This window comes from Papio anubis, chromosome 14 (genome assembly GCF_008728515.1).
Source record: "Papio anubis isolate 15944 chromosome 14, Panubis1.0, whole genome shotgun sequence".
In the NCBI taxonomy this organism is placed as follows: Eukaryota; Metazoa; Chordata; class Mammalia; order Primates; family Cercopithecidae; genus Papio; species Papio anubis.
In genome coordinates, this window is record NC_044989.1 from 90999169 (window position 1) to 91100465 (window position 101297).

Genomic DNA, 101297 nt, shown 5'->3' on the forward strand with positions numbered 1-101297 from the left:
ACTATCCTTGCTGGATAGATTTTGTTATTTCTTGCAAACTGTCTGGGAAATCCTTTGAGAGTGTGTGGTAGTAGGATAATCAAGTAGATAAACTGGCTATTCTGGCTCCTGTAGCAGAAGCCATTCCTAACCCTATAAATGGGGGTATTAGTTGTATGGCTCTGTGCTGACGGACTTGAGCTTTGAGGGATACTGATAGGGTCTGCTTTCCTGGGGCAATGTTAATGTTGGGACTTAGAAAGACTAAGGTGCAGGTGCTTGTCCAGTTAGTGAGGAGGCAAATATAGGTCGAAGATCCACGTAAGTAGAATATGCCTTGGCTGGGTAGACAGAAATTTACCTTGGCTTTTAAAGGAATAAGGTACACTGTTTTTTCTTTACTACTTCCATCTCTCTTTCTTCTCTTTGACTTCTTCTTTGTTTCTCTCTTCCTCTCTCTCTCTGACTTTCTTTTTTTTTTTTTTTTTTTGAGACGGAGTCTCGCTCTGCCGCCCAGGCTGGAGTGCAGTGGCCGGATCTCAGCTCACTGCAAGCTCCGCCTCCCGGGTTCACGCCATTCTCCTGCCTCAGCCTCCCGAGTAGCTGGGACCACAGGCGCCCGCCACTGCGCCCGGCTAGTTTTTTGTATTTATTAGTAGAGACGGGGTTTCACCGTGTTAGCCAGGATGGTCTCGATCTCCTGACCTCGTGATCCGCCCGTCTCGGCCTCCCAAAGTGCTGGGATTACAGGCTTGAGCCACCGCGCCCGGCCCCTCTCTCTGACTTTCTGCCTCTATCTCTTCCTCTCTCTGTCTTTCTCTCTCTCTATTTCTCTCTGTCTCTCTCTGTCTCTCTGTTTCCTCCTCTGTCTTTCTCTGACTTTCTATCTCTCTCTCTCTTTCTTTCTGCCGGTCTTTCCCTGCCTCTGCCAGCCACTTATGCTGCTGTTCTCCCCTCTCCTTCCCCTTTTGATGGCTTCGGCAGTGTAAGACTGCCAGCTCTTTGGGTATTTGCACCGCATGCAATAAATCCATGGTTTCCTTGTGGTATTTACTGGGGGTTCCCCCAGAGGTTAGAAACTCCCTTTCTTTCCATATTGCAGCATGGGCGTGTAGGATTAGAGAAGCATACTTGCTATCTGTATTCACATTTATTCTTTTTCCCTTTCCCAGTTCTAAGGCTCAGGTAAGTGCCACTAGTTCTGCTAACTGGGCACTCGTCCCTCGGGGGGAGAGGCTTACTTTCAAGTACATCACTAACTGTGGCATAACCTGCCTTTCATATCCCATTCTCCACAAATGAACTTCCATCGGTATACAGGTTAAGGTTAGGATTCGCTAAGGGGACTTCTAAGAGATCCTCTTGGGCGGCATAAGTCTGGACTGTAATTTGTTGGCAGTCATGCTCGATTGGCTCCCCATCCTCTGGGAGAAAAGTGGCAGGGTTAAGGGCCACACAGGTACATATTCGAAGCACCGGTCCCTCAAGTAGTAGCGCCTGGTATCTAAGTAGGCGGTTGTCTGATAGTGTAAACTTCCTTTGGCACCTGGTATGCCCATGAGTAGTCCAGACAGTGAGAACATTTCCTTGTATGATTCTGATAGCCTCAAACACTAAGACGGCCACCGCCGCAATTACCCGTAAACAGTGAGGCCAGCCTTTTGCTACTACATCAATTTCCTTACTTAGGTATGCCACTGGTTGTGGGGTTGTCCCACGAGGCTGAGCAAGGACTCCAAAAGCTATCCCTGCTCTCTCTCTGATGTATAAAGAGAATTTTTGTCCTGTGGGAAGGCTTAAAACTGGAGCTTGTGCTAGGGCCTGCTTTAAGGTTTTGAAAGTTGTTTATGCCCCTGGTTCCCATTCTACCAGATGAGTATTTGCCCTCTGGGTTTCCTTGATTAGAGTATAGAGGGGCCTGGCTATCTCGCTGTATCCGGGGATCCATAGTCGGGAAAAGCCGGTGATTCCAAGGAACCCTCACAACTGTTTTAATGTCTTAGGGTGAGGATAAGCCGGTATAGGCTGTATTCATTCCTTGCTGAGGGCCCTGATCCCTCTGGCTAAGATTAGGTCTAGATATTTGACCTCCTGAAGGCAAAGCTGGGCCTTCGACCTAGACACCTTGTACCCTTGATTAGCTAGAAAGTTCAAGAGATCTAGAGTAGCCTGCTGGCATGAGGCTTCCGAACTGGTAGCCAAAAGTAACTCATCCACATACTGAAGGACCAGAGTGCCTGGACTTGAGAAATGGCCTAGATCTTGGGCCAGTGCCTGACCAAAGAGTGAGGGCTATCCCTAAACCCCTGGGGCTAGAACGTCCACGTTAAGTTGGGACTCGTGGTCTGTGGGATCCTCCAGATTTACAGAACCGTGAGCCCTGTTTTCTCTATTTCAGTATATTTTCTGGATGTAAACTCTGAATTGGAAGCTGGGCCATGTGATAACATCCATAGGCCATGTGATAACATCCATAGGCCCTAGGTACTCTAATTTCCAAAACCCCATTCTGTCATACAGCAGATGACATCCATGTGCATCCATGTTCAGCCTGTGCATCCATGTTCTACATTGTTTGTACACTCATATATATAATCTTAATGATATATAAACATTATGAAAATAACTTTGCGTTTGAAATCATACATCCACCTTTACAATTTTCTTTTTCTTCTTCTTCTTTTTTTTTTTTTTTTTTTTTGAGACAGAGCCTCCTTGTCGCCCAGGCTGGAGTGTAATATTGTGATCTCAGCTCATTAGAACCTCTGCCTCCTAGGTTCAAGCAATTGTCCTGCCTCAACCTCCCAAGTAGCTGGGATTACAGGTGCCTGCCACCATGCCTGGTTAATTTTTCTTTTGTTTTTTGTTTTGTTTTGTTTGAGATGGAGTCTTGCTCTGTCGCCCAGGCCGGAGTGCAGTGGCGCAATCTCGGCTCACTGCAATCTCCGCCTCCCAGGTTCAAGGAATTCTCCTGTCTCAGCCTCCCAAGTAGCTGGGACTATAGGTGCACACCATGACGCCAGGCTAATTTTTGTATTTTTAGTAGAGACGAGGTTTTACCATATTGGTCAGGCTGGTCTCGAACTCCTGACCTCAGGTGATCCATCCACCTCGGCCTCCCAAAATGTTGGGATTGCAGGCATAAGCCACCATGCCCAGCCAAATTTTTTTGTATTTTTAGTAGAGGTGGTGTTTTGCCATGTTAACCAGGCTGGTCTCGAACTCCCGTCCTCAAGTGATCTGTCCACCTCGACCTCCTGACTTGCTGGATTACAGGTGCTTTACAATTTTCTTACAACATTTTGAAACCAAAGTCCTTTTTGAAGTCTCAAACATTTTTGTAGATTTTTGAAAAAGCTAGAGGGCTGGGTGTGGTGGCTAATGCCTGCAATCCTAGCACTTTGGGAGGCCGAGGCAAGAGGATTGCTTGAGCCCAGGAGTTTGAGGCCAGCCTGGGCAACATAGTGAGAGCCCACCTCTTGAAAAAAAAAAAAATGCTAGGGGACCTGGGAATGTGGACACACCTCATGGATAGAGGCCCCTGATTTGAAATCTTGGTCTGTGGTGTCATAGCTAGCATTGGCTGAACTCCTGCTGAGGAGCAGATGTTGTGTGAGGTACTGGGGAGAGGGAGGCAAATACAAAGAGAGCTCACAGTGCAACAGAGGAGACATAGACAGCCAGTTGAGATGGAATCTGATCAGTACCATGGGAGCACACAGAGGACACTCAGTCCTCCCATGCAGATCCAGATGTGTGATAGACCAAGTGGAGAAGCCACCAGAGAAGGGTCTTGACTGCCAAGCCAATGAGTTTAGACTTCCTGTAGAGATGAGGAAGTCGTGGAGGGTTTTTAAGCCAAGGAGTGGCGGGATGCTAGCTGCATTACCGGTTGCTGCGTAGAGGACTTCAAATGGTGGTCTCTCCCCGTGTTCCTTGCGCCTTTGAGGTGGTTCAGCAGTGGCATCCAGCACCCCCACCCCAACTTCAGCCAGAATGTCTCTGCTGTTATCCATGTTGTACACTGGGGTTTCACAGAAATGCTTCATTTGGAAAACGTAGAATGTGAACTCCTTGAGGACAGTCTTTTCGTTCACTAAGGAACCAAGTATTGGCCCTGAGTAAGTGCTCGATAAATATTTGATGAGTTAATATGAATATGTGATGCAGGGAATTGATTTGAGTGTTGGCAATAGTTTGGATTATTATTCAGCAATTACTTACCCTGCTACCAGTTCCACTGTGGCAGAGCACACTTTCCTGGACTAGATGTTAGTCTTGGCTGTGTAATTTGCTGTGGCAATGGAATGTCAGTGGATGTGATGTGAGCAGAGACTTGAAATGTGCTGGTATAGTTGGATTTATTCCTTTATGTTCCTGTGTTTCGCATTAAGAATATGCCTTCGGGCTGGGCACGGTGGCTCACGCCTGTAATCCCAGCACTTTGGGAAGCCAAGGCAGGTGGATCACTTGAGGCCAGGAATTCAAGACCAGCCTGACGAAACCCCATCTCTACCAAAAATAGAAAAATTAGCTGGGCGTGGTGGCACAGGCCTGTCATCCCAGCGACATGGGAGGCTGAGGCAGGAGAATGGTGTGAACCCGGGAGGCGGAGCTTGCAGCGAGCCGAGATCGTGCCACTGCACTGCAGCCTGGGAGACAGCAAGACTCCGTCTCAAAAAAAAAAAAAAAAAAAAAGAAAAAGAAAAAAAGAAAAAATATGCCTTCATGAGCTGCTGACTAAAGAGAATAGGATGTGGACCTTAGCTGCAGCTTGACAAATGGGTACACCTGTGTAACCACCCACACTCACTCTATACAGTGTTTTCCAAGTCCTCAGAAGTTCCTTGGGCACCTTAAAAGGAAAATTTCCCCATCCCTTGCCCCAAGCAAGCTTTAATTTGCTTTCAGTAACTACAGATTAGTTTTGACTGCTCTAAAATGTTATATAAAAGGAATCACGTGGTAACTTTTGCATCCGAATTCTTTCATCCACATTTTTGATATACCGCGTGTTGCTGTGTCAGTAGTTTGTTACGTGTTATGGTTGAGGAGCATTTCATTTGTGGATATCTGAAGATAATGTGCTATTGGCCGCTTATATATCTTTTTTCCCTTTGGCTTGCTTCTTGTTTTTGTTTGTTTGTTTGCTTGTTTTTGTGTTTTTGTTTTTGTTTTGAGACGGAGTCTTGCTGTGTCACCCAGACTGGCGTGCAGTGGCACGATCCCGGCTCACTGCAACCTCTGCCTCCTGGGTTCCAAGTGATTCTCGTGCCTCAGTCTCCTGAGTAGTTGGGATTACAGGCACCCACCACCATCCATTTGCATGTTATAGATATTTGGATTCTTTGCAGGTTTTTGCTATTTTGAATATAGTCTGAATGTACGAGGTATTGTGTGAACAGATTTATTATTTCTCTTGAGTAAATAGAGCATTTTTTTTTTTTTTTTTTTTTTTAGATGGAGTCTCGCTCTGTCACCCAGGCTGGAGTGCAGTGGCCGGATCTCAGCTCACTGCAAGCTCTGCCTCCCGGGTTTACGCCATTCTCCTGGCTCAGCCTCCCGAGTAGCTGGGACTACAGGCGCCCGCCACCACGCCCGACTAGTTTTTTGTATTTTTCAGTAGAGACGGGGTTTCACCGGGTTACGAGATCAGGAGATCGAGACCATCCTAGCATTCTTTTCTTCTCTGTGAGGGAGATACTCCAAGACTCCAGTGGATGCGTAAAACTATGTTTTCCCTATACATGCATACCTATGATAAAGTCTAATTTATAAGTTAGACACAGTGAGAGTAATAAACAACAACTCATAATAAAATAGAGCAATTATAACAATATACTGTAATACAAGTACAATAAGAGTGACTTGAACACAAGCCTGGGGATTCTGCAACAGTCAGTCTGATTGCCAAGATGGCTACTGAGTAATGGGCAAGTAGTGTATACAGCGTGGAGACGCTACCCAAAGGGATGGTTCATGTCCCCAGTGGGACAGAGCAGGATGGCGTGAGATTTTTATCATGCTACTCAGAGCAGTGTGCAATTTAAAACTTACAAATTGTTTATTCCTGAGATTTGCTATTGAGTATTTTTTTTTTTTTTTTTTTTTTTTTTTGTTTTTGAGACGGAGTCTCACTGTGTCTCCCAGGCTGGAGTGCAGTGGCGCGATCTCGGCTCACTGCAAGCTCCGCCTCCTGGGTTCAAGTGATTCTCTTGCCTCAGCCTCCCAAGTAGCTGGGATTGCAGGCACCTGCCACCTTGCCTAGCTAATTTTTTTGTATTTTTAGTAGAGACAGGGTTTCACCATGTTGGCCAGGCTGGTCTCCAACTCCTGACCTCAGGTGATCCTCCTACCTCAGCCTCCCAAAGCGCTGGGGATTAAAGGCATGAGCCACCACGCCCAGTCTCTGTTGAGTATTTTTGGACTACAGTTGACCATGGGTAACCGAAACCAATGAAAGCAAAACTGCAGGTAAGAGGGAACTACTATGCAAGGGAGTAGAATTGTTGAATAAAATGCTACTTGCATTCTTACTTGTATGGGAAACTACAAAACTATTTTCAAAAATGGTTGTTCCATTTGACATTCACACCACCTGTTATTGCCAGTCTGTAAATTTGTTCATTCTCAAAGGTGTGTAATGACGTCTCATTGTGATTTTAATTTGTATTTCCTTAATGACTAATAACATTGGGCATCTTTTCTGGTCCTACTTTTCATATCTTTTTTTTCTTTTTTTCTTTGCCTTGCTTCTTGTTTTTGTTTGTTTGTTTGCTTGTTTTTGTGTTTTTGTTTTGAGACAGAGTCTTGCTATGTTACCCAGACTGGAGTGCAGTGGCACGATCCCGGCTCACTGCAACCTCTGCCTCCTGGGTTCAAGTGATTCTCGTGCCTCAGTCTCCTGAGTAGTTGGGATCACAGGCACCCACCACCATGCCCAGCTAATTTTTTGTATTTTTAGTAGAGATAGGTTTTCACTATGTTGGCCAGGCTGGTCTTGAACTCCTGATTTCAAATGATCCACTTGCCTCAACCTCCCAAAGTGCTGGGATTACAGGTGTGAACCACGACACCTGGGCTGGTTGCTTATTTTCTTAACAATGGGTTATAAAATTTCCTATATATCCTGTATACAAGTCTGTTGTGTTACTAGTATTTTATTCCAGTCAGGGACCTGCCTGTTTGTTTTCATAAAGATGTCTTATAAAGAGGAGAAGTTAAAACTTTTTGGTGGAAGCAAATTTATTGTTTTCTTTGCAATTCATGCTTGTGTGTTATATCTAAGAAATGTATGCCTACCGCAAGATTGCAAAGAGATTCTTCTGTTTTTTTTTCTATAAGTTGTGTGTGTTTATTATTTATTGCATATGAATACCTACTTGTCCCAGCACCATTTGTTGTAGTGTTCATGCTTTCCCCATTAAAATACCTTGGCAATGTCTCAGTGTTGACCATGCACGTGTGGGCCAACTTCTGATTTCTATATTCTGTTCCATTGGCCTATGTGTTTATCCTTATACCAATCCTATACTCCTTTGATTACTATAGTTTTACCGTGAGTCTGATTATCTTTGTAGCTTAATTGGAGTGTTTAAACCATTACATTTAATAAAATTATAGATATGGTTTGTTTTGCTCCTTTTCTCCTCTTTTTCTGTCTTCTTTTGGATTACTTGAGCATTTCTTTATAGTTCCATTTTACCTCCACATTGTTCTGTAAGCTATACTTCTCAGATTTATTTTTATATTAATTGCACTTGGGTTTACAATATACATAATTAATTTATCATAGTCTACCTTCATATGATATTTACTACTTCATCTATTGCATATCTCTCAATAATACACTTTCCTCTTCTCTCCTATGCGTTACTGTTGTCATACATATTTTATAAACCTCACAATCCAGTATTATTATATATGCATTAAACAGTGTCTCTCACAGAAATTTAAAAGTCTGACAAATTTTTTAAATATTTACCTAAATATTTACTATCCGAGGCTTTTCATTCCTTTGAATCATTTACTTCTGCCCAAAGAACTTTCTTCAACATTTCATATCATGTAGGTCTGACGGCAACAAATTCTCTCAGCTTTTGTTTGTGTGAAATCATCTTTTTCTGTCATTTGTGAAAATTGTTTTCCCTGGCTACCTAATTCTATATTGAGTTTCCTTCAGTACTTTATAGATGTCTTTTCATTGCCTTACCCTTTGCTTGGTTTCTGAACAGAGGTCTCCAGTTATTATGAGGCTTATTTCTCTGTACATGATATGCCTTTATTTCTGGATCCTGGATACTGACCATGGCAGGGGCAGGGTGTGGCACATCCAGTGGTGGTGGTGGTGGTGGTGGTGGTGATGGTGGTGATGGTGGTGGTGGGTGGTGGTGATGGTGGTGGTGATGGTGGTGGTGATGGTGGTGTTGGTGATGGTGGTGGTGGTGAGGGTGCTGTGGTGGTGGTGATGTTGGTGGTGGTGGTGGTAGTGATGGTGGTGGTGGTGAGGGTGCTGGCAGTGGTGGTGATGGTGGTGGTGGTGGTGGTGATCATGTCATCATGTCGTATTTAAATAAATAAATGTCATGTGTAAATGTCGTAAATAAATATTAAGTAATGTGTATCATGTCATGTCGTAAAATAAAATGCATGTCATAAATAAATATCGTAATAAATAAATATAGTAATATGTCATCATGTCATAATAATAAATGCGTAAATAAATAATAAATAAATAAGTAAATAAATAAATAAATACACAAAATAAATAAATAATAAATGCACAAATATGCATAAATAAATAAGTAAATAATACTAAATATATAAGTAATATAATAAATATTGTGTCATAGTAAAACCAATAAGTAATAAATATTAAATAGTAATCCATAATAATAATAAAATAATAAATAAGTATTAAGTAATAATAGTAAGTAATAGTAAATATAAATGAAAAGATGGTGGCGGTGATGGTGGTGGTGGTGATGTTGGTGGTGATGGTAGTGGTGGTGGTGGTGATGGAATTGGCAGTGGTGATGGTGGTGATGATGAAGGTGGTGGTGATGATGGTGGTAATGGTGGTGGTGGTGGTGATGGTGGTGATGATGGTAATGGTGGTGGTGGTGTTGGTGATGGTGTTGCTGATGTAGGTGATGGTGGTGGTGGTGGTGATGGTGGTAATGGTGGTGGTGAGTGATGGTGGTGGTGGTTATGGTGTTTGCTGATGGTGATGGTGTTGCTGATGGTGATGGTGGTGGTGGTGATGGTGTTGCTGATTGTGGTGATGGTGGTGGTGATGGTGGTGGTGGTGTGATGGTGGTGGTGGTGATGGTGATGGTGTTGCTGATTGTGGTGATGGTGGTGGTGGATGGCGATGGTGGAAGTGTCATCGTCATCATCTATCATCATCATCATATGTCATATATCATCATCACATATCATCATCATATCATATACTCCCTGTCTCATATCATCATCATCATCTCATCATCATATGCATCATCATGTCATCATATCTATCATCTCATCATCATCATCATCATGCATCATATCATCATCATATCATAAATAATGTCATCCTGTCATGTCATTAAATAAATAAATGTGTCTCATGTCATAAATGTCATGTCTAATAAATAAATAAATAAGTAAAATAAATGCATGCATGTAAATAATAAATTAAGTAAATAAAATGAATAAATAAATAAAAATATCATAAAATAAATAAATAATAATAAATAAAATAAAATGTAATAAATAAGTCATCTCATCGCCAATATCATCATGTCATCATATCATCTTCGTCTCATCGTAAATATCATCACCATCATCATCATCATCATCATCATCATCATGAGTCCTCATCATCATCATCATCATCATCATCTCATCTCATGTCATCATGTATCATCATCATCATCATCATATCATCATGCATCTCATCATCATAAATAAATAAATGTCATGTCATAAATAAAAAAAATAAATAAATAATATCGTAAATATCGTAAATAATAATAATAATGGCAAGTAAATAAATAAAATAAATAAGTAAATATTAATAAAATAAGTAAAATAAAAAAGCTAAATAAAATAAAATGAAAAATAGTAAAAATAATAAAAATCTAAAATTAAAAACAAAAGAAAATATGCTTAAGAAATCTAATGCTTATAAAATCTAAGAGGACCTGAATGGGTGGTCATCCAGAATCATCTGCCTGTCTTCTTTGTGGCTGCTGGGAGACAGGGAGGGCGAGGGAGTGCTGGGTGGGCACCCCTTCCCGCTGGCATGGACCCTCCTTCTCTTCATCCTGCATGGGAAGGCAGCCCAAATTCACATTTTAGTATTCAACAAAAACTGTAGAGGACCCTTACATAGACGTCTGGAGTTCTGTGTCGGCCAGTGCCTTGGCTCCTCTCATCTCTACCTCTGCTCCATTTAGCAAGATTGCTGCGCACCTGCACTCTGCCCGGAATCCCCTGCTCTGTGGTCAAGAATGGGACTATAGGGAAAAAGCTGGGGCCATTGCAGGGCTTACCTGATTGGTTTTCTTTTTTTAATAGATCATTGTCTTTCATGACCTATTATCCAATGCTTAACAGTAACGTCGTTTATTTCCTCCAGCTTTCTAGTTGTTTGAGGGAAGAGGAGGAATCCAATGCCTGTTATTACATCTCACCCAGAAGCAGCAGTCCTGGTCAGTGGTTTTAACAGGAGGATATAGACCTGTGTATAAGTAAAGTTAGTGCAGTACAGAGGCGGAACAGAAAAGGGATGCCTGGAAAAGCAAATTCTTAGGCGAAGGAGGTCCTAATCGATTCGAAAATGGGAGGTAGGGTCTGGTGCGGTGGCTCACGCCTGCAATCCCAGCACTTTGGGAGGCCGAGGCGGGAGAATCCCTGAGCCCAGGAGTTAGAGACTAACCTGGGCAAATGGCGAAACCCCATTTCTACAAAATACAAAAATTAGCCAGGCGTTGGTGGCTCGCACCCGTAGTCCCAGCTACTCGAGAGGCTGAGGCAGGAGAATCGCTTGAGCCCAGGAGGTGGAGGTTGCAGTGAGCCGAGATTGCGCCACTGCACTCCAGGCTGAGCAACCGAAATCCTGTTTCAAAAAAAATTCGGGGTGAGGGGGAGGTAGGACAGACACCCCTTTCTCTGAAATAAAAAGAAGAAAGGTAAAAATCGGTTAACAATTGTAAAAACCTAGGTAAGTCTGAAGATTAGAAAAGAAAAGAGGACTAGGCAGACAGTTCTTCCTCTGCCTCTCTGTCCTGGTCGTTTTAAGGGTTAGATAAAATAGCACTCAAATTATAATACCCAGAAAACTTGTATTAATATATTAAGGAGAAGGAAAACATTTTTCTTCTGTATTCGCATTTTTATGAGACTTAGCAGCCTCCTGAGATGGTTTACACTTAATTCACATAATTAGTGTGAGAGTGTTTCTCTGAACTTCCTGCATATAACTCTGAACTGAACTGGTACTTTTTTTTTTTTTTTTTACTAATTATCTGAACCCAAAAGGCAACTGGCACTAATTCTAAAACCAAACTAAACCCTGGTACATCTGGTATCAGGTACACCTGGTACAGCTGGTATATCAGTACAACACATGCATGCACGTTTAAACAATAAATGCATACATAGACCCAGAAACATACATATTTATCATTTTGATTTTTGAATAATAAATTTTATCTTTCAAACTAAGGATATTTGACTGAGGAGATAATCAAATCCCATAGATAGGATCTTGATATAATGTTAATAACTTAAACTTTCCAAATTAGTCTTAGAGCAATTATGAAACAGAATGCAATCCTTGGTAAGGTCACCCCACTGCTAGCTGGGCCAATGATGTCAGTTTCAGTTGTTTTCTATACTCAGTTTATCACATAAAATCCCAGTTCAGCCTGCACATCTGTTTTTTCTCTGGGACTCATTTTAATTTCCTACCTAAGTTATCGTCCAGCTATGCTTGCTCGCCTCACCCATGCCACCTTCTCTGCCTTTCTACATGTATGGAAGCCCTCTTGAGCAATGCATTACTAATTTCAGTGTCTGCGTTTTTGGAAGGGGATGCCAATGACTAAATTGCCAACACTGCCTCCTGAAACATTGAGTGAGATATTTTGTTAGTAAACCCTGGGCTCTGTGTGAGAACTGCACACCCTTTGGGACATCAGGAAGACTCTCTGGGCCAGTGTTCAATGGAAATAGCAGCTAAGGCCTCAGAGAAAACCCTTAGCTTCTGTTGCCCAGGCTGTGGTAGTGAGCTCTGGAGCACCTCACCCTCCAGCTGCTTGACAGAAAGTAGACTAGTCTTCAGTAAGTATCGATTGGGTTGCTGCTACTGTAGTAGCTCCCAAAACTCAGAAGTGGAAAGAATCTGCCCAGTTTGCTCTATAATATATCTGGCCTTTCTCCTTAGCTCATACCCAGTGATTAGCAAGAAAAAAAAAAAATTAAATCCCAAACTGGTTGAAGAGCTTGGTACTATCTAATCTGTCCCTAAGATGGCATCTGGGGATGAGGGAGGGAGAAGACAAGAGTGGTTTTCATGCCTTCATGGCATTGGGGTAGGGTAGGCTTTGTGCTGGTCCTGGGGTTACTACTGGTGGATAATCATTGCACTCGTCACTAATCACAACAGCTGCTGGCCTCTCATGCTGTGTCTACACCTGGGGAAATGGTGATTTTTTTTTTTTCTTTTTGCTTGGAAAGTGCTTGCAGGGAGCACCAACCAGCTTCCCTCATTGTCTCTGCTTCTCAACAGCTGAAGACCCTTGGGGAACCGCTCCCTTGTGTAGTCACCTCATCCTATCACAAAGGGCACCCACACTACACAGGAACTGAGAGTGCCCCAGGAGAATCAGGACACCCTGAGCAAACACTCTTGCCTAAGCTTGGCTGCCCTACGTTAGCCATGGGGCCTTTGCACAAAGTCTCCTCCCAGAATCTCAGACACTTCCCAGCACCCACAAAGACAGAATTCTGGATGCACATCTGGTCAACCCACTCTAACCCTTTTCTCTTCTTCTTTTTCTTGGAATTGTCCAAGGAGAGAGAGAAAAAGACTTTCTTCCCCGACTCCATCCTCCACCCCATTCCTCAATAGTTTAGCCCTCCTTTGAGTAAAACTCTAGTTATTGGTAGGTTGAAAGGAGGAGAAAGGAATCTAGACAATCATTTCAAGCCGGGCTAGGATAAGTCTGGTTTTCGGGTGTCAAAGCTGAATTATTGTGTTTATTTGCTTTGCATTCCTTATAACAAACCATAATAGTCTCGTCTCTTCACCTCACTGTCCCAGGTGGCTGGTTGTCACAAGCCAATGATGCAATCGTTTGCAACCTCAAAAAAAAAAAAAAAAAAAAGTGAAAATCCATTAATAATTTAAAAAGTATTTTTAAAACTGTTTCTTTTCTTTTTTCTTTTCTTTTTTTTTTTTGAGACAGAGTCTCGCTTTGTCATCCAGGCTGGAGTGTAGTGGTGCAATCTCTGCTCACTGCAACCTCCACCTCCTGGGTTCACGCCATTCTCCTGCCTCAGCCTCCCAAGTAGCCGGGACTACAGGCGCCCGCCACCACGCCCAACTAATTTTTTGTATTTTTTAGTGGAGACGGAGTTTCACCGTGTTAGCCAGGATGGTCTCAATCTCCTGACCTTGTGATCCACACACCTCGGCCTCCCAAAGTGCTGGGATTACAGGCGTGAGCCACCACGCCCGGCTTAAAAACAGTTTCTGATGCTACTTAGGGGCAGGAGGTGGATATCAGGAATGGAGAGAGACTTGGCTCACTTTTGGAAAAAGTGCTTCCATGGATAATCAGACACTTTGAGGCTACTCAAGAGACCTGCTGTATTGCATGCTTGTAAGATCAGTGGAGACATTTGCAATCTTTGGTTGTGGCTAATGTGTTCCATATTGGAATTTTGCTTTGCTTTGTAGGAATGTTTTAGGTATTTTTGCTTTCTCAGAAGCCATTAATATGACAACATTGCCCATGTGTCATTACTCCAACTTCAGCAGCTGATTGATTTATTGTCTTGGAAACCCCTGAGGAAAAAAACAATCAGCATTCTTTCTTACTCATTAAGTACTTAATGTACAGTAGAAAATAATTGCAAGTATGTGAACCTTTCCAAAGTTTTTCTAAATTGAAATTAATTTCTTCAGTCAATAAATATTTATTGAGTGCTTCATTCATGGGGTTTCTAATAACTTATTGTAGTAAAAAAAAAAAGTAACTTACATGTATATCTCACGGTGAATATTTAATGAATATGTACTTCTGGTCTGTATTTATTTAACTCCATCTGGTCAACTACTTTAGCTTAAAGTAAAATTGTAACCAGTGGCATAAACTTGAGTTCTTTATCATTTCTAAACCTTTCGTTATGGGATAAAGACAGGGATTTGAGATCATCTAGTCCGAAGTCCCTTTCGAGGCTTTAAAAAAAAAAAAAAAAGACCTTTATGAGTTTAATTATTCCCTAGATAAAATTAAACTATTCTTTGGGCTGTAAATACTATGTCCTGAGTGGACATGAAGTTTTGCTGCATATGGAGGGGTCAAACCCCAGTCTTTGGATAGCAAAAATGAATCTGTTAAATCATCCAAGAGTGATCCCAGCTGGCCCTTTATGGAAGACGTGGAAGGAGGGAAGGTGGTAGATCCTATTTTCAAGTACTGAGCTGCCAATCACTTCAACAAAATACAGAATGTGCTTTTAAAGTCCCAGGAAAGAACCTGGAAATGGTCAACCCTAGTTCTCATTTTGTAAAACCCGAGAACACCATTACTTGAGAAGTTATTGTTGAATTAGCAAAGTCAAATTAATTTTGCGCTAAGTAATGATAAATATAAACACCTGCCAAAAGCCACTTGCAGACAATGGAATGAGGTCTTGAGAGTTGCAGCTAAAGTTGGAAATCGCTATTCTAAGAGTTTGTGCTGGTTTCTGAGTATTGAAGAGCAGCCATGTTGTTGTAGTTAAGAACGCTGGTTTGGACCCAGGCAGGTGTGTTTAACTCCCAGCTTTGTCACACATCAGCTGTGATCTTAGGCGAGCTATCTATCCTCACTATGCTGTTTGCCTATCTTTAAAATGGGAACCAGGGCTCACCTTACTGGACTGTCCTGGATACTAGCTATGGATTTGATAAGATGATGCACGTAAGCCCTCGAGCACACCATCACCCAATTCGCATATATTGAGGTTTTACCGTAATCATCATAAATACTTTGGGGCTCAAAAATGCTGGGTAGACTAATGTGCCATTGTGGAGAATGAAGTCAAAGGGGTGAAACCAACACCAGTGTGAGGATGGCAGAGTAGGGCATTGTTTGATTTGAAAAAAATTAGTAACCCTACATCCACCGTACTTGATTTGGTCCCTTTAGTTACTAAAATGTATCCTTGTGTGCTTGATCATTTGATATCCACCACAAAGCAATGTGGCTTCATTCACTTTGCAGGAAGCCATATTCAAAAAGCAAACCATCTTATTACTCATCTCTGTATCTCAATACCTAATAGCATATGCTAAATGCTCAATGTTTCTTAAATGAATGAATGAATAAATCTGTATTTTGTAGATGAGGAAAGCAATGCTCAGTGAAGTCCTGACTTGCCCAATATTACATTGCTCAGAAGAGAGGGTACAAAGTCTAGACTATGCTATCTCTTAAGGAAGAAGCTTCTGACAGAATTGCTTAGGAATTACATCCAGTAATCTACTAGGCTCCCGTGTTTAAGACAGTGTGTTCTGGACCATTGAACATGTTAGAACAGAAGCCAGAAAGCATCTTTTAATGACATTTCCTGACTTCAAGGGAAGCATGACCATTTCTCTGAAAGCCCTTCCTGCAATGAGATCCCATTTTGATCCTAAAGAGTTCCTGCTCTGTTAAGCAGTACATTTGCTAACAACGTCTTAGGTTCAGATCTTCTAACAGAAAATTAACTTTAGCTAATGTAAGAGACATTTCCTGGAATGAAGGTAGTATCAGGAAATGGGGCTTTAAATGCTAACAGCATCTATGTAGTTAAATGAAGCACAATTTCGGTGTACCAAAGATAAATTGAAGGGCAAACAGTTTAATGCTATCCCCCTTTTTTTCCCAGGAAAGTCTGGGATGGGTTCCAATAATAAGCTCTTAAATGTGCACATGGTTCCCCTATGTTCTGTCTTTAAATGCTGAAGATTTATTAAAGCAAAGCATCACACTGCCAGACAGATATTATTAGAAACATTTTTATTTAAATTCAGACAATAGAAAGGTATTGCAGAAAAAAATTACAGAAACTTGCAACAACAATATGGAACTTGGAAAATTTATTAGTAAAGAACGAGAGGAAAAGTTGTTACCAGTACTTGGTTAGTCCTTAATGGAATAATTTATCAATTCAGCAAAGTGTACCCCCTTGCTGGTGTCTTTTGAGCAGACAGTAGATTAACAATGTCATTAATCTACTAAACTGGTATCTAGTAAAACCTTCCAAAGTAAAATAGTCAAGGCAGCATTTCCCCAACATTTGAGATACAACTTGGGGGAACTGAAATAATTGCAGTAGAAAGTTTAAAAAAAAAAGTCATAGTGAATAGGTATAACCTGGATTTCAGTCCACAGATATTGTTTGTGGATCTGATGGAAAAGAAACAATCTTAAACCTGGACAACTCCCACCCGCCCCCCTCCCTGGCCCCAACCAGCAACACACAAACGAAGACGCCCTGCCTAGACTGTGCAGGACAAAAACGCTAGACTAATAACAAAATGATCTGGGCCCTGGAGCCCTGGATCTCTGCCAAACCCTTTCTGAATCCTGGGTGAATGCAACAGTGGGTTTAGGGTAAGGAATGTAAAAAATTTTTAAACTTTGGCAAGTATACAAATGACTGTTTTTTGATTGTCACTTTTATAAGGAAATATCATTCTACCCTTGAAAAGATATTCTTCTCTCACATGTGACTTCCCTCTCAAACATTTCAGGGCAAATTTCTGCAAAATAAAGGTGGACTCAAACCTGTATTTTATAATGGTTAGTTTATCATTTTTCACTTTCTCTATTTAAAAAGTGTATAAAAGATATAGTCTAGGCCAGGTGTGATGGCTCATGCCTGTAAGGCCAGCACTTTGGGAGGCTCAGGTGGGTGGATCATTTGAGGTCAGGAGTTCGAGATCAGCCTGGCCAACATGGTGAAACCCATCTCTACTAAAAATACAAAAAATTAGCTGGGCATGGTGGCAGGTGTCTGTAATTCCAGCTACTCGGGAGGCTGAGGCAGGAGAATTGCTCGAACCCGGGAGATGGAGGTTGCAGTGAGCTGAGATGGCACCACTGCACTCCAGCCTGGGTGACAGAGCAAGACTCCGTCTCAAAAAAAAAAAATGTGTATATATATATACACACACATAGTCTATCACTGACAACCCCAAAAGGTTGGTGGTAATGGAGGTTTGAGAACAATATGGTTAATTTTTTTAATTGAGCCTCTGTATATTTAATTTCTTTACAATAAATTACATATCAGACCTCTGATAATGCAAATTTCACCATTCCTTTCAACCTTAATATTCTCATGAAGGTATTAAAATCAGTAATGAGCCAAGAAGTATGGGGCCTATGTGCAGAGCTGATTTTTTCTAAAATGCTATGATTAGCTATATATTCACTTTTTTCTTATAAACTCTAAGCTTAAAAAACAAGAGGGTCAATAATAAACAATGCTGTAAAATACTATTCCAAGAACTCACAATCTTCTTTGAACTCACAGCTCTTCCTTATGCCTACAATAATTTTGCTAACAGTAGCATGACTGTTCTATTCCAAAGGGTAACGAAAGGTGTTTAAAGACCAGATACAAGATCCAAAATTAGAGTCAAATCATAACTTGAAAGGGAAAATTACTGTTCATGGTGTCAGGATAAAAGGAATTTTAAATGCTATTGATAATTCACTAGGTTAGGCCTAAGTATTTATTTTAAAATAAAAGACTGGCCAGGCACAGTGGCTCATACCTGTAATCCCAGCACTTTGGGAGGCCGAGGCAGGCAGATCACTTAAGGTCAGGAATTCGAGACCAGCCTGGCCAACAGGATGAAACCGTGTCTCTACCAAAAACATAAAAAATTAGCTGGTTGTGGTGGTGCACGCCTGTAATCCCAGCTACTCAGAAGGCTGAGGCAGGAGAATTGCTTGAACCCGGAGGGAGAGGTTGCAGTGAGCCAAGATCATGCCACTACACTCCAACCTGGGCAACAGAGCACGACTCCATCTCAAAAAATAAAATAAATAAAAATAAATAATAATAATAAAAATACTGGGCCAGGCATGGTGGCTCATGCCTGTGATCCCAGCACTTTGAGAGGCCCAGACTGGTGGATCACTTGAGGCCAGGAGTTCAAGATCAGCCTGGCCAACATGGTGAAACCCTGTCTCTACCAAAAAAATACAAAAATTAGCTGGATGTGGTGGCACACACCTGTAGTTCCAGCTACTCAGGAGGCTAAGGTGGGAGAATTGCTTGAACCTGGGAGGCGGAGGCTGCAGTGAGCTGAGATCGCGCCACTGCACTTCAGCCTGAGCGACAGAGTGAGACTGTCTCAAAAAATAAATAAAAAACAGGCTGAGCATGGTGGCTCACGCCTGTTATCCCAACACTTTAGGAGGTTGAGGCGGGTGGATCACCTGCGGTCAGGAGTTCGAGATCAGCCTGATCAACGTGGTGAAACCCCGTCTCTAGTAAATACAAAAAATTAGCTGGGTGTAGTGGCACATGCCTGTAAGCCCAGCTACTTAGGAGGCTGAGGCAGGAGAATCACTTGAACCCGGGAAAGGGGAGGTTGCAGTGATCTGAGATTGCACCATTACACTCCAGCCTGGGCAACAAGAGTGAAGTCTCCGTCTCAAACAAAAACAACAAATAATTAAAAATTAAAAAAAAAAAAAAAGACTGGCTATGCAGTTACTTTTCTGGTTACAGAAAAAATCCTGCAGACATTTATAGGAATAAATTATTGATCGATCCAAACTGTCACCATGAAGTAATCTCCTAAGTCTAGAGGACTCTTATTATAGAAACATGGAGCTCCTAAATTGGCATAATCTGTCTTCACATTACTTGGGGTGAGGGTGGGGACAGAAAAGAGCAGGTGGGCTCTCTGTGTCTACTGAAAGAGATACAACACGTAAGGTGCATTCTTCCTACTGCCGTCAGGGAATACTTCCGCCACACCTATTTAATGGGTGACAGCACCTGTAAAAGTGACCCTTGGATGGATGTCAGGAAGCCATCAACAGGCAGTTAACAAAGCACCCACTGTGTGCCTACAACTAGGCTTGTTCCTATGGCAAGTATAAAAATAAGGAGATACATGTGGGTCCTCCCTCCAAAAGCATTAAATATTATTTCAAATGTGCTTTTTGTTTCTTATTTTAAAATCAGAAATTCTAAGTCCTATGTAGATGTTAACCTTTCTTGGATCTGTATCCTCTCCAGGAAAGGCAGGTGAATATGGTGGGCTTTGTCACAACTGGCAGATACTGCTGATAAATGACATACTCAAACACAGAACTCCAGCAATATAGTGATTGGTAGCTACTGAAACTTTCTGCAAACCACATTAAACTGCTTGGGGAAAAGGCATTCTGTAAATGCTAAGGTGTAATACCTAAGAAAATAGCTTTGAACCCTTAGGCCCTGTTTGGTATATATGTCAAAGCTTAGATTTCCTAAACTAAGTCTTATTTAAACTAATTATAGTTTACAAATGCTTATGTATTTTACTGGACTTAATTTTGAACATAATCTCATCAAGTACTGCCAAACCATTTTTGAAAAGATCATTTGAGAAATTAACAGAAAGCTCAATTATTGAAGCTTGCGGGGGTGGGAGGGACCCTATCAGTGGGCTGCATGACTGCAGACCACCCCCACCAAGGTACAGCCTTCAGCACAGTCCAGCCCTCCAAAAACATCAGGGAAAACATCTCCACTACAGATGCCATGTCATGCAAATGGAAAGATGTTCCTAACTTCTAGTGGCCATTAACTAAAGAAACGCAATACCTTTATGAAGTAAGTGGTCTTTCAGGAAGACCTCAATGGGACATGCCTGAAGAAATACATACTACAGGCTGGGTGTGAATACGTCTGCTGTTTCGGTGGCTCTTACATTGAATGAGCTGGCCACTTTGCCTAAACATGCTATGATTTAAACAAACACACCATGCACCATGAACTGTCATAGCATTTTTAACCCTCCATCAATACCCAACCTGTATAAAATGGGCAGAGAAGTCAGATCTTGAAGAGACGCAGGTCTATATAGCTCTAAGGTAGGGAAGTCCTGTCTTCCTGATACACATGTATTTAAGGAAATTGCTAACTTGATGGGTTAATATTCACTCAACCTCTCAGGAAATTCTACTGTTGTGTCATCAGTGCGTGTCATCTGAAGCTTCGTAAAATTGTTAAACCATACAAACCACATCATGTTATTTTGGAATTTGTACAACTTAATGCACCCTAATGGGAGCATAATGATTATGTTCATTCAAGCTATAAAATAGTTTTATATTTACAAATACTTTACAAAAATAATTCATACTTTACATCAAATATGTGATCAATAAAAATTAACCCAATTTCACAGATAAGCAACTAGATATTGATATAAATTGCACAGAAATCAATTCAGAACAAAAAATATGAATTTATTATCTTTAAACTTCCAGCCCTTGTAAGTCCTTCCTAACCTCTAATTAATTCAGCAGAGTAGCTGAGCTACAAGTTCACACAAGATTTACTACTCAACTCTTCTTCCATGCTTAAAATAAGTAGGAGGAACACTACTCTTTAAAGTTCCATGGCTAAAGGATAAACAGAAACCTAAGCACACCTCATTTCACAATTAGGCTCTTTTGGTTGCAGCCTAATTCGGGGGTTTGAAACATTCAGCTGGGAAATAGAGGGTCCATATAGAAACAGACCCAATTGTTGAAATAGAGTTTGAAATCACTCCAACATCTGATTTGTTTTCAAGGTTCACAATGAGGTCTTAACCAAGGTATGGGAAAGTAGTTGCTGAATCTAAATTGTCATGATCTTGTGTGTTGCATTTCAACCCCCCGATATATCCACTCTATTCAGCATCACAGTAAACAGGTATAAAATTTCTGTCACAAACAGTATGAATAATTAAGTTACATCTCAATGGATGAGCCTATCCAGACTCTTAAGACTCAAGTTATTTCTGTTATCTCTAAATGTGTGGCTTCTAAGAATAGGAACATAAGTTACTTTTCAATCTAACAGTGCAAATCAAATTACATGGATTCTAAAAACACCAATTGACCTAAAAGAAGAGGTATTCATTGGGGGAAAATGGCTACTTACTCAATTTGTATGAGAAAATGGGGAAAAAAAAGAAAAGCAAACTATGTTTACAGGATATGACAGAATGGCCCATAAACTGTTATCACAATAAAAATGCTGCATAACAATTATTTTAAACATAAACATTTTCATATAAAATATATTGTCAAATTTGAAACTAAGTTCAAGCTTTCTTGTAAAATAGCCTCTAGAACACCAACTGAGGTAATAGGGACCCAAGAATACTGAATGCATGAACATTACATAATTTGCGTTAATAACTTTTAAACCTGACTTTTTAGTAAATCTTGGAGTATCTCCTTTAGTTGTAAAAAAGATATTCTGTTAACAGTTTGGATTCTATTTTGATCTTTAACAAGCCAAATTGTCTTTTTTGTATGATGCTTAAAAGGTAAACAGCATTGCTTGACACAATAATTATAAACTACATGAATGAATTAAAGATTTGCTAAAAATTTCATTTACTAAAATCAGCCATCTTTCCGATTTTATCCTGACAAGAGAGTAAATGACACTTTGGGATAGATATATATATTTTTTCTGTCAGTTTAATCCATTTTATTGACTTCTCGATTAACAACAAAGTTCATTTGGACAGTAAATCAGAAAATACTTTCTATGGTGGCTTTAAATTACATTTTTTAACCCAAAAATGTTATCCAGAGCCATTTTAGACAATAAATGTATCCGAAGTACAAACAGTAAAAATTCGCATTCCCTTCAGTAACTCTCCTTCCACTTAGAAAACAATGAACTTATTAGGTGGGCAGAGTTCTCGTTCACTTAACCACACCTCATTTTAGCACAGAATTGCATCAAAAAGAATTGAAGAAGTGATTAGAAAGGATATGCATTATTAATAAACCATATGCTATGTGAGTGTTAGGTTCCCACAAAATATTTTACTGTTCATTAAAAAAAAAAAAATCCCTTCTCAAGGGCACTGCTTTCATTAGAGGACTGATTTCATTAACTATTTTCATTATCTTTTATAGTGAAATGCTCCTTTTCAAGTTATTAATACGCATTGGAGTTGTTACCAGCAAACACTGTCCTACACCTCCAGTTCAAAATATGAGTAGCGGTGTAATACTTAGATTCAGTTATAAATTATATATGTATAAAACAAATAGAGTTGCCATTATTTATATATTGCAATAAATACACAAGAATGAATACAAGTTATTTTTCATAAAATACAATTTCTAATCAATTTAGGAGATTTCCACACTATGAAGACATTAAATACTTAAAACACCAGGTAATCCCCTCTGTTACAGAATGCCAGCCGGGTGAGATCTGAAAGAGATTCTTTATTGATAGCCAAATATTGTTGACTATACTAGCAATCTGTGTTTTCTTGCTATTTAAGAAAAAAATACAGAACCTAGACATTTAAAACATTATTCGTGTAATAATCACTACAGACTCTCACTGGATCTTTAAAAATTGTGTTAAAAATCGCCAAAGTCATGATGAACACAATTAATGCAGCTACATCATTTGAAAAAGCGATATAAATTATGCTGCTAAAGACAAAAACATTGACATACATAAACATCACAATGTAACACAGCAGTAACTAATTGCTATTTCATATGAAAAATTAAATGTAAAAAGTTATGCTAGGGAACTTGGAAATTTTTCACTTTAGCAAAATGTTCTATTTATATACCTCCAACTTCTATGATACAGTATACAATAAAATACTTTAAAAAGATATGACATTCAAATGCTTCATTTACACAAATAATATTGCCAATACTAATAAAAGTGATGCCCTTAAACATGAACTGCTCTGCTAATTGTAATTTTAAAATGTTTTCTTTACTTGATTTTACATTTTAATTAGCAGTTAGCATTACATATTAATCAGTTCTGTGCTGACAAATAGAGAGGTCCTAGTCAAAATACTGTTTCTCAAAAGTAATGTACATCATATTGCTTGAAACTAAACAACCATATAAAAAGTGGCAATCATTTATCTAAACATTGATTATGAAAGACAACTGGCATATACTCAGGCAGAGTGTTGAGTTCATGATTGTTTATTTACAATAAAAGTACTTTTACTGAAGCTAACGTAAGTTTTTAGGTCAATTACTACAGTCTCTTAAAGTTATAAAAATATTATATAAAATACCACAGGCTTTAGAGGCTATAACTTCATGTGGTTCTGATACTAGCAGCTGAAAAGTGTTTATAATTTAAAAATAAATAAACTATAGAGGTAAACCAGTTACAAAACAGCAGAGGACTGAGATAGTCACAAGAGTGAAAAGAATTGCTCAATTACACAATAGCTAACAAAATGGTGAAGCAGTTGGATCAAAAGTTTTAAAAACCTCTTTCAGAGATTTGTCATCTGTTTCTCTTCCGGGATCATTATCTGGGATTGGGCTCCCCTGTCCTGGCTGCCTTGCCTGCCTTGGATCACTGTACTGTGGCCTAATTAAGCCTGTTAATGCCTGAACAGGAAGGCTGTGCACTGCTGGGACCTGAACCTTACCAGAACTCCTGGGAACATCTGCCTGTGGGTCAGCTGGCCCATCAAGAGTGACTTCCACATTTGGACTGGTTTTCTGTGGAAGGATAGCTTCTCCAGGAGAAGGCTCATTTTTGTCACTACTTTTTAAGCCACCACTTTTTTTCTGGTTCTTTGAGTTTTCTCCTGAAGAAGCTGTTGCTAGTTCTGATGTGGATGATGAACCATGATCCCTAGGGTCATACAAACTAATACCACTAAGAACTGAAGTTGAAGTTCCCAGTGGAAGGCCAGCTGAGGAAGAGAGTTTAGGGACATATGGAGGCAGAGCCCCGGAACCAGAATTGCTAGCTCCTGCCCCTGAGGGCTGTGATGAACCAGGGTTTGGTCTGGCTAAGTGAGGGGCACCCTTTGATGTATGTGAATCCTTCATAACCACTTGATGAGACTCTGTATTGGCCAGTCTGTGAAGCCTAGGATCAAAATTTTTTTGTAGTCTAGGATCTCCTAATTTACTTCCTGAACTGTGTGAGTCTCCAAATTGTTCTAGGTAGCCTTCTCTGCTTGTTGTATTAATTTTCGCTTTGGCTGCTAATTTTGGATCAATGGACACTGTGTTTTGATGAAGATCACTTTTGGTATTCCATAACCTATTTAGCCTCTGGTCAGCTATAAGCGGGGGCAGAGGTAAATTGATTGAAGACACTGGATCAGGTTTAGGTAAAGGTACTGGAAGTAAGTCTTCCGGAGCCCACACGATGTGTTTTGCAAAGTTGGGTTTGGTTAGAGTAATGTCCATTTTAATGTGACTGAACTGTCTCAATTGTGACCTTGGATCCTGGAGCATTATGCCAGGTGAGGCATCCAAAGGTATTAAGAAAGCTTTTTCTCTCAGTTCTCTTTCTGTATCTTCATCATCATCATCGCCTCTTTTGTGTTTGACATTAGTGCCAGCATTTGCATGATGCAAATCAAACTTTGCTCCACTAACAGAAGAGCCTACGTGACCACTTCCATTCCCTCTCAATTTCCTGGGATCCCACGCAAGTCTAAGATCCAGTGGGGCAGACTCAGAAGGCTTTCTAATGTCTTGCCTTGGGATAGTCCTAAGTCTAGGGTCAACCACTTGGTTTCCTTTACTTTTCTCTTTAGCAAGTCTTGGATCAGTAGGAGTGCTGAGTTCTGTGGAAGGTTGTTGCTGATTCCTTAAAGTTTCTGTTTGTTTCTGTAATGTTTTCAGTATTGATTTGACACTGCTTCCTTCTTCCTCTTCACTACTGGAATACCAGTTAACTGTATCATCTAAATGCAGACAAAAACTTATTATAAAGAATGAAGCATTTATATGTAGACTTAATTAATATTAAAAAACACATACTATTTCTGAAATAAGTATAGTCTAACTTCAAGAAAATGCGTAACAAAAATGCCAGATTTCAAAACTGGAACAAAATAAGATGTGGTAAGAAAACTATCAATTCAGTCATTATACTCTATTAAGGAAGCAGGGTGATACTAGAATATGTGTAATGTCATTCCAGTCAGAGAAAAAGCAGGACCTTTCCTTCCAACTGGCCAAAGGGAATTCAGATATGTGTGTTGTATGTGTGGTGGGCTGTAGGAGAAAGGAAAATGCTCTTAGCATTCTAAAATGTGCTAGGTCTCTTCAAATCAAGCATTCCTTAAGCTTCCTAGCTCTGAATTTATCAAGTTAACAATGGACTGAAAAGAAAACAAAACATTGAAAGTGATGGTTAAGGTAGCAATGGAAACTGAGCAAATGAGAAATGGGGTGGAGACTTTTCATTTACTCTTTATTATATGTTTAGATATTTGACCTGTGTGACTATATTAGCTATTCAAACATTAACTTTAAAAATAACAAAACTAGCCAGGCGCGGTGGCTCAGGCCTTAATACCAGCACTTTGGGAGGCCGAGGCAGGCGGATCACGAGGTCAGGAGATTGAGACCTTCCTGGCTAACACGGTGAAACCCCGTCTCTCCTAAAAATACAAAAAAATTAGCCGGGCGCGGTGGCAGGCACCTGTAGTCCCAGCTACTCAGGAGGCTGAGGCAGGAGAACCGCATGAACCCAAGAGGCGGAGCTTGAAGTGAGCCAAGATCAAGCCACTGCACTCCAGCCTGGGTGACAGAGCAAGACTCCATCTCAAAACAAAACAAAACACACAAACAAAAACCCTAACATCCTAAAACTTATATACTTTATGAGAACACTTTGAGTCTTACTTTTAAAGCCTATTTAACTCTAGTGTATTAGACACAAGTTTAAGAAGCCTACCTATCATAAGTCTTTTCTCTAGCAGAAGGAATTACAAACTGATGTTTCAGAAGGGTGATTCTCTCTCCTCTCCATTAAAATAGACACAGGTTGGCTCTGAATTGGCCACAACGTATCTCCTGTTCACATTCTTGCCAGAACGTAAGAGTCAGAATATGGCATACAGATATATAGATATACTATATATGCATATATGTATCTCCATCCTAGAGTATCTTGGATCAGCAGAATATCCTAGACATTCTCATTTTTACCTCATCTCACTGCTCACTAATGCATGCCTACTACATGAAACTTTAGTGTTACAGGGTTAGTTTGAACAGAGCAGTGCTTACAAAACAAGCGCTGGTATTTAGGGTGGAATGTGGGTTAAAACAGCATATGGTATGTCACAACTGCAAAAAGTTTTACTCAGATCTCAGTCTGAAAAAACTACTTCTAGACACTAGATCTCTTTTCTTCTCTTTAACATCAAGGAAACCTACAGATGGATTTGTGATTCTCTTTTACCAGCTGCAATTACTTTAAACATTTCTGTATAGTAATTTCACTCCTCATAGTATTTGTTACTTCTATCCTCACTTTTTCATTCCCATATCAATATATTTTATAAGCATTATATATATATGTTTTATAATTTATAAAGCATACTTAAAAATCTTTCTTAAATGAGAGTGAAAATAGTAACAGAGGGAGAGTAGAAGAATAGAGACAGGCTGGTGGAAAACAGATGTTAGATAAAAAATGATAATTAGCAGCTTTTTATCAAAGCAGAGATAAAATGCATAAAAGCATTAAAATCCATAAAAATTAACACAAACAAAAGTAAACCTAGCTGTTCAAAATATTTCTGTATCAGAGCCAACAACTCCCATAGAACACTACCAATTACATAACATTATAGAATAAAATTTTCTATTATCTAAAAGTTTTAATATCTTTGTTTATGAAACTTTAAGACTACCGAAAGATTACTTATTTATTTTTTTTTGAGACAGAGTCTCGCTCTGTTACCCAGGCTGGAGTGCAATGGCGTGATCTCGGCTCACTGCAACCTCTGCCTCCTTAGTTCAAGCGATTCTCCTGCCTCAGCCTTCTGAGTAGCTGGGACTATAGATGTGTGCCACCACGCCCAGCCAATTTTTGCATTTTTAGTACAGACGTTTCACCATGCTGGCAGGATGGTCTCGATCTCTTGACCTCGTGATCCACCCGTCCTGGCCTCCCAAAGTGCTGGGATTACAGGCGTGAGCCACTGTGCCCAGCTGAAAGACTACTATTAAAATGTTTATAATTTAAATTGTACAGGAAATTCACTTATTAGGAATCTTTCATTCTCCTGTGATGTTAGGTAAATGAAGAATTAATAATATCTTCTTTGAAAATGTAGCAAAAAATGGTCATATACATTGATGCAAGAAACTGAAGAGGACACCAAAAATTGGAAAGATATTCCATGTTCATGGATTGGAAGAATCAATATTGTTAAAAATGTCCATACTACCCAAAGCAATCTACAGATTCAATGCAATTCCAATCAAAATACCAATAGCATTCTTCACAGATATAGAAAAAACTATCCTAAAATTTATATGGAACCACAAAGGACTCAGAATAGTCAAACCTATCCTGAGCAAAAGGAACAAAACTAGAGGAATCACATTACCTGAGGTCAAATTATACTACAGAGCTATAGTAATCACAATAGCATGGTACTGGCATAAAAACAGGCACATAAACTGGGTACAATGGCTCACACCTGTAATCCCAGCACTTTGTGAGGCTGACACAGGCAGATCACTTGAGGCCAGGCATTTGAGATCAACCGGGCCAACATGGCAAAACCCTGTCTCTACTAAAAATACAAAAAAAATTAGCTGGGCATGGTGGCGCACACCTGTAGTCCCAGCTACTTGGGAGGCTGAGACACGAGAATTGCTCAAACTCAGGAGGTGAAAGGTTGTGGTGAGCTGAGATAGCACCACTGCGCAACAGAGTAAGACCCTATCTCAAGAAAAAACAAAAACAAAAACAAAAAAAATGAACTAACAAAAAAGCAGATACATAGACCAATGAAACAGAACAGAGAACCCAGAAGCAAACCCATACATCTACAGTGAACTGATTTTCGACAAAGGTGCCAAAAACATACATTGGGGAAAGGACAATCTCTTCAATAAATGGTGCTGGGAAAACTGGATATCCATATGCAGAAGAGTAAAACTAGACTCCTATTTCTCACCATACACAAAAATCAAATCAAAATGGATTAAATACTGAAATCTAAGACCTCAAACTATGAAACTGCTACCAGAAAACAATGGGTAAACTCTCCAGGACACTGGTCTGAGCAAAGATTTCTTAATACCTCACAAGCACAGGCAACCAAAGCAAAAATGGACAAATGGGATCATATCAAGTTTAAAAGCTGCATTATAAAGGAAACAAATGATGAGACAAACCACAGAATGGGAGAAAATATCTGCAAACTACCTATCCGAGAAGGGATTAATAACTAGAATATATAAGGAGCTCAAACAACTCTATAGGAAAAAAAATCAATAATCCAATTTAAAAATGGGCAAAATATCTGAATAGACATTTCTCAAAAGAAGACATAAAAATGGCACACAGGTGTATGAAAAGGTGCACAACATCACTCATCATCAGAGAAATGCAAAGCAAAACTACAATGAGATATCATCTCACCCCAGTTAAAATGGTTCTTATTCAAAAGACAGGAAATAACAAATGCAGGCAAGGATGTGGAGGAAAGAGAACCCTCATACACTGTCGGTGGGAAGTAAATCAGTACAACCACTATGGAGAACAGTTTGAAAGTTCCTCAAAAAACTAAAAATAAAGTTACCATCTGATCCAGCAATACCACTGCTAAGTATATACCCAAAAGAAAGGAAATCAGTATATTAAAGAGATATCTGTACTCTCACGTTTACTGCGGCATTATTCACAATAGCCAAGATTTGGAAGCAACCTAAGTGTCCATCAACAGACAAACAGTCAGGCGTGGTGGCTCACACCTGTAATCCCAGCACTTTGGTAGGCTGAGGTGGGCAGATCACCTGAGGTCAGGAGTTCGCAACCAGCCTGGCCAACACAGTGAAACCCCATCTTTACTGAAAATATAAAAATTAGCTGGGCATGGTGGTGCACACCTGTAATCACAGCTACTTAGGAGGCTGCGGCATAAGAATTGCTTGAACCTGGGAAGAAGAGGTTGCAGTGAGCTGAGATCGTGCCACTGAACTCTAGCCTGGGCAACAGAGTGGGACTCTTAAAACAAAACAAACAAAACAAAACAAAAAACAGACAATGGGTAAAGAAAATGTGGCATATATACACAATGGAGTACTATTCAGCCATAAAAAGAATGAGATCCTGTCATTTGCAATAAGGAACTGGAGGTCATTATGTTAAGTGAAATAAGTCAGGCACATAAAGACAAACTTCTCGTGTTCTCACTTATTTGTGGGATCTAAAAACTAAAACAATTGAACTCATGGACATAGAGAGTAGAAGGATGGTTATCAGAGACTGGGAAGGGTAGCTGGCAGATAGGGAGGAAGTGGGGATGGTTAATGGGTACCAAAAGTTAAATAGAATGAATAAGACCTAGTATTTGATAGCACAACAGGGTGACTATTGTCAATAATAATTTAATTGTACATTAAAAAAAAACTAAAGGAATATAACTGGATTATTTGTAACACAGAGGATAAATGCTTAAGGTGATGGATACTCTATTTACCCTGATGTGATTATTACGCATTGCATGCCTCTATCAAAATACCTCATGTACTCCATAAATATATATACCTACTATGTACCCACAAAAATAATTTTAAAATTATAAATATATATTTTTAAACGTTCATATAATAGCTTGTAGCTACCTAGCGTTACATAGTTTTACATAAATGTCATGTTTGAGTGGCCAAACATCAATTTTGTAATTCATAAACAGAACTGAATGCTTTAAACTTTTCTCATCCTTTACTGAACTAACTGTTGTATACTTACTAATATCAAAAATACTAAGATAAACTTAGTTTCCATATAATCTTTTTATGTTTAAAAATATTTCTTAGTATTATAGCAGATCCTTAATTATATAGCCTATGACATAAAAATATCTCTAATAGTTAAATCATTTTGAAATTGGGCTAGAATTCAAAATCCTCAAACTGAAAGGTGTCCTTTTCTTGTTCTATTTATTTTCTTCTTAAAAAAAAAAAAAAAGCAAAAGGCTTAATTGCTTGCAAGTCTGCACAACCTTGAACTCTAGCTTCAGATATTTTTACTGCTTCAAGTCAAACCTTTTGCAATTAAGTATTAATGCAATTAATGGCACTGAAACCAAAATCAATCACAAGATAGTTGCTATGAGATAAATTGGAAATAGAAAAGAGAGCTCATTTTTAATTTTTTTTTTTTTTTTTTTTTTTTGAGACTGAGTCTCACTCTGTTGCCCAGGCTGGAGTGCAGTGGCGAGGTCTCAGCTCACTATAACCTCTGCCTCCCAGGTTGAAGCGATTCTCCTGCCTCAGCCTCCTGAGTAGCTGGTACTACAGGCACATGCCAACACAACCAGCTAAGTTTTGCATTTTTAGTGGAGATGGGGTTTCACCATGTTGGCCAGGTTGATCTCGAACTCCTGACCTCCGGTGATTCACCTGCCTCGACCATTTAAAAGTTTTAACCCATCCAAATAGGTAAGATGCTATTAATAACTTCTGACACACCTTCTTCCTTGCTTGGTGCTCTATGAGGTTGGGTGCTGGTTTGTTCTTCATCTTCTTGGTATCTCTGAGTAAGTCTGACAAAAAGAGCTCTTTGCACCGCAGGGAGGAGGCCTGGTACAGGCAGAGGGCCATGGCCTGTCCTGGTGCTGCTGCCATCAGACCCACTCCCATGGTTAGGTGAGTCTTGAACAATAGGAGGCTGCTGCTGGGCAAATTCGCCATGCCACATCCCATCTACATGTATAACATGGGGAGAGACAGTCATTGAGTGAGCACAAAACTCCACCAGAGTCATAAGAAATGAAAACTTTCATAACAGACACACTGGATTATCAAATTATGTCATTTTAAAATATTTCTAAAAGTTATCTAAAATTCTATTGTTTCAAAAGTTTGGCAAACTGAAAACATTTTAAGGTTTCAATCTTATCAATTTTATTTAGCTTTACTTAAAACATACATTTCTATCATGCTTTTAATGAAAAATAGGACTGCATTTTAAATTAGGAATAAATTATTTCAAAAAGTAAACTTACCACCAGAGTTACTGGGTGGCTGAAAATTATGTACAGGATGCTGTGCATAGTAATTATCATAAAACTCAGCTGGGTTTTGCAGGGACTCATAATTGGTGTTAAGCTGCATTTCACCAGGACTTTGCTGGTATGATGAACCTGGAGAACAGTGATTCTCTCTGGGTACTTTCATCACATGTCCTGGAAAGCCTGGGGAGTGGTAAGCCCCACCCATATTTGGTGGTGTCAAAGATGTGTCTGGTTGAACAAGTACTCCAGCTTGATTTTGAGGACCTACAATTTCAGGTGGACCAGGTGGTAAAGGTGGGCTCTGTGGCACTGGTAGACCAGGAGGTCCTGCACATGGGTGATGTCCAGGGGAGCCTGGGTGCATCACAGGACTACTGTGTCCCTGAGACATGTTAGGTCCAGGACCTGGACTTGACCCAGAACTATAGATATGTTGAGAGTGTGGACTGCTTCCCTGAAATTGTGGTCCTGGTGGTGAGGCACTGTTATAAAATGCTGGTGGCCTGTAGACAGAAATAATAGTATTTCTTACTTCAAAGAAAAAGAAACAAACAAGAACATTAACACTTCTAAACAGATATTGGTTAAGTATTTTTTAATATCAGAATACTGTGTGTTTAAGAACCAATTTGTCCCATATCGTTGATAGGCAGAAACACGAAATAGACCTCTTGCTTTCATTTTAGCCCACTTGCTGCTTACTGTCAGCTGTTCTAAAACTTACTCTGTTTTGAAAAATACAGAAAAGTACAAAGATAAATAAGAATCACCCCTAATCCTACTACTCAGAGATAAAATTTTTTATTGGTTCTCTCTTACTACTTCCTTTTTTCAGGCATATGTAACCTTTTACAATAAAATTAGAATCTACTATATATAAACATCCAACTTTTTATAACAATTTGTAATTGGTTATTGCTGGCATATAAAAAGACATTGTTTTTGAACGTTGCTCTTCTTTCTTGACATCTTGCTAATTTAATTATTATTTCCAATAGTTTTGTCTGTTGATTCCTTTAGGTTGAGGGAAACTTCCCAAATAATTAGGCTGCCACTCCACTTCTAATCTTTATAACTTTATCTGATTTCATTGACCAGGATACAATATATATTAGCAAAACAGTGGACATACTTATCTTCTTGACATCAGTAGAAATACTTTTAATGGTTCAAATGAATTGTGATATTTGCTATAGATTTCTTGTTCCTCATTGGCTGAGACCTCCTTGCTTTCCTGAGTTGTCAAGGCTAAACGAATGCTCCACAATGCCACTTAAGGCCCAGATGCACAGACCCTGGGGAACTGGCAGCAGGGCTGGAATGGTGGTGTTAGAAAATGAAAATCTGGATCCAGAGGTTTTCCTCCAATAGCCTAAGGAATTGCTCTTCAAAAACAATCAAATACGTGGAGACCTATTTCCCACAATCTGAAGGCATTATCAACGACAATGCAGCCTCATAATCAAGTGAGAATGCCAAATCCACCCACCAGGCAGGGTCCTTCAGGGTTACTATGCTGAGAGGTTTCAGAAGTTGTGTAAGGATCCCATATGGGAAAGCACTGACGGCAAGCAGCAGAGGGTGGGAATGGAAAACAAAGGGGAAGCAGCCATCTGCGTGCATGCCAGATATGTGCTATCTCTAACCAAGTTTAATTATACGATTAGCTTGGAATATGACTTAGTTTCTTAATGATCGTTTTCAGAAAAAAAAAAAGTTGATGTCATTTTGAAAGTTTTCACTTACTTCCTCCCAATTTTATGCGCTAAATCCACAGTAGGTTTTACAACTATTTCAAAAAGAGATGGAATTTTCCTAAAATCATCAGAGAAATCTGTCTGAAAATCGTCTTCAGGATCAGAAAAGGGAAAATGCTCTGGAGGGGTTGGCAGAAGCCCAACCCCTGGAGGTGGTTTGGGAAGAGGAGTTATGCCACGCTTTCTAAGTTCCTCTAATTCTCTTTCATCTTCATTTATGAGTTCTTCATCAGTATTCAACACCTAAAAATAATTGGCAAAGATTACTATTTCAAAGTGAGTCTTTTCCTCACATTTAAAACTAGGAAGACTTAAGTTTTGTTAGTAGAAAAATAACATTAAAGTTGAAATGAGCTGGTCACAGTGGCTCATGCCTATAATCTCGACACTTTGGAAGGCCAAGGCAGGTGGATCGCTTGAGCCCAAGAGACCAGCCTGAGCAACATGAAGAATCCCCTGTCTCTATAAAAAGTGCAAAAATTAGCTGCTCATGGTAGTGCCCACCTCGGAAGGTTTAGGTGGGAGGATGGCCCCAGGGGTGGCGGGGGGGGCGGGTTGCAGGACAGGGGGTTGGCAAGGAGCAGGGTGTAGAGGTTGCAATAAGCTGAGCCAAGATCGCACCACTACACCCAGCCTGGGCAACGCAGCAAGACCCTGCCAAAAAAAAAAAAAATGAGAAAAAAGAGAGAGAGAGAAAGAAAGAAAGAAAAAGCAAGCAAGAGAGAGAGGGAGAGAGGGAGGAAGGAAGGAAGGAAGGAAAGGAAGGAAAGGAAGGAAAGGAAGGAAAGGAGGGAAGGAGGGAAGGGAGAGAGAAAGAAAAAAACAGTTGAAATGGTTTGGAGATAGCTAACTCCTCATTTTTTATAAACAGAATGAGGTTCAAAAAGGTAAAGAATATTCCTCAAATAGAATAAAATATAAAATAGTAAACCTTTAATTTCTCAGCAGTTTCACAAAATATCATTTATAAAATATTATTCAAGTCAAATGCATTTGTGGAGAGATGTAATCAAGGTACAAAAATATTACTCACTTTGTCCAAAAGTTTCTTTGTTTCTTTAGTTAGATCATCATGGGAAAATTTACAGTTGTCTCCCTGGTAACATTTTGCTCCACTATGATAGAACTTGCAAGGAAATTCATGTAAATAAAAATATTAAGGAAAAGACCAGGTAAAATCAAGGTCTAATTTTTTTTTTATTTTAAAACCACAACCTACAACTGTTAGACAAGATGGTTAAGTTGTAGAGATCTGCTATATAACATTGTACCTATAGTCAACGATACCGTATTGTATACTTAAAATTTTGTTAAGGGAGTAGAACTCATGCTAAGTGTTCTTAACACATACACACACTAAACCATAACTGTGCTGAATCAATAAGGCTGTATTATTATATATTATACTGAATTTACTATAATCACATCAGCTTATTTTTTATTCTATTAAGATTAGATATTTTAATTATACAAAAACATTCAAACAGCTTTTTTCTCTATTAAAACTAGAAAGCCACTTTTTAAAGAAAAAAAAAATTTATACGTCATGTTAAAGGCAAATATCCCAATAATCAACTACAGACTAATCTTAAGATTTTGGAGACAAACTTATAAAGAAAATATTAAATATAGAAGTATAGTGAAAAATGTACCATTCTCAGGTGATGTGTGCTCAAGCTAAAACAAAAAGGCACTATCATTAAAACATGTTTATGTCTGCCACAATCACTATTATTTAACATTCTTCTGGAAATGTGGCCAATACAATTAAAATTAAATAAGAAGTATGAATATTGTAAATGAGGTAAAATTATTATTATTTACAAACAGCATGACTATGTTACAAAAACCCTGTAAGAATAGATTGAAAGCTTTCAGAAACAGAGTAAAGTATTTGTTTTCTAAGAAAAATGTCAAATCTGAAAAAATTTATTTTTCTTGATTAGGACAAATTTATTACATTTTAGTTGTTTTTATTGTTTGCCAAATCACTTCTAACCTGAGAATATTACAACATTTTTTTAAAAAAGGAAGGCGTATATGCCTTATCAAATACCAAACATACTCTTACAGAGGGGAATAATCAAATACCACAATAGATAAGAGTAGTATAGAAGCAGAATTGTGTAAAAATGAGAATTTAGGGTCTGGTAAAGATGCCATTTTAAATCAGTAAAGATGAGGCAATGAGTTAATCATCTGGAAAATAAAAGGTCCTTATAACACACTGTGTATTAAAACACAGTCCACATTAATGTAAATGTCAAATTTAAAAATACAATATTCACAATCATTATAGATTTCATTTTTGTAAAATATGTGTATAGGCTGGGCCCAGTGGCTCACGCCTATAATCCCAGCACTTTGGGAGACTGAGGCAGGTGGATCACCTGAGGGCGGGAGTTTGAGACCAGCCTGACCAACGTGGAGAAACCACGTCTCTACTAAAATTATAAAAATTAGCTGGGCGTGGTGGTGCATGCCTGTAATCCCAGCTACTAGGGAGGCTGAAGCAGGAGAATTGCTTGAACCCGGGAGGCAGAGGTTGCAGTGAGCAGAGATCGCGCCATTGGACTCCAGTCTGAGCAACAAAAGTGAAACTCAATCTCAAAAAAAAAAAAAAATTATGTGTATAAACATATACACATCCATTCATATATATATACCATAGCACAGAAAAAAAAGTCTGAGAGGCTTTATGCCATAATGCAAGCATAGTTATCTCTGTAGGATGACATTACTTAGGATATTTTAAGTTTGTTTGAAGGTCTTTAACCATACCAAAGTAGAAAGAATAATAAAATGAAGTCCCTCTCATGTTGACCTCATAGGTTCAACAACTTTCATCATTTGTTGTAAATATTTCCATACCTATTCTGAACAGATAAGGAATATTGTTTCTATTGTTTCTTTCCCTTTTTTTTTTTTTTTTTTTGAGATTGAGTCTTGCTCTGTTGCCCAAACTGGAGTGCAGTGGCACCATCTCTTGGCTCACTGCAAGCTCCACCTCCCAGGTTCAAGCAATTCTCCTGCCTCAGCCTCCCAAGTAGCTGGGATTACAGTCCCACGCCACCACGCCCAACTAATTTGTGTATTTTTAGTAGACATGGGGTTTCACCATGTTGGCCAGGTTGGTCTCAAACTCCTCACCTCAGGTGATCCACCAGCCTCGGCCTCCGAAAGTGCTGGGATTACAGGCATGAGCCACCGTGCCCGGTCCCTTTCCTCCTTAGTTATGGGAGTGGAGGAGGTGTCTCACTATGTTACCCAGGCTGGTCAACTCCTGGCCTCAAGCAATCCTCCCGACCCAGCATCCCAGTGTTAGGATTTCAGGTGTGAGCTACCATGCCTAGCCAGGAATACTTTTTCTTACCAATCAAGACTTCATTACCAACCTGGCAAAATTAATGTGTTAATTTCAACTAGTAACCAGTCAATATACAAATTTTCCAGACTCTTAAAAAAGTATATTTTTATAATTCCTTTCTTCAGATCAGGACACAAAGATGATCCACAAATTGTATCTAGTTATCTCCCAAGTTACTTTTATTGATTTCTAGAAGTTCCCCTTTCCCTTTTATTTTTGTATCATGTTAATTTTAATATCGGTCATAGATGGTATTCAAATACTCTCTACTGTATCATATCAAAAGGCATTTAATATCTGGTGGTTTCTTTTTAGTAATGTTAAGACTGATCAGTCCTTTCACGTGTTGTCAGCTTCATCCATCAATTGTAAAGTTCCTAATTAACTTTCACCTCATGATTTTAGCAGGCATCAGTAATCACTGCCCAGGTCTATTGGGGAGAATTTGCAAAACTTAGGGTTGCTGGATCAAAGGGTAAATGCATATATAATTTTGCCAGACATTGCCAAGCTCTCCTCCATAGGAATGCACCATTTTGACACTGCCAGCAACAAGGTTTTCTCACATCCTTGCTAACAAACTTTGCTGTCATGGTTTTTTGATTTTGCAAACCTGACACAGCTGCAAATGTTATCTCAGTGTGGCTTAAATTACATTCCCCTTATTAGGAACAAGACTGAACATCTTTCTATGTTTTGGGACCATTTGCATTTCTCTTTCTGTGAATCTGTATCTCTTGCCTCATTTTTCTTCTCAGTGTTTAGAAACTCATATATTAAGGGTATGACTTCTTCGTAAGTGATATAAATTACACATAATCTTTCTCACTTTATTATTTATCTTTTTATTAGCTCATGTTATATGTATTTGTTTTGCAAATGCAAGCTTTTTCATGGAGTCAAACTTTCAATCTATTCCCTTTTTGCTTCTGGATTTTGAGACATGGACATTTTTCTGTTCTCCTGGGTTATAAAGAAATTCATCAAGTATTCCTCTGGTAATTACATGGTTCCATTTTTTGACATTTTGATCTATGATAACAGGCATTTTTCATTTTCCATTTTATTCACTTTCTTTTTTTCACATTTTTTAAACACGACAACAGAATTTAAAAATTTATCTGGAAAAATAAACATCAGAATCTACCAAATATTACAGTGTGCTGTTGTGGCAGAAATAATCACAGCAAAGCAACACAGACACAAGGGTGAACAAATCCATGAAGCCAAACACGAAGTCCAAAAAAAAAAAATCCATACATATAAACATATTATTGATGATAGTTTCAATTCCGTGGGGGAAAGCTTTATTAGTCATAAGTGGTAGTGAGCAACCTGATAAGATATTTGGGGGGAAATTAACATGGAAAAATTGCAGAATACATTTTTTTAAAGGACCAGAACACTATATATAGTGAAATTCCAATTTGGGTAGGAGCAGGAATACAATTTACATGTATATATTTTCCAAGGGAGAGTGGGAAAGAATATATAGCATCTATCATTGAGTGGTAAGATTTGATAAGACTTTTATAATTTTCACAATGATAATTTTATTACTCCTGAAATTAAGTAGAATAATTATGGAGTAAAATAATTATGGAATAAAATAAGTATTTTGCCAACTACTCCTTCAGGAAGCAGAGTCTTTTGAAATACTTTAAGCTGATTATATTAAGGTACCTTCCCTTCACAGAACTTTTTCCAAAGGGCAGTTATCTCATTTCCCTAAAGAATAAAAGTCGGTTTGCTCTTTTGAAGTACAAAGTTTGACTAGACTGGCTTTATGTAATGTGTTGTTTTAAATTTAAAACCAAACTAGGCTTTCTAGGGTGTATTTATTATTTTTTAAAACCTCAATGATGCTTTAAAACCCCAGCATTTTGTTTAACATACATTTTAAATAAAGGATATTATGCATATAAATGCAGTTCTCTCCTTTGGTACAATATCCTTGTAAATAAAATTTGCAGATCTCTTTTCTTTTCTCCAACTCTGCATCATGATCAAATTTACACTGATCTCCCTATTCACAAAAAAAAAAAAAAAAAGAAAAGAAAAGAGATAGAAAAAAACGGTAAGAAACAAAGAGAAACAAAGAAACAACAGCTGAATTTTCTACATGGTGTCTCATGGTAAAATTATGGTCATTATCTTCAGTCTTTAATAATGAACAAATAATAACTCAAATGACCCCTCAGAATTCCTGCCCAAGACAGTGGATGTAGCTACATGCATTGAGGCAGCACAGTGAGCAAGACCTCACAGGATACTGCCTGAATTCAACCAGCACTCACCATTTCTAGCTGAGCTACCATGGGAACTTACTTAACCTCTTGGTGCCATGAATAAAATGGGGATAATAACATTAACTACTTTGTAGGGTCACTGTAGGATTAAATCATTTAATATTAGTTGTACTTTGAACAGTACTTGCCACGTAGCATTATGTGTCTTTTAAGCAAAATTAAAACATAATTTCAACAAATTATGTTATTGTCCCAGAACATAATTAAATGAGCTCTAATGTATGGTATTTCCATGCAAGATACATTTTAAGACCCAGTTTTATTACAACTACATGAGAAGAGAAAAAAATTAACCACCCCCCAAAAGACTTTAATTTTAAAGATTATTTTGGAAGTTAAAATGACTTATGATACCTCTATAAATTTACCTTAATACATCTCCCTTCCAGGAAGTATTTACAGATTTGTTTTCCTTTGTGTTCCACTGTGTGCTGATTAATAAATTCCTGAGTCATAACCTTCCATTTTTTCCCTGGTTTACTATACTGCAAGAAAAAAATTTCATTTGAATGCAACATATGAAACATCAATAGGTATCAAAATGTATAATTAAGTTAATCTGGAAAAAAGTACAAATTGACTACAAAAAGTGATCAAGACTGAACATTCTGATGTTATTCATTTATTTGGAGAAAGATGTGTCTAGTAATCTACTTATGCTACTAGTGATTACAAAAAAAGTCTATTTCTTTCTATTTTAATGAAGATGAATAACTATTTTTAAATAAAATTATTAAAAGCTTGAAAATCCACAATAATTCTCAATATGGGCAAAGGCACAATAAAATATGCACTAATATTATTGATAGATATGTTATAAAAGACTTTGAAATATCCATATTGTTTGACATACAATTTGTACTTTTGGGGATTATTTTGAAAGAATTATCAGGGAGACACATAAAGATCTATTCATATAATAAATTACTGCAGAAATACTGACATAGTAAAACAAACAGAAAAACGAGAAACACTCTACACATCTAAAACTAGGAGACTAGTCAAATACATTAGGATACATTTAGGTGGCAGAATATTATGCAGTCATTAAAAAAATCAATAACTTTGGATCATAAAAAATGTTTACATGGTGGCTCATGCCTGTAATCTCAGCACTTTGGAATCACTTGAGGCCAGGAGTTTGAGATCAGCTTGGCCAACATAGTGAAATCCTGTCTCTACAAAAAATACAAAATATTAGCTGGGCGTGGTGGCACACGCCTCTGTAATCTCAGCTACTTGGGATGCTGAGGCATGAGAATCACTTGAACCTGGGAGGTGGAGGCTGCAGTGAGCCAAGATCATGCCACTGCATTCCTGCCTGGGCAACAGAGTGAGAATGTCTCAAAAAAAAACAAAGCAAAAAAAAAAAAAAAAGTTTACAATAATTTTTGAAGTAAAACATTGATCCTAATTCTACAATAATAAATAAAGGCAAAGGAAAAAAGACAAAAACAATATACCCCCATATTTTACGGTGTATATGTCTCTGGATGGCAGGATTAGAGATTGCATGTGTGTGTGGTTATTTTGTATTTTCTTTAGGGGAAAAAAGGGCAAACAAACAGGGAGCGTGTATTACCTTTAACTTTTAAATTTAAAAAGTTAAGAAAAAAACTTAAGAAAATTAAAGGAAAAGAAATCTTATAGCCCTACTTGTTTTCCTTACTTCTCCTGAGTCCCCTATTCAACTTCTGCTTTAAGTGTAAGATTGAATAACAAGGCAGAGTATGATGCTTAACCATGCTAAATGTAATGAGTTACATTCATCAACTCTAAAAAACAACAATACTTTTCAAGCACCTGGCATGCACTGTGCCCTGTACATCACAGGAGTTACTCTTCTGATTTCTGTTTTCCCTTTTCTCTTAATTTGCTAAAAGATAGAGCATAAAGTTCAATCTACTGAAAACAAGAAACTGCCTCACAGCAAACATTGAGGCAATAGATGTCCAAATTGAAATGTGATCCCCAGCACTCACAGCTGAAATCACATTTTACTATAAGAATTCTGAAAAAGGTACGAGAATACCAAGTAAACAGATAATCCTAGAGATTCGTTTTAAAAATATAAATATACCTAATTTACCCCAGGAAAACACAATGAAAGTGCTTATAATATACTCTGATAGACTCATTTAAAGTGTCTCAAATCTATATAAATTTGATTCACATTTTTATGTTTACAGATTTGTTCAGAATAAGCAGATATAAAAGACCAGCTCACACAGGCATTCTGTACGAAGAATCGTGGCTGTTATAAAACAAAATAAACAGCCAAAGGAACTGAATTATGCAAAAATCAATGAGCCAACCTGAGGAATACAACTCTGAAATTAAAAAGTAAACAAATTAGGTAATCACACACACACACACACACACCCTGAAAAATGCAACAAGTTGTACTTATGTTTCATTAATAACTTACTCTTTCTGTATATATTACTTTCAAATAATGTTTCATTGTTTTAACAGAGGATTGTGGTGGGGAAGTGTTTTGTTTTGTTTTTTAGTTTAGTTCCACTTAAATGAGTAGAAAGTATCTCAGTGTCCACAGCTATGGGAAACCTGACTATAGTCAAGGTACTATAGAAAATCTAAAGCAACTTTAACAAATAAATTTTTAGGACAAAATTCAGTGCCTAGAAGATATGGCGAGTTAGCAGACTGACAGAATTCAGGAATTGTGCCTTGCAACTCCTATATTCTTTGCATTACAACACAGTACTGCAAATAAAAAATACAAGAAAGGAGAGAAAGAGGGAGAGATGCAGGGAGAAAAAAAAAACAAGCTACCTACTGTACTTGGTCATTTTAAAACTTATTTACTTTAGAAGATATACTGATACAAGAGACAAGAGCATAAAATATATATATCAGGTAGAGGAAATGTAAGGATCTACCAGGAAAAAAAATTACAAAAAATGTAGTAGGTACAGTAAACACTAACACAATTTAAGAGTATTATGGCCAATAAAATGAAAAATCCTTTAAAATTCAGTGAAAGTTTGCTTCTTCTGTGACTACTCTTGATTTTTCAAAAAAAAAATTATGATGAATCTGAAGGCACCCCTGAATTGATTTGGCTTTGGAGACTCATAGTCTCTGAAAGGCCTAGGATGGAGACGGATCTATCTTGGCCACTGTGGTGTGGCCTGCATGTTCACGCTATTCTGGATGGGCCACCTGCAGACCATTTCTGAAAATGAACTGCTTCCTTGGGCTCTGGCACACTCCCAGTTGTTTATGGAATCTTAAGAATTGACTCTCATGATAGCCAATAAACTGACATGATTGATAATGCATTTTTATCTTGGTATTTCTGTTATATGAGTATCTTTCAGGTATAGCCCAGATCTATAGACATGTAAAATGTTGTGCTTGATGGAGCCCTTAGAGTTAACTTAATACTATACCCTCACTTTGCAGATTAAGCAAATTGAGGCAAAGAGACAGGTAAAACTTGCTCAAAGTCACACTTTCCTGGAAGTTAATTTTGTTTAAAGGTATAGGGTGTAAGAACTGGATATAAGAGCAGGCTTTCTTAGAAAGCATTCGTATTAGTTTGGGTTAGGGAAATCAGCACATTCTAAAGGTCTACTGGTGTCTAAGAAGATGACAGGTAGGTTTTTAGTCATCCCAAAATTCTAAAATAATAACTACAATAATTCCAAAACTGCTGTTCCATGGAACAGTGAGTGGCTCAGTGAATGTTAGTAGGTGTGTAGGGAAAAAAAAAAGTTTGTAGTTGAGTAAATGATGGGTTGAACAAAATAAGCTTCTTTCTGCCTAAGCTGCTCAGAAGCTTTACTACATTAATGTCAACTGAGAATCTCTAAAAGCAGATGGCATGTGCTGTGTTTTGCAAATTTATTTGGGTCTGAACTTTTTTTAGGTCACACCTGTTAACATCTCTCTAAATAGTATACTAAGGAGTGCATATTAAGCAATCTCTGCCCATTATCTTTAAACTGAGAGATCCGAAAACCAAGTATTTTCAAATTATAGTATATAGCTATCGCTCTCAGTTCTCACTCAAAGTTGCAGTTGTTTTTTTTTTTTTTCCCAAGATGAAGTCTCGCTCTGTTGCCCAGGCTGGAGTGTAGTGGAGCCATCTCGGCTCACTGCAAGCTCGGGCCCCTGGGTTCAAATGACTCTTCTGCTTCAGCCTCCCAAGTAGCTGGGACTACGGACGTGCACCACCGCATCCGACAAATGTTTGTATTTTTGTAGAGACAGGGGTTCTTCCATGTTGACCAGGCTGGTCTTGAACTCCTGACCTCAGGATCTGCCCGACTTGGCCTACCAAAGTGCTGGGATTACAGGCGTGAGCCACTGTGCCTGGCCAAAACTGCAGCTTTTAATGACCCACTATTGCCTCTATAATTCAATCAAATCTTACTAGAACAGCAGTAGAATACAGGAATTGGACCACTGTAATCCAGGGAGTCACTACAAGGTTAAAGTTCATGTTCAGAGTTCAACTCAATTTGACATATATTTATTGAATATCTACCACATGTAACATAAATAAGTTCACCTTTCCAACCATTTATATCCCCCTTTCTTCTCTTTCAATGCTTTCAACTCTAAAAAGGAAGTTAATTTACCACTGCCTCCCTTCTTGTCCCCGCTACATATTGAGCTATTAGCATTTTATTGCCAATTACATCTGGGGAAGATGATTCCTAGGAAAGGAAAGCACAAAAGAAGACTAACAGAGGATATATTTTTGCTTTTAAACTTATCAATTTTATTTTGAGGTTCCTTCAAACATAACAATTTTATTTCAAAGTCACCAACATTTGTACTTCTATACTAGTTTCACAACTAATTAACAACTATTTTTTGGAGGTTACTGATACTCATTTTATCTGAGCTGGTAATTTTTCATTTACTAGGAAAGTATCATTAAAATCACAATGCTTTCTTTGCCACCAAATAAATTAAAAGATGAAAAAGCTCCTCCCTTCCTTATATATAAATTCTTAGTACCTCTTGAAAGTCATCCGATACTGAAAAAACATTAGGCCCTTTATTGGTTCTTCCCCCACGTTCTTTTCGTTTGATTTTCTTCGGCAAGCCACGTCCACGGCCAACATTAAAACTTTTAACTCTCTGTTCAATACCTAGAAAAGTTAAAATGTACTTAAATTTAAGAGAAAAACAGCATACCTTTCAATTTATTAGTTTATAAGGAACAGCACATTTTAATAGTCTATAATAGTGCATTTTTTTCTCCTTCTAGATTCAATGAAAAAAATTAAATCTTTATATCTTATCTCCTTGGTACTGTTTCTTAAGGGATGTTAACAACATAGGAAGGCAAGGAACAAGGATACGCATGGCTAGAGAAGCAAAATCGAGTTTTATTATTTTTAATTTTCCTTAGCATAAGATCATGAACAAGCCTTTCTGTTTTTAAGAGAATCAAATATTATATTCCTATTTAAGGAAGACATTGTAGGTATCAGTGGTTAATTAGCAGCAAATCAAATTTCCACTGATAATTTTGAGTAGATATATACACATGAAAAAATTATACTTGTTTTGTTTTTGGAAAACTTGGTATTTAAAAGTATATAAAAAGATACCCAAATTACAAATATTGCTTTTCTTTTTAGAGACAGGGTCTCACTCTGCCACCCAGACTGGAGTAAAGTGGTGAGATCATAGCTCACTGTAACCTTGAAGTCCTGGGCTCAAGCAATCCTCCCACCTCAGCTTCCTGAGAAGCTGGGACTTTAGGTGTGAGCCATTGGCCTGGCCAATACTCAGTCCTTTAAGAGGACAAACAGGTAGGAGCTTGAAAAGAAAAGCCCCAGGTGGGAAGGGATGAGCAAGACTTCTTTGCATTACCCTTATTCTCCAAGTGGGATGATCCCTGATACCACAACATCTAGACTACAGGAACAAACTTGCTCAGTACAACAGCATATGTGTAGAAAAATTATTTTCCCTTTATTTCAGCTAAAGCCTACATTCATATTTTTCAAAGAAATTTTGCTAGGAAATCAAGAAAAAAATTAAGTCATAGAAATAACCAAATTTACTCATAATGGATTCCTGTATGCAAAGATAATTAAAGGGTAGTTATATAGAGTGTGGTTCCTCACTACTTCATTTCAGTCTCATATTGCTCCACTTTTCCTGAAGCATGTATTTTGACTAGCCAATACTTAAGGCTGATTTGAGCCTTACATGACCCATAGTTTCTTCAATTATTGTCAACAGCTGACAACTTGTCCTGTCTCTCCAGGGACCATCTAAGGTGATCAGTGCAGAAATGTCTTTAGATTATGTTTTTATCTCCAATTTTAAAGGATGTTCATAGTTTATGCACATTTGCTTAGCAAAAATGACTGCTGTATTTTAAAGCCTAATAAAACAATAGCTTCCCAGCTGGTCTAAATTTAAAGCAATACATAGAGCAAGAGAGACAACTGTATACTGACATCATATAGAAGCAAGGGGAAAAATGTAAGAAAGTTGGATTGCGGCTGGGCGCGGTGGCTCAAGCCTGTAATCCCAGCACTTTGGGAGGCCGAGACGGGCGGATCATGAGGTCAGGAGATCGAGACCATCCTGGCTAACCCGGTGAAACCCCGTCTCTAGTAAAAAAATACAAAAAACTAGCCGGGCGAGGTGGCGGGTGCCTGTAGTCCCAGCTACTCGGGAGGCTGAGGCAGGAGAATGGCGTAAACCCGGGAGGCGGAGCTTGCAGTGAGCCGAGATCCGGCCACTGCACTCCAGCCTGGGCGACAGAGCGAGACTCCGTCTCAAAAAAAAAAAAGACAGTTGGATTGCATTTTTATGTATTTGTAATTAGAATATCTTTCCAATTGAAATATTCATATATCATACAGATTGAAATATTTGCAGATTCTGTTCTAAAGGTCTACAAAATAAAAGAAAACGAATTTAGGTTCTACAAGAATAAGCTAATCTTGAGCGGGGATAAGAAGTTTCTAAGTTTTTACTCCACAGATGCCTGTTTTAATAAGGTTCTCACATTCTAAGACAGACTGTAATTTCAAACTTACCTTGCTGAACTCCTTTCATTCTCTGTTTTTTCCCTGATTCTTTAGAAAATGATGACCCTAAAGCAACATTTGAGGTTTCTTTAGCTTGCCTGTATTGTTTCAGCTGATTGGCAAAATCTTCCTCTGTTTCCTGACCGTAATTACCAAAGTTGTCATCACTGTAGTTACCGAAGTTGTCATCACTGTAGGTGCTGTACTCATCATATTCTTTACTTTTAAATTTTTTATGTTGACCCTTCTTTGATGTCATGTAGCTTCCTGATATATGTGCACGCTAAGTGAAAATGGACAATCATTATCAGGATTTTTCAATTATATATAGCAATTGACAGTAGCACAGGACATCCTTTTCCCCCCAGCAAGTATGGAGAAAGGAGAAAAGATAGTTACTAGTTCTGACTCTTCATTAGTACTTATCTGTGATACTACTTAACACTAAGTTCAAAAGCCTAAATGTTACCCTGAGATAATTAAATATTGTAATCTTTATGCTTTAGCCTTTGTTTTCTATGTTCTATGTCTCAGTATCTTACACACAGGAAAAAGTAAAAATACACACCATCATACTATAAATTTTTCCTCCAAAAAATGAAAAAGCCTTTTTGAAAACAGGGAAAAGATAGTTAAATAGCTTGGGGTGGGGGAGTGTGGTAAAACATACTATTTCTCCTAACACTGGAATTCTCAAATTACATTATATTTAATAAAAAAACTGTATCTGTGGAAAATTTCATAAAAAGAAAATGTCTGTATCAAGGGTCTAACAGAAAAAGCAGAGCTTTCCCTAATAGTGAAAAACATCTAGTGAATAAGTTGCTCATTAGAACCTGTTTATTACAACAAATATTATTAATTTTATTGCTTCCTTACTAAAGCATGTGAAAACAAAGAATACACTTTAGTACTAGAAGTTTATTAAATGACAGTATTCAGGTCTGTCTCTATTCACTGAAACATTTTTATTAGCTCTACTGTATCCTCTGTCAATATTTTATAATAAAGCGAGAAAAAATTGCACATACTTACAACTTACGGATCTAGAAAAATCCAAACCAAATAACTCATCTTTAGCTTAGTGATTTTATTTTATTTATTTATTTATTTATTTATTTTGAGAAAGAGTCTCGCTCTGTTGCCCAGGCTGGAGTGCAACGGCACGATCTTGGCTCACTGCAACCTCTGCCTCCTGGGTTCAAGCAATTCTCCTGTCTCAGCCTCCCAAGTAGCTGGGACTACAGGCGTGTGCCACCATGCCTGGCTAATTTTTATATTTTTAATAGAGATGGGGTTTCATTGTGTTGGCCAGGCTGGTCTCAAACTACTGACCTCGTGATCTGCCCGCCTCAGCCTGCCAAAGTGCTGGGATTACAGGTGTGAACCACTGCGCCCAGTCAGCTTAGTGCATTTTAAATGTGATATTAAAATACTACTCTGGCCAGGCACAGTGGCTCACGCCTGTAATCCCAACACTTTGGGAGGCCGAGGCAGGCGGATCACCTGAAGTCAGGAGTTCAAGAAGAGCCTGGCCAACATGGTGAAACCCCGTCTCTACCAAAAAATACAAAAATGAGCTGAATGTGGTAGCATACATCTGTAGTCTCAGCTACTCGGGAGTCTGAGGTGGCAGAATTGCTTGAACCCAAGAAGTGAAAGGAGGTTGCAGTGAGCCAAGATTGCACCACTGCACTCCCAGCCTGGGCAACACAGTGAGACCCTGTCTCAAAATAAACAAATAAACAAACAAACAAAATAAAATACTACTTTGGCAACATACCAATATGAGACAATGTATTTAATGAAACGCAATGAAGTATTAAATCTTTCTAATTATAAAATAGAGAAAAAATGCATAATCAAGAAAACCAATTCACTCATCAATTTTAAATTTTAAAAACATTGTATCATATTTTTTATTTGTTTTAAGTAGTACTTTTTAAAGTTTATAAACTCCATTCTTAGTCTAGCACTTCAGAAGTTCAGAAGGGAATTTATGATTGTAGCCAAAACACAGTGTTTCTGACATTTTTTAAAAGCCACTATGAAAACTAAAGCAAAACAAAAAATAATTGCTTAGATTAAGTTGAAGATTAAATTAACTAGTTAAATGATGGTTACATTTCCTTTTATTAAAACTGTGACTATATTAATACTTGATATATTTCAACACTTTATGATTGAAGATTACTCTGTTAATAGATGAGTATAAATTTTTCTCTGGAGATTAGATGCTTCTCATAGAAGTTTTAAATTCTTAATATTAATTCAGTTCTCTGATTTGCATAGCTTTATCAAAATAATCTCTGTGTTCCTACCTTCAGTAGAATTATCCCTAAATTTTCATTTACCTCCTCCCTAGTTTCCCCACTGTAAATATTCTTAATAGTCCCCTAAGAATGCACATTCCATCTCATGGCTCCTTCTGTGCTTAAAGACTTCTAGTGTGGACTGCTAAGGTCTTCACATTCGCATTCATACCATGTGGTATGAGCTTTCCAGGAAGCATGAAATGAAAAAGGGGTTACAGAGCAGCCCCACTTTTCTAGAGCAGTTCATACATTCATCACTGGGATGAACAAAATGCACTCACAGGCAAGGGTCTAGCAAGTATTTCTTCAAGTCCAACCAAGAGAAGATAAATGAAAAAGACAACAAATCCCACAAAAATAGATAGCTTTTCTAATCACTTTGCCGACTGATTATTAGGCTATAAAAACTGATAGAATGTCTGTAGGGATAGATTTGGTTTCCGTAAAACAAAAATGGGCCCCACAGCAATCACTGGAAACAAATAAAGGAAAAGAAGGCCCTGAAAAAAGATGAGAAAAAAGGAAGATATATTAAGTTCTCTAATTTAACTGCTAGGTGTTGACAGTATATTCTAATTTTGCCCCGTAATTTTAGAAGTTATATAGCAGATACTTGTTATCTAACAAAAATGGATTTTTAGTTACAGTTAGGATATAATCTTAATTCTCAGTGAGTCAACTCCAAAATATATATATGGAAGAAATGGTATTCAACTTTCTCTTCTTGTAAATAGCAGATGGGGTAATTCAGACTAGTTGTCTCTCTTAAAAAAACTAGAAAAGATAGACAAAATATTTTTCTTAAATCCGTTTGTAGACATCAGACAGCTAACAAATTAGTGAAGGATTACTAGACCAATACCCATGAGGTAGATGAAAATTCTGAGAAGTGGGCAGCATTTGGAGCTGCATTTGCTCCGAGAGTATCACCCCATCAGGAAGAACCAGGTGAAAGATCCAACAGCACTTTTGACTGTCTCTGTTGTCTATGGAAACAAAAGGTGGAGTCCAGAGTCTGGAAAAGGTGGAAGCTTAGTAACCCCCATCCTCAATTGTAAAGGGATTGCAAAATGTGAATCAGAGACTGCAGCCCAGCCTTCAGGAATCTGAGTGGCTCAGAAGTCTCAAATGCTGAAACTGGAATGAAGTTTGTAAGGGTCACCAGAAATCTGGCAGAAGTAAGTAAAAATCCTTTCTGAAGGAAAAGAACATTACCCGAGGCCTCAAGTTATTTCTACAAAATGCTCAGCACAGAATAGACAAAACTGAAAACAAAAATAGGCTTATGAAGAGGTGGGATCACATGAAAGAGAACCAGCAAGAAATAACAGGCAATAGAAATACAGACTTCAGGCCGCGCACGGTGGCTCACGCCTACAACCCCAGTACTTTGGGAGGCAGAGGTGGGCGGATCACCTGAGTTCAGGAGTTCGAGACCAACCTGGCCAACATGGTGAAACCCCGTCTCTACTAAAACTACAAAAATTAGCTGGGTGTGGTGGCGTATGCCTGTAGTCCCAGCTACTTGGGAAGCTGAGGCAAAAGAATTGCTTGAACTCGAGAAGCAGAGGTTGCAGTGAGCCAAGATCATGCCACTGCATTCCAGTATGGGCAACAAAGTGAGACTCTGTCTCAAAAAAAAGAAATACAGACTTCAGATATAGAAATTTATATATATATAAAAATATACATAAAAAAGATATAGAAATTTATATCTGAAGTCTGCTATTTTCAAGAAAAAGACAATATGAACATTTCGGTAGCAAACTTGAAACTATAAAAATGACTTAGAAGATTTTAAAAGAACCAAATTTCTATATATGAAAAATACTTAATAGATGGATTTAAAGGCAAATTACACTCTAGCCTGGGTGGCAGAGCAAGACCCTGTCTCTAATAAACAAATAAATAAATAAAGGCAAATTAGATCTCTCTGAAGGGAAGAGACGACTAGAGAAGAAAGATTAGGTAAAGCGCATGTGGTAAAATGTTAACTGGGGAATCTGGATGAAAGATATACAGGAGTTCTCTGCACCATTCTTGTAACTTTTTTGTAAGCCTGAAATTATGACAAAATGAAAAGTTATAAAACATGAGGATAAAATAAACACAATGGCCCAATAAATAAAAGCTGAGAGAATTTACTGATAGCAAACCTGCGCAATAAGATATGCTAAACAAAGGCTAAATGATGTAGCACATTTGGCTAAAAGAAAATGGTACCATATTAAAACTCAGATCTACAAAAAAGTGAAAAACACTGGAAGTGAAATGTAGATAAATATAAAAGACCATCCTTTTTCTTAATTTCTTTAACTGATTTTTGAAGCAAAAATAATAACAGAATATCTATAGGGATATATAATAGTCTATTTAATATTAACAATACATATTTATTAACAATAAATAACTGCATAATGTTTAAAAAATGTGAGATACCTCAAACAACTGCACTATTGTATATACATACAAATTGATCTTGCCTCCCACAGTGGCTACATAGAAGGCTATGTACTTATTATAATAATGCTGCCACTATTTTAAATATTTGGAACTTCCTATTTGGGGATACTTTCAGTGATAACTTATGAATCCAGAACCTGTCTCATTACTTGATATTTTCAAATGTCTTCTTACCTAAAATAATAATGCCCATTCTGAGCATCTTTTCATTCATTGTAAGAGTCTCCAAATGATTTCTGAATATTTCTAAAGAATAAATCTAACTACATATCAGTGTTGCTGAATTAAAAGTTTTGTCATTTGTGGTAAAAATATTTTTTTAATGAATAGTTATAAAATGTTCTGAGAAATAGCAACAACCACTGACTCTAAAATCACTGGACATATTGACCTTACAAACATTTTGATATTTACTAACTAGATAAAATTATTAACTAATATATAATTCTTTTCAAATTTTGAGAAGATATTTTAATAAAACCTCATTTATTTAATGGTCACTTAGCAATCTCAACTATAAAGGCAGCAACAGTGAATCAGACAATAGAGATAACTAACAAAAATAGTCTTTTGGTTTCTAACTCACAAGAGATTAGGAACACCAAATTAGGAGAAAGAATAGTGCTGCTGTAGAACAGAACAGTGACAGACTGGCAAAAACGAGAACTTAGAAACTCTGGGGCTTTTCAGATAAGTGTACACTGATCCGAATACTTCCTAGTGACTCTGAGAGCATCATTACTTGCCTAGCACAAAATACTGTATATTTGGAGATAGGGCCTTTAAAGAGGTGACTAAATTAGAATGAGGCTGTTAAAGTGGGCTCTAATCCAGTTTGACTGGTGTTCCTACAGTAAGAGGAAATTTGGACAAAGAGAGACACCAGGGGTTCCTGTGCACAGAGGCATGACCATGTAAGGACAAAGCAGTGAGAAGGAGGCCAGCGACAAACCAAGGAGAGAAGCCTAGCACAGATCCTTCCCTTACAGCCCTCAAAAGAAACCAACCCTGCTGGCACCTTGCTCTGGGGCTTCTAGACTCCAGACTGTGAGAAAACACATTTCTACTGCTTAAGCCACCTAGTCTGTAAAATTTTATGTTAGCTCTAGCAAACGAATACATTATGTATTCTTTATGTTCAAAGATTTCAAATTTATAGCCTGTGTCTGATAAAAGACCAGAAAGAATAAAATTCAAAGTTTTAATTTTTCTCTTAAAAGGGCAATATTCAAAACCACAATGAGATGCCACTTCATACCATTTTCTGTTTCCAAAAGAAAACAAAGAAAAAAAAAAAACCACGTGTTGGCAAGGATGTAGAGAAATTGAAACCCTCAGGCATTCTGTAAATAATGTAAATGTATTTTTATACTTACATTATTGTAATGTAAATAATATGTAAATATTGTAAATAATGTAAAATAGTGCAGCCACTGTGGAAAACAGTTTCATGGTTCCTCAGACAGTTGGACATAGAATCACCATATGATCTAGCAATTCTACTCCTAAATATATACCCCAATAAACCGAAAGAAGTCTTAAAAAGATTTTTGTATAACCATGTTCATAAGCAGCATGATTCACAATAGCAAAAGGTAGAAGCTTTTTTTGATGAACACCCACGTGTCCATCAACAGATGAATGGATAAACAAAATGTGATATATACATACAGTGGAATATTATTCAGCCTTAAAAAGGAAAGAAATTCTGACACATGCTACAGCTTGGGTGAACTTTTAAAATATTATGGTAAGTGAAATAAGCCAGATACAAAAGGACAAATACTGTATGATTCCACTTATTTGAAATACCTAGAATAGGCGAATCCATAGAAACAGAAAATAGTGGTTTTCAGGGGCTGGGGGCAGGGGAAAACGAGGTGTTATTGCTTAATAGGTGCTGAGTGTCTGTTTGGAATGATCAAGAATTTCTAGAAATGGATAAGTGGTGATGACCGAACAACACTGTGAATATACTTAATACCACTGAATTGTAGGGTTAAAATGGTACATTTTATGCTATCTATGTTCTACCACAAAACAAAAAAATGGCAATACCTGAGTAAATGGAATGTCATAATCCCTGTAGAAACCAGTTCTTTTTTTATGGGAACTTTCTGTATGTTCAACATCTGAATCAAGGCTGTAGTCCGAACTATCATCACTAGATGGGGAATTATGCTGAAGGGAGGGGAAAGACAAATATGTTACATTTGCAGAAGGAAGAAAATTTTACTAGTAATTAGATGAGCTTGTTTCAGCCAAAGGTACCAACCAGTAGATTATATTATTCCAGGAGACTCTGAAGTACTACTGAAAAATTCTTGCTCCAAAGGCCACCACCATTCCAACTTCGCTGAGGTTTTCTGAGAAGAAAGTATATCTTCCTCTCTGCTCAGAAACTTTATGACATTTTCCTCATTATCCCTTTGACCTAAACAGAAATATTCCGCCCCTGTGCTCTAAAATGATCTACATTTAAGCTAAACCTAAAGAAAGTAAAATTGGCTCCTAGATCACCAAAAAGGGTCATAGAACATGAGTAGAATATGTATTAATTTGTTTTTACCTAAAATGGCTTTGGAGTTCTTATTCTATTGCATGAGTACCCTAAAACTAAAAGATACCAAAACATTACAAATTACAAAAATAAAATAAATCTGGCCCACAAAATTGAACAAAAGTGAAATGAAAAGCATAAGTAACTGATAATTATTGATGTCAAGTATAATGATAATTGATATCAAGAGTAACCATTTTCAAGTATTAATATAATTTAAAAAAAAAATGGGACCAAATCTTCTCCATCTGGTCAAAATGATTACCCTCCCGAGTTGAGCATTCTCTTTAAAGAGTTCTTACATTTCTTAGCAATGAAGACACTGGCTCTGTGTATTACTATCCTTGCAGTCCCAGCATCTAGATCTAGTACAAACACAGTAAAAATTTGCTGCAATGATTGAACTCTGATGCTCTTATAAGGGAAGGCTCTGTTTTTCTCTAACCCATCCTGAAATGTTATTTTAGGAAAGACAAATTGCTTTCCTCCATCTTGTTCCTAAATGGTCTGGAGTTTGGTTTTTATGATTTTATTGCTTTTGTCTTTGCTGATTTGATAGATGATATGAAGAAATATTTTTTAATTATGCTGTCAAACGCTTCAACTTTAAGTATCTAATCATTCTTGGCTAGGATTTAAGATAAATAGTATATATTTAAAAGCCAAGTTTGCTCAGTCACCATGAGAAGGCAGCTCCAGCTCTAAGGAAAACCTTTTACCTGAAAAATGCTAGTAGAATTATACTCTGAAAAGATTTGGTCCTTGTGTTTCTTGGTAGGGTAGATTACAAACTCCAAAGAGTCTCAGACTTTTTGACTCTCTGGAATTAATTTCAATAGGCAGTACTTTTCTAGAAAATTTTCCATTTCATCTTGGTTTTAATATTTAGTTTCATAAAATTATATACATAAATTTCTTATGATTTTAATTTCCTTTTTGATAGTTATTTCACCCTCAGCATATATACATTTATTTTTCTTTCCCTTTTTATTATTGATTAGTTTGGTCAATGATAAATATGTTGTTGATCTTTTTAAAAAAACTATTGGCTTTCATTCTAATGCATTCACTTGTGCTCATAACTTTATTAAGTACTTCCTTTTTGTTTTGTTATTATTCTATGCTGTTTGATCATAGCTTATATTGTTTTCTTAATTTTTTGTCATTTTTAAGTATTAGGTTAAATTTTTCATATGCTTTGTGGGCATGCTTTCTTTTCTGGAAGACTTCCTCACCATTATTCCCTTTTATCTTACAATAACAACTATGAAATGTGACCATAGTCCTATCTTGCTTCTCATGTGAAAAAAATGGACGGAATGGACCAAGAAAGCTTTCCTAGCTTCATAGTTCTAGGGTTATCTCTTCTGCTGTTAGCATGAAGTATTCAAAAATATGGTTATTTTCTGAGCTATGCCTCTTCTGCTTCCTTCCCCTACTTGTTATCTATTTCTTTCCTTGGCCCTATATGCCTGTTTCTCAATGTAGATTCTACTTCCAGCAGTTACCTCCTCAGTGTGGGACTGTCGTAGAAAGGGATTTGGTTGATTCGTATTAGGGGTTCATCAGGTCCAGATCTTTTCAGCACCGTCCAATTTCTGTGGTCACCTTACATTCATGCATGAACTGGTGATAGTATAGCCCCTCCCAGTTTCTGTTGCTGTTTTCAGGCCCATAAGTTTTCCATGCTGGGCATGGACCATTTGAAGTGAATATCTGTTGGCAACTTGGTTTCTGGAAGTCTCTTTATTTTCCCTCTGCTTCATTTGTAGTGATGCTGTTGCGACACTGGTCTTGTTGCTGTCTATGGTTTGGCTCCAATCATTTGTATTTTTTAGGTTTATTAGAGATAACTTGTTTCTTTCTTCTTTCGTAGATGTTGTCAATGGGTTTTGGTTGTGTTATCCTAATTCATGCGATTTTAATGGAGAAAATTCAGGGAGTTTCAAAACCTGCTCTGCCATTGCTGCCAACTTGTCCATGATTTCTCAGTCAGCACAGGTTCCCCTTCTTCCCTACCCCAAATACACATAATTCTCCATCCAGTACCCTGCTGTTTTTCTGATAGCATTTGTTTTTCACTTGTGTGTTGCCTCTCTCCTTCCCATTGCAATGTAATCTCTTTAAGAGTCAACTATTTCACTCACTACTATAACCCTCAGCACATATTAAAGGTTTCCATAGTAAGCACTCAATCATACATATAAATGAATACGTAAATAAATAGATGGACAATGCGAATGCGCTAATCTGTATCTGCAGAGAATGAAACTGTCTTTCCTTAACCTTCCAATATCCATGTATACAATTTTCCATCAATTAAAATATTATTTATTTCAATCTGTATTAAAATTTAACTGAAGCCCGGCGTGGTGGCTCACACCTGTAAACCTAGCAATTTGGGAGGCCATGATCAGCAGATCACTTGAGCCCAGGAGTTTGAGCCCAGCCTGGGCAACATAGCAAAACCCTGTCTCTACTAAAAAAAAAAAAAAAAAATTAGCCAGGTGTGGTGGCATGCACCTGTAGTTCAGCTACTCAGGAGGTTGAGTGGGGGATCACCGAAGCCTGGGAGGTTGAGGCTGCAGTGAGCCAAAATTGTGCCACTGTACTCAAGCCTGGGCAACAGACCCTGTGTCAACAACAAAAAAAGATTTAACTTAATTACTTTTTAAATCTTTAAGATAATTCATATAATCTTTGTTTAGAAAGTTTAATCACATAAATGAAAATATCTAATCCATATGTTTTATAATAAAATCATGACTTCTGCTTTCTAATTTTTAATATATTTCATAAAAATTTATCAAAGAATAAAAAGTAGATTCTAACTAACCTTATGTTTCTCACGTTTTCGCCTTTTGGATTTTTTCTTCTCTCTCTCTTTCTTATGTTTTTTTCTTGATTTTCTGTAGGCTTTCTCACTTTTCTGCTTTTCATTCTCTTTTGCTTCTTTTTCTTGTATTTCTTCAAATCCTGCATCGTCTATTTCACCATCTTCTAATTCACCATCTTCTCTACAGAAGGAAAATTTTAATTTTCAAATATCAATTCTAAAACAAATCTTATAGAAACATTTTCAAAAGAAAAAAAGCATATGCTAAGAATTTATGTTATATTCATTTAGACAAGTGCTTGAAAAATTTTTCTATAAAGGCCCAGATAGTAAATATTTTACATATGCAGGCTGTATATGGTTTCTGTTGCGAATTCTTCTTCATTTAACATTCCTTTAAAAATGTAAGAACCATTCTCAGCAGCCGAAGTTTGCAAACCTCTTAGATTACAATCACTGATTCTCACAAAATGAATGCATGAATAAATACAGTGCTATCCCAAAGTACTGCAACAGTTACCATCTACTAAACTTTCTTCAAAAAAAGGAATTAAACTAAAATGCTATAAGAAACACTCGACTTACAAGAAGGTATTTTTAACTTAGTAGCTCATAGACAGCTATAGTTTTAAACTAAAAGCAACCTAAGAACCAAGAATGGGCTGCCCTTGGGGAAAGAGGATCTAGAATCCGGTTGATGCAGCTTATGGCTTCAGCTTATGGCTTGTCACTATGCGTACAGTCCTTAAATTATTATTTTATTTCTAAAAAATAATTCTTTAAATAGATAATACAGGCATGTGGCTTAAAGGGAAACCTCAAAAGGCACAAAAGGATCTGTCTCATTTTAGGTTAAAAAATACTGTATCACTATCAAATAATTAAACATTTCTTCATTTGAATATCATAACTTCTTTTTTCTTTATTATATGTTCCCTTTCCTGTGCTTACACATTTTCAGAAATTTTAGTAGGTGTGCATAGCAGAATTTGTATTTTGTACTTAAATATTATACATTTCATGGCTGTGTATTTATTTGATCAAGTTCTTTTATATCATAAATAATTCACATAGAGCTGGGCATTTGACTGCTTGCCGATAACTCAGCAATAAGCATTTTTAAGCGTGAAGTTATTCTTTGGTTGAACTTTATTCTTGATATGGGGCTTACTTAAGAGTCAGATATCTGGTCTACAGAAATTACCATGCTCAGGAATTCTGACATGTATCGCCATGATGCTTTGCACAAGGGCTGCACCAATTTAGATCATCTTTGGCAGTGAATCAGTGGATTAGTTTTACTACAACTTTACTAATGGTGGTGGTGGAATTTCAGTTGCTTTTTTTTGCCAGCTTAATAGGTCTAAAATTTTACTTTCTTTGATGACTAGTGAAGTTGAATTTTCCCTGCCTGTTATGTAGCATGCATACTTTACCTGTTTGTGTCACTGTCCTTCTTTTGGATTGGGGTCACACCATTTTTTTAAGCTTATCTGTATAAAATTTTATTCAAAACTAGTACTGTTGGTCATATTTAATACAAATGATTTTCCTAATTTGAAAAAAAAAAAGTTTTTAAAAAGCTTTTTTTTGAGACAGGGTCTCACTCTGTCACCCAGACTGAAGTGCAGTGGCACAATCTCAGCTCACTGCAACCTCCGCCTCCCAGGTTCAAGCGATTCTCATGCCTCAGTCTCCCCAGTGCTGGGATTACAGGCACACACCATCACACCCGACTAATTTTTATATTTTTATAGAGATGGGGGTTTCACCATGTTGGCCAGGCTGGTCTCAAACTCCTGACCTCAAGTGATCTGCCTGCCTTGGCCTTCTAAAATGCCAGGATTACAGGCACGAGCCACCATGCCCAGCCAGTCTATATTAATTCTTACCAACAAAGTAAACACTAAGTAAACAAACAAAAAAACAAATTTTCATACAGATAGTAACAAAACTCAAGCCACAAAACAATTCCTTAACGTGAATCTGTAAAAAAGATTCATAATAAAACTATAAATCTAATTTCTTTCCAAATACTAGTATCTTTGCTATTATGGAGGCTGAATCCTAGAAACAAGCTGACTTCTATATTGATTACGACATTTTTAAAGATGGAAACCAAAATATTCATTAACGGTATTTTTAAATGCAAATAAACCAATCGACACACATGGAAAGATGAATACATAAAACAATTTTAACATTTAATCATACTTCCAAAACACTGTAGTTTGAAAAAATGCAAACTACTACAAATAGTACATGCAGAAAGGCAAATGTCTATGTATATATGGCAGCAAAGAAAAACAACTAAACTATGGTGTGTGCATTTTAAAGGTAATTCAGAATTACCAGGTATGTGTAATTTCTAAAACACAAAACTGATAATGTCACTCTCCTGCCATAAATCTTCAATGATATGATACGATAGCTCAAATCTGCTTCAAAATAATCCACTACGGATAGTGGACGTGGTCTTAATAAGATTGGCCATGAATTGGTAAACTGCTGAAACTGTGGGATGTGTATATGAGGATTCATTCTATTCTTTATACATTTAAGGGGTTCTGTAATAAAAACATAATCTTCAATGGTTCCCTCTGCTTACTCAGCTACTTTCAGTTTCTCAAGTCTACAAGCCTTAAAAAGTGCCTAAAATCTCTCAATGCCCAGCTCACGTCACCAGCCTCACCACAACTCCTTCACCTGGCTAATTCCAATTCAGTATTTCGGATGCAGTTTAGGTGTCATTTCCTATAAGATGTCTCCCATTACTACCCAGGTTTAGGTGAGATGCTTCATTCTAAGTACTCCTCTGCTAGCTCTCATTTCTCTTATCATTGCACTCTGTACATTATGTCAAATGACTTGTTTGTTCGTTGGTGAAAGCAGGGTGTGTGACTGTCTTTTACAGAGGTATCTCTAGCACCTAGCATGGCACTTTGCTATTTACTGAATGACTGAATGTATAATACCCATAACTCTTGCATCGTAGAACAGGTATATGATACTATCCTAAAGTGGCTATAAAGTCACTGGAATTTTCCCCAGCTTCTATTATAAAATCAAAGAGATATATATTCACTTAGACTTGAAAATTGCTTATGAGGCAGTCTTGACATTCTGGCTATTTCAGTTAAAATGTTTTGAACTTTTATAAACGATAAAACCTTATAATCCAAAAAAATGAGTGCACATATTCACTAAAAGACAAGTATAAGAATGTTTTTGGCAGCTCTAGTCATAATAGTAAAAAATTATAAACAACAAATCTCTATCAACAGGCAAACAGATAAATAAATTATACTTTATTTATATCAGAATACTAAAAAGAAAAAAATTAACAACTGCTACAAAAAATATAGAGGAATCTTATAGACATAATGAGGAGCAAAATAAGCCAGACAAGAGACAGTACTGTATGATTTCATTTATATGCACTTCGAAAACAGACAAACCAATATATAACAGAAGTCAGAATAGTGATTACCTCTTGCAGGAGTGCAAGTGACAAAAAAAGGGGTATTAAGGAAACTTCTGAGGTATTGAAATATTCTGTATATTGATCTGTGTGGTGATTACTATACATACACTATACATATTTGTAAAAACTCATCAAGTTATACATTTAAGTACTGTGTACTTTGTTATCTATATTTATACAATAAAATTTAAAACACAAATGACAAAAAAATCTGTAAGTGTTTATCCTTTCTTTTATTGCCTCTCTCCTTCAACGTGAGCTCCTTAAAGCATAAAAAAAATTACACCTGGAAATCACTGCTTCATATTTAGCATTTTAACTAGAGCTATTTAAAAACAAAGTACACAGGCTAAAAATGCCCATAAATTCATGTCCTACTTTACATACATTATTTAAGTGTGAAATATGGGCCATTTATATTTGTTATGAGACATAAAACATTGCAAGCTTTTAACATTTTCTCTTTATTTTCCCTTACCCCTACTTATTTCAGCATTCATACAATAGCAGATTTAAACTTGTACATTTTTGTATGGCTACAAAAAATGTGAAAGAAAGAGAAAATAGAGAACAACAATTCACACTATGAACTGCTTCCAAACCCTTTGAAAGTCAGTTTTGGACACATGTGGAAAGCATGTGTGGTATCATGGAAAGAGAAGATTTCATGGGAGGAAAGCTGGATTCTTACTCCAGCTCTATCACCAAAATAAAAAAAAAGCTTTCTTAATTGAGCACCTAGTAATGTATCAGATACTAACTTAGTGATCTTGAGAAACACCTAGAAGAGGTCACGGAAATAATTAAGACTGCTTATCATTCTCCAGATTTGGAACCACCTTAATACTACAAGAGCTGTTTTGTTTACTAAACAAAAGATTTTTTAAAAATGTAATACATCAAATAGATAAGTTTCTAAGTAAATTATATATAGGTGATGTTTTATTAATATAAACATAATAGAGAGATTATGTCCTTTTTAAAAAAGGAGTAAATTCATGTTCTTGTACCAATTACTGGTAAATAACTGTCCAGTTAATAAACAAAATTAATTTAATAGATTTTATCTCTTAGGCAAATCTATATAGATACAAAGTAGATTAGGAGTTGCCAGGTAGATTAAAGGGAAAAACAGGGAGTGACTGCCAGTGGGTAAAGGGTTACTTTGTGGAGTGGTGAAAACGTTCTAAAATTAAATAGTGGTAATGACTGTACTACTCTGAATATACTAAAAATCTGTACACTTTAAAAGTGAAATGTATCTCAATAAAGCTGTTATTTTTAAAAACAGTTAAAAATATTTTTTCTCTAGATTTAAATATCTAGATTGGAGACAACTGGGGAAAATTGTAATACACTATGATATAAAAATTCAAGACTCTGAAAATGGTCAGTACCCTTGTCATTCATGATGTTCTTATTTTAAGGTAATTATTCATTAAATCTTTACAAACTGATATGCCTTAATAGAAGATTCTACTTTTTTCTATTCTGATATTGATGGCTATTAAAATAAATTAACCTGAACTATTCAGTCTTACCTCCACAGGTAGTTTCTGCTTTTTCTTTATGCTTGCCTAAAGGCTCCTGTTACAAGCTACAGATCAGAAACTGAGTCTTCTGGAAGAAACACAAAAGCCTCTATAAAAGACTATACAAGTACTCCTGATAGATGACAGTACAAAGACATTACTCATGAATGCAAACTTCTTGGGATAATATGATAATCACAAAAAAGACAATCTTCAGAATGTACGAAGTGACTGTGTCGGAATCGCCAGGATTTCTTTCCAGTCCAGGAGCAAGCGACTTAATAGAATTAGACTGCTTACCCTAAGACCAACAGAACAAAATTTCCTAGATGTTTGAAATGATTACTTATAACATTTTTCTGTTTCTGCTTTTGTACGAATTCACACAGTCATTTCTTCCTTACTATAGATGATAGGGTAGGATAACTGCTCTGTACTGCTGCCCTGGAAAACTTGCATGCCTCCACACAGGCCACTTAGGTAAGCCCAACGATAGGCTGACCTAAGCCTTGGCAGAATGCCCCGTGTTCCTTCAGAATACGGAAAGACAGGCAGTCTTGTGAGGTGCTGCTACAAGGCTATTTCTTACCTACCTCCGTATTTTGTAGGAGCCTGCTGGGAGTCAGTTTCTCATCCACCTTCCCTGGTTCCATGAGGTCTGAGATTCACCACCTTGCCCACTCCTTAGGATGTAGCCGTAGGCTAAAAAATTGCTTAGCTACAGGATGGAAACTGTTCCTCAGCAACAGAGTGCCCACCACTCACGTTACCTATCATTTGGCCCCGTTTGGTTTCAGTGTTATCCTGTGGATGAGGGACATGAGGAGCTGACACCATGCTGATCATGCATTTGTCTATGTAATTAATAAACTGTCTGAATCTGTCAGCATGCTTGATAGATAACTTGATTGAGTCTAGGCTTTGCCCATGCCTACTGTGATCTTTTCCCTCAACCTAAATAGCACATGTATAGTTCTCTTGATTAATTGTTAAACTAACTCCCTACCTTACCCCTAGCAAACTAGATATTTCTCCTCAAGGAAAATACTGTCTGCTCATACTGGGGCCATGGAAGATCCACTTGACATGAGTTTTTGTGATTTTCTGTTCATCTCAAAACTTGGCCTTGGGCATTTGTATCTTGGATGGCTTTCCGTATCTCCATTTTCTCTTTATAGTTTCATAAACAGTTCCTCTTAAAAAATTACTGGTAAAATCTGATGAGTATCAATAGTTTTAAAAGTGTTTTTTATCTTTATCCTTTATCCAATACATTCTTACACCTTCTGAAATTATTTAATTTGCAGAAACTTAGCTTACCCCTTTTTTGACTATCTACAGCAATGGCAATTTTTACTTGGTTTGTTTTACTCCTCAAGCCCATCTTAGAATTTGTCAAAGCCTCAACCCAAATATAAAATCCTTCAGGAATGAGACTTAGTACAAATATATGGGCAATATTATAAATTTTAATTAGCCTAATGGCCTCCATAGTCCTGTGACAACCTTTGCAATTTTTGCTGAACTCTATGCACCGTATCTCTACCCAAGAGATAACTGAGAATTCCTTTCTTATTTACTTTTGTTACAAGTAATTCCTCTTTTGTTTTTGAAACTACAGGTGGCTCTCCTAATTTTTACCTCCTGAATCAACAACAGATTTACTTATATTTGCCTCATGAGAACCTAACTTGCATATACACATAATAACTCTTGGTAACAATGTAATAATGAGATGATTTAAGAGACTTCTCATGTCTTCCAGGAGATCATGCTTACCTAGGAGTGTCCGAGAGGACACTGATCTCCCTGGATGGGGGTTACAAAACTCGAAAAAGCTATCAAAACTTGGTTAATAATGCTGACTGAAAAGATAAAGCCATAAAGCCCTAGAAGTATAACAAACTAATCTAAAATAATTAATCCAAGTGGTTACAGGTAACAGCATAGCTTTAGATTTCTTAATGGCACGCCAAGAAAAAAAATAGGACATATTACTAACATTCCCTGATGATTGTGGAGGGAAGGTTGACTAACCTATAGTCAAACTGAAAGAAAAGACAATTTGGCTAATCACAAGTGGACTCAGAAGGACCCTTGAGATCTGATCTCCTGGTCAAAGGAAGGAAATCTTTGGTCATCAACCTAAAGTGACTTCCAGTCTCTCCTTATCATCATTCTGGTTATTCTTGTCTCTCATTCTTCTAATGCCTGGTCTCCAGAGCTATATATGCCACTGCATAGCTGTTATTTCACTGATGGTACAAAAAATTATTTTGCAATGGAAGGAAAAATAAAGGGATTCTGACATTTAGTCAGGCCAAATGCCAAGTCCTTCAGTCAGAATTCCTACAAAGGTAATAAGCCATACAGCAGTGAATACGTAATCATCTGTTCTATTTCTACAGGACTAAGGGATGGTCAAAATAGGGGAGCGGATTCTTAAAACTCTGCTAGGTTCACCGGATGCAGTGGCTCACACCTGTAATCCTAGCACTTTGGGAGGCCAAGGCGGACAGATCACGAGGTCAGGAGATCGAGACCATCCTGGCTAACACGGTGAAACCCCATCTCTACTAAAAATACAAAAAGCTAGCCGGGCGTGGTGACGCACACCTGTAGTCCTGGCTGCTCTGGAAGTTGAGGCAGGAGAATGGCGTGAACCCGGCAGGCGGAGCTTGCAGTGAGCTGAGATCACGCCACTGCACTCCAGCCTGGGCAACAGAGCGAGACTCCATCTCAAAACAAAACAAAACAAACAAAAAACAAAAACCTCTGCCAGGTTCCCAGTCTGTGCACTCAAAAGTGTTGACCCTATGTCCCTTAGCTTAACAAATACTCACATCCCATCTCAGAACTCTTTGTTAAGAATGTCTGTGCTGGCCGGGCGCGGTGGCTCACGTCTGTAATCCCAGCACTTTGGGAGGCCGAGGTGGGTGGATCATGAGGTCAGGAGTTCGAGACCATCCTGGCTAACATGGTGAAACCCCGTCTCTACTAAAATTACAAAAAATTAGCCGGGCGTGGTGGCATGCAGTCCCAGCTACTTGGGAAGCTGAGGCAGGAGACCACGTGAACCCGGGAGGCGAGCAGAGCTTGCAGTGAGCCGAGATTGTGCCACTGCACTCCAGCCTGGGCTTGGCTGGTGAGCCAGACTCCATCTCAAAAAAAAAAAAAAAAAAAAAAGAATGTCTGTGCTTTTGTGACATAAGCAGAAAATAAAATAAAATAAAATAAAATAAAATGGAGAATTTCCAGTCCCCAAGTGAACCAATTAGAACATAATGCCTAGAATTGGCCAAGCACAGTGGTTCACGCCTGTAATCGCAACACTTTGACAGCCAAGGTGGGCAGACTGTTTCAGGTCAGTAGTTCGAGACCAGCCTGGCCAACACGGTGAAACCCTATCTCTACTAAAAACACAAAAATTAGCCAAGCGTGGTGGCGGGTGCCTGTAGTCCCAGCTACTTGGGAAGCTGAGGCAGGAGAATCTCTTGAACCTGGGAGGCAGAGGTTGCAGTGAGCTGAGATCCAACTATTGCACTCCGGCTTAGGCAACAGAAATGAGACTCTGTCTCAAAAAAAAGGAACTTAGCGCCTAGAATCCCTCCCAACATGTAATAAGCTTTATTTTCTTCTTCATCTATCTCTTCCACTTTCTGTGTGGCGAGAAACATTACTTAACCAACAAGCAGATTGATTTATATTTATTTATTTAAGCCCTGGTGGTATTTATATTATTCCTTAGAAGTATTTATAAAATATTTTATTGAGGCCTGGCACGATGGCTCATGTCTGTAATCCCAGCACTTTGGGAGGCCAAGGTGGGCGATTACCTGAGGTCAGGAGTTCGAGACCAGCCTGGCCAACATGGTGAAACCCCATCTCTACTAAAATTACAGAAACTGGCCAGGCATGATGGGACATGCCTATAATCTCAGCTACTCAGGAGGATGAGGCAGGAGAATTGCTTGAGTCCAGGAGACAGAGGTTGCAGTGAGCTGAGATCGTGCCACTGTACTCCAGCCTGGCCGACAGAGTGAGACTCTGCTCCAAAAAAAAAAAAAAAAAGAGTATTTTATTAAACAATCTATGAAATATGTAAATAATCACATAATCACAGTTAAAATTCTAGAGATTAAGATGAAACTAAAACTAAGATTAGCTTACATAGTGTATGCCAGAAACCCCTAACTAATTTTTAGATGTGAGTGGCAAATCTGGCTTTGAGCTTCAAGAAATAAAAATTAGGCCTAATACAACAGTACTTCCAAGACAAAAACAGACCAGTTGCTCAAGAAAACCACACTTTTTTTCTGAGAGTAAGATCAGAGAGAAATTTCTCCGAGTCCTCATAATGACAATATTACCTGATGTAATGGACAGTACTTGGTATGACAGACACTGTCCTCAAGAGTGTCCATACAATCAATGCAACATTTTATTGCTTACAGAATATGCCAATTTGAGCCAAGGGCACACTACCAAAGTTCAATTAAGAAAAAACAATTATGTAAAGGAACAAAGTACTACTGTGCGAGTACACAATTGTCTGACATTCTGACTTAATCCAGAGATGAAATCCAAAATATCTGGAGTCGCAATTCTTAAAAACTATATGCATGTAAAAATTGTATGTCCTTCCAGCTTTAAAAAAAAAAAAAAAAAAAAAAGGCCATTCATTCATTTAACATGTATTTATTCACCACATTCTCAGTGGGGATACAATGGCAAACAAAAACAAGAAAAAGACATGATTTCTTCTCTCATGAAGTTTTTAATCTTGGGGTAGCACAGACACCGAAGAATCACACAAATAAACATAAAATAACCACACAAGTATATGAAGTAGGTAAATGGTGCTATGAGCGCACACAACAGGGGAAAGTCATCCGTCACGGAAGTGTGGAAGGCTTTCCCTGAGGAAGTCGTAAATAAACTGAGATGAGGAGTCTGCCTGAGAGACAGGGGATGGGGAAGGGACCTCTGCAAACAAACGAATAGGATGAGCAAAACTTCTGTGTAGAAAAGAGTATGACACACTATAGGAACTGAGACAAGGCCAGTGTCACTGAGTCATAAATGTGAATTACTTCAATTCCTCAGGAGTTATTTGAATGTTTGTCAGGAAATGGTGGCCACAGGGCAGACCAGCTGGGTGACAGCATGGGATTTGGAGTTATAAGATGCTATAGGTTTTTTTTTTTTTTTTTTTTTTTTTATTGAATAGCATTTTTTTAAGTGCTCAAATAACATTAGTCCAAATCTTTTATTGTACAGGTTTTTCAAAAGCTGGGTACGGTGGTTCATGCCTGTAATACCAGCACTTTGGGAGGCTGAGGAGGGTAAACTGGTCAAGCCCAGGAGCATGAGAGCAGCCTGGGCAACACAGCAAAACCCTGTCTCTATAAAAAAAAATACAGAAATTAGCCAGGTGTGACGGTGTGTGGCTGTGGCTCCAGCCATTCTGGAGGCTGGGGTGGTAGAATCGCCTGAGCCTGGAAGGTCGAGGCTAGAGCAAGCTATCATTGGGCCATTGTATTTCAGCTTGGGTGACAGAGACCCTGTCTCAAAAAAAAAAAAAGGTAAAAAGGCTTAACCATATGAAGCCAGAAAATCATATAAAGCTAGAAAATAGATCACCCTATTTCATTTCAGGGTCCCAGATAAGTTGGTAAAGAGTGGTTCAGGGCCAGGCGCAGTGGCTCACGCCTGTAATCCCAGCACTTTGGGAGGCCGAGGCAGGCAGATCACGAGGTCAGGAGATCGAGACCATCCTGGCTAACACGGTGAAACCCCGTCTCTACTAAAAAAATACAAAAAATTAGCCGGGCATGGTGGCGGGTGCCTGTATTCCCAGCTACTCGGGAGGCTGAGGCAGGAGAATGGTGTGAACCCGGGAGGCAGAGCTTGCAGTGAGCTGAGATCGCGTCACTGCACTCCAGCCTGGGTGACAGAGCGAGATGCCATCTCGAAAAAAAAAGAGTGGTTCAGGGCCAGGCATGATGGCTCACGCCTGTAATCCTAAAACTTTGGGAGGCCGAGGCGGGTGGATCACTTGAGGTCAGGAGTTCGAGACCAGCCTGGCCAACATGTTGAAACCCTGTCTCTACTAAAAATACAAAAATTAGCTGGAAATCGCTTGAATCCGGGAAGTGGAGGTTGCAGTGAGCCGATGTTGTGCCACTGCACTCCAGCCTGGGCAACAGAGCAAGATTCCGTCTCAAAAAAAAGAAAAAAAAAAGAGTGGCTCAGTTCAGCTACACATCAAAGTCAGTGGTGGGGGGTGGTGGCAGTGAGAAGAAGAATGCTCAAAGAAATGAAAACTATTTTATTAATAAGGTTTGCAGTTCAAAAAAGGGCTGAGCACCAATATCTAGAAGAGAGAGTGGAATATAGTGAGGTAGGTGATTGCCAGAACAGCAATTTCTACCTAAAGTTAGAGAGGATCCAAACCAAAACAAAAACCGAATGAAATCTCTTATTTAATGAAGACCCACGGTTCTGGCAAAGTGAGGTCACCTGAACCTGGAAATTAAAATAGGAGTGTTAAATGAGAATAACCAGCAACAAAAGATTTCTTAAAAGGACTACTTAAGGCTTTAAACTTAAGTGGCGCATTAACATTAATTACTTAGCATCATAGTAAGGTAGAAGAACACAAAGCTCTAGAATCAGAAAGATCTGTGTTCAAATTCTGCTTCCCAATGTACTACCTATATGAACATGAACAAATTATGCCATCCCTCTAACATTCAGTTTCCTTCTCTACAAAATGGGATGAATTAATCACCCTTACCACTGCAGAGTTGTTTAAGGATTGAGACAAAGTTAAGTAATTACCTATCATTGTACCACCTAGTAGATAGCCCTCAATGAAAGCTTCCTTTCCCTTCGTGACTTACCTAACTACACATATCTGAATAGAATTACTACGCTGGACTACAAATACTTCCACAGAAATGAACTGGGAAAGGTTATAAATCCAAGGAGAAGGGATTCTAAGTGGAAATTTCTCTTATTTTCCTTCAGAGGATAACAATGAAAAATTGTCTGGAACAGGTTTAAAAAAAAATGAAAGGGGTCGGGCATGGTGGCTCAAGCCTGTAATCCCAGCACTTTGGGAGGCCGAGATGGGCGGATCAAGAGGTCAGGAGATCGAGACCATCCTGGCTGACACGGTGAAACCCCGTCTCTACTAAAAAATACAAAAAACTAGCCAGGCGAGGTGGTGGGCGCCTGTGGTCCCAGCTACTCGGGAGGCTGAGGCAGGAGAATGGTGTGAACCTGGGAGGCGGAGCTTGCAGTGAGCTGAGATCCGGCCACTGCACTCCAGCCTGGGCGGCAGAGCGAGACTCCATCTCAAAAAAAAAAAGAAAGGAAGCTGGAATAAACCAAGTTTGGAGTCTGTTCCTGAAGATATTTGTACTTTATTCCATCTCTATGCAACACACAGCAGCAGTCTGCATGAACACCTCTCATATTCTCAGTCTCCCCAAGGCAACCCTAAAACATAAAATGGAGTATGACATCTAGTGATCACAGGGATTATGGTGACAATAGATGTTAATGATGATTCAAAGTAACCAAGTAAAGGATAAATCAGCAACTGTCTGGTAAAACAGAAAGGCATGCTATGTATTTTATTTACAAAGAGTTCCTTCAAAATGTTTCCAACAAATTGGTTTTTGATAAGAAAATATTTGCTAATTATTAATTATCTGCCCCCATCCAATGCAAGATGGAAGAAGTAGTGCTGAACATTAATCTAGAAAATTAAGCATTTTTAAATATATCCATAAGCTTGTATGTTTGACATCATGAAGAAAACCACACTATTCCTAAAATATATTATACTTTATGTCATAAGCAGAGACAGACTATTGCGTGAATAAACCAAACTGTGAATTAACTTGCCATAGCTTTTTTTGAGACATTTTAAAAGTTATTCTTTTTATATTTCATTTACTCTCTTGGGTATCTAAGCTAGAATTGATTTACTTTCATTACCTTTCAAATTATCCTCTTGATTTAGGCTTTCAGTGCAGACTGGAGAACTAGAAATTCCACGGAAACAAATCTCAGAAAATAAAATTCCCTTAGAATGTATCAGAAAATAATCTTCTAGGTGTCATGATATCGAAAGTTTATTTAAAAAGTTGATACTTTCCACAGTATTTTCATATAGCAGTTCTCTAGAAATGCTTACTGGATGAATCTACAATGAACCAGAGTGAAATGGCCTGTTACTTAGTAATATCCCAAACGGGCATTTGGCCTGTAAATATCTAATATCCCAATCTAGTATCTGCTACTAGATTAACTATAATTATAAGGTACTGCAACTGGGGGGCATAAGGGGAGTAGATTTTTTAAAAGAAATGTTCCAAATTATACTTTGGCCTAAGTATTCAGCCAAAGTATGCTTCTCCAATTCTGCCTTGGCCCATCTCAAGTCATTTTTGGTATCCCTGAATGTCACAAGGTCAGAGATTGTTGCATGATCATTCAGTTACCATTATATCTAAACAGTGTAATAAAAATTTGGCTAGGCACAGTGTCATGCCTATAAGCCCAGCACTTTGGAAGGCCAAGGTGGGCAGCTAACTTGAGCCCAGGAGCTCAAGACTAGCAAAATCCCATCTCTACCAAAAATGCAAAATTTAGCTGGGCGTGGTGGTATGCACCCATAGTCCCAGCAACTTGGGAGGCTGAGGCAGGACAATCGCCTGAACTCGGGAAGTGGAGGTTGCAGTGAGCCAAGATTGTGCCACTGCACTCCAGCCTGGACGACAGAGCCAATCTCATTTCCAAAACAAAGTGAGCTGTGCACTGGGTCGCCAAGATGTCATTCCCAAAGTATACTCCTTAGCACCTGGCCACTATGTCCTCGACCCAGCCAAATAGGCCATATTTCCGGAAACCCAGCGGGCACAGGCCAAGTGGTTGACCATTAAAAGCCTGGCTGAAACCTGCTTACCCTAACTGCCAAGGACTCATCGAAAATCCTGCCTTGATTTCGTTCGACCTATGCAAAATCAGCAAATGTCTTTCCTAATTTCAGACCCACTCCTAAAAACTCACTCTTGGGAGCTCTGTGTGGAATTGGGCCCCTCTTCTTCTGGTATTATGTTTTCAAACTGACAGGGATAAGAAAGAAAAACTTATCTGGGAACGAAAATTGGATCCAACATTTAACCTGTCAAAAAGTCTGGCAATTATGACTATATGTATTCTTGCTTAAATAGTCTATTAATCATTGAACAACAACAACAAAAAGTGAGTTTTTTTTTTTTTTTTTTTTTTTTTTAGACGGAGTCTCGCTCTCTCACCCAGGCTGTGTGCAGCAGCGCAATCTCGGTTCATTGCAGCCTCCGCCTCCTGGGTTCAAGCAATTTTCCTGCCTCAGCCTCCCGAGTAGCTGGGATTATAGGCACACACCACCACACCCAGCTAATTTTTGTATTTTTAGTAGAGGTGGGATTTCACCATGTTAGCCAGGCTGGTCTTGAACTCCTGACCTCAGGTGATCCACCCTCGACCTCCCACAGTACTGGGATTACAGGCGTGAGCCACCACACCTGGCCTGAGAATATTTTTTCAAGTATGTCATTTAGGTGCAGTGGCTCATGCCTGTAATTCCAGCACTTTGGGAGACTGAGGCCAGCAGATTCCTTGAAGTTGGGAGTTTGAGACCAGCCTGGTCAACACGGTGAAACCCCATCTCTACTAAAAAATACAAAATTAGCCGGGCATGGCGTTGTGGGCCTGTAGTCCCAGCTACTCGGGAGGCTGAGGCAGGGGAATAATCTGAACCCAGGAGGCAGAGGTTACAGTGAGCCCAAGATCCCACCACTGCACTCCAGCCTGGGTGACAGAGTTAAGACCCCGTCTCAAAAAGAAAAAAAATTTACTCTTAGTATCTGAATATTCATTTTCCAATTTCAGGTGTTTTACATAAAACTTGGAATGAAAATCTTTTTGTTTCACTTTATATGTTGAAATTTTCTCAATTAGATGAAGTATAAATGTACATTAATGCAAGAGGAAAATGTCACAATAATTATGAATGCTATTTATGTACAAAAGAAATTAACAATTTTCAAATAGGCAAATAGTGTAATAATATTGAGAGAGTTAGCTAATGAATTTAAGAAGAATATTAAATCCTTTTTCAGACAACAAATAATTATAAAAACTTTAATGAAAAATATAAAGCAGAATAGAAATTTTGTCATAATTTCAATTGTATTCAGTTGCATTACCAGTATTCATTATACTAAACAAAATCACTTCTAAAGACTATATTTAATTTTTATTTTATTTTATGAATTTTTTTCTTCCTTTTCTGAGACTCACTCAAAATCCATGAATCTTCTAAGAGAAAATCTTTTTTGAGGATTCTTCACTTTTTTTGTAGATAAATTAAAAGCAGAATGTTATAAACTCTACCACTTTAGAATTTTATGAGGAAAACCTCCAAAGTTATGTACAACATAATCATTTTTGCTCAATATTATATACACACACATATATATAAACACAGACACATATAAAGACGTTAGAGGAAGAAAGTTCCTCCACCTATTTTGTATTCCACTAACTTTAGTGGAAAGTGACCCTCAATTTAGTGTCTGTATGTGCATTACAGCAATCACAGGAACAATTTAGCAACAGGCAGCACTGAGAAAATTATCGTTACTGCACTACAATGTCCTACTCTTAAAATAAGATTACTAATATTCCTAAGAATAAATTATAATAACTTCAGGGATAACATTTCATATCTTAACATATGCCAGAAGTTTACTCTATGATGATGATACTGACTTCTGCTCTAGCTTTAACAAATATTTGTTTTCACACTTGGCCATTTGGCAGTCAAAAAAGGGATATTTTGTGCACTAAATGTACAGCCAAAATACTTAGGTAATTCCTATATCAATTCATTATTTAATTCCATTTTCATGTGCTTATACAAAATATAATTTTAAAAGAGGATCTTATATATTCCAATGATGCAGAAAACAACTCAAGGATGTAGAAAACAGCCTCCATTATGGGTCTAACAGGGGATATCACAAAAACTCAACCCCACACAGAAGCACCAGCGATCTAATAACATTTTATTGTTAACTGCCAATAATCAAGAAAAATCCATGCAAGAAAGGTGTTAGTTCTTCTGATCTCTATGCATTTTCAATGAATTCCCTTCACAGGCTGAAAGTTGTACACAATAGAATTGCTTTCTACAGCTAAAAACTTACAGAGCTAAGTTAGCTAGACTTGATTTCATAGTCTCTTAAAATATAAAGATTATTAACATCCTTATACATTAACATTTTAGTATTTTAAGATTTAGAAAAAGGTATATTTTAAGATTTAGACAAGTGTTACATAAGATGAATTTCTAATTAACTAAGATGAAATTGTCTGTGATTCAGTAATATCCAAAATAAAAAACATTTATAAATGCCCAAAATCCCAATCCAGCAACTGATACCAGAGGAACCATCATTATGCAGCAAGGGAAAGACGGCTGAAACTGAATGTCATAGATAGGTTGTGGTTCTCACCCAGGGCTTAGTCATCTTGGACAAGTTATTTGACCTTCCAAGTCTGTTTCCTAAACTATAAAATGAATATATTAGTATCTTCTCTATGTACCAAATGAAGTTATAGAAATTATAAACTCTGATATATGTAAAATATTGAGTATCTGAGGGTTCCAAATCTAGGTTATTTTCATACCAACTGTATGAACAGACTGCAACTGATTTTTATGTAGTTTTATGCTTTCTTTTAATGTTTACTCTCTTTAGAAACTACTTGGAACTTGGTTATTTATTTATTTGCCACTCAAGAATGCGGGTATGATTTATGAAAGTGTATTAACAGTTATCTGAAGTATTAATGTTAAGCTGGAACTCAAATTACAAATAAAGCAAAACAAAACAAATACAAAATCATAATAGAGAAAGCTTGCTCTTTGCCAAGAATAATAATAATCTGCTGATTATTGTTAGTCACTCAATGACTACTGTCTTGGTTGGTACACATCAGCAGCAGTCAAATAACACCTCCCAGAACCCAACCACCCAAAAAAAGATACTGGGAATAAGAATGTCCTCAGAAAGCTCAACTGTAAAACTAAAACATAAACCAGAACAGAGATTAGGAAGTCAAGCACAGAGGATCAAGTAAAAGATAGGACTAACTAAATTTAAGATACTAACATGCAATGAAAAGAAATATATCTACCAGAAATATGGAGGTGAGTAGTTCGGTCAGCAATGGAAGCAATGAAAAAGGAAAGGTACAAAACACTATCATGTAAGCATTACCCAGGAGAAAGGATATCCTATAAAGCAGATTGATGTAAGCAACTTCTTGACAAGTATATTATGGAGCTGGGATTATCACTTTATCAGAGCTGATGCCATTTAAAACTTCCAGTCATTTATAATCAACTCCCTTGTTATCTCATGATCTTGCTCAGCAGGCAACTACTGAAATGTGGTTTTCCATTCAGCATTCTACATTGAAAGAATACACTCCCTGATGTAAATTTCTAGTCCTTATTTTACTTAAATAAACTGGCATTCTCTTGTGATGGGGATGTATATGCTCAGATAAGAGTGTGGGCTCTGGAGTCAGGTTACTTTGAGTTCCTACTGAGTGACTTTGTGATCTTGGGAAACTTACCAATCTGTTGTCTGTTTCCTCATCTGTAGAAAAGGGGCCTAATAATAGGACCTATTTCCCAGGGTTGTTGTGAGGATTAAACAATTCATGTAAAGCACTTAAAACTGCACCTGCCATATAGCAAGTGCTAAACAAATGCTAGCCTTGTTATTATTTTTGAACATGAATTAACATTCCTGTGTCTGATTGCTCTGACACTGATCAGTTTCTAAATCTGAAAAATTAAAGCAGGGCCACTGTGTTCCACAACTCCAGGGGCATCAATGCACAAGAGAATAGAGTTCTCCGGCCGCTCTGAACTGAAGGCATGACCTGGTGAATTCAAGGTCACCCATCTGTGAGATTCTTTTTCGTAGCCAATCTGTCCAGGCGAAAACTTGACTTAATACATAAGAGTCATAAACCTAAATGTCTATCCTAGTGAGGCAGATCCCCTAGATAAGTGAGGGACACCTTGAGTGGTGAGTTTGCCAAGAAACTATGAGTGATAAGACTGTGGAGGGCAGAGCACAAGTCAAGCCTTAAATGCTTTCAAATACAGATATTTTAAAACACTCTGTCAGGCAAAAACAGTATAGGCAGATTTTAAGCCTGAAGCCCACCAGTGTGCAAACCCTGCAGCACCCTTTCATTCAAACTTTAAAATATTTTAACTTAGGATAAGGTATATCCTGTGACCTATTTTTAACCTTAATTTTTCTTTACTGCTCTGTGACTATCCCTTCTTTTCTTCTTCCTTGGTTTCCAAAAACTTCTGTGCTCTTCTCCATACCTCTTGACATACATACTTGGAGTGGTATCATTCATTTCAACTAACATTTCAATCAGCTAAAAATTCCAGATATTTCTATCCAACTCTATCAATGCTAAGAAATACCTCATGAATTTTGCCTGTCTACTTCCTCATTGCCAATGTCTTTGGTCAAGTCCTCATCTGATTTCGAGATGTTTACAATAGATTTGGCTCATTCTATTCTCTCATTGTCCACAGCCAGCTACCAGCAAACCCTATTGGTTCTAACACCAATCAAACCATATCCAGAATCCAACCATTTTCACCTAAACCATCATCATCTGTTACCTAAATTACCACAGCAGTTCCTTTTACTACTCATTTACCATATACCATAGAGGATCCTGTCCCTCCTATGGTCAATCCCCCTCTGGCTCCCAGGTCACTCAAGAGTGAAATCCAAGGTCCACACAATGGCTTACAAGGCCCTATACAATTGTCTATTACCCCTCTAATTTATTCTCTTATTACTCTCCCCCTTGCTCATTCTTTTCTCTGGCCACATCCCTTGTGTTTTCCTCAATCAAATCAGGCTCATTCCTGTCCCAGGCTTTCTCTACCTCCCACTCCCTTTATTTGGATGCTCTTTCCTCAAATACCTTGGGTCTGGATTGTTGTATCAGGGTTCTTTGCTCAAATGTTACTCTTTCACAAGTGCTTCCCTAAACACCCTCCCCACATCCACTTGACTCCCCATCTCCCTTTCTGCTTTATCACCATCTAACACATCTGTTTTTCAGATTTATTTTCTGTCTCTCCCAAGAAAATGTAAGTTTCATTACAGCAAGAATTTTTTTTTCTTCATTGCTGTATTCCTAATCCTAGAACAATATGCATTAAGCTTCATGTTTAATGAAAATGACTGAAAAGCTTCCTAACTTGTCTTTCTTCTACTGATTTCCCCTTCTGTAGTCCATGTCTTCCTATCCCCCAGGTAGTATACCAAAAAATGCATCTGATCATTCTCCTGCTTAAAGGACTTTGATGGGATCCCCACATCCTTCAGGGTCTGGCCCCAAATTTAATCCGTTTCCCCATTCCCCAAAATAGTTGTACACTCTCCACATACTAACACTTTTATCATCCCTGAACCTACTTGTGCCATTTCTCCAAGCTTTTTGTGTATCTCTGCATTTACTTGGCCCAAGTTTTATTCATCCTCCAGGTCTAGCTATGCCATGTCTCTCAGAAGCCTTCATCTGTACCCCCACAACACTCAGTTCAGGCCTCCATTATAGTACTTGTGCTATAACTATGTATTTACCAATCTGTTTCTGCAACTAGATTATAAGATCCCAGAGAGCAAGTTCATGATGTTGTGTACAGAGTTGTTTTGCCAGTGCTTAACACTATACTTAGCAGAGAGGAAACACTGTAAGTCTTAAGAATGAAAATGTAATAAATGAAATTTTAAAATGAATGAAATAATTTCTTTATGAGAGGTTGGGGGGAAAAAAGAGTCTTCCTAAGAGTAAGAGTGCTTTCCAACATCAAACCTGAGACCTGATAGGAGTTTTTACATTTGCTAAAGAAAAATTTCCTTTAGTAATTTCAACAATAATTAAATTAGTGGATTCAGGAGTCAAAAAGTTTTGAGTTAATGGCTAGTCAGGAAAGGTATTTACTCCACGGAACATACTAATTTACAAACCAGATATTGTGTGAAGCAAAAAGTGTACTCTGATCTGAGAAAAGGCATCTGCAATTTTTTAAACTAAAATTGATTTTTTAAAGAGGGAAGGAAAATTGAAAATGAGCTAGTGCAACTACTCCATTTCACAAGTGAAAAAAATCATGAAAAGGGGAAGAGCTTTAACCAACTTAGAAGATTAGGATCAGAACCAAGGTTTTATTCAAAATGAAGGGCGCTCTCTCAAACATAACACATTACAATTCCAAGCTACTCAAGAATCAAAGCCCAGAACTTAGTCCATTACTTTGCTGTGCAAACTTAATGAAGAGGGAAAACAATATCCAAGTAGGAAAATAATATGGCAAGAGTGAAAATAATAATACCTGGGTTCTTATCTAGGTTGTATTTGTGAGTTCTCAGACAATTCACTGAACCTTGTAATACTACCTTAATTAACTACTACACGGGATTAATGTGAGAATCAAATGAAAGCCCTGTTGCAAATGAAAAGTATAATCATCTTTTCCATCCTCATCCCTTCAGATTCTCCAGTACAGTCTCTTAGCAAGTTTTCAATCTATATTGGGGGGGTGGGGGGGCATAAACCACTTGCAATTCTGACTAGCTGGAGTTTTGTTGTTCTTGTTGTACAGGATACAAGCAGCGAGGGAAGGGTGGGGAGATTGTTTACATATTATAAACCTCCTCCCAAAGGAGAGTATTATTCATACCACCTACCAATCAAAGACTCTTTGTGACTTACAAGCTCTTACATGGTTCATGTTAAAAACTTATCTTTTTCCCGAGTACATTCCCTATAAAACCTTTTACCATTAGTATATTTCAGAAAATTCTGTAACAATTACTTGGGTTATATTTATCTTTTCCTACTCTACTACAGATGTGTCCAAAGAAGGGACTCAGTGTTTCGTCTTCAGTTGTTGTTTGTGAATTGTTTTAATTGGGTGAACATCCAGCTGAAATATAAAACTAAGCGGCTTAAGTTGTGCCTGAGAGAACTGAATGAAAGAGAACTAAATAACAAGAGACCAGAATTATACCTCCCTCTGATTTCCCCCAACTCTTTCCTCTTCAAGTCTATTACCTATTTCTAAAGACCTTCAGAAACTAGGCTCTAGGCTTATGCAAAAGTCCTCTACTATATTCTACATAGCCACAAATTTATTTACAAATATTTTTATATTAATAACATTTTATAAAATACAATGTTTTAACTCCAGGTGTGAAAATACTTAAAGGAAAGTACACTAAATGGGTATTTTTTTTAAAGTTATTCATTTGGCAAACAATCTTGTGCAAAATATTCACTATATAACATGTACAACGCCAGGCATGGTGGCTCACGCCTGTAATCCCAACACTCTGGGAGACTGAAATGGGAGGATGGCTGGAGCCCAAGAGTTCAAGACCAGCCTGGGCATATAGTAAGACTCTATTCTTTAAAGGAGAAAAAAACTATGCATTCTGTGAATTCCATTTACATTTAGAATCTCATTCTCACAAAAACAGTAATATTTTAATTTGTATAAAATCAAAGCAATTGTAAATATAAATCATAGGCTTCGTTTTTTTTCCTGCACACACAATATGCCTTAATTTTTGAAAATGTTATAAAAAGAGTATCCTTGACTGGGCGCAGTGGCTCACGCCTGTAATCCCAGAACTTCGGGAGGCCAAGGATGGTGGATCACTTGAGGTCAGGAGTTCAAGACCAGCCTGCCCAACATGGTGAAACGCGGTCTCTACTAAAAATACAAAAACTTAGACAGGTGTGGAGGCGGGTGCCCGTATTCCCAGCTACTAGGCAGGCTGAGGCAGAAGAATGGCCTGAACCTGGGAGGCGGAGCTTGCAGTGAGCCGAGATGGCCCCACTGCACTCTAGCCTGAGCAACAAAGCGAGACTCCGTCTCAAAAAAAATAAAAATAAAAAATAGTAATAATCCTTGAGACAAAGCCTAGCTCCATACACCAAGTTTCCTATCTTTTTCTCCACTTAATTCACAGAAACTTTTATAACAGCATAAAATAGCTATAACATGGAAAGATACAGTATTTTGGGACCCCGCAGATTAGTCCATTTTTTCCCCAAATTTCTTAAGAATTATCCAGAGAGCCTATGAAAAATACTCTAGCGATTCTGATTCAGTTGCTCTGGGCAGAACAAAAATTTATTCCCCGAAGTGATTCTGATGATTAACTAACATTGGGAAACACTGATCGAGTACAGCAGTTCTCAATTTGGCACATATTACAATTTTCTGGGGAGCTTTTAGAACTCTTAAAACCCAGGCGGAGGTCCAGACCAACAGAAATAGCAGCAATACTTTAAAAAAAAAAAAAAAAAAAAAGTTCCCCAGGGAAGGTTACAACCATCGATCTGATCTTGTAGAATTTCTCCTGACTTCTAATTCACTTTGTTTTTGATGTAGTTGTTTTGTTTTTCATGTGGGTTGACAAAAAAAGTGTGAAAAAAAATAAACCATCTCTTTCACTTCAGAACCAAGATGCCACTTAACAATTGGCTAAGTTAAAGTGGAACTAATCTTTTTGCTTCAGAAATCGCTGGAAAATACTCTTAGTCCTAATTTTAAATAAAATAGACTAATCTTTAGCTCCTACTACCAAGCTATTAACATATCTTACAAATAATTATTTAAGGTTTTCTTTTTAACCTCTAAACCAGTATTTTAAAATTTCAAGCTATTTAAAAGGTCTGTCATCACAGTTCCTTACCAGCAAAATTATTTTGATACTTGAATTTGATGACATGGTTTTTTCATGATGTACAATACGTAACTCCATATATTGAAGTTACATTGTGCACTAAGAGAGGGAAACAGATTTCCTTCTTCCATATAAAAAAAGGATTTTCGCTCCATTAGCAAAACCCCATCATTGGTTTGTCCATAGATACTCAAGAGTGGGAAACTTCTCAAGGTATTAGTCAACCCATTCTAAGAACATTCTTTTTAATAAAAAAGATAACGTTAAAAAAATCATTAAAAATATGCCAAGTGCAAGCTTATCAATTTTAAGAGTGCATTTTACTTTCTAAAAATTATTATACCTTTCATCGACGTGCCGTCTGGCAATCCACTTTTATTATTACAATACTGAAGTTGTTGAAATATCACTTTTATCGCTCTCAAGATTGCTAGGCATTTAGATATTTCAAATTTCAGCAGTGTTTGTGATTTTTTCCTTCTGGGTTTTAAAAACGGGTTTAGGATGCTTTACCAAGCAAATCACATTACTACAGACAAAACTTCAGCAATGTATATAGTCTATAGTAAAATGTATATTTTTGATTACTTCTATTCACAAAGGAGTAACTGTGAGGTTCTAGATTTTCAAATTAATATTCTAAGTAAGAATCAGATGCAATGGATTTTGTTTCAGTAAGTTTAATGAATGAAAGCCCCCCTTTCTCATTATTAAAGATATATACGAACGAAAATTTGAATTATAACCAAAATTTAAGTATACTACAGTATACTTTGTAAATGTCCCCAAACTTGAATGGAATCCAGAATGTGCCTCTTAAGGCACAGAGCAAAAAATGAAAAATCAGAATCTCAATTAAACATTCAAGTGATACCATCTAGAAAATTGGGCAAGCCTGAATAATCGATGGAGTTTTTCCGTTAGGGTAAAACTATGCTACACTAAGTTTCTGCAAAGCCTAAGTATTTTGTGTTAACATACTGAACTTGAAACTTGCCATCTCAAATTCCAAGGGGTAAGACTGTATACAACAGATGGCCTTTTGGTGCTGCTTAAAACTTCCCTGAAAACCAAACATGTTTATTTTTTAGAGGTGTTCTCGGCTCTCGGGAAGTAGTCAAATATTAACACACCCGTTCCTGAAAATTCCTGGTCCTATCTGGCCGGGAGCACCGACCCCTGGACGGGAAGAGGCAGGACCGCAGCACCGAGCCGGGACGCTGAGAGCCGCCCGGCGCACACGGAGCCCGCCCGGGGGCGGGGGGCTCGCACGTGCCCAGCCGGGGGCGGGGCCGGCGCCGGCGAGCAGCGACCCCGGCTCGGGGAGGCGGGCGCGGCCGGGCCGACCTCCCCCGCGGCCGCGATCCAGCAGTTTACATAAGGGTGCGCGTCATGGAACTGACGGAGCCACACAGAGACGTCTAGGTCATGCAGGAGGCGCCCGGCCCCGGCCCGCTCCCGCCGCCCCAGACCCCTCCTCTCATCCGACAGAAAGACAGACAAGAAGGGTTCCCGACCTGTCGTGCCCTGCATGTTCAGAGTCTGTCATGTTTGGTCAAGAACGGGGCGGGGCTGGAGGGCAGGTCTGCGAGGCCGGCGGCGACGGGGCGCGGGGAAGACCCCTGCGCCGCCTGCGGGAACCTGCTCCCGGCCGCCGCCGACAGGTGACGAAGTGGTAAAAACTCACGGTTACTAGTGAGCGACACAGACACAGACTTTCCAGTCTATTAACAACCACGCCAGAGAGGTGGGGCTCTAACTGCAAACACTGGGCAACGGCCCCGCGCTGCCGGCGCTGCCGCTCTAGTCTCTATTCGCCGCCGGTGGCTGTGGCGTGGGAGCGGGCGGGCGGCGTGCAGCGACGCGGGGATTTGGACAGTGGCCGTAACGGTGATTTCTCCTCACCAACATGGCGGCACCCGAAACAGGCGGCTCGAGAAAATGGCGCCGGCCGCAACACCTTGCCCGGGACTAAAGGGCAAGAGAGATTCCTCCGCGAGCCGCGGCCCTTGCCCAGCCCGCCGGGGCCGAGCGCGTTGACCATTGGAGGAGACTGCCCGTCAATCACCTGCAGGGGCGGGTCTTCGCCCTTCTCCGTGCGGCGGCGGAGGCGGCAGCCTAGTGGCGGGGCCGGGCGGCGAGAGACGCGGCCGGATGGCTCTTCGAGTGTCTGCAGGAGGGGGAGGCGGCCCACGGGACCAACGAGGGCCACCAGCGCCTCAGCTCCCGGCCCAGTGCGGGTCGCGGTTTTTCCTGCCAGAGGCCCGCCGCCTGAGGAGTTCCAGACGCACCAAGCAAACGGGCCCCAAAACCATTAGCCGAGGCGGGCAGGGGTGGGATAACAAAGAACAAGGCGGCTGTAGAGTCCTTAAAATTTTTTGTTAAAACCTTTGTTCTTGCAATAATAGGGAAATGCGGTTTATCCTTCACAGTTGTAGCAGGTATCTGTTTTTGTAACGTTTAGTGCTCAGAATCGTGTTTTAAGGAAAACAGCTCGCCCATGCAATTTTTTTTTATATTTAGTGCTAAATTTACCCATTATTACTTGAAATAGGAATAGCTATTGAAATAATTATATAAACGTTGCTTTATTTCCTAATAATAACGTAAAATGTATGCGAGTATTTTATAAATAACCATTAGGCATGCTTTTTTTTTGGGGGGGGGGGGGGAGATGGAGTCTCGCTCTGTCACCCAGGCTGGAGTGTGGTGTTGGCGTACTCCCCTCACTGCAACCTCTGCCTCCTGGGTTCAAGCAGTTTTACTGCCTGAGCCTCCGTAGTAGCTGGGACTACAGGCACGCGCCACCACGACTGGCTAATTTTTGTATTTTTAGTAGAGATGAGGGTTCCCTATTTTGGCCAGGCTGGTCTCGAACTCCTGACCTCAGGTGATCTGCCCGCCTGGGTCTCTCAAAGTGCTGGGGTTACAGCCGTGAGCCACTGCGCACGGCTATGCATGACTTTTTTTTTTTTACACTTATGAACGTGACCTTAAAAAATTTTTAAATGACAAGTCAGTGTTTTGGCCCATTTAATATATTAAATGTCCTGAAGGAAAGTTCCTTGCTTTATACTACAGTAGACTTAATGATTAATCCAAATATCTGACTTAATTTGTCTTTCTTTAATAATGCATTTTACTAATGCATAAATGGAATGCATTCAGAAACAATTGCAATGAGTGGATTAAATTAGAAATGTAAAGTTTTTGATATTAACATATACATTGAAAATAAAGGCCAGACATGGTGGCTCACGCCTGTAATCCCAGCACTTTGGGAGACCGAGGCGGGCGGATCACCTGAGGTTGGGAGTTCGAGACCCCCTTGACCAACATCAAGAAACCCCGTCTCTACTAAAAATACAAAATTAGCCGGGCTTGATGGTGCACGCCTGTAATCCCAGCTAATCGGGAGACTGAGGCAAGAGAATCGCTTGAACCCGGGAGGAGGAGGTTGCAGTGAGCCGAGGTCCAGTCATTGCGCTCCAGCAACAAGAGTAAAACTCCGTCTTTAAAAAAAAAAAAAAAAAAGTCGCATTTTGTTTTTTTATTTTTTTTTTAGTTGAATACAGCCAGTGACAGGACCTGTACTTACAGCCACATTTTGCCATAATACATTTCTAGGAAGCTTTCGAAAGATAGATCTGAAGAAACTATATTAGCATTTGGAGTTACATTAAAATCTCAGGACTTCAGTTTTATTGTAACTGTTTTAGTTAATTTAGGCCTTTCTGCAGCTAATTTGGGTAGCCGATTTCTTGAAGTTATCCAAAGGCCCTTGTGGTAAACAGTTGCTGTTCTTTCTTGCACTTCTGTTTTCCCTGTCCCCTGTATCTGGAGGTCTGAGAATTTCTTTCAAACTTTCATTAAGGTGTTTGGTTTGTGATGGTGTAGGACAGTGCAGTTCTCTCTGGATGAAAAGCCTCCTTTTCTAACTGTTGGCATGTGCCACTTAAGAAGTTTGATGATAAAATTTGTCATCAGGCCTTGGTCTTTTTCTCTAGGTAACGAAGGGGAGGTGTGTGTGGGTGAGCTTTGAGGGGCAGTGCTCCTTTGAGGCTATGGGTTTTTAGAATCTAGAAGTGCTTAGACATCTGTGACACCCTGTCTTTAATTGCCTCAGTTAAGGAGCAATGTAGATATCAAAGAGATTACACTAATTAATTTTAAACCTAACGGATTTTACCTAATAATGACATATGGATCATGAGAACTACAGAATTCTTGTTACTTAATGACCTTGTCAAAACCTCAGCAAAAAGAGACCACCAGACTGTAGTGAGGCTTGTAGCAGCAAAAGGTCGTGTTCCTAGGATGACTGCAGATCTCTCCCCAGGCCTCTCGGTTAAATGTCTCCCAGAGAAAACTCAATACTGCCCACCTGGCCATAGGCCCTTGACCCCCTTTCTTGGAGCATTTACAAAAAAAGAGCTTACAATTGTGAGTCCTTCCTCTGTCCCCTTGACATGTATGTGTTCTCTCCTACAATTCAGGAGTATCTAAGGACCTGAAAGCCATTCCTTTGAAGTTTAATCATCTGGAAGGTTACTGTCTCCCATTCTTGGTGGGAGGGTAGAATCCTGACTTCAGTGATAATCGCCGGCTAGCTGACACAGCTGGTCTAATCACTTTTATACTGACTGACTTTGAAATTTTTTGCATGCATTCCGGCTCTTTCACCCTCCCCTATTCTCTCTGTAAGCTGCTCAATTACCTCTACATTGAAATGGAACGCTGCTCTTTCCCCTCCTGTTAGTAATTACTGAATAAAATTGTTTTTCACCACTTTAATGTCCAGTTTTATTTATCTTTGACAACCTTCCCCACCCACTACGCACACAAAAATTGTAATGGACCTAAAGGTACCAACACTTAATTTTGCTAAATAAATTAAACATATTAAGCATCTTATGGTTATTTCATGAAAGACATTTTAACATCAAAAAAGTAGAAAGGATATCATTATTTTTGTTTCTTGGTTTTTGTTGTTGTTGTTTGTGTTTTTTTTGAGACAGAGTTTCACGTCGTCACCGGCTGGAGTGTAGTGGCACCATCTCAGCTCACTGCAACCTCCGCCTTCTGGGTTCAAGCAGTTCTCATGCCTCAGCCTCTGAGTAGTAGCTAGGATTACAGACACGCACCATCATGCTCGCTAATTTTCGTATTTTTAATAGAGATGGTGGTTTCTGCCATGTTGGCCAAGCTGATTTCTATCTCCTGACCTTGAGTGATTCATCCACCTCGGCCTCCCAAAGTGCTGGGATTACAGACATGAGCCACTGTGCCTGGCCAAGGATATACTTTAAAAAGCCAATTAATCTACTTTGAATTCCTTTACATTTAGTGTAAGAAAAATTCCTTTTATTGCCCGCCTTTTGTCCCAGATGGTAAGAATAAGCCCTGGTATCCCAAGGCTCCCAATATTGGCACAAATTACAGTGCAACAAAGTGACACAGGAGCTGCGGACCACTAGACATTCAGAGACTGGTCAGGCTTGGGACAAAGACATCTCCTAGGTGATCATCCTAGCTGGAGGATTAGGGGGCCTTTTCCCCATCCTTCCTGGTAGCTTATACAAACCCTAAATGTGTATGTGGCCCTAGGTAGGGGGAGGGAGCCCCAGTTACAACTATTTTCTGCCTACCTACCAAAATAGGGGCTTAGAGGCAGAATTAATTTGGCAGGAATAATTCCCTGTACAGTACACATTGAGGTTACGAATGAATACTTGCGTTATTCACTGGAAAGTTTTTTAACACACACACATACCCTAAAAATACAAGCATCTGAACAGTAGCCATGTCTTTGAAAAAGTGCTTTTATTTTATTTTAAAATAGAGTCTCACTCTGTCACCCAGGCGGAGTGCAGTGGCATGATCTCGGCTCACTGCAACCTCCACCTCCTGAGCTCAAGTGATTCTTCTGTCTCAGCCTCCTGAGTAGCTGGGCCTACAGGCGTACATCACCACACCCGGCTAATTTTTGTATTTTGTAGAGACGGGGTTTCACCATGTTGGCCAGGCTGGTCTCTAACTCCTGACCTCAGATGATCCACCCGCTTGGGCCTTCCAAAGTGCTGGGATTACAGGTGTGAACCACAGCACCTGGCCTGAAAAAGTATTTTTAAAATGTTGCCTCCAATTCTTTTGTAGCTCGTAAGCACGATGATTAGATTTTCAAAAGCACGTGTGAGATGTGCCTCCTCAAGCCTTGTTATGACCTCAGCACATCCAGATGTGCTGGAGTGCAGTGGCACAACTATAGTGTTTAGTGGTCTGTGACACCTTGTCTTTAATTGCCTCAGTTAAGGAGGAGTGTATGTATCGCCGATATCACACTAGATAATACAAGAACTAGAACTGCAGCCTTCTACCTCAGCCACCACCATCACCCACTGTCCACATCCCCCACACACCCCCACCGCCGCAAGTAGCTGGGACCACTGGTACACTCTATCACATCTGGCTTATTTTTTGTAGAGGCGAGGTCTTACTCTGTGCCCAGGCTGGCTAATTTATTTGTATATTTGTAGAGGCAGGGTCTCGCTGTGTTATTTAGGACTCATTTCTCTTAATACAATTTTGTAAGTTTTTCCTATGTCTTTATTTTTGTAGAGACAGGGGTTCACTGTGTTGCCCAGGCTGGTCTTGAACTCCCAGCCTCAAGCAATCCTCCAGCCTCAGTCGTCCAAAGTTCTAGCAATACAGGATTGAGCCACCATACATGGCCTTAAGTTTTAATATAGAGTTTAGAAGTAGTCATTTAGAATTTATAATTTGATACAACATTTAGAGTTATCAAGTTCCGTAAAGAAAATGAGATTTTTATCAGCATTGCCTTGAATCGATAGACCAATTTTGAAAGAACTGACAATTACTTAGTTATGTCTTACATTTTATGAATATGTAATATCTCTCCATTTATTTAGGACTCCTATCTCTTAATACAATGTTGAAATTTTTCCTATGTGTCTTTCATTTATATAAATATCTTGCATCTTTTATAGATTTATTCTTAAGTATTTTGTATTTGTATTTGTTTTCTGTTGCTGCATAACAAGTTACCACACACCCAGTGTTTTATTTCTTCCTTTCCAATCCTTAGACTCCAGTTTCTTTTTCTGCCCTGGCTAGGATCTCCAGCGCTAGGACATTCAATCCTGTGTTAAATAGAAATGGATTTATTGGATATCCTTGTCTTGTTTCCCCAGATGACTATAAAGTTTTCCCATTTAGGATGATATCTGGAGATTTTATATACAGTTGTCCCTCAGCATACATGGGGGATTGGTACCAAGACCCCTACATATAACAAAATCTACGCATATTATATGAAATTCTATTGGCAACTCTACTATATGAAAAGTGGGTCCTTTATATATGCTGCTTTCTGCACCCCTATGATACTCCCAAGTCTGGTTGAAACAAATTCTCATATAAGTGAATCTTTGGTTTTTTCCCCCTAAGAATTCACCTTTTACTGTAGGTCATAATTTTTCACTCTTATTTTTATTGTCTCTTTCATCAATTTTCACTCAATCATATTATATCTTTATTCCTGCTTTCTTTTTGGTTATTTTATTTTTAACTTCTTCTTTCATTAATTTTGATGCATCTTTTCTATTATAAGTATTTACGGCTATAAATTTCTCTTGAAGAACTCCTTTAGCTGAATCCTGTAAGTTTTAACATGTGGTATTTTTATTTTCGTTCAGTTATTTTACAATTTTTATTATAATTTATTCTTTAACCTATGAGTTACTTAGAAGTGTTTTTAACTTCTAGCTTCACTGCCATGAGGTCATAAGTTTTGGTCTGTATAACACCCATTTTTTACAATTTTGAGGTTTTGTGTATAAGATTCATTTTTGTAAATGTTCCATTTGGGCTTTAAAAATGTAAATTCTCTCATTGTTAAATGCAGAACTCTATATATGTCCAGTAGGTCAGGATTATTCATTGTAAAGTTCTTATTTTCTATATCCCTGCAGATTTTTCTTCGTCTGTTTGATAAAACAATCAAGTAAAGTAATTTAAATCCCTCACAATGATGTATTTCTCCACTACTTTTACAGTTATATCACATAGTCTTCATTTATTACAAGGACATTGTACATAGTGTCTAAAGTTGTTTTCCCTTCCTAGTAAGTTATTTAGTAACTTTCTCCTTTTCTAATGATGCTGTTTTTCCTAAAGTCTTTTAAATCTTTTTTTAATATTCATATAGCTATAAAATCTTTCTTAGTTTCTGTCTAATGAGCCTTTTTTTTTTTTTCCATTGTTCTTTCAGCATTTCACAAGCTCAAGGCTCTGTACTACCCTGATTTTTGTCTGGAGGACACCAATATAAAATGTGGGTCACTGTCTGTCCAAGGCAGTGGTGAGGGAAACTAGGGTACAATTGGAACTGTTTCTTTTCTAATTTCTCCTCTCACAACCTCCCCAAGCTGCTTCCTGCCCCAGGCCCAAGACACCAACTGTTATGGTTTCAGTGTGACCCCCAAAATTCATGTGTTGGGAACTTAATCCTCAATGCAACAATATTGAAAGGCGGGCCAAATGGGAGGTGCAGAGGTCATGAGGGGTTTGCCCTCATGAATGGATTCATGCTGCCAAAAAAAAGGGCTGGCAGGAGTTGTTTCTCTCTCTTCTGCAGTTGCACCATGTGAGGACGTGGTGCTCTTCCCTTTCTTGTCCTTCCGTCTTCCACCAGTGGGGACACAACAAGAAGGCCCTCACCAGGCCACATGGCAGTGCCTTGATCTTGGACTTCCCAGCCTCCAGAACTGTTGTTCAGAATTGTTGTTTCTAAGTCAACTAGTCTCAGGTATTTTGTTATAGCAGCACAAAACACACTAAGACACCAACCCATAGACATCAGTTTAAAACAGCACCTAGTCCCACAAACTCCACCATCACTATTGCATCTCCAGACATTTTTCACAAATTTCTCTGTTACTTGTTACTTTGTTAACATTTTATCATATTTATTACACTATTAGCTATCTATTCTTTTCTTTATCCATCCATCAGCCGATTGTATCTTTAGACACAGTTCAAAGTAAGTTGCAGACTTCACTGGTTTTAGCCTGTTTGGGCCACCATAACAAATTTTCATAGACTGGTGGTTTATAAACAACAGAAATTTATTTCTCACAGTTCTTGAGGCTAGAAAGTACAAGATCGAGGTGCCAGAAGATTTGGTCTGCTTCCTGATTCACAGATGGCTGTCTTCTCACTGTGTCTTCACATGGTGGAATCGGCAAGGGAACCCTCTGGGTTCTCTTTTATGGGGCACTAATCTCATTCAAGAGGGCTCCAACCTCATGACCTAATCACCACCCAGAGGCCTCATCTTCAAATACCATCACATTGGGGATTACGTTTCAACGTATGGAATTTCAAATTTTCAACATAAATTTGGGGGGAACACAAACATTCCATTTATAGCACCTTCTGAGCACTTCAGCATACAAATCATTAATTAGAATGTAATATTTTTTACACTACCATTTTAAGGTAAATTTTACATACACTGAGGTACAGAATCTTGAGAAAACAATTTGATGAGTTCTGAAAAATGCAGGAAATACATACACCTGCGTCACCCAAATCTTTATGAAAACATAAAACATGACTATACCCTAGAAATTTCCCTCTGCTCCTGCCCATTCAATCCTCATCTGCATCCAGAGGCAACCATTCCTCTGACTTTTTTCACTATAAATTAGTTTTGCCTGATTTAAAACATGGTTATGATTTATAAATAGAATAAATGCTGTTTTGTATAAGGCTTTTTTCACTCAGAAAAATGACTTTCTTCATTTATTTTTTATGCTAAAAATTGCCTTTTTTTCAGTTTTTGTATCTCTTGCTTTTTCAAAATCTTAGAGGGAAAACATTCAGTCATATGAAGTATGCTATTAGCCATAGTTTTTGACATGCCCTTATCAGATGGAGGAAATCTATTTTTTTGTTTTGTAGGGGTTTTTTTGTTATTTATTATTGATTTCTTTTTTAATTCCACCATAGTTAGACAACATACTTATATTATTTCAATTCTATTACATTTGTTGAGGTTTATCTATTAAGGAAATCTTTCTGTTAAGGAAACCTATCTATTCCTAATTTGCTGAATTGATGTTGGATATTGTCAAATAATTTTCTGCATCAGTTGATGAAATCATGTAGATTTTCTTGTTTTGACTCATAACATGTTGGATTGTACTGATTGATTTTCAAGTAACAAACCACCTTATATTTCTGATATGAACTCCACTTAGTTGTTGCATATTATTCTTTTAATATTGTTGGATTTGATTTTAAACAGTTAAGGATTTAAAAATCTATGTTCAAGAGGGATATTGGTCTGCAGTTTTCTTTCTTTGTTTTTGACTGTTTTGGAATTGGGTTAATGCATGCCTAATAAAATAATTTGGGAAGTATTCTTTTCTGTTTTCTGCATGACAGCATATAAAACTGGTATTTCTTCCTTAAATGTTTGGTAGAATTCTCCAGAAAAACCATCTGGGGCTTGAGATTTCTTATTTTAGAAGGTTTTAAGCTATGAATTTAATTTCTTCAATAGTTATTGTTCTGTTAGACTGTATACTTTACCTTAGATGAGTTTACATGGTTTGTAGTTTGTGAGGATTTGGCCTTTTAATCTAAGAGTGTTTCATAAAATTGACTTACGGTTTTTGTTTTTGTTTTTTTTATCAGTACAGTCTGTACTGAAATATCCTCTTTCATATCTGATTGGTAATTTGTATCTTTTCTCCTTTTTCTTTTTCAGTTTTGCTAGTGATTTATCAATTATCTGTTCAAATCATTAGATTTTGGTTTAACTATCATTTTTCTGCTCTTACCTTTCATTGATTTCTGCCTTTATCTTTAATGTATCATTCTTTCTGCTTGTTTTTTCTAATTTCTGAAGGTAGAAGTTTATTTATTTGAGATCTTTAAGTATTCAGAGCTCTAAAATTCCTATAAACACTGCTTTAGCAGTATCTCACAAATTTTGCTATGTTGCATTTTCACATTCATTCAGCTCAAAATTTTTTTTCTTTCTTTCTTTTTCTTTCTTTCTTTCTTTCTCGCTATCTTGCTTTCTTTCCTCTTTTTTTTTTTTTTTTTTTTGAGACGGGGTCTTGTTCTTTCTCCCAGTCTGGAGTACAGTGGCGCAATCTCGGCTCACTGCAACTTCCTCCTCCCTGGTTCAAGCGATTCTCCTGCCTCAGCCTCCCGAGTACCTGGGATTACAGGCACGTGCCACCACATCCAGCTAATTTTTGGTAAAGACAGGGTTTCACCATATTGGCCAGGCTGGTCTCAAACTCCTGACTTCAAGTGATCCACCCGCCTTAACCTCCCAAAGTGCTGGGATTACAGGTGTGAGCCACCACACCTGGCCTCAGTTCAAGGTATTTTCTAATTCACTTCGTGATTTCTCCTTTGACCTATGGAATTTTTAGAGGTATGTTGTTTAATTTCTAAGTATTTGGAGGTGGTTGTTGTTGTTGTTGTTATTTATTATTGATTTCTTATTCAATTCCATTATGGTTAGCGAATATACTCTGTATTATTTCAATACTATTACATTTGTTAAAGTTTATTTTATAACCCAGTTTATGATTTATCTTGGTGAATTTTCCATGTGCTTTGGATATTGTGCACACCTATTTAGGGCCATTATGACTTTATGGTGAATTTACCTTTTTGTAGTTACATAACATCTATATTTATCTCTGCTAATTTTTTACTCTAAGGTCCACTTTGATACAGTCACTTTGGCTTTCTTTGGTTTAGTGTTTCTTAGTATGTACTTTGCCAACCTTTATTTTTAACTTACCCATATCATGTTTAAAGTGAGTTTCTTGCCAGGGGTGGTGGTTCACACCTGTAATCCTAGCACTTTGGGAGGTTGAGGTGGGAGGATCACTTGAGCTCAGGAGTTCGAGACCAGCCTGGTTAATATGGTGAAACCTCATCTCTACTAAAAATACAAAACTTAGGCGGGCATGGCGGAGTGCGCCTGAAATCCCAGCTACTCAGGAGGCTGAAACAGGAGAATCCCTTGAACTTGAGAGGTAGAGGTTGCAGTGAGCTGAAATTGTGCCACTGCACTCCAGCCTGGGTGACAAGAGCAAAACTCCATCTCAAAAAATAAATAAATAAAATAAAATAAAATAAAGTAAAATAAAATGAGTTTCTTGTGGAGAACACATAGCTGGATCATATTTATCCATTCTGACAACCCCTTTGTTTTATTTGGTAAATTTATCCCACTTGCATTCAATGTACTTATTAATATGTTTGATTTTAAGTCTATCTTTAACATTTTTTCTATTCATTCTCTTGGTGCTCTTCTATTTTTTTTCTTTTCTGCTTTAACATTTTGGGATATTCCATATTTGATTTATTTATTGTGTCTTTGAATATTCATTGAGTTTTTAATTTTAGTTTTTATATTTTTCAGTTCTCAAAATTCCATTTGGTTCTTCTTTATGTCTTCTCTTTTTTTACTGAGATGCTCTACTTTTTCCATTTGTTTCAAGGGCATTTAGTGTAGCATTTTTATAAAGAGCTGTTTCAAAGTCTGTCAGATAATTCCAACATATAAGTCATCACAGCTTTGGCATTTGTTGATTGTCTTTTCCCAGGCAATTTGAGATTTTCCTGGTTCTTCGTATGCCAAATATGTTTGAATTGTATCCTGGAGATTAGGAATAATAATATGCTATAAAGCCTCTGGATCTTAGTTAAATCTTATGCAGAATGTTTATGTTTTTGTTTTTATAGGTAATAGACCTGGTTAGGTTCAAGCCTCGATTTCTACCCACTGCGATTCCAGTGCCTGTTCAACTGAATGCCTTTGCAATGCTATTTGAATCTTAGATCTGTACTACCAGGGACCAGTCAGGACATGGATGAATTATGTCTATTCAACTCTCAAAAGTCTTTGGCATGCCAACTGTGATCACATCCATGCATGCACAACTCAGTGGTAAGCCCAGGGGTTCAGAAATTTATGATGTCACTTTTCTAGGCCCCTTCTTCATTATGGTCTCCTAGAAATTTTTCAGGTCCCTGGAGCTTTAGTTTTTGGTTGTCCAACCAGAAAGCTTGAGCTTCAGTTAGCCCCACTTCTGCACACGTTTGCAATTGTACCTATGTCTGGGCTTGGTGGCAGGAGGACCACAGAAAAAAGAAAATTAAAAACTTAACACTAGTCTCTACTAAAAAATACAAAAAACTAGCCAGGCGAGGTGGTGGGCGCCTGTAGTCCCAGCTAGTTGGGAGGCTGAGGCAGGAGAATGGCGTAAACCCGGGAGGCAGAGCTTGCAGTGAGCGGAGATCCGGCCACTGCACTCCAGCCCAGGCGACAGAGCAAGACTCCGTCTCAAAAAAAAAAAAAAAAAAAAAAAAAAACCTTAACACTATTTCAGTGGTACTTTGAATTCTCATCTTCATCACCAATACACCTCCTTTAATTATTTTCTAGAGTCTTCAAACAATTCCATGCATCCTATCTAGGTAAACCTATATTCAGGGGATATAGTGTGCCTTTACTATGTTACCCAGAACCAGAAATCCCAATATATATACATTTTAACCACCAAATACCTTAGTAATATTGTTCTACTCACTAAATATTTACTTAGAATGATCAGTTTCTTCATTCTCCATTTTTTTCTTATAACTCAAACCTTTCACCTAAGATTTGCTGCTATCAAATTCATTCTTTCTAATTTCTAAATTTATTCAGAATTCTCCTAATTTGCTCATAGTGACCTCTCTGTTTTTGTTTTCCTAAATATATCTTATAGATCACCTCCATTTTTGAATAATATAGTTTCAAGGTATAGAATTCTAGTTCGCAAGTTTTATTTTCTTTCAATTTATTGAAGATACAATTTTATTGTCTTTTGGATTCCCTTGTTGCTGCTGTGAAGACAGCTGGCAGTCTAATTGTCATTATTCTGAAGGTAAACTTTTAAAACTTTTCTGTGGCTATTTTACATATTTTCTCTGCTTTTCTGTAGTTTCAGTATGGTGTGTCTTAGTCCGGATTTCTTTTAATTATCCTGCCTAGTATTTGTTTAATGTATTGATCTGTAAATTGGTGAATTTCAACAATTTGGAAAAGTCTCAGCCTTTTCTTTTCTTTCTTTCTTTTTTTTTTTTTCTTTTTTTTTTTTCTTTTTTTTTTTTGAGACAGAGTCTTGCTCTGTCACCCAGGCTGCAGTGTAGTGGCACAATCTTGGCTCACTGCAACCTCCACCTCCTGGGTTCAAGTGATTCTCCTGCCTCAGCCTCCCAAGTAGCTGGAATTACAGGTGTGAGCCCCCACTCCTGGCTATTTTGTATTTTTAGTAGAGACAGTGTTTCACCATGTTGGCCAGGCTGGTCTTGAACTCCTGACCTCAAGAGATCCACCCGTGTCAGTCTCCCAAAGTGCTGGGAATACAGGCATGAACCACCACCTGGCCAGTCTTTTCTTTTCAAATACGTCCTCCTCCTCATTCTTTTTTTTTCTTCTCTTCTTATAATTATTATTAGTTATATGTTAGACATTTAAATCTATTATTTATATTTTTATAATAATCTCTTCCGTAACTTCCCTTTTTTGGGGTGGCAGTCTCTCTATGATGTACTCTGGATAATTTCTTCTGACTTATCTTCCGGTTCACAATTTTCTTTTAAACCCTGTCTACTCTATTGATGCCATCTTATTACTGAAAGTCTAATCGGATAATCAGAATCACTAGAAGATAAATAGATAGATGACAGATGATAGCTAGCCAGATTTACAGGGATTTGACCTTGTGCAATTGTGGGAGCTGTTTAAAACAGTCTGTAAAGATCTTGTCTGATATTGGGTGGGGCCAGGCACAGTGGCTTATGCCTGTAATCCCAGTACTTTGGGAGGATGAGGTAGGAGGATTGTTGAGACCAGGAGTTTGAAACCAGTCTGGGCAACACAGTGACAACCCCATGGGAATACAGTGAGCTATAATATTGCCACTGATGGAGCAAGACCTTGTCTAAAAAACTTTTAAAATCTGCAAGGCACATATTCAGGAAGGGAAGTTAGATGTAAAGTGGGGAGATTCAGGACAAACTAGAATCCCTGAGCATAAACCAGAACCTGTATTGGTGTCTTCGTCTGTTCTACTTCAATGATGTAGGTGTTGTGCAGGAGAATCTTGAGCCCTTTATCACGGAACTAAAGACATGCTTGGCCCAGAATTTAGAAAATCTGAAGGAAGATCTGGGGTGAGTTATATGAGGTCTTGTTGCTGTCCCATATTAACAAGGTAAACCAGTAAACAACAATGTGCATGAGTTGCAATAGCATCTTCTGCCCCTTCACTGACCTCCCGAATGTAAAAAGCAATATGGCTGCTGTTTTACTTCCACCTCCCAAATTTTATGCAAAATCTATCTTGTGGTTCACCCTAACTAGAAAAATGCAGGATAAGAATCCTGGAAAACATGGGTTAGCCTAGCTAAGATGACATGTTACAAAATCACCAAGTATACACTTTTTTTTTTGAGACAAAGTCTTGCGCTGTCACCAGGCTGGAGTGCAGTGGAGTGATCTCGGCTTACTGCAACCTCTGCCTCCCGGGTTCAAGCGATTCCCCTGCCTCAGCTTCCTGAGTAACTAGGACTACAGGAGCCTGCCACCATGCCTGGCTAATTTTTTGTATTTCAGTAGAGAGGGGGTTTCACCATGTTGGCCAGGATAGTCTCGATCTCCTGACCTCATGATCCGCCCACTTCAGCCTCCCAAAGTGCTGGGATTACAGGCGTGAGCCACTGTGCCTGGTTCAAGTATACACTTTTTAACTAGGTACCTATAAATGTCTCTTTAACCCGTATTTAGTTTTCAGATAAAAGCAATAACAAAGTCATGCCTCAGCCTAACATGATGCAACAATCCCCCATTCAACCAAAAACATGCTACCTATTTTCCCAAGAAAGGACAAAACATACCTTTTTCACTTTTGGGTGATGTTCATTCTTCTTTGAATTCTTCTTTTAGCTCAGTCACATTCCTCCTTTTATATCCTATAACTTAAATGAGATATAAAGTTAACTACTATTAACATATTTTGTGTCAGATGGTAGGGGAATAGTAGAAGGGAAAATTTTAAATATATATGTGTGTGTGTGTGTCTATGTGTGTGTATTTCTACACCCATATTTCCACAAATTTATATCAAATTAAGAATGATATATTCATAAATATTGCAATCATTTTTGCTACTGGCCATGTAGTTGGGAAGCAGCATCATTCGTTTGGGGTAATTCCTGAGGTTCATTGTCTCATGCCAAGGAAATCAAGGATGCAGACACACAAGGACTGAGTTTAAGAGCAGAAGTTTCATAGGTGAAAGAAAGAGAAAAGCTGCCTTGTGCAGAGGAAGGGGTCCCCAAAATTTCCAGGTTCAGAGACAGATGTGGTTTTATAGATGAGCTTGAGGAGGTGGTATCTGATTTACACAGGGTGCAAAGGATTGGTTGGACCAGGTGTGCCATTTATATGGTGCTTGAAGAAGCTAGCAACCTCACCCTAATCTTTGATTATGCAGATGAGTTTGCTACGTGGCTGGCGCCATGTTGCCTGTTCCCTGACTATACATGTGGTGACAAAGAAAAGGAAAGATGCAGCCTCCATGTTGGATATGCCTGGCTCCTAGGTAGCCCTTTTCTATTGGCACAGCTGCCGGCATTTACCTCTGCAAGGTTCTAGCTTGCTTTTCTATGTCTGCCGCTTGATTTTTCAGGCTGCTCTTTGTTAGAAAAGAAATTATTTTGAAGCTGCTTTTTTATTAAAAGGGAAACCTTACTGAGGACTCTCTTACCCTCATTTACAGCCTAAACAATTTCTTTTAAGCTCCTGTATCAGTTGCAGCTGATATTTGTACAACCACCTTCTGCTCCTACCCTTTGCCATGTTCTCTTTACTCTCCCAAGCTGGTCTTGACTCCTTGATGGGTGTGAGGCAGGAGAATAGGGTCTGGAGGCAGGGAACTTAAGGCCAATTCGTGCTGAATCAAGGAAAAACACCAAGGTCTGGGGGCAGGGAATCTGAGGCCAATTCACTCTGACTTCCCAAAGCTGGATCAAAAGGAAAACACCTGGGTCTGGGGGAAGGGACCCTAAGGCCAATTACTGTAAATATCCTAAAGCTGAACCAAAAGGAACCCTGCCCCGCCCCCGCATCTCCTCACACCAGAGTAGCAAAGGATCAAAGGCTACTCTCCCTACAACTCTCTCCCCTCTACCACATCTCAGATGGAAAAGGAAAGTGCCCTGGATTGGCCGAGGGCCTAGTAGGGACTATCGCTTCATTTGCATAGGGTGCCAATACACCTCAGCCTTTGATTAGCCAGAGACCATATCCTTCATCTATAGGCACCTCAAAAGGAGTACTTAAAACCCAGAAAACTTTGCAACTGGGCCCTTGAGCTGCTTGCTCTGGCCCATTCCCACGCTGGGGAATGCTTTCTCGCTTTTATGCATTCCTGCTTTTGCTGCTTCGTTCCTGTGTTTCATTCCTTTGTTACTTTGTGAGTTTTGTCTAATTCTTTGTTGAAAATACCAAGGACCACCACAACTTACACTCAAGTACCCTCCTTCCGATAACAGGTGGTTTGCCTGAAGGGTTTGGGGCACTTTCAGCGCTGCCTGTAGTGGTGTTGTTTTCTATTAACTTCAATCATGGAACGTAGGATTACTTAGTCCCCTGCCCGGGAAATCACCTGCATTCTAGACATACTCTTCCTTAACTTCACTGTGTAGTCAGGATAACTTGTTAGTTAGGATTAATCACCCCTGCCAATACAATAAGCCCCTTCTTTACCTGTTAATTCCCTGGCATGAGGAGCCCGAGGTGGCCAAACGGCAGTCTCAACCTCAAGTTTAATGGACTCATTGTCATGCTCCTTGAGGCAAACATTCCTACTTTCGGGATTAACTCTACACCGGTGGTTCTCAAGTGAGGAAGATTTTGCTCCCCTAAGAGGACACTTGGTAATGTCTGGAGACATTTTGGGTTGCCACAACTGGGGAACAGCCGCTACTGACATCTAGCGGTAGAGGCCAGGGATGCTGCCAAGCTTCCTACAGTGCGCAAGACTGTTCCCAAACATCCAGGCCGAAATGACAATAATGTTGAGGTTGAAAAAGTCTGCTCTAAACCAGCAGAGCCCAAAGTTGTGGAGATAGGAAGCAAACATTATTCTAGGGCATCACTAGGAATAATACAGAGAGGATCTACTCCCACTTGCAAGCTTTGATTCCCAGACCCCATGTCTCCTGGCTATGGGAGAAACAGCACCACGTATTGGTGATTGCTGATTTATAGCACAAACTCATGAGGTATTATACCTAGCTCATACTGGAACTGAGTTATCACAGGCCATTTCACCATTTTAACATGTCAGCTGCTTTATTTTATTTTGGTAAAAGAAATATAAAATTTGCCATTTCAACCCCCTTTTTTTTTTTTTTTTTGAGAGGGACTCTCACGCTGTCTCACTCTGTCACCCAGGCTGGAGTGCAATGGCGCCATCTCGGCTCACTACCACCTACTCACCTCCACCTCTCAGGTTTAAGTGATTTTCCTGCCTCAGCCTCCCGAGTAGCTGGGATTACAGGCGCCTGCCACCCTGCCTGGCTAATTTTTGGATTGTTAGTAGAGACGGGGTTTCATCATGTTGGTCAGGCTGGTCTTGAACTCCTGACCTCAGATGATCCACCCACCTTGGCCTCCCAAAGTACTGGGATTACAGGAGTGAGCAACTAGCCATTTTTAAGTGTATAATTCAATGACATTAGTTACATTCACATTGTTGTGCAACCATCACCATTATGTATTTCCAAACTTTCCCATCACCTCAAACAGAAATTCTGTCACTTTTAAGCAACAATTCCCCGTTTCACCCCCTCAGTCCCTGGTAACCTCTAATCTACTGTCTGTCTCTATACAATTCTTTATTCTACATATTTCGTATAAGTGGAATCATACAATATTTGTCCTTTTGTGCCTGACTTATTTAACTTAGCATACCATTTTCAAAGTTCAGCCAGGATACAAAATTCAGTTCTGACAGCATGTATCAGAGCATCATTCCTTTTTATGGGTAAATAATATCCTATGTGTGTATCACATTTTATTTATCCATTAATCAGTGGATGCACACTTGGTTTGTTTCTACCTTTTGTCTATTGTGAATAATGCTGCAATTAACATGAATGTACAAATATATGTTTCAGTCCCTGTTTTCAATTCTTTTGGGTATATACCTAGGAGTGGAATTGCTGGGTCATATGATAATTTTATGTTTAGGCCAGCTGCTTTATAATAATAGGGAATTTCACTTATCTATTGCTATACAGGATAGCAAATTAGCCTAAAACTTTGTGGTTAAAAAAAAAAAAACATTGATCTTCTTTATTATTTTCTTTTTTTGAGATGGAGTTTCACTCTTGTTGTCCATGGAGTGCAATGGCATGATCTAGGCTCACTGCAAACTCCACCTCCCGGGTTCAAGCGATTCTCCTGCCTCAGCCTCCCAAGTAGCTGGGACTACAGGCTTGCGCCACCACGCCCAGCTAATTTTGTATTTCTAGTAGAGATGGGGTTTCACCGTGTTGGCCAGGCTGGTCTCAAACTCCTGACTCGAGGTGATCCACCTGCCTCAGCCTCCCAAAGTGCTGGGATTACAGGCGTGAGACGCCACAACTGGCCCAACATTGATCTTCTTATATCCTCTGTGGGTCATGAATCTGTGAGCTGCTTAGCTGGGTGGTTCTGTCCCACAGTTTCTCATGGGATTGCTGTCAAGATGTCTTCCGGCTTGCTTAGTGCTGGGAGATCTGTTTCCAAGGTACCTCACCCACATGGCTGGCTCTCCACAGGCGCCTGAGTGATTCATGACATGGTGACTGACTTCCCTTCATGCAGATGATTCAAAAGAATAAGGCAGAAACTACAATGTCTTCTTATGACCTCACAAATCATGCATCATCAATTTTGCCACATTGTATTTGTTAGAAATAAATCAGTAAACCCTATCCACATTAAAGAAGAGGGGACTAAGTCTCCACCTTTTGCAGGGAGAAGTGTTAAGGAATTTTTGAACACATTTTAATATGACCACACCATCCACTGATTTTGTTTTTTTGGTTTTTTTTTAGACGGAGTCTCACTCTGTCGCCAGGCTGGAGTGCAGTGGCGCGATTTCGGCTCACTGCAACCTCTGCCTTCCAGGTTCAAGCGATTATCCCGCCTCAGACTCCCGAGTAGCTGGGACTACAGGTGCGCGCCATCCTGCCCAGCTAATTTTTGTATTTTTAGTAGAGACGGGGTTTCACCATGTTGGCAGGATGGTCGCTGTATCTTGACCTCGTGATCCACCGACGTTGGCCTCCCAAAGTGCTGGGATTACAGGTGTGAGCCACTGCGCCCGGCCCCATCCACTGATTTTTTAAAATTTCAGGATTATATTTTTTATTTCTAGACGGTCTACTTGGTTACTTCTCCCCAGTTCCTCTATGACATTTTTTATAGTTTCTTTTTTATTAGTTAGATATTACCATATAGTAAACTACTTAAAAACTTAGTGACTTAAAACAGGAACCATTTATTTAGCTCACAATTAATGTGGGTTAGTCATTTGGACTGGGATCATCTGAGAGTCTTCAGTTCTCTGCAGGACTTCATCATGTGTGTGCTCAGCTGTATGCTGCCTAGGAGGCTTTGCTTTTAGGGTTTTGCTAGCTGTTGACTGGGTGTTTTTGCTCTCCTCCATTTGCCTTATCTTCCACATGTCTCTCCCTTATCGTCAGCAGGGTAGCCCGAACTTATTGTCCTGAAGAAAGCAGGCATAGAAGAGAGAGCAGACACATACAAAGCCTCTTGGGGCCTTGGCTTGGTATTGGCAGGCCACTTCTGCATTCTACTAGCTAAAACAAGCTGTTCTATCAGGCAAAGTCAACTTAGATTAAAGAGGAGGTGAAACAGATCCTACCTCTTTGTGGGAGGAGCTGCAAAGTCACACCGCAAAGGACATGGATACAGGAAAAGTTGGAGAATTTGGGGCCATTTTTGGCATCAATCTAACACAAACATATGTAGCCTTTTCTATAGTCTTTGTCTGAAAATGCTAGTGTCTGATGCCTTTGCAGGTCAGATGTTTTAGCTGCTTTTTACCTGCTAATCGAATTTTCATTTGTGTCTGGTTATCTTTTGCTGTATGCTGGACATTTTATATAAAAAAATGTGTATGGTAACCATTTGAGTTCTATAATAGTGCTTCCTGCTAAAGAGGGAGTAATTCTAGTTTTCATTTCCTTACTTCATTTTTTCTCTCCATTTTTAGTAATGATTCATGTTCCATAGGTGATTGTATAACATAACACAAACAACACGGGAAAGTAGAATTTCCCCAGGGAAGATGTCTGGCTTCAAATAGTTCCCTTCACTAATTGGTAGAGGGATCCTGATTCATGTCCTGATTCAGAAGCAAGTCAGGTTCTCTATCACTGGCCCAACCTAGGGTTTGCGCCTTCCTTTCTGCTATTGGCTTAAATGGTATTACACTGAGCAAAACTGAGCAATTCCCCGTTCTGCAACAGCATGCTCTGTTTTCCTGCCTTAATACAATTCTCTCTACTTGGAATGTCCATTTACCCTTAACTTCATCTTTTCCTATGGAAATATCTCAAGACCCAGCCCAAATACTCCCTTCTCAAGAAGCCTTCCCAACTGGATGCAATTTTTTCCCTCTTCTGAATCCTCTTAGTATTTGGTACTTTTTAATGGACTTTTCGGTCTTGAGGTTACTTGTGTATTCCTTTTAATCCCATTCAATTGTAGAGACCCTACAAGTTACATTACCAGACTACATATCTGCTTATTCATTTCAAAAATGTGGATGGTAATAGAACATCTTTTACAGGGCTGTTGTGAGGATTAAGTTAGCTAACATATGAAACGCTATTTCTAAGGAATAGTAGTGGAGTGCTCAGATAAATGTTAGCTGTTACTACCATCCCTTAGAAATACTGTGATTTTGATGGAACAGTTTTCACCAAGGTGAAAGCAGAATCCTAACAAATCATTTTTAAAATTCTGGGCTGGGGCCGGACGGGGTGGCTTAGGCCTGTAATCCCAGCACTTTGGAAGGCCGGGGCGGGCGGATCACGAGGTCAAGAAATCGAGACCATCCTGGCCAACATGGTGAAACTCCGTCTCTACTAAAA

General features: G+C 38.5%; 1 protein-coding gene and 1 pseudogene across 1 annotated transcript; one reads left to right on the forward strand and one right to left on the reverse strand.

Moving 5' to 3' along the window:
• Positions 1–21917: 21917 nt before the first annotated feature.
• Positions 21918–80968, reverse strand: ZC3H6 (zinc finger CCCH-type containing 6). The gene is made up of 12 exons (XM_003909131.5): positions 80531–80968; positions 56122–56302; positions 52784–52906; positions 45957–46230; positions 43909–44042; positions 39282–39398; positions 38519–38630; positions 34271–34380; positions 33227–33480; positions 31472–31983; positions 30936–31169; positions 21918–25174 (listed from the first exon to the last, which is right to left on the reverse strand). Exons 1-12 carry the CDS (start codon positions 80560–80562, stop codon positions 23691–23693), a joined length of 3567 nt encoding a protein of 1188 aa, XP_003909180.5. The 5' UTR covers positions 80563–80968; the 3' UTR covers positions 21918–23690.
• Positions 80969–85157: 4189 nt separating this feature from the next.
• On the forward strand, positions 85158–85254 carry LOC116270458 (annotated as a pseudogene).
• Positions 85255–101297: the final 16043 nt, after the last annotated feature.

What these genes read in the sequence shown, in the direction of transcription:
- ZC3H6 (XM_003909131.5), bottom strand. Translation starts at nt 80,562, where the DNA reads ATGACAGACTCTGAACATGCAGGGCACGACAG. An exon ending in CAAAGAAACTTTTGGACAAA is followed by an intron (nt 33,481 to 34,270) that starts GTGAGTAATATT and finishes AATTATTTTTAG; the next exon opens with GTGTTGAATACTGATGAAGA. An exon ending in GCGCATAAAATTGGGAGGAA is followed by an intron (nt 31,984 to 33,226) that starts GTAAGTGAAAAC and finishes TTCTGTCTACAG; the next exon opens with GCCACCAGCATTTTATAACA.